Here is a 144,179-nt window from a genome sequence, read left to right on the forward strand (position 1 = left end):
TCGCTACGGCATGGCACCTCCACGCCTTCTAGATCATTTTAAAGAGAATAATAATCATAATTTACATCGTATTACTTTACTTTTAATTTTTAAACAATAAACAAATAATTTTTGGTTTCATAGAACATGGGAAAGTAAACCATGTGATTCCATGTGTCATGTGAATACAGTGGAAAGAAAATGATATGCTACTTGACAGATCCTTCCAAACCTTCTCGAACCACAACCACATATTAATTTATTGGTATTATTATAAGTTAACATAACTCATCCCCTAAAATTTCGTAGTACAATTTTATAACACCAAGCCGAAGGTATACTCATTTTGCAATTGACCAATATGTTAACTAATATTTATTTAATATAGCATATAACAAAGGAAAAAAAAATATTTCAGATATTATATGCAACAATCACTTAAATTAAAAAAAATAACAAAATGTGATATAAAAGCATGTATTAAGTAATATATTTGGGGGGGGGGGGGGGAGTTCATTCCATTTGTTAGGTCTTTACTAATGAAATTGTTAAATGTAAAACTGATGAAATGAGTGGAAATGATGTTTATTAGAATCACATTATAGGAATGAAATATGTTTATAAAAGATTTGTTGATAACCACAAAAGATTAATTTGTTGATAACCATTTGAACTAAAAGGAACATATTAAGTTATTAACCTATATAAGTTCTTACAACGACAATGAACGTGTCAAATTTGTGTATTATCTAGAGGAACATAAGTTGACATGAAGTAGTCGTGTGACACAACACCACATGTGAAGGTGGGCTCCTCGTCGTTCCAATAAAAAGAATAAATGATAATTGTGTGAGAATTGTAATCACAGTATTCGCTTATAAATACTCCCTTATAATGTGAGGTGTGCACTCACTCTTCCCATGCTTATCACTAGACATTTTCTTTCTTATTTTCTCTTGAAGAGCTTGGACACGAGGTGTGTATCTTGTGACGAGACCACGGATGTTGTTTCATGTTTTAAGATAAAACATAAAAATAAAGCTTTGTACCAAACATTAGGAAGATAATCATCACAACAAAGATATACACAATTATACCTCTAAAAAAAGAAAAGAAAAAAGAGTTAAGTGACACTTTACATAATAGTGATAATTGATTCCACATAGATTTGCACTTTTGCTTTTATGTTAAATGAGGATGACTATGGTGCTTGTCTATTCGTTTTCATCAAAGTCTCACTTAATCCGTACCGTTAAAAGCCCTTATCGATGGTGAGGACCATCCAACTTGATACAATAAACGTTTAAGGTGTAAATTTCAACACTTTTATAGTGATTTAGATGTTTTATCGCTACCTAAAATTCCTTAAATTTTATTGAGTTTTTATACAAAGAGAGTTATTTTATAAAGAGACTTATTTTACTTTTATAGTGATTTAGTTGTAATTTGACTAATTTCTTATATAAAGAGAGTTATTTTATATTTTTATATTTATACTTGTAAAGTTTTAATATTTAGGAAACGGGTTATGTTAACTTGAGTGTGAAGGTTTCATGACTGCTTGCTTAAGGCATAAACCATGGGACAATTACATCCTCCATTAACAATAATTTACTACAAGTGAAATAAATCAGATGAGCAATATATCCTCCACAAACCGAGTTCTCTTCGTGTTTTAGTTTTTAATTTCTTATGTGACATTGAAGCGGTTATATTAGTTATCCTTAGCCGGCGGGAGTTTTAATTTTTTTTTTTTTAAGTTTTTATATCACCAATATTCGATACACATACATCACTTCATTCATTTGACATTTGAACATGCTAAATTATCGGTCTCTTTCTAGATCCAATGTGAATTTAAAGTGTTGAAAGGAACATGTGCATGTTGAATCAATTTAATAAATTAATAAAGGAGGAAACACTTTTTTAATATCTAGCATGGTTTATCAAAGAAAAACACACGATAGGTGACATCTATGATCATCAAGCCGCCCTTATCATTTTCTTTTACTTATCTAGTGTAGGTAAAATGCATGTCTTGACATTGTCAAAACAATTTAAAATGTGTTACTTATATAAAAATGGCTATTATTATATTTTTTTTATAACAATAAATACTGAATATTCTTTCACACCAGAGGTGCAGGCAAGAGGAATCATCAACAAAAATTAAAGAATAAGATAATATCATGAACTATTCTTTAAAGTAAAGTTTATTTTAATTATACCACTATTATTACTTCTTTTAATATATTTATTTATCCATAAATTATTTTGGGCTAAAATTATTATTCTACATTTTCGATCAAATGGATAAATAAATATCCAATTCAAACCAAACATGATAGATTATGTCATCTCAATTCTCAACTATTGGATTTTCAAAACTAATTAATTTTATCTAAAACCTCATTAATTAGTTACTTCAAGTTTTCAACAAAAAAAACCTCCCCAACTAATGATCAACATTTTATCCTAATTATTTCTTATACTAAGATATAATTTCACAACAATATCATAAGAGATGAAAACAGAGGATAATGCCATAGAATATTTACAGCCAACACTTTACTCATTATACCATCTCTTCACTGTATTTACAAAAACATCTACTAGGATGATGATTAATTCATACATTCGTTCTCCATATTATAATACTAGTGGAAGAAAAAAGAAACATAACCACCATCATCATGACTTCAAAAAAAATAAAAAAATATCCTTAATTTGAAAAGATTCATTGAACTTCCGCTCTCTCTCTCTTTCTTCCTGTTGATTCATTTAGGATTCAAATCAACAGAAGAAAAACCAGTGTTGATTTCACATCCAGCAGTCGAAATCGCCTTTCGTCTAGGTTAAATCCGCCATCGCTCGAGTCTCCCCTCCACTTACAACCCACGGATGCCCTGTTAACATAAATTCACACTTTAATTAATCTACTAAACATACAAATAATTAATAATTTACATTTTCGAACTACAATAATTACGTTACACACTAATTACCATAGTACCAAAAAAAATAATTATATAATAATAATTACTCTAGTTATTTATAATTATACACAAAGTAATAACAACTTCAACTTACTCTGTACTTGTTCCGCAGATAATCGTCTAGACACGTCTTTACACAACATCTTCCTCAACAAATCCTTCGCTTCTTGCGAAACATTCCGAAAAATCTTGGGCGGAAACCGCAAATTCCCTCTCAAAACCGCGTCAAAAGTATCAGCAGGTGTTTCGCCGTAAAAAGGCGGAACACCTGCCAACATTATATACAAAATCACACCCGCACTCCACACATCCACCTTCTCATTATACTCTCTCCCAGCCAAAACCTCCGGCGCCACGTAATACGGCGTGCCTACAATCCCACTCATCATCCCGTTCTCATTCATCCCAAACCACTCCGCCGATCCAAAATCCGCCAGCTTCAAATTATTCCTCGAGTCGAATAATATGTTATCCGGCTTAATATCACGGTGCGCTATACCTAACTGATGGCAATAACTAATCGCCGAAATTAACGGCGAGAATACCGAAGCCGATTCCGGTTCGGAAAACACTCCGGCGCGTGAGGAGATGCGGTCGAACAGGTCCGGTGAGTCGCAGAGGTCGATAACCATGTGAACGTAGTGTTCGTCTTCGTATAGACGGTAGATCTGGACGATGTTAGGGTTTCCACCGAGGATGTGGAGGATTTTAGGCTCCTTTTGGAGGCATTCGCGGTCAGTAGAATCGGAGAGGAGGCGTTTGTCGATGGATTTGCAGGCGAAGGAGTCGCCGGAGACGGTGGAGTAGCAGCGGTAGACGGTGCCGAACTGGCCGCGGCCGATCTCGTCGGTGAGTTGGTAGTCGTTGGTTATAACTTCCTTCATGTTGTTTGTTAGTTTGTTAGTTGGGTGGTTGTTACGGAGAGATGAAGGTGCACAGGTGGGTTTTATAATGAAAATATGGGCCCGGATTGGGTTTATTAGATTCGAATATCCGTATTCGAGAAGGTGAAAGTGTTATTGTGTGTACTTCTTGCATTGGGTGTTGTACGTTGCTCGTGATTTTTGGATTTTGCTTTTTCCATGTGATATATTTTGGTGGAATATTTTTTGTTTTGGGGATAAATTATTGTTAGACCACCCGTAGTGGCAAAGTTGCCATCAACGTTGAGGATGAAAACGCGGGGGTACACCGCCCCCCTGCGTTATATGAAATTGATTTTTGGCTGCGTTGTATACAAAACGCGGGGTTGGCACACAAATCAAAAAAAATAGCCGTTGGGTGGGTGGGTCTTGTTGTTAACGGGATCGCCGGAAAAAATGGTGGTGGTGGTGGGTGGTAACGGGATCGCCGGAAAAAATGGTGGGTGAGTTACAGATCGGAGAAGAAGGAGAAAAAATGGTGGTGGTGGGTGAGTTACAGATCAGAGAAGGAGAAAAATGGTGGTGGTGGTGGGTGGTAACGGGATCGCCGGAAAAATGGTGGTGGTGGGTTTCATGGTGGCCGGAACTCCTACGGATCCGGTGAGGTTAAATATTTGTGCTTTTTTATTATTATTTATTTATTATTTAAATATTTGTGAGGTTAAGTGTTTAGTAAACTGTTCGTGATTGGATCCGGTGGCCGGAATAGTTGGATCCGGTGGGTTTCGTGATGGTCGGAATAATTGGATCCGGTGGTGGGTGCAAAGAAGTGTAAACGTGACTGGGCGCCACGTGGCGCATAACCCCTGGAGGTGGAGAGTTATGACTACAGCCTGTTTTTGTACAAAACCATAACTCTGACTGGGTGCCACTTGACGCATAACCCCTGGATGTGGAGCTTTACGACTACACATGGTCTTAGTATATTGTGAGTCATAGTTAAGTCAAAAACTGTAATTAAAATACATGGTTTGTTTTTTGTTTTAAGTGTGACTAATGGCTGATAACTATTAGTATAAATTGATCGATGATATAGTAAGAGTTTAAAAAATAGCGAGATAAGCTAATAGTTGTTTTCTTGAAAAATTAGACAATATAAATGTTTTGGATGATATAGTAAGAGTTTAAAAAATAGCGAGATAAGCTAATAGTTGTTTTCTTGAAAAATTAGACAATATAAATGTTCAAAACATTTAAACTATGTGCAATACTAACTTGGAAAGAGTGAGCTTCGCTAGCCACGAGCAGGAAGTGGCAAGGAGCGGGACCGATGGGAAACCGCCCGCCCTCCTATAGTGGCTTCGAAAACTGGACCCTGACACCAGTCCCATTGCATGTGTTCTTTTGACATGTACATTTGCAATTATTATAGTACATTGGGGAGTGTTTGGGATTCTTTATTTTACCTCCAACATTATACGTAATCCCAAATATCCTTTTTTTTTTTAATAATTATAAGTCATAACTCATAAGTAAATAAAATAAGTAATCCCACATACCCCCAAATTTGAAAAATAGGTTAAACATGCTAGGAATAAGTAAGTTTAATTTCCAAATACAAGAATGGTTACGGGGTGAAATGGAAAGAAAAGAAACGAAAAATATTGATATTATAATTTGAGAGAGAGAGAGAGCTAGCTTGGAATCATAGCAATGTTTTCACGATGAGGGCCGACTTGCCGATGTATATAAATTCTTCAAGAAAGCCCTGCTTGAAGAATTTAATTGAATTTTCACTTGTTATTCTTTTCATTCAAAATCTCATTTTATTCCTCAGGACTCCATATTAATATATCATTATTTTATGTAAGTTTTTATATTTTATTGCTACTAGGAATTATAATAACACCGTTTAAGAAAAAGGAATCATAATAACATATTGCAAAATTGAATACGCACGAATCTTGTTACTTACCTAAATAAAAAGACCTTAATACTTAAATCAATGTTACACAGGGCCGTCTCGTGGGTAAGCTAAATGAGGCAACGGCTTTAAGCCTCCAGATTTATAGGGCCTCCATCTTAAATGAAATATGTATTATGAGATTTTGAAAGTAGAGTTTTTTAGAATTAGTAACTCAATGATGAGTCACAAGCTAAGGATGATTGCTTCATATCCATTATCACGGCATATCATCCATATTCTATAATTTTTGTATACTCTCTAGCGCTATACGCATAAAAAAAAGAAAATAAAAAAGCCTAAACATTTTTGTTAGTTTTGGGCATCCGAAGACGTTGAGTCGGCCCTGATGTTACATTTGCAAAATTTAACATCTCTTGTTTGTATTTCATTTTGTGTTTAGGAGGGTACGGAGGTATATATGGTAAACATAGGCATCGTATAATAGTGTAAATCTGAAAATGGTTGACGTGGAAAGGAGGAACATGTTGGGTGACAGAAAGGAGAGTGTACGAAACCGTATGTTGATAGAAATGAAGTAACGGGTGGTTTTTTCGGTTCAGTTGTAGGATCCACATTTTCCACAACCAACACATGGTGGGCCAGATCAATCTAGCTGCACATCGTAACCACTTACGTCATCTGCCCCTTCTACTTTGCTTTAATTCCATTTTTACCCCTTTTGGTTTGCCTTTTTATAGTAAGTGTTCGTTAATTTTTTAAATCTTCCACCCTATAACCATAACAAAGGTATAAAAACATTTATTGGTCTCCAATAATCCTACACTTTTTGTTCAAGTATATGATATTCAGATTTTAGTTAATGTCTGAATTAGTCTGTGTTTTAGCTATACATCTAAATTCAACGTCGTACACATATAAAAACATTAGTAAGTAACTTTACACGTTCTACAGAAAATGGTTAATGGCTTGATTTACTTGTGACTTGTGAGTCTAATTACTTAAGTTGGAAAAAAGTTTAATGAAATGTCTTTTTGACTATATATACTAAGAGAATAACGAGAGTTCAAATTTATTACTCAGAAACATTTTTCTTTTAATTTTTGGGCTAGAGTGGTTTTGAAGTAGATGAATGAAATGTCTTTTTGACTATATACTATGAATGATTTTATCTTCATATGTTAAGAATTTGTAACATACTCATTGAAGCTCAATATATTTAAACGGGTCGTCAAGTATTATAATTCACATTTTAAATCATATTTTCTCTCTAAGGAAACTATAAAAAATAAAACCAATCATTTTCAAATTTAGTTAGTTATTTTATCATTTCATTATTGTTGAGTATGGTACTACTAATTAAGCATCTTCGTATGTATATTTGTTTACTTGCATTGAAGATATGGAGTCTAAGTGAATGTTTGCCACGTGAAATTAAGGACCATGATCTAATATATGGTAACTTTGTAGAAATAATCGTGAGGTGCCACGTGGTGGCCAATGCAAGTGTTGTAGTAGGACCATGTGTTGCTGTGTGAATAACAGTTTCAACCTCATGATTCCTGGTGAAGTAGGGTAGGTGTTCTGTTGGTGTGTTCGTTGGCTAGTCTGAGGGGCCTATTCTGCATCGTGACGAGGTGTAGTTATGCAGTCAGACCAGTTGGTTTCTGAAAGCACCACAAACACCACACAACACTTGGTCACATATAATGCAACTACAAGTCCCACCACTCAATTCAATTATATGAGCCACTTTTAGCTCTAAATAAAAGTATTTGGCTAGCTACATTGTTTATTATATGATATAGTTTAAATAGAGAATCATGATACCCATATTATTTGCCTATACAGTGTTTAAACTAAGCGTAGTGGCGTCTAGCCGCCAATGGGGCAACGCCATTACATCACCTATAGGATATATCGGGATGTCACACACCATTACATCCAAAGAAGAGGGGCGTCTAGCCGCCAATGGGGCAACGCAAATGCATTGCGGCCGTTAAGGTCCGAGTATGGGTTCAGGTTTATTTCTAACCAATCAAACAATTCATTCACAGCCTTTACAAAAAAGTTATAAAATATAATTTATGTTTCTAAAACATTACATCAAATTGAATAATTAGTTAGTGAATGTTCCTCATACGTGATAGTGACTTGATAATACTTTTGTTAGTTATAGGTCCCTACAATACAAATGGTCTTAACATATACAACATGAGTTTGAGAAAAAGCGGGGTAGACGGTTATATAACCAACTTTTGCATCATATATAAATTAAGAAATACTTATTTTATATATTTCTTGTAGTTTCTTACATAAACTTCATTTTGTATCTAAAGTGTTTCTGTTTAGCGGATATTCAAGTATGTAGATTTATTAAATAAAATTGTTTTAAGGACTATTAGAAGTGTTAAACCCATAAACATACATCTAGTACTTTTATTTAATTTAAACTATTACATGAAATTACAAAGAAGTATCTAGCTTATATAGGTAACATTAATCTTTTCACGAATAAAATGAAACGAAATGATTATATACAGTAATTTTAGAGGGTAAAAATGAAAATCTAATAAGTGAAAGGAAGTATATAAGCAATCAATAGATTCCAGGAGTAATGGAGTATATAAGTGGTGTTGGATATTAAAATCAATAAAAGGATGATGTGATAGGCACCATATTTTGAATATTTTATATGCCAAATCATCGTTATCTACTTTATTTAATTTTGTTTACTGATAACAAGCGATGTTTTAATATTATTTTAAGTAAACATGGAGTATCCTTACTTTTGTAAAGTGTTAATATATTTCAAAAACCACAATCAATGGCAATTTTTTTTATTTTAAAAAAGTTTAAATAAATGTAAGGTCATAAATAATGGAGTACAATGATGGACAATTGTCCATAAACAAAGCTCACTGACCCCACTTCACTCTTCAGTCTTCATGTGTGCTTACAAATTTGTCTTCTTGTTCCCGTATACTTGGGTCTATACCATCCACACAATATTTAACATGATCCATTCTTTTTAAGGCTGAGGGGTGTGGGGGGCGCGAGAGGGGGCGCGAGTGGGGGCTCCAGCCAATAATATTGTGACGTGTGGCAGAGAGAGAAACTTGATAAGATGGGTGTTGGTTGTGGTGCTCACGCCCCGGGCCCTGGTGTGGAGGGGCGCGAGAGGGGGCGCGAGCGGTTTTTTTTTTATTTTTTTATAAATGTATTAAAAAAACGTATTATTAAAAAAACTCATAAATTATTTAAAAAAACAAACATTAATTAAAAAAACACATTAATATCTAAAAAAAAAATTAAAGTACTAAAAAAAACATTATTCTTATTCTTCGGCTTGGTCTTCTTCGATCAACCTCTTCCGGATACGTTCCTTTTGTTTTTCCATCAGCATTTGGTCGACCGGATTTAGGTTACTGAAGTCTCTTGTAAGGAAGTCCAAATCTCTCATTCTTTTTTTTTCCCTTTTTGTCATTAGAGACCACCTCCATGGTTTTGTTGAATTTATTGAGGGATTCAACAAGATCGGTGATGTTTACGGCTTCCCCCTCAGCCAGTTTTTTCCCCCTGGCGTCCCTTCCCAATGGCCGCCTCCTCGGCGGTGAAGACGTTTCCTCCCCCGCAACGTTTAGGTCGAATCCAACCCGGCAATCCGACCCGGCGGAAGTGCTATACGCTCCAGACGAACTAGTTTTAGTCCGTTTCGGCCCTACTTCCGCATCAAGGTCCGGCGCCACCAGCTCAACCCACTTAGAACACCTTCTCAACCTCTCCCACACCTTTACATCGTCCCACGTCTTCACCGTCCCATACCTCCGCAGGCACTCCTGCTTCCACTCTTCGACAGTGAAATTATAAACCGCCAAATCGTCACTGCCACTTGGTCTCATACGACCGGCGTTCCTGTTGAACAGATTAGTAAACAAGCCGACAAATTTTCTGATTTCGGTCCACCGACCCGAAATCATATCGGCGTTCCGCTCTGTACTCCCAACGAGCGAATAGAACGTCTCCCTAACCTTTGTCCAAAAGACCTTGCTCTTTTGGTAGTCCGCTGCAAAATGCATAAATAAATTTGTAAGTCATTTAACTTTTTTATTTAACTTTTTTATTAAAAATCATTTTTAAAAACGTTAAAACAATTACCGCAACGCCGATCCTCAGAAATGACTATCCAAGCCCGACACAGGGCTTCCTTCTCATCCGATGACCACGGAGTGGTTTTCCGTTTCGTCCTTCCAGTCGAAGCCGAACCCGACCCGTCCGTTGCAACTTGTTTTTTCCGGTGGACGCGTCTTCTTTGTCCCGCAGCTTCACCTTCTGGTTCTTGTGTCTCCGGAACAACAAAGTTAGGAGACGGTTGTATGTTGGATGGTTGAAAGCCGGATGATTGTTGCGACCCCGAATAAAACATCGGTTGGTCCGGTGCCGACCATAAATCGTCGTAACTGTAATCTGAATCTAGGTTTGGGTACCAATTTCCAGCCATGTTTTTAAAAAAAGGTTTGGAAGATTGGGTGATTTTGGGTTTTGGGTGTGGTATGTGATATTGGTATGTGATATTGGTATGTGATATTGGTTTTATAGAGAAAAAAATTTTTTTTTTTTAATAAAAATAAAGAGCCAACGGCTCTATTTCTAGCCCCAACGGCTCTTCACGCATTCCCAGGCCAACTTTACGCCCATTTTCACCCGCTAGCCCTCTTGCGCCTGCCTTGGTCTGCGTGCTCGCGCCCCTCTCGCGCCTCGGTGGTGTGGTGCTCGCGCCCCGGGGCGCGAGCGGATGGGCTCACGCGCCCCCTCTCGCGCTCCACACCCCTCAGCCTAATAACAAATAATAATTAAGGCAGGAGGATAAAAGAAAGCGTACGAATCGTTTAACAATATGTTCTTTGGATAATACACACACACGTATATGTTTAGAATCAATTATATATTGAGAATCGTAAGAAGCGAAAAAGGAAAATAAAGGAGTGTACGGATCATAAACAATAGAGAAGGACATGTCTTATATAATCGATAATATGTTAAGAATTGTGAAAATCCTATAATGCATTTTTACTAGCCGGGGCGCGAGCGGATGGGCTCACGCGCCCCCTCTCGCGCTCCACACCCCTCAGCCTAATAACAAATAATAATTAAGGCAGGAGGATAAAAGAAAGCGTACGAATCGTTTAACAATATGTTCTTTGGATAATACACACACACGTATATGTTTAGAATCAATTATATATTGAGAATCGTAAGAAGCGAAAAAGGAAAATAAAGGAGTGTACGGATCATAAACAATAGAGAAGGACATGTCTTATATAATCGATAATATGTTAAGAATTGTGAAAATCCTATAATGCATTTTTACTAGTTATTGTCGATATAACAGACAGTATGCTTAGGTAGCCGTCTCAATTTTACTCTCCCACCACTTTAAAGTTAGAACCACACCAGATGAACTAAAAAAAACCACTATATTATTTTCACAACTTTTGACTATTCTTTATACACACTATATATGTTCCTAGTTCCCAACACCTTATTAGTTTTGAACTTCTTATGTATCCATATTATAGTTTAAGTTAGAATCACTAAGTAAATTAAAAAATAAAAAAAGGCATTTGATCTTGTATTCTACATAACCACCCTTGTATCATAATCGCCCTAGTCGTTTTAAAATGATTGCATCAATGTTTATCTTTTCAGCAATCCATACCGTCATATTTAAACGTTTTACTCATTAAATGCCCATCTGGAAAAAAAAGTAAACTTTTTTAAACAACCAAGTGTTAAACTATACGGGTATTGAATCCGTAACCTAGTATTTTACACTTTAACCATATTGCATATTTGCATCCTATCAAAATAAGATTAACTAGTTTTTATAAAATTATATATAGTATCTCAATCTTATAAGTATTTAAATATATATGGACATTTTGGTTTTGTAAAAGAACCAAACATAATGATTACAAGTTTTATGAGAATATTTAGCTTTCGTTCTTCATTTAATCCGAATCTAACAAAGTAAACCTTAAAATATTGTGAATGATATAAGTGGCCCACCCTTGAATTACCGTTAGAAATATTCTTTTCAAAAGATTAATGTAGTTTTTATATGAATGAATGCAAGTTGAACCTCTCGGCACCATCAACGTGTCTCAGGTTTGTGACTGAAAAAATCAGGCCGCTTAACTCTAAAAAATAAATTTTATAATCATTAATATTTTAATATATTCAAAATAAAATATAGCCCAATAATTGCCATTTATATAGTTAAATTATTCCCAAACAAAAGACAAATACGAGGCTTTAGTTTATGAATGCCAGAGATGTATTCTTTTCCACAAAGTCCTAATCCAATACTCACTCACAAGCCAAAGACTAGAACATGCTAGTGTCAAGACTTTTGAACCTAAACCGAAAGATGACAAAGACTTTGTACTTAAACGATAAACGGTTAACGAATGGCATAATCTTGATTTCACACAAGGTTAATATGAAAAATCAAGAAATATAGTGGATGAATTGAATAAAGAGTTTATAAATAAAAGAACAAAAACAATAGAGAATAAATTAATATAGTTAATTTATTGTCTTTTAATAAAAAAAGTTAATTTATTGTTAGAAGATAACTATTAGAGTTATTTATTAGGAATCAGAGTATGAATAGGAAACGAGTTAAGCTTAGTATAAATAAAGGTGTAAGGTCATTGTATATGGTGTATTTTTGTTTCTAAATAATATTATGTGTTTTCGTGTTTGATCAGTATCGGACCTGATTTTTAACAGTTAAGTAGCCAACTTGGTATCTAGCTACATAGTAAATAATTTTTTTAACTAATATGCATTTTCACTTGTTGAGTGACTTGAGCCTGTAGTATAAGACTTAGCTGGCTGGTTAATCAACGGCAGGAAGAAAACTTTGTGTATTAGATCCATCCACAAGTTCAAAAACTCAACACACTCTAAAAAAATATAATTTGTTTACTTTTTTGCTAAACAACTTTCATTAAAACAGCACAAACCAGCAAGATGGCAGATGCCAAAACAACAAACCAACATCAAAAATCAAAATTTCCCTATCATAAACCATTTTATTTATTTAATAACTAATTTAGGTTTGATATTGTATGACTAAATTGTATTATTAATATATTATGAATTATATAATCATGACAAAATAGGGTACAAGTTTAAAATATAAATAAATGGTATGAGTGAGGTGGTCACTTATTTTATAAAATTTTAATAAGTTTATTTTAAAACTCTAGTAAGTTTATAAAATATATAAAATATTTACAAATATTAATAAACATATTTTTTTAGATAAAACTTTGATGAAGTTTTTTTATATATTCTCTTTGATATTTCTATATAAAATTAATAGCCTTGTATATCCACAAAATTAACTTGTTCATAGAAGTGACTAATTATAATTGGATTAAGGAGAAAAAAACATAAACACTCAATCACCTCGCTCAGAAGTCAGAAGTTCATGACAAAAGACTACAAACCAAATCCAAAACAACGGGCACCTTCGGCCTCCCGTACATGACATGTCGAAAGTCCATGACCACAATTGCACATCTAAGGACCAGTTGATAATTATATAGCAACATGCACTTTAAATCATACTTAATAAACTAGAAGTTGATATAATTAAATCTAACTGATTAATATTTGGACAAACTTGATAAAATAGTAAGTTAAACAATATTACGTAAAGGAAACAAATTCTAACAAAACCTTGGGTATCATTTGTGTAAAGTTAAGTAGATGATGTACGTTTAACTTTAAGAGACGTATTTGAGTATCATTTGTCGTAGTAACAGCTAGATGAAAACTTTTGACACGATTCTTGCTTTAATTTGTCACTTTATTTTAGTGGGCCACGTGCAATTAAGATGATCCACCTAAACTGGAATATATGTTTATGACCGAATTGAAGGACCACTCAAACCACTGCAATGATTTAATTGGCATGTGACACATATCATCTTATTTTGTACGTATATATATTAGATACCAATGAAATGACTTAATTGGCATGTCATCATACATACCATCTCATTTTATACGTATAAGACTGTCCGTTGTGTTCCAGCGAACAGTAGCATGAACAAATAAATTAAGCCACGTCACTCGCGAACACCGCAACAAGTGTCAAGCGAACAATGACGCAATGGGCAAGCGTGAGCCGGCTACCGGCCGCAAAAGGCAGTTAAGTGAAAGGATAGGGATGCGAATGGCTATCGGACCACAACAGGCTCAAGTGAACTGTAGTGCGATGGGCAAGGGTGAAGAGTTAGTTCAATTCACTGCCACGCGACGCAATATGATACGATAAATCTTGGTGATGACTTCAACCACAACACATAGCCTAAACATATCATTAGCATCGTTTTCATTTCTAAATAACTTTATGATCATTAAACCTAATGCTCAGCAACACAACATAAATAGGGGATTTTTGGCAATATCGTTCTGAATCCTTAGGAGTCATGACTCATTAAAATGTAACATCTGAATTATTCAACATGCCTCTGAAACATTACCATTAAGAGGCTTCATGAACCGTTAAGAATGTTTTTCAATGAACCTTTACCTTTGACCGTTAAGAATGTTTTTCAATGAACCTTTACCTTTGACCGAGATGTAGTCTCTTACTTGAATCATTAAGAGACTACCAAACCAAACAACCCCTAAACCAAGGGTTTAACTAAATTAAAAGTTAAGCACTTTAATATATCTCCGTTAGTCTTTTATCTAATCTTTTCAAACTTTTACATCATGAAACTGTAACTAACAATTGTATATGAAGAGAGTGTTATGCTTGTGGTTAAATACAACATCATCCCTAATGATTAAAATCACCATAGTGGCCAACTTGATTAGCGGTCATTATGTTTTGAAATTAATAACAATTATAATTGTTAAAGTGAAGCTACATTTATTGGATAACAAAAACACATCTTTTCAAACTAAAATCATGTAAGTTAAAGGGCAAGATATATAACACCAAATGACATGACCTCACTTGGGTAACATTTTGGAACCATGGTGGGGTTCAAAATGTTTGCAAGCACACATCTGGGCTCGTTTCATGTTCCTGTTTATTTTGACCATAGACGTGTATGATTTTAACACCAAGTTTACGGTTCAAGCAATCGATGGCTAATTAGAACGGTTGTTGTTAAGACACTTGGCGACGTAAAATCAATCGTCAAGGATTATCGAAGTTGGATAAATGTCATGCCAATCTTTTATGTGCATGATTAAGTACTTTTAGATAACATTTGGTTGCACATAACATCCATCAACATCAGGATAGGAATGTGTTTATGACTATTTGTCGCTTGTAGGCGAGACACATAGAATGTTTCGCTTTAATTTGGATATTATAATACCGAAGTCTAGAGGTGAGTTTAAAATCTGAAAAACTGAACCGTAACCTAGTTCGACAAATCGGAATCGTTACAAAATGAGATGGTTTGACATTTAATATATTGGCCAAATGTTAAAATGTTCGAACACAATTAACTTTAAAACCGATCCAATATGTAAAACGATGGAAGTGCCGATGAACACATAAGCACTTATATATAGTGAATGGATGATAAAACATGCAACGACGAAAAAAGCTAGTTAGTAACTATATAAGTGACTATATTTGTCACACCCCGGCTTAGGGCTTAGACGTATGACCAATAGTTGGTACCTGTTTTGTAAATACATCAGAGTTGCGGTTTATTTTAGCGGAAGACTTTGGTTGAATAAAATATTAATTTATATAAAAACTCCTCGGATAATAAATATCAAAGTGTTTGATTTATTAATCATGTTTAAATCTTGTTATGATATTTTAATAATTTAAAACTGAGCCATCTTTACCTTTGCGAGCGTCTAACTCCATGAATGACTATAATGCCTTGCTACCTGTACTAATCTGTTTTCCTGAAATGTGGGGAAAAATACGTTAGCTATATGCTGGTTAACACGTATGACTCTATAAAACATTTGAATGACATTACAATACAATTATAGTTTTCTATACACTCAGCAGATGCACGTCCACATCTGGGCTTTGTACCACTCCCCTACACACACAGTTGTTCCCCCGAGCTATATGCATATAGCCCCTATAAGGAGAACTAGTTATGATCGTTAGCCCGCGGCCACCTGGCCATTGACTGATAGGATGAACAGTTATGTTTTGATCCAGACACATGTGTACTCAGTCTGAGTTGTTTTTATTTTCTATATTGTATTATAACGTTTTAGAGATCACATAATCTCATGTAAACATTGTCTGACTCGTTAAGACAAACACCCGTTTTTCTTATCGAGTATAAATATGTTTTGACTGATTGAAAAGGTTAACGTACTCACGTTATAAAAGGTTTGAACGTATTCACCTGTGATTGTCTGTTCTGAGTGATATGGTGATCTCGTTTGAAACCTTGACTGTGAATGATTGACTGACTGACTGATTGATTGATTGATTGACCTATAATAAAATAGGTATATAGATATCTGGATCGTCTCTTGATCCGGCAATAGACCTTTAATCTGGTTTAAATAGCTTTAAACCTTGATTGATCATTTGTTGGAATAAAATATTGAAACATATAGTCTTTTTATTTATTTACCAAATCATATGCTGAGTTTCTTCTTCATGAAGAAACATCTATAATCTGTTTCTTCTTGAAGAAGAAACATTCACTGACTGCTAGTATTGAATGTAAAATCTTATGTTTCTTAATTATAAAGAAACAATGTTTTTACTATATTCCTTGCGTATGAAATGTTACGTTTCTTAATCGTGAAGAAACTAGATTCTTATGAATGAAAAATTATGTATTTCTTAATTGTAAAGAAACATTACTATAATCCTTTGTATGTTTAAAGCTTATGTAAACATATTTATGATCAAGGTTTGGGCTATATCCCTAACTATGGTCTAAGCCATATAATATAATAATAAAATAATGACTTAGGCAAAACCCTACCTTACATGTGTATTCAGAGTTTAATTACTAAGATTGATTGAGCAGCACTTCTACTTTCTAACGCGTACTAAAGCTTAAACCGTCGGAGCCTTAGAGCTTGGCACGCACTACGATGCTTGGCACGCAAAACGAGGCGACATACGGTGGTCGTCATGTTGTGCACGTACTTCGAGATAGAATGTCGGTATGTGGCACGGATTACGAGGTGACGATTGTCGGGTCGGCACGAAAACCGAGGTGAGAGAGTGTTTCTTAGAGAGAGAATCTAGAGAGAGCAAGTTTGGTGTGAGAATGAATGAGTCGTGAACCCCTCATTTTATAGCTGATTTTGGATCCCATCGCGATACGCGATGGGTTCTTTCTTTACCTGCGTCGCGTATCGCGACGCCCCCTTTCATGAGATTACGCCACATGTCGCTATGTGGCCTGACATGTCTGCCACGTGGCCTGCCCTGCTGCCACGTGTCACCTGAGTGTGAACGTGTCCCTGAGTCATAGCGGACCATCGCGATACGCGATGGTCGTGTTCTTGGAATCATTGCGTATCGCGATGGGTCCGTGGATATTATTTTTCAGTTTTGGTCCCTTGTCTTTGATAGCTTGTCACATATGGGCCTAACTCTCGTTGTGCAAAGTGCGCCATCAAAGCGCCCCATTGCGCCCAACGCCCTTCGCCCGAGCCCGTGCGCGTACGCGTCGGTTGTTTCGCACCCTCTGCTAGGACCATTGGGTGCATGCTAGGCATATAAGAATATTATTATGGAAAATCTCTTCCTAAAGAGCTTCCATTTTTTTACCACTTTCCATATGGGATGAGTTTTAAATTTCCTTATTTATACATATGTGAAATGCTTCCACTTTTGTTACATCTTTCAATGTGGGATGAAATTTTCTTATTCCATATTTTTAACATGAGATGACTTTATTTATGGAATATTTTATTTCCTTATAGAATGTTTATATTTTCTTTATTTAAATTTTCTCATTACCTATTTTAGAGAATAATTTGATCCTTCAACTTTACTAAGTTGTCAAATTTAAATCAAAATTTCGAGATGTTACATTGTTATTGTTTTTTGCGATCCTCAACTTAATATTGATCTTAATCTATGCTAAAAAAAAGTGTATTTTTACACTTTTTGAATTTTAGACCAATAGTTCAAAACTTCAAATCCAACACCGAACTACTGGGCCAAATTCGTGAATATAATGTGCCGAAGCAAAAGGCCCAAAAGTCATGCGGTTTACACTTTATAGATTTAACCAATTATAAACGAACCTGAAATATACTCAAAAGCAGATTAATGATAATCTAATTCTTAACTAAAATTGGGTGGCCTTGATTTCTTAACCAGAATTTGGGTTTTGTGTCCACAAGGCTAACCGGTGTGGTTTAATAGGGAAGCCCACTGGTCCGACGTGGCTGCTTAGGTGTCTCCCCTCACGCGAGGGGTCTCCCAAGAAGTCTGGAAACCCCCCCCCAACCTCTTTTGCCATGCATGACACGAGCATAATGAGCATCGTCATTATCGTCACGCGAGGGGTCTCCCAATCAATTTTTTTTTCATTTTGTTTTCAATTCTTTTTTTATTATTAAAGAATGAAATGGTGGAGAATGAGGAAGAATGGTGTATTTCCTTGGTTGAACGATGATGTTGAATGATGGGAAGGAGGTTGACGTTCCGAATGAGGGGAATGGTGTTTAGGGGTGTATACCTAATACCCCTTAGCCTAACAAGCCCAAATTACGCATGAAGAGCTACAATTGCAAGTTGCGACAACCAATTTTCCATATTCATTCTCTCATATCAAACACGAGTTCAAACACCATTTGGATGATTAGGAACATTAAACATGTTCTCATAATGTTTTAAATGGCACAAAATTTTCTACATCAGTAAATATCAGGTATGCTGTTTATAAGATGCTAATATAGCTGAGAAATTATTTAGCCAGCTTTAACATTTTCCTTTATTTAAAATAGTGTAGAATATGGTCTATAAATAAAACTTAAATAACCTTTCTTGTAAGTTGCAGTCATAACCGAATCACCTTTACGATGCATCAGAACCAAAATCTTTTCTTGATTAAAAGGATGCAATAACAAAGCAAGCCACGGTAAACATGTTGACTGTTGACCAGATTAATGTGCAAGTCTTTAACATAACATGTGTATTCAGTTATTCACATGTTGATACGAACACAACCAATTTAACAAATACGCACAAATCAATATGCTTAAAACATTAAAACCTGAAGCTCCTTTCTTTTTATCCATAAAAATTTGTATAAAATATCCAACCAGGTTAATTTGTTGCATATAACACATTTCCAATTAAAACCATAAACAATGAACTTGCTAAACTAGTCAGCCTGTAAAGTGTAAACACCCAGGTTAACCAATACGTGACCTATTTTACTTTAAGTGTCAGCTGGTCAACCAGAGACTGATCCTTAATTTGATTAGATCCAAACCCTCAAAGCAGCTGAAGCATATGATGGCATAACATGATTTTGCCACCTTTAGTGTAAACATGTTGTATTTAATCAAAGTTATACAATCACCATCTGTTTTCAAAAGGCTGAAATTGACATTTTCTACATATCAAATCGTATTCATTTCGCTTCAACCCAGTTACAGCTCTTATAAGTTAAAATCATACATATACGATTTAAGACTACAAAAATCCGATGGGCATTTAGTGTTGAGATACATTGAGATTCTTAATGGATTGATTTACTCATCTGTAATATGATGCCATGAAGTACAAACTTATAGAAGTCGCAGCAGTCACAATCACTTCCTGCACATACCATATAATTTATCATTGTCTTAGGGTATTTCAGACACAGATATATTGTGTATGAAAGAATTATTGGTCATACCTGGTTGTTATACAAGGCAACAGGGACATAACCGATGAAATATTCAATCAAATTCACCACACCTGTATATGCCTGTAACAAAAAAGATAAACATGATCAACAGTCACACTACCATACGATGACAAAAATACTAACAATTTTACATGCAAAGGATGACATACCAATGATGCAAAAGCTATGCATCCAAAAGCCAGTGAAAGGGATCGAAGCAACCGTTTTCCCATTCGCATCATCCGTCCTTCTTCACCTTCTTCCTGCATTCAAAATCACCTAAACCGTAAACAAAAACATTGCATCAATAATAAGAGAACGAATGATAAGAAATTTGACATACTGTAAATGTTGCAGGTGGTTCAAAAGCTTTTAACTTCTCAAAGATTCTGTATACGAATACAAAGGATAAAAACTGCACAGGCTTCCACTCAGCATTGCGTGCGATAAATATCCAAGCAATCTGCAGTAAAAAAAATGAAATTGTAAAGCTCAAAGAGCATGCGGTATAGCATCAGTATAAAAAGAACACATGTTAAGTGAGACATAATAACTAAACAATATCTACACATACAAATGCCGCTGATATTGCCAGGTTAATCCGAATGTCCTTCACCTCAGACTTGGTAAACCTAAGAAAGTACAAACATCCTCCACCGTCAGTTTGTAAACGATAACGTGATATATCGTGGTTACTTTTAACAATATACTGCATATTAATCTTATAACTAGCGAATCAAAGTTAGTTCAGATGTTGCAAGAGCTTAACTGAAACTAAAATTGACATTATAATAATAATAAGAGTTGTGAACATACCTCGGGCCCCAAGGAACAATCGGCTGCTTATCAGCAAACTTAATATCCTTCGAAACCTTCAATCGTCATCACAATACAATTAGTAAACTAAACTCAAACTACCATAATCATAAAACAGTGTAAATTAATAAATTATTAATCATCACATGTTTACCTGCAACGAACCGAATGTGACTCCCTTCTTCCGGTTCGATAACTGAGCCATCATGAGTTTATCATACGCCTTCTCCAACTACAGACAACAACATGTTTAACCCAATATGCATATTAATTAATAAAAACCCAAACTTTAATAACAAAAAGTAACAAAGATATTAGATTACATACTCGAGCAGCAGCGGCTTCATCGCCTCGTCTCTCAGCATCCCTGCGTTTTCTCGTATAAGCAGCTTTCACCATATCAAACCCCTCAATTGGGTTCACACCAAGAACCTCGTACGGATTGAACTCATTGTCTGAGCTAGGGCTTCCAGCTGCCGACGAAGCAGCACAAAGTGTTCTCCTCTGATTCAATCGAGCTGTTGAAAACCTGCAATTTCGAGAATAATTAATTTAATTATGAGTTACAAAAAAACATAAACATTAAAGGGTTTCTGAATACCTAACGAATGACGGAGAAAGACTGTGAAAATTGAAGCGATGATTGTTGCTGGCATACAAACGAGAGTTTGGAAGGTGTAAGACGTTGGATATAGCGAAAGCCATTATTATTATTATTGATTGATTGATTGATGTTTTTAGGGTTCTTTGTTTGAGTTGCAGGTGGAGTGTGTAGTTCCTAAATCCAAACTGTATTCACTTCTTGAAAGGTTTATTTACCGATGTGATTATTACTTTTGAACAGATTACTGTAAATTGTAATACTTTGACCCAAAATTTCACTAGCCCACCCAACCCAAATACCCAATTACCCATTCCACGACACAACTATAGCCTATAGGTAGAGGTGAAAAAAAAAACCGAACTCGGAACCGGACATGGAATCGGTTTTTTTTATACATGGGTTTTTAATAACAGAACCCGTACCCAACCCTACCCGTAGGGTACATATAGCGTATGCATTTCAGTACAAAAACTCGTACTCGAACCAGGCCCGATTTTTACCTGGTAATACCCGAACCGGAACTGGTTCCATACCCCAAACCTGGTTTTTCCAATACTCGAAATCTGGTTTTTCAAATACCCGAAATTATCCGAAAAATACCTGAAAAGTATCCGAAAAATACCCCTAAAAAGTGCAACACCTGAAAAAACCAATCTATACCCCGAAAAAAGCTCGAAAAAAACCCGAAAATAGGATTTTTCCAATACACAAAAATAGAGTATTCAAATACCCGTATCTATACCGGACCCAAACCCAATACGAAATTTACTGTTTTTAGAGACAATACATGGACCCGAACCCGACCCGCGCATTGCCAATACCCGATCATACCCGAACCCGGTTCCATACCAGAAACCGGGCATTTGAAAACCCGATTTGTTCACCTCTACCTATAGGTGCACAAACATGGTACTTTTAGAAACCGGAACTGGTTTCTGGTATGATCAACCAAAGTTGAGAACCGGGTCGGGTAGGAACGTGTTATGGGGATGTTCGGGTACTTGACATGGTATGCCGGGTTTTTTGTATCGGGTTTTGACAGGGTATTGCTAGAATCGTGTCGGGTCCGGTACCCCTTTTTTTGTTCATCGATAACTACAACAATTATAGTTGGCCCGAAATGCTTTCAAGGAGACTATTATTTAAGAAATTAGTTTTCTTAACGAAAATCTAATATACTTTTAGTAATACTACATAAATGTTTGTCACAGGACTCGAATTTTTAACTTTCAAAACCATGTTCATTTCTTGAAAGCTTTATTTACTGATGTGTCAACATTGCTTGAATATATTATTGTAATGGATATTGACCCAAAATTTCACTAGGCCCAAATTCCAAGTCTAGTAAGTAGTAACCCATTAGATAATAGAAACAGAAATAGTTGGCCCAAAAACGTTTTTAAGGATAGTGTCATTAAAGAAGTTAAGTCTTTTTAACGTGACTTTAATATACTTCTAATAATACACTGTGATACCATTGAGCGAAATGCATGTCATTATTAAAAAAAATTGTGAAAAATTGTATATCTTTAAAATCTTACGATGATTTGGACAATAGGCTTAATATATGATATCTGATTTGTTTATTGAATATTAGCTACCAAGAATGCAGTTAAAAGATAGAGAGAAAATATGGTTTTTGGTAAGGCTGTCAATTTATGACATGGACCTGTTAACACGACATGAGTTTTAACAGGTTTGGGTTTGAACTTAACATGTTTCGTGTCTTAAATATGTCGGCATGTTTAAAACATGTTAAAATTTGTGTCCTAACAGGTTAAATACATGTTAAACCTGTTAGTAACATGTGCAAATTTTTAATTTTAATAAATAAATATACACATCTAAAGTCCTAAACCTAAAGGCATATTTATATATGGCATTTCACTCATGTCCGTCAAAACTCAGTATTGCAATTTTAATGGATGTTATGATTTGGTGCTATGTTTTTTTTTGTTTCAAATATGTTATGAATTATGTATTAATTAAGATTTTTATGCTTGTTTTGAAAATTTTTGTTTCATTACATATGTATTATTCATTGTATGTTTAAACAGGTCCTTTAACAGGTTAACATGTTACTAAAAAGGTTCATGTTCGTATTTCAAAAAAATGACACGATTAATTATCGTGTGTTGTTCGCGTTTAGTACAATAAGTCATCGTGTCTTATTGTGTCGTGTCTGACATGTTATGACATCCTATTTTTTGAAAATAAGAGAACTTATTAGTTGGTTTTGAAAAATGAAGTAATAGTATCGATGATATGCAATCATGTTGATCCACGTTATAGAATAATATTGGGTGTCTTACCTATGATTAAATTCAATAATTTACATAGAAAAATGGTTTGTAGTGTAAGTTCTCTTTTTTACTCGTATTGTATTGTGTCTTAACATATCATATTCTCGTCTTTTTGGTTTATAATCAATCCATATAAACCAAAAGAAAATAAACAAGCACTAAAAAAAAATACACGTGTGAGCATCATTAACAAACTCCTTATAAAGCTCGATTCATTTCAATATCATATTTTTATTATATCGTAACATTATATCATAGCGTGTTGTATCTTATCATATGATATCTAATTGCATGCTATCATGTCGTATTATATTTAAAATTATTATTAATTTCATAGTTTATGGTGTTAAACTCACGGTGACATTATTCATTTTTGTTAACAAACAAGTAGTATAGACGTCTAGTTTGAAGTCAAAAGAGTTCATTTACAGTAGAAAAGTTTGATTCATTTTAAATTTGAGAAAAAAAAACAGCTGAATTTTCAAACATAATAATTTAAATATGATAATTGAAGCAAAAACAAATTTGTTGATCTCTCTCTATTTAGCCCAAAAGATGAGGCTGAATGCTTTTTCCCAAGTTCCAAAGACACGAAGTTGGCCCAATCACATAACACATATAGTATTTTAATGGTAATTTGGATCACTAAGGAGTTATTTGTTACAAACCCACTTGATCATCTTTATTTTTCAGATATAGATACGTGAGATGCTAGATTGGCATGTCTCGAAAGAAAACTACGATTTTGTGTGCGACCCTTTATACTAGTATGCAATCATTTTCCCTTGCCTGCATAGCTTGACTATCCCGCTTAAGTTAAGTTAAAGAAGATTAGAAAATATTTGCTATAAAAAGTTTGTGGTGAAAAAACGAGAGAGAAAAAATATGGTTTATATAATAAGAGAATATATGTCGCTAATTAAAAAAGATGAAAGGACTATTTTTTTACAATATTTAGCCATGTTGACACGTTCTAGAACCATCTTGGTTTATGTCAAAAAAGTAGCCAAAAATGTTGGCTTTATTGCCGCATAAGGTTATCAACCGCTCGGCCCATATTCTAACGACACACACCTGGACCACTACTGTTAAGTGACACCTCTATACGGCTTTGTTTCAATTTCAATTTCATCCACATAAACTATCAGGGACGGATCTAGTTTAGGTTGAGTGATATGTTTAAGATCCGTCATTGCTAACTACCATATTATATTATATCATATTGTATAATTATATTATATCGTATCACATCGCATCATATTGTATTGCATGGGATCCTATTGCATCAATTTGTATTATATCGTATTGCATCGCGTCATGTCAGAGCGTATAACATTGTATCGTGTCATATTCAAAGTTTATTTAAAGTTATGACTTATAGTTGATTTCATAGCTTTGGGTGATAAAATCAGGTGACAATGTTATTAATTATTTTCTACCAACAAATAGTATAGACATGTAGTTAATTTTAATTCAAAAGAGTTTCAATAACGCTAAAGTTAATTTTCAAACCTAGTCATTTTAATATGATGATTAAAGCAAAAACGAATTTGTACGTTGATCCAACTCAGGTTAACGCAATACATGACGTTATAACTTAAAAGTGATTATTCCTTTACCATATATGGAATTTGGTCCATTCACACGTGTTTAACTTTTATTGTGTGTATTTTTAGTAAAATTCAAGAATAAACTCTCATTGACATATATCAAAATTGGAAAATTTGTAAATTTTAGCAACCGATTAATTTAATGTATTTAGTAATTCAAAAGTAAATTCCTTGGCATATATCAAAAATGGAAAATTTATAAATTTTAGAATCAATTTCAATTTCGTGCACTTAGTTATTCAAAAATAATTTTCGTTTATTTTAGTTGAGGTTCAATAAACATATATTCATCTTAACGTGTTGTCAAACTTATATCATCTTCATATCATATCATACCATTCGATATTATAATGGTTAGTAGTGGGTTACTTATAAGGACTTAACGTGTAAACAATCATAATTTTCCAACATTAAGATAAAATTAAACTCATTTTTCTTAAACGACGACTTTCTTATGTGTTAGGCCACCGCACTCTCCAAATTTAAAGAGCCTCATTGTCTCACTCCGATCAGACTATGTTATCTTTACCGGGCTCATATTTGCTTAAAAGTTTGGCTTGAAAACCACACCACAGACTGCCACTTTACAGTCGTAGTGTCACCACAAGATTAGAAATCTTTAGCGTAACACACGGTGAACGAAAACCATTGTGGACTCGGGATTCAAACTGACAACCTCGCAAGGCCTAACCCAAGTCATTCATATACATAAAAATGGCATAAGTTGGGATCAAAACCCTTTGACGTAACATAGACAGGATAAACCCCCGTTTTATTTTAGCTCAGATTCAAACTGACGACTTTACATTAAAAAAAACCTCATTATTGTCGTCATTGCTATAAGCAGCTAGGCTAGCTTTGAAAGTCAGATTCACAAATAATTAGTTTTGAGTATCAAAAAATTCATATCTTAAAATAAACTCTTTTTTTTTTTTTTTTAAAAAAAAGCTAAAAATAGTGACGGAATTAGGTCTGCATGCATGGTGTGGTGTATATATATATATATATATAGATGATGTGTCTATCTACCAGCTTGCCAAACTACCAGTCTCTCCTGAGCCGTCATTTTCCTTTCTGACGAGTGTTGCAAGGTATTCTCTTTTCTTTTATCCTCCAATTTTATTTGACAAGCCTCCTATTTGATTTTAAAAAAAAGCATTGATTAAATCGAAACAGAATAGTAGCGGCAATAAGCTGCGCCGTTATCCTTTTTATTTTTTTCAATCAATTCCTTTAATTCCCAAAAACTTAGGGTAATTGCTTACAAAATTCACATGTTTATTAGAATTTAACTTTTTCCAACAGCTATGGTGACCCGAACAATAGATCTCCGGTCCGACACCGTAACGAAACCAACCGAAACAATGAGACTCGCGATGGCTAAAGCCGACGTGGACGACGACGTTTTGATCTATGACCCCACGGCCCGACTGCTCGAGGCCGAAATGGCCCGGATTACGGGTAAAGAGGCCGGGCTGTTTGTTCCTTCGGGTACTATGGGTAATCTTATCAGTGTGCTTGTGCACTGTGAGATTAGGGGGAGTGAGGTGATACTTGGTAATAATTCTAATATTCATATATATGAGAATGGTGGGATTTCGACCATTGGGGGTGTTCATCCGAGACCCGTGAAGAATAATGATGATGGGACTATGGATATTGGTTTGATTGAGTCTGCGATCCGGAATCCGGACTTTGAGATATGTTATCCCAAGACGAGGCTTATTTGCCTTGAGAATTCGCATGCTAAGTATGAATTTGGTTAATGTTTTGTTGATGTTTAGTTGTTTACTTTGTGTATGATGATATGTCTAAGTCTAGGGGTGCTCAAGAAAACTGGAAAGAAAAAATGACCCGAATCCTTATTTGGATATTGGTTTCGGGTCTAACTGAATGTTTGAATTAGTAATTCGGATATTCAGTTTGGTCCTGATATGAAAATTTTAAAAATTTGATTATTCGGATATATGTTTAACGAGTATAAGTATGTAACATTTTTTTTACTAGGATTTGTTTTTTACCTTAATTTAAATTATTATTAAAAGTAGTGATTACATTGAAACAAAAGTCAAGCGGGCAACAAGTTGCATCGTTACCCCCTTTTGAATTGCAAAACCCAATCTTTTAAAAATTACAAATTTGTATTTTCTGGTTTATACATTTATTGGGATCATAAATTAGTAAAAAGTTAGGAACCAAAAATTAGGAAAAAATAAACGACAACCAAAAATCATGAAAACTTGTTATTCAGTTTTATCCGAATCCGATACGAATTGAATTCGTATAGAGTTGGATCTGATAAGAACATATCTAATTCGGATAGGATCGGATCAAATTTCGGACAGGGTTCTAAAATTTTCAAATACGAAAAATCCGATCCAGAGTAAAGCGTTATCTGTTCCGATGAATACCCCTATGTCTAATAGAGATTGCTTAATGGTGCAGCTCTGGTGGTAGATGTCTTACTGCAGAGTACACAGACCAGGTTGGGGAGCTTGCAAAAAGACATGGCTTAAAGCTTCATATCGATGGGGCCCGCATCTTTAACTCATCTGTTGTGAGTTAAAATAAACCTTTTATATCTGCTAATGGTTTGTAGCTTGTCAGTTGCAATCCATTTATATAGTAAAACTTTGGTTGCAGGCTCTTAATGTTCTTGTTGATCGGCTTGTGCAAGCTGCTGATTCGGTTTCGGTAGGGTTGTGTTGTCTTGCTTTTAATATCGAATCATTGTATAGAGAATACAGAATATAGCATATTAAATAACTGATTTGATTGTTAGGTATGCTTGTCGAAAGGCCTTGGTGCACCGGTCGGAAGTGTGATTGTTGGGACAGAAAGCTTCATTGCAAGGGTAAGTTCTTGTAGTACTTGAAACATTTGTTTTGGACATTGGTTGGTTTTTTGTTTTAAGTTATAAATTTCAAACTTTACAGGCAAGGATTCTGAGGAAAACTTTAGGGGGTGGAATGAGACAGGTTGGTACCTTATGTGCTGCTGGTCTTGTTGCTTTACAAGAAAATGTTGAAAAGCTTGCAATTGATCACAAGAATGCCAAGATTTTAGCCGGTAACAAAATATTTACAAATTATTTCATCGACAGTATTTATATCTCAATCGGAAAAATGCTTAATGTTTAAGCATGAATCTTGTTTTGCAGAAGGGCTAAATAAAATCAAGAGTCTGAGTGCGGATGTAGCTTCCGTGGAAACAAATATTGTAAGAAACATATGATATAAAAATATAAAATTTTAGTTTTTCTAAAGGTATTACTTTATGATCACATAAAAATAATGTTGGTTTTGACTTTTGAGCAGGTCTACTTTGAGATATTAAAGGGGTCAAATATCACAGCAAAGAAGTTAGGCAAAATTATGAAGGAGCATGGTATACTTTTGATGCCGGATAGCTCGTCCAGGTGAGAATCGATCTGTAAATTATTAAAAGTCATGAACTTGCTGCACTGGATTAACTTATTTTGACAATATGATGCAGGGTTAGGATTGTGATTCACCACCAAGTGTCTGCAAGTGATGTGGAGTACACATTGGCATGCATAAAGGTATAACATCTCATTGCCTAATTTATCTTCAGTATATTATTTATGATCACTTGCACTTACTTATCTTCCAGAAAGCTATGACCGGAGTGACAGATGAAAATGGCAGCAACTGATGCAGATCATTTTCACTTCCAGTTGTAAAATTTATTTGAATTTGTGTTGAAATTAGTTTCGTGATGGCAAACGCTTTAGAATCGTGCTTATTGTTTCACTTTTAATACCGCAATTTAATTAGTGGTCGCTTTACCGGTTCACTAGTGGAACCAGGTTAAAAAATCGGATGGCGCCATATATAATTGAAAATTTTAAACTAATATGCTAAAAGCCTAAAAGTATGAACATTTGGTGACATTTATTTTTTACTTTATCATCAATTCACTTCTTCCCATAGGTTCCAACTAATCCAAAGCATCTAAATTCTTCAAACTTGTTTATACCTCAAATGACAATTTTTTTTTAAGTTTGTTAAAAACATGAATTAATACAGAGTTTTGGTCTTGCTATGTCAAGATGTGTAAAATGATGTCCTTTCATGTTAGGTTGGAAGGTTTGAGTCTCAATGTATGATGGTGGATAATGGTGTAGATTTAGGAGTATGTTTAGAGGTGTCTTTTAACCGGTAAAAAGAAAAAAATAAATACATGATTTTTGGTTCCAGTTTTTGAAAATTTTGGTCTTGCATGTTCATTGTTTACTGGCCCGAAACACGATTGGCACTAATCTAGTTTTGAAGATGATTCTTTTTATTAGTTATAACGTTTTTTTAATCCGTTTTAATAACTATAACTTCTTCAAACGTCCTATTAATTAGCTAATTTCATATGTATATTTGATAATTTCCAAATTGCATGTATTGAACAACCAAACCAGTATGTGACCGAAACAGGTTCCAAACCCATCCCGAACCGGTTTCACCTAAATCAGTGTTGACAGAAACTGAAACCGTTAACTAGTTTATAAAAAAAAAATCCGAAAATGTAGACAGTAGACCTCTATGCTCTAATTAACTTCAGTTATTGCTGTTTAAGAAAAATAAAAGGCTCACATTTCTGTTAAAAGGGTTCGTTAAATGGGCTAAGGTTAACTGGGCTATCGAGTAGCATGCTTCTTAATTCTTATGCGGCTGCTGCAAAGCCATTTGGTTACATGAATAGTTGCATATGTTATAAAAATGCATAATTCTATAAGGCTTGGGTGAAGCATCATATCTATGCATAATAAATGAAAAATATAGTTTCTATGTGTTTAAAATCATTTTTCTCACTTATATTATTTCGCACATTTATATTTATAGTTACACATAATTACTAACTTATTTAACATTTGAAATCAAATATATCATATAAGGTGCTATATATTTATTTATGCGTAAATTCATCCATATATTATCTTAAACTATCATTTTATAATTCCTTTTTTTTTCTTACTAACTATTTATATTTTCTCTATTTAGTTGATATAACGAGTTTTTAACTTAGTTCACATAACACTAGTAAGAAAATACGAACCGCCTGAAAGTATTTATTTTCAAACCTCATTTTAGATGTCAAGATTTATTCACAATACGTTTCTTCTTCGAAATACAATATCAAGATATTTTTAGAATAATAAGTTGGATATTCTAATTACATTCTCATTGCTTTAGATCTTTAATGCCTTTATGCAAGACACAATTAGTTACACATCATTTCAGTTTTGGGCCGAAAGTTTGAAACCTGATATTGACATCCACATCATCTCATTAAATTCATTATCCATAATATTATTATTAAGTCGGTGTGGTGTGGATCCATTGGACTCTTGGCCCCTTGATATTGTGATACATATATACATTATTATGTATATATTGTGAATTGGTAGTGTGAAAATGATTAAATTAGTTGATGACTTGTAGAAGTAGGCACCGTGAAACCATGCTACATGACCCATACTCTATCTATCACAAGAAAGTAGGTGACTGAATTAGTCGTCCCAAAAAGTGAGATAACATGGCAAGTCAACCATCCACGTAGATGGTTTCTTTATCTGACCCGTTCAAACTAGAATGGATCTTATGAACTCAATCCAATCCTAACCACTTGCTAGAGGGATACACAAGTAGCATGAAAATAGCTAATTCAACCGATGATTTAATGAACAATCTAGAATTAAAGAAGTTGAATAAGCGGTCATTTTGTCGGTAATAATTTATAAAATGTTGAAAAAAGTATCCGTAACTTGTTACAAATGGTTTTTTGGTTCGATCCAATACTTGAGCACACATGTTGGATTCACTTATTATGCATAGAGGTCCGGGGTTTTGTCGGTTAGGTACTTGAGTTGGGATGATGAACGAGCCCAACTAGTCAAGACAGGGTATACTCGAGTATGGGACTTGGTAAAGAGTGTTGATTGGAAAAGCGTAACGTCTAAAAAGAAATATAAGAGAGAGAAAGAGGGATGAAGGAGACGTGTTGTACCATTTGCATTAGGTAATCATATTTTTGTTGACATGAAGTTAGAAGACACTAGCTAACATCGGTCTATATTGTTACTAGTCTTTAATTTAGGTACCAATCTTTCATTGTTACTAATCTTTTAGGTGCAAAATTGTCACTTTCACTTATTTATTAAGAAGTTATCAAAAAAGGAATGAAAAGGAGACTAATAGGAAGAAATTTGTCGTTTTAACGCAATCTATCCATAAAAATAACAAAGTGAGATAGTGCGTGGTAGTCAACAACTTTCAGACAAGATCAAATGGGCGGTGACTTCACCTATTAGCAAGAACAATGAACCGATTTATGCAACAAACAATGATATTAACTTATAGTAATCATATTTCGTTTTCATTTCATGATTAGTATTATCATGATGAAAATGGTAATTCTCTTGTTAAAATTAATGAAAATACTCCATTTATTGTTTAGGAAAATAATCCTTTTACACCAGTCTCACTCTTTGTATCAATGTGGGAAAGAACCCCGAGTCTCAACTCAACTTTTATAAAAATTATTATTTTATGTGTACATATTGCTTCAAAAAGTATCATCTAAAAAGAGTGAACAAGTAAACAAAAACAAGATGAAGGCAGTGAAGTAGGTAGGTAAGGCCAAGGGCATAGACTATTCAAACTTGGAGTGAAGCTTGCATCCACATGAAATGATTGAGAGGATTCACCAACCAACAACAAGAAATGCATGATCCAACTTGAACCACATGCACCACAGAATCCAAAAGAAACTTTCAAAACACAATTTAGAGTGTGGCACAAATATTGGCAGGTTATAGGTACAAAACTTGTGCACTTTTCTGTGGAATTTTCCTCTTATTATTTATATATTAAAATTAAAAAAAGAAGAACAAGAAACAAAGACAAGTTCTCTTTATGTTGGTAAAATATTGTTGAGATATCACTAACCTTTTAGCTCTATCCAAATCATTCCAAGATGTTCGCATGAAAGATCCAACTTCTATATGTTTTAAATATTGTATTCACTAGAATTTTTTCTTGTGTATTATAAAGATGGATACTTTGAGAACTCATCTAATTTGTAAGAACTATTTAAACTCCTATATATAAAAAAAAGAAATTTATATTTTCGTATTTATTATATGTAAATTACATCTACAAAAATAAAATAACATACTTAGGTCGATTATGTAATAGGCAGTGGCGGAGCCGGGAATTTTATTCTATGGGTTCGGGATTTTTCGGTGCTTGATTTTTTTCAGACGTCAAAGTTTTTGGACCCAGATGTATCGGGTCGGGTCAAGTTGATCGTTCGGCCAGATAAATAAAATGCAATATTATTAATATAACAAAAGTAAATCGACAACATTTAATAAAATTAAACGTCATATTAAATAATAAATATATAACATATTATAGTTGTTCCATACGCGTTTTCATGTTTTGAAAACGATTCATAACATATTCAATTGTGACTTTAAAAAAGAACTCATTTTCAATGTAAAAAATGCAAGCATCATCCATATAATCGTCACCCATCTGATTACTTAAATCATCACCCATCCGATTATGTTTAAGAACGTTAATTGATTTTGCTTACTGACCGATTCTGTGAATAACTTTGAGCATCTTTTTATAATCTATATACGAGTTATTATTTGTCCATTTATGATGTTTATTAGTAATTTTTATAGTTTTTTAAAGCATTTTAAATTTTATAAAGAAGGTATTCATTCCAAAAAAAATTAACTAATTTTTTTTATAATCCATGGGTTCGAACCTTTTATTTTGAAATGAAACCGGGTTCGCTCGCTGAAATATAATGGGTTCGCTCGTTAATTCGATACTATAGGTTATATATAAAACCGAAAATGACCGGGTTCGATCGAACCCGGTGGTCAACATGTGGCTCCGCCACTGGTAATAGGCGTGACGAATGTTTGAAAATACAAAAATGAAAATGTTGAGTATTTATGTAAGGATACCGAGAGGATTAATCGACAAAATGTAACACCATAGGCAAGTCTCATATAGGTTGTGAACCAGAGAAATTGTTGATTAATAAGAATGCATTGCCTCTTAAATCATCAATGTGTTTGGGCTTAGCTGGTTGTGGAGCAAATGAAAACTCTATAGTTAAGCGTGCTCAAGTGAGAGTATTACCACTATGCGTGACCTATGCGATTAATGCGGTAAAAATTCGGATAGCGGTCAAGGGACAATATTTGAGAATTGAGATATAGTTTATTGCGGTGGGACAACGGTGAGAAAACGATAATTATAATATCATGCAATATATATATATATATATATATATTAATAGTAATATCAAAAGAAAAAAAACACGAAAGTATCAATAACTGAATCATGAGTTAGTCATAAGCAATGAAATCTTCCTCTAAGTCCACATCAACCAAGGAACCATTGGTAGACGAAAGTGCGAGAACGTGATTTTTCTAGCGCTTGGATAACAAAAATTAGTTATGAACAAATAATAGATCAAATTTGAAGTTTTGGACTATTATGGCCTTTTCTTAATTTAGTCCAAATATATCAACCTTGAAAATCGATTCTATAACCGCTATCTAGGAATAAACCGGTCATATAGCGGCCAATAGTGCCGCTAATAGCGGTTCCGCTATTCTAGACCACTATTGCCACCGCTACTTTGCAATGGTCCGCTAACCGCTATCCCACCGCTATTGACTGCATAGTGTGTGACCTCCTGTGAAGTCTCCTCCGGCGCCACCAAAGACAGATATGTGTTCTAAGATAGGCCATCCACCGGGGCAACGTGACCAATATTTGTAGTACGAGGGGCCGAATGTTACAATTCGTGTAACCAATGTAAATAATGTTTTTCACACATATTTTCAAATGTTCGTGACACCTTTTGGTGTATGATCCTCTCCATATATGCTCTTGGTACAAGAGATTTGTTGGGGTTGCATTAGTTTTGTGGAAGTCCAAAAAAAAAATCTAAGGTGTTTCATTCATGCTTTTGGTGTATGATCCTCTTCGTTTTTGGTATTTATCGAATGCGCGGAATTAGTCTTAAATCAAAACCTCAATCCTTTAGTAAGGTTAATTAAAGACATTAAGGTCATTGGCTATCTTTGGTTGACGAATCGTTTGCGGGCTGCATCGTTATCATGGGAACAATGCATCTTTTAGTCTTTTCCACTTGAGTAGTTAACTTTTTACTCCATGTTTTATTTAGCTTGTGTGAAATTGGTGTTTGAATGCTGAGGGTCTAACTCCTTGTATGTACTTAGGATATATTGGTCTAGTGGTATGTGTCTCCTTTTACATATGTGAAGTTGTTGGTTCCAGTCGTTGCAAGTTAGGGATGGGAATGAGTTGGGTTTGGGTATCGTTATCATGGAAACAATGCGTCTTTTAGTCTTTTCCACTTGAGTAGTTAACTTTTTACTCCATGTTTTATTTAGCTTGTGTGAAATTGGTGTTTGAATGCTGAGGGTCTAACTCCTTGCATGTACTTAGGATATATTGGTCTAGTGGTATGTGTCTCCTTTCACAGATATGAGTTGTTGGTTCCAGTTGTTGCAAATTAGGGATGGCAATGAGTCGGGTTTGGGTTTGGGTCGTTGCAAGTGCTAGATAAAAATGGAATTCAAGTGTTATAAAAATTGCCATTCAAAGAAAAGAAAATAAAAGCTCGTTGCTGGTTTCCTGTTTTTTTAATTGATGCAAACTTTTTTGTTGACAATTAAAAAAGAACAACTACTTTACCAATAAGGTTGATGGCCAATTAGCAAAGTTAAAACATTTTAAACACTTAAATTTAAGTTTTTGAACCAAATGAAACACATCTTAGACTATTAAAAAAATAGAACAATTACTTTATTATTCTATAATTAATTATGAATTGTCGATCACTATTTTGATCCTTGAGCTAAACGGATTTTATCTCATCGCACCGTCGTGTCTTCGGGCGAGTGTTCATGGACGTCTGCCCGAGGTGAGGGTTTTCTCCGGTTCGAATGCTAGTATATCCCGATGCAGTGAATTTCACCAGTAACTCATTTAAAGAATTCGCTAATTATTCAAAAAAATAAAATAATAACAAGAAACTAGGGACTTGAACCACATCAAATATATACGCAGTTACAATGAATAGGTCAACTAACTGTTTATGACAAAGAGGGAAAATAAAGCATTTATGTCAAAATGTCAATTCAAAAAAGTCAATTTCGTGCAAATAAACAGCACTTTTAGGGTAAGTCATATAGCCTACAATAGACTTTCATACAAATTATAATGGGTATGAAGTATGAACAACCAATCAACCATTCGACTTCTAAGAGAACGGTTACTGGTCGTGACAGATCTACAAGCCTCATTCGTCTAATGTGAAAGAGAGGGAAGCGGGGATTCCGTGGCTCCGCCCCAATCTATGAAAAATGAGAGAATATAGAACTAGTATTCGGGCAATTCTAACATGAAGGAGAGAAAACGGGATGTCCGTAATCTCGACGTTGGAGATGCTATATAAAATGTGAAATTAAAAGGACAAAAGAAAAAGATAAAGCCTTTGGTTACAAACTCTTTGTAAATATTATTATTCCATAAATAATAAATAAAAATAGCATATAATTAACGCTCAAAGTTTATTTTGAGTCACGTTTTAGTTTTAATTGTTTGAAGTATATAAGTTACGTTTATGAAAATAGTTCAGCGGTCGTGCATAATAACATATTAACGTCGAAGATTGTAATTTTTTAGTAGGATCGAATTTTTCATTTAAAAGGGAGTGGCGGCGTTGTTTGTTGTCCACTTACCTGATTTTTTATTGTAATTGAATTTTTTTTTCATATATATGAATTTGAAGTAAAAGCCAAAATTTCTAGCTAAAAACAATCAAAACAGATTTGAAGTCTTCTCAGAATTTATATGCTAATAATATATTCATATAAACTTTCAAGTTTCAAAGTATATTGATTGCATTTATTCATATACAAAATCCCTGTAGAAAGATAAAATCATGTCGTGCAAGTTGCGACACCCATATAGATTTAAGTTTCTAAACATATCTTTTTTTTTCTTTTTTCTTCTTTTTTCTTATTCTTTAACTACCAACAAATTAAACTTCTACAATGTTTTATTTTAAATATTTATTAGAGAACTCACAATGTAATCTCCAACAAATTAAACTTATACAACATTTTATTTATATATTTATTAGAGCACTCACGATGAAATCCTCGTTTTTCAATCCACGCTCAAATGTTAGATTTTGTTCATTTTCACTTATGCTTGAAGTCTCTGTCTTAAACATTATACCCCAAATTATATGGGAAACTAAAGTAATTAACCTCACATATTTTGGTGTTCACTATTCATCTCGCATTTCATATTTTAATGTGGTTGTAATCGAAAAGATGTACTCTTTAATTGATTGTTAATATATTTGAGGAATCGGTTATACGTGGAGGGTTTTTAAAATGAACAAATTTATGGATAAATATATTTTAGTTAAATTATATGTAAAGAGATAAAAATTCCATTGTGAATAAGGCTATGCGTAGTGGAGGGACTACAAATTGGGGCGTTTTGCGCCATGTGGCCCAGTCAGAAAGGGGTGAGAATTTGTTTTTGGAGTGTAATGGTGTAGGGGCTACAAATAGTAATATATATATATGTATATATATATATAACACATCCATACATGCCGGCCCCACCACATAAAACTCGCCCCATCTTCCAGGCGACGAGAAGAACTCGCCCCCGCCCCTTTTCACCCAAAAATCGCCGGGGGGTGGGGGGGGCGGTGTTCTAGCCCCTTCACGTCCAAAAGTCGCCCAAACTCACGCCACTACATATGACCTAAGTAAAGTAAATACAACGTTTGTTTATGCGATAAAATTAAATTAACATTAATAGCTCTCCATACATTTCTGAAATGCACATTCTTATTTTCAGTAAGATTTTTAGCCTACTATAAGATACGAAATATCATTTTTTTAAAAACTAAAAATTTTGACCATGTCTTGAGTGAGACTAGAATCACAACTTTTAGGTTAAGGTGCTGTTTGTTTTTGCAGACATAAACTGTCTGCAAGCTGATTTCATCTGTTTTCATGTCTGCAACTGAAGATGTGGTCTGAAGATCTGCAAGCTGAAAATATAAGACTGTTTGTTTTTATAAGCTGATACTGTCTGCATAACTGTCAAACTTATCTCACAAGATAGAAGTCATTTATTCAAGTTACATAGAAAATATAATAATAAAATTGTGGCGGCGGACGGTGGGTAGTGGCGATGGATGGTGGTGGTGGACAGTGGGTGGTGGTAATGGACGGTTTTGGTGGGTGGTGGACGGTGGTAGTTGACGGTGATGGCGTCCGACAGTGGGTGGTGGTGGTGATGAACGGTTGTGGTGGGTGGTGGACGGTGGTGATTGGTGGTGGCTGTGATGGATGGTGGTGGTGGTGGTGGTGGCGGACGATGGGTAGTGGTGGTGGATGCTGGTAGTGGCGGCGGACGGTGGGTAGTGGCGGTGGATGGTGGTGGACGGTGGCAGTGGGGGATGGTGGTGGTGGCGTACGGTGGGTGGTGGTGGCGGACGGTGGTGGGAGGAGTGGATGAGAGGGTGGCTTCAAAGGGATAAGAGTATGATTTTTTTGCGAAGATGTTTTAAGCAAGATTTCTTTGCTTTTCTTTTAAGATGAAAGAAGATAACTTAAGATCTGTTTTAAGAAAAAAAACAAACAGTCTTCAAGGGTAATGTCTGCGCACGTGCAGACATTAGCTCCCTTGAAGATGTTTGAAGAAAAAACAAACACCCCCTAAGAGTTATACGTATGTGCCATTACACCAAACTATTGTGTCTATATGATATATCTTCACTATCTATATCTCACTCAAAGCACCTATTTTATCATTTTATTTTTATTTTTCTTATATATTAAAAACAATTAAAATAAAAAAAATAATGAATAGTGGTTTTATGTATTTAGATAATCACTATTCATAAAATTAAGTCTTAAAGATAACATATATAGTCACATAGAGTTTAAGATGGAGAAGAAGATTGATGTAACGTGGAGTAGATGATGAAATCCTCAATTCTTAGAGAATGAGATTATTATTATTATTATTATTATTATTATTATTATTATTATGTCTTGCATGTTAACTAATATTATTTTTGTATGAATTTTAGACATTAACTATACATTTTCATATTGTGACATCCAAAATATATATGCATCCGGTTTCGCACAAACCGGTGGATTACATCTGAGACGAGAGTAGTAATTGCAGGTGTATGGAGCCTGCTCATATCCAGACTGTTGTAGTTAATTATTTAATTAGATAGTGACAGAGAAATGGAGATCGATCGAAGATGAAATTTTATTCTTATAACATGCTCACATCTCAAAGCTTTTCTTTTATTCTTCTTCTTTTTTTACCGATTAAAGTTTTATTAACATGCTCACACTCAGAAAAGTATAACCTAAATAGAAAACCACATTCAAGTTTTTCTTTAATTAATCCATTTTTATTTTCCCAACTACATGTACGGGGAACAAAATAACTTGTGTTTGTACTTCAACTACAAATATTAAAACAATATATTCAAATTGGACATAAATAATCTTACCTTTAAAAATTCTGCCAATGGTCCAACCTTTCGACTATTTTTCTCTCAATAGACCTCTGTTAAAAAACATTTAATGTCATTAAGTTTTTTTTTCGAATTTCAAACCGATGCTTTAGGGCTTTTGATTGGAAGAAAAAATTCAAGTTAAGGGAAGTTAAAATTTACCTCGAAACGACGATTCAAACCTACTCATAAAGTTCAAATACCTTTTCATTGCTAAACTCCAAAAAAATACATTAAAGTGGCAAGTAAGCGGACAACAAGTTGTGTCGTAACCCCATTTTGAAACACAAAAACATATTAATTTACGCATTTATCTTTCACATTAAGATTGCATCTTATAAAATTTTATAAACTCATGGATATATCTTTATATATAATCGGTCGTTTATATTTTGTTTGACACTAAGCAAGCAAATACCAACATGTTTGTAGTAACTAAAAAAACTAAAAAACTAGACTTTATGTAAATAACTACAAAAATTAAAAATGTAAGTGAGGTCTTCGTTAAAGTAAAGAAACTAACTATATTTTACGATACTAAGAAATTTAAAACAAGAGACATACCAAAAAAGAAAAAGGAAAGTTAAAGCCACATGCCAATATTTGATTTGGAAAACAACTAATCATTTTTTTCCGAACGACCAACGAATAAAAACCTGTTTACATCCCTGTGACCGCAGACAAAATTCTGTAGACCTACTACGGTAAAACCCGATTGGAATTGAATACAAACTTGAGACCTTGCGGTCTCAATCTCAAATCTTCATCACTTCCCTTTCAACATTAGTTGAGCATTGGTGGAAACAACTATTCGTAGTTTGCATATTGTGGAATTAAAATACTAATGTGGCAATTTAAGTTTTACCAGTTGATCTGCTTTATTTTGTTTATTATTTACTTGCTAGAAGTAGGCTGTTAATTTGTAATATTTTCAAAAGTAAAAAACAGAAGAGGCTTGCTATGATTGATAGGGAGTGTTACTTTTTGTTGAATAAATTAAAAATATTTTGGTAGATCTTTTTAATAAAAAAGTCCTCGTTCCGTTTGAAACAATAATATAAAAACTAGTAGAATATATATGGTGGAGTCAGAATTAAGGAAGGAATTTTATTACCCAACTGCTTATAGAAATGAAATGAATTGAATGAACATGGTGAACGGTCACCAACCTGTTAATTAACCTAACAAGTAGGCAACCTAGGAAGAAATTAAAGCTTCATGAATAACAATAATCTAGCTAGTTTAGTCTTTTACGAAAAATTAATAGTCACAAATTCAAAATCTAATTATAAAGAATATACGTCAACGCCGATATCATACAAATTAAGTTATATTTCCGATATAAAAACGTTTATAAAGAGGATTATTATTATTATTATTATTATTATTATTATTATTATTATAAGGATGCTTGCTTAATTATGATGAAAATGATTACAAACCATACAACAAATGTAACTTATTTATTAAAATATAGAGGTATATATAGTACTTATAAGTATTGATATATACTAAAAATAATTTGTAAAATTAATGTATTTTATGTGTTTTTTAACTACCAACAAAAATTTATTAAAAACGGAATGGTAAACCCAAAATTACACCGAAAAACAATGTAAGGTGTTTTAATTTTATTGTTTGTGAAACAAAACAAGTCATAAATTATATGTAAAAAGTCAAACTGCTGTTAAAAAAAACATAAAACAAAAAGTCAAACAGCAGGTAGTAATTCAAGAGTGTATGTTGAGTATGTAATTAATGCCACAGGTGTGGGTAATCAAATGCTGTAATCCTCTTTTGATTTTATACTAAAAGATTAAAATAAAATACATAAAACCGTTTCTTTTTGTCAACTTCCCTTTGCACCCTCTTGTATATTGTCATAAGTTACCTATTATCTCTTTCTATATATATGTCCTTCATTCCACACCTCCATCTCAAAACACACACACACATACAAAAACTAACACACACAAAGATAATGGATTTCCTAATGGTCTTTCTCAAATTAGCAGACTGGTTAGTATACCAACTGCTAGCAAATTCATGTTACAGAGCTGCTATGAAGGTTAAAAACCATGGCTTTTTCTTGTTAAGAAACCACCCATCTCACAAAACACCACACCATCAGCCTCCACTGTTCCCTAACTTCATAAAATGTTCCTTAAACAAAGACCAACAAACCCTAGTTTGTGATATCCAAAACACCCTACTATTAAACTCAAGATCTTTCTTTCCATACTTCATGTTAGTTGCTTTTGAAGGTGGTAGCATACTTAGGGCATTCTTGTTATTATTATCTTACCCTTTGTTACTTGTTCTTGACTATGAGTCAGGTTTAAGGCTGATGATATTCATCACCTTTTGTGGGCTTAAGTTGAAGGATATGAGTAATGTAGGGAGGGCAGTTTTGCCCAAGTTTTTTCTTGAAAATTTGAATCTTCAAGTTTATGAGTTGTTTGCTTCTTCAAGAAGCTATGGGATTAAAATTTTAATCTTTACAAGGGTGCCTAGAGTGATGGTTGAAGGGTTTTGTAAAGAATATTTAAGTGTTGACGATGTGATAGGAACTGAGTTGCATAGTTTTAGAGGGTATTTTAGTGGTTTTGTGACAAGTTCAGGTGTGCTTCAGAAGCATAAAGCAGTAAAAGAATGGTTTGGAAGTGAAAGAAAAGCAGATATTGGTATTGGAAGTTGTAGCCTACATGATCAACTGTTAATCTCCCAGTGCAAGGTATGTGTGACTGACTACTTTGAATCATTCTTGTATTACAACTCTATTTCTTTTGTTTATATGTTTATAAAGGGAAAATATTAATTTGAGTCTTAATTTGAGCCCATACTTGTATATTGGCTTAGAAGTCTTTGATTGAAAATGATTCATGCAAAAGGACAACTTTTGAATCTGTTATTATTGGCAGCATCATTAAAAGTACACACTTTCAACCAACCATCTTGATTACTTAGTTTTGATCAGTGGTCCAATAGTTTAAGTATTAATTAATTGGTATTTATTATTTACATAACATTAAACCTAATATAATTTGATGATTTGTTCACAGGAAGGTTATGTGGTGAGCAAAGAAGATAATATAAGAAGTGCAAGAACAATAATGCCACGAGAGAGGTACCCGAAACCTCTAGTTTTCCATGATGGAAGGCTCGCTTTCTTACCGACACCATTAGCGAGTTTATGCATGTTTCTATGGTTTCCTCTAGGTGTTTTGCTTGCAATAATCAGGCTTTGTGTTGGCATATATTTGCCTTACCATATGTCACGTATTGTAGGCGGTTTTACAGGCGTAAATATATCTATAGAAGGTTGTGATTACTCATGGGAGAACAAAAACAAACAAACCGGTGTTCTATTTGTTTGTACACATAGAACCCTTTTGGACCCGGTCTTCTTAACCATGACCATTGGTAAACCACTAACCGCGGTTACTTATAGTCTAAGCAAGATGTCGGAAATGATTTCACCGATAAAAACCGTTAGACTAACACGAGACAGGAAGCAAGATGGCGAAACCATGCACGAGTTATTAAGTGAAGGCGATTTAGTTGTTTGCCCTGAAGGGACTACTTGTAGAGAGCCTTATTTATTGAGATTTAGCTCGTTGTTCGCTGAGTTAACGGATGAGATTGTGCCAGTTGCAATGAACACACATGTGACCATGTTTTATGGCACGACGGCTAGCGGACTCAAGTGTTTGGACCCTATTTATTTCTTGATGAATCCTAGACCGAGTTACCATGTTCGGGTGCTCGGTAAATTGAATAAAGAGCTCACTTGTCGCGCCGGTGGCAAGTCTAGCCATGATGTGGCTAACTATATTCAGAAAAAGCTTGCTGATGCTTTGGGGTTTGAGTGCACAAATCTTACTAGAAAGGATAAGTATTTGATGTTGGCTGGGAATCAAGGGATAGTTGAGGATCATGGGAAAAGTAAAAAAGTTACATCTTAATATATTACCTAGGTGAATTCAAGTCTTTTGATGCTTACATTAATTATTGTTTTGGATATATAAAAAAGTTGATATTTTTATGAAATCATCTTAATTATAAATATGATTTCAATTTATTATCTATCATTAATATATTGCTATTTTGGATTGTATTTGGTGGTTGAGTTACATCTATGGTATTGTTTAGTAACACCTCAATGTCATTCATGACAAGACGATTAACAAGCCAAATGAGATTACATGTACCCAACACTAGATTGATAAGACACTTATTGCCGACACACGGCCGAAAGCCATCAGTATGACCAAGTGACGACAAAAATTAGCGTCTAATTAGTAGCAACTAGCAATGATTTAGTGTTAAAACTATACAAGCATTTCAAGAGTGAACATGAGAAGAACATATTCATCAAATTTGGTTGTGTGGTGTTTTTTAGGTTCGGTGGTTGTTAACAAGGAGATAGAGTTGAGGGAGTAAAGATGTTCATACTTAAAAAGTAGTGAGCTACTTATATCTATTGTAGATATATGTTTTAAATGATATATGTAAACTGTAGTGGCTGATAGTATTCAAACCAGCCATGAACCACCCACAATCAATTAGTTATGACCTTTTTTGAATTACCAATGAATAAAAACATAGCTACTCGATTTAACCTAATGGTAAAAGATGACCCCACACAACTGTAATCACAAATAGCGATGGATAGCCCAAGTTCAACATCTCCTGTTTTGAGGAAAACTTATCGTCTGAAAGCCCACTTCGATAAATCCCGGTTGGGATGCTAAGCTCATTATATGAAACTTATTTATTATAAATGGTGGTTTCATGATTTAATGAGTTTTGAACAACCATTGAAATCAACAACTTTCCAAATGGAATATGAGTCATGCTAAACTTAAGATACTCTCCCCAACTGCAATAACAAGTCATGAATTCATGGCACTATTTGTCATTTATGTTGATCCATGAGAAAGACACTTCTTGTTAACATGTCTAATTCAAATTTTAATGTTTTCTTGCCATCTAACGCTACTTAATTCAAATTTTGATACATATAAACATATATTAATTATCTTCTTAAAAGGGGTACAATCTATACATCATGTTCCTTTTTCTAAAATTAACTTTAACATATAATAAGAAAAATAACGTCCTCTCCAATACACAAGACTATAAAAAATTAATAAATGTGTTTAACAAACTATCATATTGTATTTTCATTTTTCTTTTAAAAACAGTTCTTTTCTCTCTTAACAGTCTAACAGTATTAACTTTATTAGTAAATTTTTTATACAAATTAAGTATATTATTATAAAAGATTATAAAAATAGCATAGAAGTTATATAAGTTAATACTTTTAAAATTACATATTAAATATTTTCTATATTTTATCATTGTATTATGTTAAAAATCTTTAAAATGTAATCTAAAAGCGATTTGAAAGCATTAACTCACTCACCTATAAACAATTTTCAAAATGCGATCTAATACGCCTGATCATTCCATCTTTTCAAACCCTAAATCTTTTACATAGGAAACGATTGTCAAGGTCATCTTTAGGAGGAAGTAAACTCAAGCTATGGTTTTAAGCCCTTATTTGATCATGACCTTCAATTTAGATTAAAGTTAAACAAAAACATATTATTATTTTGTTTTCCCAAGTTTTTTTTCCTTTGGAAATAAAGGATAGGAAACAAGTTTCATTTAAAAAATTATTATGTTTAAGAGTTTTTTTAGGAAAAAGAAAAAGGAAATTAGAGAAAGTTGTGTTCCTGAATTTCATTAAATGAAGGAAAAGAAAACAAGAAGAAATAAAACATAAGTTAGAAGTAAAATGTTTTATTTTCAAATTGGAAATAAATGAGACGAAAGAAATGAAAGATAAAATAGGAAACAAACGAAAACAAATCTTTTTCTTTTTTTTTCTTTTCTCTCATTAAATGAACTCTGGAATAGAGTGTTTCCATCCTTATATGAACTCGGGAACAGAGTGTTAAGGGAAAAAAGAAAAGATAAATAAGGAGAAAGCAGGAGGTTTAGAGTGAATGATTTCTTTCCGATTTGAAAAAAAAAACTGGATGGAAAAGAATGGAAACTAAATTGAATAACAAGAATGAGAAAGAAATGAAAGTTTTTCTTTTCTTTCATTAAGTGAACACGGGAACACAACCTAAATGGCAGAGGACTTTAAAGTCGTCCCACCGTCTACATGACAGTAATGTGATTTTAACTAAGGCTTTAAAGTCTCTTCACAACACACAACCCGTAAGGCTATTTGGTATGAGATGACTGAAAACTGGACAATCAGAAAGTAGCGATGACAACGGGCCGGACATTGATAATATCATGCCCATGCCTATTTGTAAAATTGTGTCTCATACCCAGCCTATTACCTGTCGGGTATCGGGTGTACCCCCATTGAGATTTTCAAGTACATTTTTTTTATCAATTTAACTCTTTTGTACCTTTTATTCATACAACAATTATTACAATTTATAATATATTACACTCCATACATATAAGTGAAAATATATTACACTCCATTCAATTCGTGTATCATGTATTGGTTTTGGGTTCGGGGCTCGGGCTTTTTTATCATCCCTATGTGAAAGGGGTAAATTGTTTCATGTATTGGTTGACGAAATGACTTTCACCTTTCACACTCTCTAAAATGTTTTGTAAGTGTATTCTAATCAACTTTTCTATTTTCATCTCTATAATATAACTATTTACCGTATTTCTTTAAATTTATCTCTAAATTTTATTTAATTTAACACATCAGGTTCTTTATCTATAGTTTTTTATCTCACTCATAAGCATGTATTTTATTTTATTTTTTCATATTACTATACTAACAAATATTTAGAGAAGTGATGAATTATTGAATAACACATCTCTATATTTAGAGTTAATATAGATAGAGACAGAGAGAGCCTGAGTGATGCAAAACATAAAAAAAATCTATATATTTTAAAGACAAAGATAGATATAGAGCGTAGCCAGGGCCGGCTCAACGAATGTGAGGCCTAAATCAAAACAAGATTTTAGGACCTTTTCATGAAAATTGTTAAGAAGTTTTCTTTTTGCTTATTACAAGTTTTGAACTAGTAACCTATACTTTAGTAATAATCAAGCCAACCGCCACACCAATATATTACTTTTGAGTTTACTTTACCCATTATAATATATCTATATGTAACGTTTTTTAAACTTGGAGACATTAACTAAGTGTGGACCTAAAGCCCTAACTTTCGCTGTCCCACGAGCCATCCCTGGCCCAAGCCCGCCATCTCCTCTTCTGAGGTAAACCCAGTGGGGACTAGATTCCAACATAAGACTTGCGGTCTTTATTCCAAATCTTAAATTCCCCTTCAATACCGGTTAAGCCATTGTATCAACAACCTATAGTTGAAGCAGCGGATCAGACAGCGTATTTATCTTTAGAAAGCTGAGGCATGGGCCAAGAGTAAGACCCCCAACCCTTGTTGATCCATCAGGGTCAGGAAGCCCACATCATTTTCATATTTGTTTGTGACAGCAAGTGGGGTATAAAGACGCCCCCAAAGACTTGATTAGTGATGTGGCCATCTAGTGCCAACGCAACAAACTGTCAAACTCAAGATTTAGAATACAAGTTCCAAACCTATGAAGAAGATTTAATACTTTAGTTTCTAACTACATAATAAAAATTATTTAAAACTTTATTTTTTCTTTTTTTATAAAAAAATGACAAGAAATACTACTCTTCATTAAAATTAAGAAACTTAAAAAACAACACTAAAAAATCACCAACAATTCTTTTCTTTTTCTAAGGGTCGTATTTTCTACAAATTGTTCCTTTGTTTCCTCGGATGTTGCACGGTCCCTCAAGAGGTGTTAGTTGCAAGAACATTTATGTCGTATATCTCTTCTCTCAAGTTGATGGTTTCTTTTTCCAATTCAATGCACTCAACAGTTTACCGGTTATTTTGTGAGCATTTTAATTAATTACATCTTCAAAATGCCATTTCGTTGATAGTTGATTCAAGAGAAAACATGGGTGAAGGTGAAAGTTCAAAGGAAAAATAAAATTGATTTTGATTTTATTGTTTATTAATTTTATACTTGGTATTTATTGGGAATTATTTGGTCACGGTCCACTGAATTTCGAGACCCTAGTATATGCATTACCACGGGCTATATATGGATTTAGAATTGAGATATACTTGATATAAAGACGCAATGAAGACATTTTGAGTATTTACATTTTCTGTCAACGTATTTAGGTTAAAAGTAATTAGGATTATACAACACAATTAGATATCTTGTTTTACTGTTTGATACAATTAATCGATGCCTTATTTATACATCACTGGCGGTTTTCTTGTGAACCGGCTTGATGTTTTTAGAGAAATTATATATTAAACCTATTTGTCCTAGGTTGGTGGCTCAGTGATAGAGACAAAGTCTCTTAAATACTTAAAAATCTTGAGTCGAGTCTTGGGAAGTAAAAAAAAATTGTCTTTGAAAAACATATTAGATCTATTTAATCTAATAATAATTACACTTTGGTGCATTTCATGTACTAGGGCTGAGCACGATTCGGTTCGGTTATTAGGCATAACCGAAACCAAACCGAAGTCATCGGTTTTTTGAATATACTAACCGTTCGGTTTCGGTTTTTCGGGTTTTTTTTCAATTATGTGTAGATATTGCAAAAGAAATTTTTAAACAAATGATGATTTTAAGCTTATAAGAGTGTATTAGATAAAACATATATATTGACGTCAAAAAACAAAAATAGACGCGTGCTACATAGAACCATACTAATACAAAGTTGTTAGAGTAGTATGGTTTAAAATTCAACAAAGTTATTAACTAAAAAAAAAACTAAAAGTTTAGTCATAATCTTCATTTATCATCTTATTCATCATCAAAATTTAGTCACAATATTCATCATATTCATAATCTTTGTCACCATCAATCGGTTTGGTTCGATTTTTTTTCGGTTTTTTAAAAATGGAAAATCGAACCGAAAACGAAAATTCGGTTTTTCAGAAAAACAAAAAATTAACCGTCGGTTAGTGCTTCAGTTCGGTTTTTCGATTAATTCGGTTTTCTGCTCACCCTGTCACGTACATAAAACGGTATAAGGCTTGTTATATTCGGATAAATCTGTCCTTTTGCTCTTGGGCCGTAGCAAAGCCCAAGGTGGTAATGAGTTTGGGTCAGATTACACCACGGACAAGAGTTCAGCAGATTTTGTTGGGATTGGATTAAGTGGATGATGTTGTATTTTTGCAATTGAGTCATCTCTAACAGTCTAAGCACGAGATGACTAGATGAGAGCTTGCCAGCTTGGTATGATTTAGGCTGGGTTATATCATATTGGGGTTCGACAGTAGACATTTGACAATCAGTTGTAGCATCTAGACATGTTTTGCGGTTGCTATGAACTTGATTTCTAATTCCGCTGTACCAAGTTGGTATACAATCAGTCATGTCCACCCCCGGTATCTATGTAATTCAAACTTTATTATCAGCAGTCGTATGAGTAACTCCTTGCAATGGTGATTGTCGAAGCAAAGGTCTGATTGATTTTAGCTAGACGAAGTCATCTAAGCTGAGAGATCTCTCAAGTAAAAGAGGATTGTGCACACAAGTTACATACCAAAACGGTTTACAGTGAACGCCTGTCAGACTTATAACAAACCAAACCAGGTCTAAAGAATAAGAAATTAACAAAACCACCATTGCTGGTGTAGTGAATCCATTCCATGAATGATAAAAGTTGAAATCCAGAATGTTTTACTGCAATTTGCATCCATCCCCGATGTAGATCGTCTTCATGATCTATATTATTGTATGCCTGCACAAGTGTTATGATCTTCAGAATCAAAGCAACTGCATTGCCGAATATGAATGTCTAGGTCGAGTTCTTGCCTGTTGTTTAGCTTTGATTTTTGACTTCTATGCAATGATTGTAACAAGGATTTCATGCCTTTATTCTTGAAGATTCTCCAACTACACTCTCCATTCTAGAGAACCACTCACCAATTCTGGTGTGCGCCACCATATCTCTGCCCGACTTTAACTGCCGAATAGGTCTCAACACCCCAAAAACAGCCAGATCAACCAAATTAGGCTTGGAACCACCTAATGAAATAATAATTAGCACAACATTAACCGCGAAAACAAAATCATAAATGACCATACCTAGAAAGTCTCTGCCATCAAGTGCATCAACCCATGTTTCTGCAGCGTCATACAGGGCTGCTCGTTCATCAGTAATATTATATTTTTTCTTCAGTTTCTTCGACACAAGATACATAGCAGCAGCCCCAGCATATCTCACTGAATACTTCTCATAGAGATTAAAGTTACCTACAAGTACAGAAGCAGAACTTATTACACATTTTATTATAACAAGAAACACATCCAATGATTACAAGATGCATTATATGCATAAACGTGTACACATACCATTATTAGCAATATAGTCAAAGGACTCCAAAGCCTCAGCAGTGTTCCGATAGATGTTTGGTGATAGCATATGCACCAAATGATCATCAACCCACCTACATTATCATACTATACTTTAGCACCATGAACACCTTGTCCCTCTAAATAGAGGATGGTTCAACAATAAATAGCAATATCTTTACTGGAACATGTAACATTAACAGTATAAAAAACACATAGATTGATTAGCCGCTAGATAGAGAAATTAGATATAATAACCTGCGCCACTTGGTCTCGTCATCATCATTAGAGACAACTGATGAAGCTTTCACAGGAATAATCTTCTTCCCCATTTGATCAATAATAGCTGCAAGAAAGACACATTGTGTCTTCAAAGGATAAATCAATTAACCAACTAAACGTGCAATATCTTATCTGATTGATTGTTGATGACAATTATTGACATAAATTCAGATTCAATTCATATATGAAGAAAGTACCTTACGAATCAACAAGCGGTTCACCGTCCACCACCAATATAGGCACCTTCTTATACTCGGACCATTTGATTTCCTTCTTACCAAATGGATTCACCTCTACAACTTTGTACGGTATATTATAGTAATCCAGAAATGCTGAAAAAGCAACAAAGATCCAATTAAACCCTGCACATCCTGGCCTAGTTTGGAACAAACTTGACTGTCACTAGGAGCGCAAACGAGCCAAGCCGCTCTCAAGCTACTCAAAATCATATGGATAAAAAGCCTAAAATAAAGCTCGTTTAATCATCAAGCTAGTTGAGCCTTGTATGGTAAGATTGTTTAGGCTCCTCGAACCTTGAATATTTTTTAAGGTTGAACTTTTTTGGACTTCCTTGAGCCGAGATTTGGCTCATTTAAGGTTTTTCTCAAAACGTATAGAAATAACTGAAAACACATCTAAATTAATAAATAATAAATGAGCCGCCAGAACCCATCTTGAACTTGAAAAAAACGACTAACGAGCCGAGCTTGAGCTTTAAAAAGATAACTCGAAACTAGCCAAGTCAAAACGAGCCGAGCTCAAGCCTAAAATAAAGCTCGTTTATTTTCAAGCTCGCGCCTTGTATGGAAAGATCGTTTAAACATATCGAGCCTTGTGTATTCTTAAGATTGAACATTTTTTGGACTTTCAATATATTAATTTCACATTGCACAACCGAGCTCGAGCCGAGATTTGGCTTATTAAAGATTTTTCTCAAAATATTTAACAAAAACCCGAAAACTTATAAAATTAATAAACAATAAACAAGCCGAGCCAAGCCAAGCCAAGCCAGAACCGATCTCGAGCTTAAAAAAACAACTAACCTTTAACCTTGTTACAGAAGGGGCAAGCTTCGTACTGATAAAGCACAACATCCTTGGGTACAGGATCACACTCCTTAGCATAAGCCTCTTGTTCCACCAATCGTGATACAGCGACGGTACCGGCGGCTAGAGCACCTAGCGATAGAGAAAACCTAACAGCACTGGAGTATCCGCCGGAGAATTTAGATCGTACAGATGTTGAAAACCATCTCCGAGAAGAAGAAGTGACGTGCTGTTCGGTGGATGCCCGAAGGGATCGAGGAAGAGGCGATAATAGAAGAAGCTCTTCGCATTGTGACGGTGGGTGTGAAATGTCTATTCTACGGTGGCCTTGGTGGGTTTTAGATCTCGTAAATCGAAATGTAATGGTGTTTCCGGTCTTACTGTCAGGCCTCCAGTTACCCACACCGTCCACGATGTTTTAACCGGGCTGACTTTGGGCATTATTGTCATCAGGTAAGAACAAAAAAATAATCATTTTTGGACACTTATAATGGGACGGAATGAGTATTATTTTGTTAAAGTCTATTAGACTATGTGTAGTGGAGGGGCTACAATTGGGGCGAATTGTGACACGTGGCGCCCAGTTAGCATGGAGTGAAAATTTGTTTTTGGGTATAATGGTGTAGGGGCTATAAGTTTAACCCACAGTGTGTTATTTTATTATTTTCTTTTTATAACTAATTATTTATATAACTAAACTAATTAAATAAAAACCAATTTATTTAGATAATTAAATAAAAATGCATTAAATATAAAAAGAAATACAAAAAAATTAAAAAACATAACTAATAATGCATTAAAATTAAAAAAAAATACATAACTAAAAATATTAAAAAACATAACTTGATAACATACTAATATTCATAATATTTGCGCATTTTTTCAATTCGTTGTCGTTGCAATAATGCGGCCTCTTCGTGTAACCCGGCCGCTTTGAGGGATTCGTATTTTTCACTCAATTCCCGCAATTCCAACATTTGGTCAATCTTTTCGTGTTGTTTGCTGGTTTCTTTCATGACATCGTTGAGTTCCTCGACACATTTTTTTTGTTTTTTGATGACTTCTCTCATGGTAGCGGCGACTTCCACGAGTGTCGGTTTGTTTGGGTTGTTTGTAGGATTTATTTTGCTAAATTTTTTGAAGAATTTGGGGTATGAATTGTGTATGAAATGGAGAAGAAGGTGTATGTTTATATATATATATAGTTAAAATTTTTTTTTCATATATATAGCCGTTACCCCCAACGGTAACATTATTATTATTATTCAAGCGAGCAGGCGACAAATATATCCCACACCGCCCATTTTCGCCCAATTATCGCCGGGGGGGGGGGGGGCGGTGTTCCACCAAAAAATCGCCCATTTTCGCTGTGAATTCCCGCCCAGTACACTTGCCCTTATAAACACGTTTTTTTTAGTAAGGGTGTGTTTGAGATTTCTTAATAAGTTGAAAACACCTTTTTGTAATAAGTAGAAAAGGACTTAAAAATTTTTAATAAAGAATTTCGAAAAAGTGTTTGGATTAACATAAGTTAATAAGTTATTTTTTAAAAAGTGTTTTATTTAATTTATTGATGTAAAATGATTAAAAAGGACATTTTTGTATAATTGAATAAGTTGATTTTAAAAAGTGTTTGGGTGAAATGGAAGGGTGGAATGAATTTTCTAAACCAATAAAGAGATAAGTTACCATATACCAACTTATTCAAAACCTATTTTTTCATAAGAAGAAAGTTAAAAGGACTTATTGGTTCCCAAACACTCTATAAACATAATAAGGAATTATTCATCCTTCACAAGTCATAAAGAGTGAATAATAAGGAATGAGGAATCCAAACACACCCTAAATTACATAAAAGCTTATAGTGATATGTTGTTATTTTGGATTGGGTTCTCAAGAATGAGATATTACATGCTTGATCAAATAAGATGCATAAACTTAAACATGTTGGGTTCCCAGCTTCTGGATGATGGTTATATGTATTGATTAGGCTCTTCAACCCTCCACCAGTCAACATTCACTATTACTCTAAACATTGTTTGATTATACAAAAAAAAAAGATTATTATATGAAAAATAACGTTTCCAGTTTCAGCTGTTCACATGAATGTCATCCCATGCATCCATGGATTTTACACAAATGGATTTGAATAGACTGGTAGTGCACTTGAGGACTTGAGGTTATGTGAAGAAATAATGAAAATGTCATCAACTCCCTTAAATTTAATTTCTTATTTTATGTATGTTTATATTTTTGGTCATGCATTTTTTTAAGATATTGTATGCTTTTGTTTTTAACTTTTACTTAGTTTCTATTACTTTGATTAAGGAAGTAATTTAATTAGGTTAGATATAAATAAATTGCGGAAGTAGTTAATAATGTGGCGTTTTGTTTAGATTTATGTGGTAGTCTCTTAATGATTCTTATTAACAGACTATTTTTAGGCTGCTAGTTGTGGAGCTTCAACAAGGACGACGAAAGTGATGTGGCATGGTAGTGAAGCTTTAACGTTGCGTTGGGGGCATTAAGGCCGTGACAACAAACAAGCAAATGGTAACGTGGAAACACGACTTTAACATTTTCAAAATGGTGAGACTTTAAACAAAAATTCAATGTTGAAGACTTAAAATGATTTGTTAGTTAAAGTCTCACCGGCCGTATCCCCTGTATATAATACTTAGAAACGTACCCAAAGCAGTCTCCCTCGATTCACCAATCCTTTCATTAATCTCTCTCTCCCAATTCTCTCTTCAATCCAAGTTTCAGATTCAGAAACCTCAAAAACCATGCAAAGACAAACATCTTCATCATCATCATCATCACCCAATTCACCATCTCACTCATCCATCATCACTATCCACTCCAACCTCTCATCATCATCCTCATCATCTTCATTCCCATCTTCACCTTCTCGTTGCTTCGGCCTCAACCTCCTGGTCAAAGCAATCCACCAAGTCACAGCTGGATCAGTCATCGGTGTTCCCTACATCCAACGACGAATCGTAACACGTAGACGAAGACCCATCAACTTCAACAACCTCATCATCTCCAATTTCAATTCCAATTCCAATTCCAATTCCAAATCAAAACCCAGCTCCAAGAGACAGAGACAGAGAAGAGTTAATGTCACAATGCCTTCTAAATTCAGAGACTCTGTTCTTCAATCTTTAACCCCCAAACCACGATCACACAGATCGGTTTCGATTAACATCGTCGGTCAATGATATTATTGGGTTTTACTGTTATAGAGCTATAGATCTAGTAGTGTTATACATAATTCTTTTGGTGGGAGTATTATTCGGTGTAGTTTGTGTCTGATCTGAAGAAAAGTTGGGGTTTTGGAAATTGGTACGATTTGTTGTTGAATTTTGGTTCGGATATGTGATCGGTTCGTCCAAGTTAACTTGGTTAGTTCAAAGTTTACATTTTGATGTCTGTAAAATAGTTGATTCATTCATCGAGTTTTGTGTTTGAAGTTGAGATATAAATCAAAACTAGTATATGATCCAATCTTGGATTAATATTTGTCTCTTACCTTCAGTCATTGGATGATATGCGTCTGGCGTTAGCGCGTAATCAGAAAGATGTATTTGTCCAAGTTAACTTGGTTAGTTTAAAGTTTACATTTTGGTGTCTGTGAAATGGTTGATTCTTTGAATTTTGTATTTGGACTAGAGATATAGATTATATTAATCAGATGTGTATTGATTTTTTAGTGTAGCCAGGTGGTCTATGATCCAATCTTGAATCAATAATTGTCTGATATAAAAATGTTGGTTTTTTTTTCAACATTATGATGATATGAGTCTGCTATTAGCATTTGATCTCATGAATGAGTGTTTTTTTTACATGATAGATATGCTGGTATTAGCACATAATCTCTCATGATGATGATGCCTTCTGTAGTAAACACTTAAACAGGGGTCAAATATGTTAACAGAATATGTATGATTTTTTCTGTGTTGTGGTTCGGGTCAGGAATTGCTGCCCCATAGACTTGATGAGTTAGTTAGTTGCGTTTTATATTGAAGGCGTTAGTTATTTTAGGGGATGTTCGTGTTGATGTTCCTTAAATAGTATTAAGGGTTAACAATAACAACACACTATATTTTACACTACAAACAATCCCATTGATAGGAGTTTACAGCTTTTAACTTTCTAAGAGTGAATCTGCCTTTTTATGTGCATCCTCTGGAACTTATGATATCCTTTTTTAGTATATGAATATGATTTTGTGATTATGCATTATGAAACCACATGATGGAGAATGTAGCAGCATTTCAGATCTTCATGACCACATTTTGATTCTCAATGGCGATTTTACATAGGGACACCAGCAGTGGCGAAGCTAAACGTAATATTTCACAAAATGATTATTATACCACCATTCATAGTCACCACTCACCACCAACAAAAACACTGCTTTATGTGACCAATAAATTTTTTTATGATCAACAAGAATCAAAAATGCATTTTAGTCAATGGCCAAAGCTGAACTTGACAAAAACATACAACTGTTTTTCAAAAATAAAATTATACCCATTAAATTTAGCCTTTAGCCATGTCTATACACCAACTACTAATGAAACAGAAGTAGATAATCCAAAACACATGAATTTGTGAGAGGATATTATTCCAAAAAATCAAAAACCCTTGTGTCAAACACAAATGGATTCTAAATGATAGGAAACAAAAAGGGGAATGAATATGTAACAAGACTGGAGATGAAAACACTTTCATCCCATTTATTCAATCTAAAAGACATAAATATTGAAAACTAAATAAGATGACTGTACTTTGAAGTTGCCCAAACTCAAACTTTTAACTCAAACACCACCCTTGTTGAATGCTCTATCCAGCCTCCTCTTAGTGGGAGAAGAGTGACAGCTTAAAGATTTATTCTGCAAAAACACAAAACATTCAATTGGTTAGAATCCCGGCTGAAGAAGGGGGTGGACCCACCCTTACTAAAAACCCGAGCAACACCCTAGTTTTTTGACGGTGACACCGACAAACGAATTAACATAGAATATAATCAAAAGCGATATATGCAATCCACATTTCTGTAACATTCACTCTAAAGGAGATTAAGGGTACAAAACCTGTTTCTTGATATTTTTCCTTCGAAATGCTGTCTATTCATTCTTCCAAATCTAAATTTTAAATATTTTTTAATTGTTTATTGTTTTACATGCTCAATAATTTTTAAATCAACTTAATATTCTTTTAGTTATATTCTTATTATGACTTTTATTTACTACGGATTATTTTAATTAATAATAAAATGATTTTTTTTTAAATGTCAGAAACTTCGAATTAGTTCATGATTTCCTAAGCATGTTAATATTATTTCTCTAAGATTTTACAAGTTCATTTTAGAAAACTCTCTACTTTTCATACTTTTGAAATGGCATGCTTTTACCAAAGAAAAAAGAAAGAACCAAACTGTTGACGGTTCTATTGTCGTTATAAAACAATAAGACAAACTTATTTACATAACTGAAGCCATGGAACCGTTGGTCAGAATCTTAAATCTGAATAATACTAGGTTTTGAGTTTCCGAAATAGTCTCAATCCGAAACAATATTATTGTAATAATATATAAACTGAATAATACTAACACATTAACTTTGTTATATTAACATTATAAACATGTATAGAAGTGCATAATACCTGTCTGTTCCTTCCGGATTTTGCAGACCTTCCAAAGGGAGATGAGCAAGAACTTGAAGAATCAGTGGCTTGCATAGTATGACTCCAGTAGCTGCCAACAGTCCCTATGATCGGCTCATCAGGGTTCCGACATGGCGACTTTCTTGGAGACGATCTTGCAGATACCTGCTTGACTTCATCAATTGTCCAAGCTCCTAAAATCGGTCTTTCCTCAAAGCTCTTCCAAGAAGTTGTCCCATCAGAGTATGCATATGAGTTCCCAGTAGAATATTGACTTTCTTCCTGGTTGCTAACTGCCATTGACTTCTCGGGCTCAACCAACCAGCTAGAAAGACTTGTAGTTACAGCAGTGTTGGTTTTCACTTTACTCTTTAGATCACAAGCATTAAAGCTGGGATCTTCACTTACCGGGATAGTAATGTTTTCTTGTTCTTCATACAAGTTTTCTTTTTCTTGGTCGAGGTCCAAAACGGATAGTGTTTTCCATTGAGCAAGATTCTCGATCGGGTTCAATAAAGAATCATTAGGACAAAAGTTGGTTGATTTTGTAGTCATTTTTGGTGAAGAACTGGTTTTAAGTGGACTGTTGACTTCTTTGTCATCGGCTTCAGCCACGAAAGACTTTGATTGCCTCCTGGGATTTATTGACAAAGAAAACAAAGACTCGGATGAATATTGTTGAATAACAACTTGATCTTCATTTTCATTGACTACATGATTATGGTATCTATGCATTGGTGGATATGATATGTAGCTTGAAGCACTGGAATCCGAGACGGTTTGAGTTTGACCTTGAACATCTGTTTTCACTTCCTTCTCCTTATCACTTTCATTCTCAATTTCAGCATTAACCCCCTCATTATCTTGTGTTTCTTTCTTGATTTCATTTTCAGTTTGCACAACAGTTTCTAAGTTTTCACATTCCTCTTTCACTTTTTTCGACTTATTCTGTTTACTTTCCACTGAAAGAATTTTAATTTTGGTTTCAACATCTTCAGTTGAGATATCTTTATGGTTATCGACATCTAAATCTATAGCAGAGGTCTTGTTTTCACTGTCATTGATCACCTGACCCTCACTATCATCCCTAAATGTTCAATTAACAAGAAAAGTAAAACAAGTAATCAAAGTGTTTGATCATATGAAACAAGCTTCGTTAACCGTAAAGAATAGGATTGTAAACGAGCAGAGCCGAGCCCGAGTGCAACTAGGCTTGTTTTGACTTACCAGAGCTCGAGCTCGGCTCGCTGGTCGTTTTTTCAAACTCAAGCTCCGCTTGTTTAGTATTTATTGTTTAATTTATATACAATTCTAATTATTAAAAAAAAAAGGAAGCCGTAAACTCGTTTAGTAGTTATTAATTAATTTATATATTATTATATTTTATGAATAAACCCCAAACGAGCCTAAGATTGACTCGAGGTACTGGTCGTGCAATGCGAAATGAATGCATAAAAGCTCAAAAGAGTTAAAATATAAAAGTACACTAGGGCTGTCAAGGGTCGAAGCCTAAACGATCTTCCCATAGAAGACTAAAGCTCGGGCTCAATAACCAAAGAAGCTTTATTTGAGACTCGGGCTCAGCTAGATTTATATCAATTTAATCTAAAGTAGCTCGCCCGGGAAGTAAAAAGCAAAATAATACCTAGGTTTGGAGAAGTGAGTTTGGAGCGATCGAATATTGGTTGATTCTTCGGTGGGCGCCGTGATTAAAGCAGTGTGGCAGCTGTTCTTAAATCCCTGAAGCAGATTATTATTATTAATTAAACCATAAACGTGGATTAATAGTAAGAAGCTAATAATAATAAAAATGATGAAGTTACCTGATCCGGAGAAGAATCGGAGGAAGTAGGCGTGGTTGGATTAAGTGCATTATATTTATTATCATGTTTGGGATGCTTGGAGGAAGTGAAACAAGGGAAAATGGAAAAGCAGCCCATGAATATGAATATGATAGATTGAAATTGAATGAAGCTGCTGAAATTGAAATTGAAATTGAATGAAGCTATGAAGAAAGATAGATTTGCGGAGGAGATGGTTATATTATTATTAAGTATAAGTATTAACGGAAGGAAAGAAAGGAAAGGATATTATGGAGCGTCTTTGAAACAAATGTGACCGTTGCAGAAGAATTAGGCTGGCTAGCTCTAATGGGGCCTTTTACTTAGGAATGACAGTTAAACCCGGACCCGGTGGGAATACCCGAAACCCGACATAATTGGGACGGGTATTACCCGTCTCATTAGGGTCTGGGACGGGTTTGGGATTAGTTTCGAAATTTTTCGCGGGTCTGGGACGGGTTTGGGATTTATAAAATACCCGGTTACCCGACCCGATTACCCGATAACATTGACCCATTTACCCGATTATATACCCGATATACCCGACATAATTTTTTATATATTTGTTATATATATGTTTAGCATATAATAATATTAAAAATTAATATACATATGTTTGCTTTTGTTAGTTCTGATAACTAGCCATCGTAACATTTGAAAAGTTTAATATTATTCTATTATATTATATATATATATATATGTATATTGTCAAAACCCGATAGGTTTAATTTGGATGTGCCCGACGGGTATGCCCGAAACCCGCGGGTTTACCCGATAACCGATGGGTAATTACCCGATAAAAACCCGACGGGTCTGGGACGGGTTTTTATAATCGGGTTCGGGTCTGGGAATACCTAGACCCGTCCCAGATCCGACCCGTTGCCATCCCTACTTTTACTCCAGTCCACATCTCATTTCGGTATGTTTTTCTATCTTATTTACTTCATTATATTTTAATAGATTTTAAAATTGTGACGAACTAAAAGTTAATTTTACTTTTATTACTTACAGTCTTTCCCAATGTGGTGTATTAGTAGAGAGTAGAGGTGTACAAACTAATTTAAAACTTAAAATCGGTTCGGTTTAATCAACAAAAGTCAAAACCGATTTATGATCGGTTTTGGTTCGGGTTGAAATCGATTTCTTACCATGTTTCGATCGGTTACGGTTCGGGTTTTGACCGGTTTCGGTTCGGTTAACCAGTTTGAAACCGGTTTTGGTGGAGAAAACTACAAACTGGTTCCAAACCTCCGGTTTCAATCGGTTCCAAATTGGTTTCTACATAATTGGTTTCAAACCAGCTTGGTTTCGGTTCAATTTTCGGGTCGCTCCAGTTAACCAGTTTGTTTGCCCACCTCTAGTAGAGAGCATGGGTTTTTTAATAGAGACCCAAGTTCGAACCCCTCTTACAATATTATGAAGGGACATGGGTGGCTCAATGCAGAAAGACTGAGATTGTTGTGACCTCCAGTTCGATCCTAAGGGCGGCCGGGTTTTACCACCAGTGGGTCTTCGGGCAGGTGGATTTTCCCTAGAACTGGAGATAACTTGAAGGCGCTTAAGGGCTCCGTACGGCTGGGCTGGGTCAGCTGGCAGTGGCCTTTTACCATTGGGTCACCCCTACGTAGTACCTTAGCATTCTATATTGGTTGGCGGTTAAAAATTTACAAGTTTATTCTTCTAAATTTATTTAAGTTTTATAATATGTGTTTTAAGAACTATTTTTACATTAATAAATAGGAGACCTATTTAGTGTTCCTTTTGACATTAAAGAATCATGTATTAATTTTAATTTGAAAATTTGTTTTTGCAGAGTCAATGTTAGATTGATATAATAATAATGTCTTCCTTCCTTATATTGAAGACCATTAATAAGCTTGTTAGAAGGGGTCAAAAGTCGAAGTTGTATGACCACCCTCTAATGTAAAACACCATAATTTGTAGATTGACATGTATATAATTGTATTATGAAGGTAGTAGAGAAGACGAGTTATGAGTATGAAGGACTGAAGGAGCGTCGAGAAGGTCTCTCGCAATGAGGACGAGGCCTCTTTATATAGTGGATATATGGGTTACAATGTTTGTGAGTCATTAAATTAATATTATGTGTTGGGTCCAATAAGTCAGCTATTTATTTTTAATGCCATAAGCTTTAATTTTCTAAAATTAATCGGAATAAACATTATTTAGTAATTTGCAATTTCTTTTGATCATTAATTTGCCTGCTAATGAACCTTTTTGGAGCATAAGTCAACATTATGATTTATGAGTATGAGACTATGAGCTTATGGAGGCCGAACCATGTGGGCTGAAAGACGAGGCCGAACCAAAATGGGTTCAGGCTCAAGGGAGAAGTTACCTCTACAGTTTTATATTGGGAAAATATTCTACTATCCCGCCGTGCACAGTGCACACACTTAGTGACTAACATCTCGAAATAATCTTAATTCACATGTTTTATTTATGTCACTTTTTTGCTTTGGATTTTAAGTTTAATGTTCCTGTTGAAATTAAAATAAAGTTAGAATAATCTAAATTGGGGAGAATGTAATAGATGTGAAATTGTGATTGTATGTTCAAAAAGAGCTAGCTACACAATTTGTTATATATTTGCCTTCTAAAATCAATGTAAACATTATCTTTTAATGAATCACATATTATTCAAAAAAAATGTATAGAAACAAGATAAACGAGTGATGAATTAATTATCTACTACTGATTACTAAATAAGTTAGTAACAAAATATAACTAAGATAAAAGGAGATCGTAGATATTTTTGTTTACTTGTTAAATTTGGCTTTTGATCGCTCATGAGTCATGACACGAGAGGACTATAAATTATGCAGTTTCTTTCAGTTTTAATTACTGACTTGTACACCAGGTAGCGAAAGTTGTATTATAACTTGCTCATATTATCTAGACAATAACCTTTTAGTAGTTTATTACATGAATAAAAATACAAACAAATGTATCTAGCGACTTGTTAACTTGTGCATTCTGCAATAAAAACCGTACCCTGATTGAATGTCTCATTCAGCTTTTCATATTTGGTTTGTGTCACCTATCACTCTTTGTCTTCTAATGAAGATGTCATATCAATGCATTACTTTTGAGTGAGGGTAGTTCCAGTTTTATAATGTAATCTTAAATTCAATCTCTTAAATATAACACCAATAGTTATGTACTATATTCTAGTATCCTCGTACTCTTGTATTCATTGTGCGCGGGTCGCTTTTACATGACATTACAGCTTTTGCATGTTCCAAAACTCATTATTTGGGCTTTTGGTTTTCGGTTTTACATATGGGTTCGGTTTAGTTTTGATATGTTTTTGATTTAATATTAGGGCTTGAAATGCATGGGCCTAAATTATTGAATTTAAGCCTGAAACTTTTGACCTGAGATTGGGAACGAGTCTTGATTCCGATTGAGGACTTCATCAATCTCCTTCTATAGACAAGACCCGAGTGTGACAAAGTTAGAGAATGCATGTGAGTGTAAAGTCAAGCATATGGAGAGAGAGAGAGAGAGAGAGAGAGAGAGTTCTAGGTGCGGTGCATTTGGTTAAAAAAGATCAATCATGCCTAAGTTTTAAGGTTAATGATGATAGTTATAGCGAGAAATTCTTGGATTGTTTACTCGTTGTGTCAGGCACCTGACAGTATTTTATCGCCTATGTATCAAGGTTAATGATGATAGATTGATAGCTATATATGTTGTTAAACTACATAGAATTGTAAGGGACATACATGTCCATCTAGCTATTGGGCATTCTTGCGTTGTTTAAATCTTGTCCAGTACAACTCTGTCTTAAGGAATATCATGTATAATAAGAACTACTTGCATAATACCGAGATGAGTGAATGTAAGATAGTGTAACATGCATCAATAGTAAGAACTACTTGCACAATACGGGGATGATAAAGAGCTATATCCACGAGGTACTAGTTATGAATCAAACAAAAATAATAAAAGTAACTGATACTTGAGGTGTCGTTTGATAATCAAAACATAAAAATAAATTAAAAAAAAGTTATTTCTTTCTTTTCAAGTTTTCTTATATTTTATTCAACATTCATATGAAATGATTATCCAAACTTGTAAATTGAAAATGATGGTAGAACAAATTAGTAAATTAAAGAAAGGAAAGGAGAGATTAGAGAAGGTGTTCATATGATGTAATGATACGTCAAAATCGTGATCAGGATATTAATTTTGTTCACTATATATTGCCGTCACGGATAATTAAGTTATATTGTATTGACATGTGTTATTTAATATATACACACGGCAATCAGTTGAGTGGCTCATTGAGAGATCCACTTGCACGAACATGTCACGTTAAAGCTTCTCAAAACAACCTTTCTGGACCAATAAGGTTCTTTTTTTAGAAACATTTATTGTCCTAGGTAGCAACTTATTTAATTAAACCCACATGACAAAACCGAACACAAATACAAGTATACAACAGATATAGCCGATGGTTCGATTTTAAGGGCTTGGATTAACCGATCATCTGGCTTCGATTTCGATTAGACAAACAATAACCGATCATCATAATTGTATCCACTGTAAGTTAAAACAATCATATTATTTCATCTAAACTTCAATGCTTTTGCTACGGTAAAATTCATGATTTCAGTATTACAGTTTTATTTATCATTTTCTTAAAGTCTAATATTATTAAGCTTTTTCCTTTTTCATTAAGACTTCGCTTTTTGAAAAACGACAATTTACATTAGAACTTTGCTTTTTGCTAATGTAGTGAGCTATAATACAAAACAATCAACAACGAGAGCAACATTTGATCGACCGTAAAATTGTTGGTAATTTTAATGTCATCAGACTATTTCAGTAAACGTAATATATATAGTAGACCAAATGAGAAATCTTAATAAATATTGATACGAGTTAGGTAGATTATACTAATGAGGAGTTGATACAAAGGTTAGCATACTCTTATATGAATCATCTTGATATGAGAACACAAGACTATTAAAGACTCAAACTTAAAGGCATAATTTGGCTACGAATGAAATTATGAGGCCCATTACCATTCAACGGAACGGTATTGACGAGCCAGACATCATGGCAAACACCATAGGCGGTTTGATCCATCAGACTGATATGAATTTCACCACATGGGGCTTCAATTTTCACAATATTCAAATATATAACATGTATAACCCTTCACGGTAGTGCGAACTTAAACTACGTGTTATAGTACCACATGCATGTTGAAATCTAATATCAAGTATAACTAATGTATATTAACACTGAATTTGTATGTATAATGGACAGCACGCCAAATAAACTGCACAGGGTTACTTATGAGTTATGTATCCCACCAAACTTTCATCTATGAAATCCTACACTTCACCAACTTTACTTATTTTAATTAATTAGTTAGTTATAAATTTATAATCATCTCTTTTTGGTATGCATTACACTTTCAATACATGACATTGATTTATGCCTATAAAATAATTCAAAAATTATCAATATCATCATATATTTTGCATAATGTGCACTTATAATTATAGAAAAAAAAACATCTACAAGACTAGAATACACTATTATTTTAAATACACAAGTTTTAATCCACAACTTACAAACACACAAAAACTTTTGATACTTCGAAGATATAGCAGAATTGAAAATGTCTTAAATGAAACAGGCAATAAATAATACAAAAAAACATTTATATATTTTTGAATCAGACAATATAATAGCTAGTGTTTTTACCATTTGATCCTTTGGTGCTGTAAAGTGAAACCTGAATTGAGTTATGAATGTGATGTTAAAGAGTGTAAAGATAAAAGATTTAAAAAAATAGGGGCCCACATTTCCATTGAAGAACATGTTCTCTTACCTACACATGACACCACCTAATCTTTTCTTCCTCCATACACCAGACTCTGTCCTGCATATACACATACATACAAATATAGAGATAAGAGATACATAGTCAGAAACAGAAGGCTACCTGATGATGATGCTATATGCTTTTATTCAGAACAAAATATATCTCCAAATTTAATCAATTATAGGTTTCTTTGGGGTAAGTCTCTATATACATTCATACACCATACACACATATATAATAATATAAATGATTTGTTACAGTTTTCTTGTTTAATTCTGTATAAGAATTTTGAGTCATTGCTGAATTATCATCCCAGTAATATGATAATCTGACATAATCTTTTTATGTTTCAGAAACATAATTTAAAATAAAAGATTTCATTTTTTTCATAAGTTTTTGATGGCTTCCATTTCATAACTTCTGATTAATATCCAGTTATTGTTACTATTTCTGGGTACATTACCCTCAATAGTTTTTTATATTTATCTTTAGAAATAATAATTTAAAAAAAAAAAAGCCATAACACTTGTTCTTTGTTTCTGTAAATTTAATCCCAGTATCTTTTTTTCTATTTTATGATCAAAATTCAAGAATCCTCATTTTTCTCCTGAGAAACCAAATTTATATGATTTTTTTCTTTAAAAAAAACTATAAAATAATCACTCGCTGATTTTATTATCCTTTTGAGTTTAATATGTAGTCCTAATAAATTTTCCAACATAATGCCTGAAAATACCTAAAAAGCTTATTTATTTATTTATTTTATTAATGAACTTGCTTTCTTTTTTCTGGTATATAATACCTAAAAATATGATTTCTTGTTATTTTTTTTTCTGGTAAACATAAACTCTTATCTGTTTCCTATTAAAAAAATATTTATTGGGTTTGTATATAAAAGATATAAGATAGCCTTTTATGTGGTTCATTTTGCAGAAAAATGGAGAATAATGGTAAATCATTGGAGAGAATAGTGTCACTGAAAGCTGTACAATTAGGAAACTCATTTTCATGCCAAATATGTGTGATTGGGTTTCTATGTGGAGTATGTCTTGCTTCACTCTTTCTTGCTGCCCTCACTTCTTTTGCTTCTTTTCACATATCCCCTAATTCCAGTTCCACTTCATATTTTCTCAGTAAGTTTTACTCTTAATTTCCCTCTTAATGTAATATATCTACACTAAATATAGTGTTCAAATGATTTTATTATTACAAAGTTGGTGGAGTACATGTTAAGTTGGATGATGACATTTTGTGAATTATAATAGTGAAAGGATAAACATAAAATTGATTAGTCAAAAATGTACAAATGAGTTGTTCTTAGTCCTCAAGGGTGTGTGATTGAAGCAAACTAAAGTTGGTACCAATTATTTTCTTTCCAAAGATAAAAAAAATAATAATGATCTACTTTAAGTTATACTCTTATGTTCTAGAATTATATATTAATAGATGTATTACTCGGATTTTTATTATTATGGTGACAAAATATGTGAAGTTTATTGGCTAACCTCATTACTCATTAGCAAGGGGGTCATCGATCGGCCTAATGGTATCAAGACGTTAGATAAGGTTTTCTTTTTCAATATGGTGATGGATGAATATGGGACAAATAAAAGCTAAAGTTTAAATTAAACTATACATTTGAGATATGTACATGTAATAATGTTTTTCTTGTAGACTTGTAGTCCCAACTAACTTATAGGGCACTTTAAGAGAAACTTTTTCCGTCATACAATTGGAATTCAAGCGTCCAACTACTAAGGCCATGTGTAGTAGAGGGGTTACAATTGGGGACGAATTGTGACACGTGGCGCCCAGTCAGCATGGAGTGGAAATTTGTTTTTGGGGTGTATTAGTATAGGGGTTACAAGTTGGGCCCACAGTGTCTTTTTTTATTATTTTCTTTTTATAGTTAAACTAATTAAATAAAAACCAATTTATTCAAATAATTAAATAAAAATGCATTAAAATTAAAAAGAAATACAAAAAAAAATACATAACTAAAAATATAAAAAAAACATATAGCTCGGTTGGCGTACATGTTTAGGTTCGGGTCGGGAAATTGAAACGGATAGCTCGGTTGGTTTAGGTTCATCGGGTTCCATTGTAAGTTCACGTTCGGTTGGTTTTGCGAACCATGGTGTTGACCGAAAGGAGAGAATGGGTGGTTCGGTTGGTTCGGGTTGTTTCTAAGATTCATTTTGCATATACATATACACACACACAACATATATATAAATATATATATATATATATATATATATATATATCACACACAACATATATACATATACATATACATATACATATACATATACATATATATACACACACAACACATATACACATATATATATATATCACACACACAACACATATACATATACATATACATATATACACAATAGTAATATAATAATAATATATAATATAATAATAATAAACTTCTTCTTCCAGGCGACAAGTTCATCCCGCCCCCGCCCCAAATCGCCCAAATATCGCCCGGGGGGCGGTTGCACCCTTTGTCGCCCAAAATCGCCCCTAACCGGCTCCCACTACATATAGCCTAACCAAATATTCCCTACAATAACACCCTAGTAGGGGCTAAAATTTCTTAAGGATAGTAATCTAATCATGTATATTTGAAGAGTGACTTTTAATACTAAGTCGAAAATAAATAGACGATCGTAAGATTTGTATAAACACTTGTATCCTTCGGTTTAAAGTGAACCCCACTTTTTTTTTCACTCCAACTAGATCAGCAGAGTACTTTGTATAAATATATTATACGGCTCCCGCAATAATCTATATGTAGTATCTTTTTCTTATATAGAATTGCATTGATACATAATTATTAGTACTAGTATGTAACAACACCCACGAACTTGAGACTTTGTAAAGTAACTCGTGAATTGTCTAAAGAAAGTGAAGACTTGAGAACATGTACGTATTTAATATTTATGTTGCCTTGTGAGTTAGGCTTTGCATAAAGCAATCTCCACTTTAAATGCCTTTCAACTCTTTTCGTGATTCCTCTGTACGATCACAAACTCCTAGGTATAACCTTTATTCATTTGAAAATAACACCCACCTATATGATACGATACAAGAACTGGATTTTTTTGCCATAAATAATAAATAATAAGCGGGTTGTGACGCAGCTTGTTACCCGTTTACCTGTCACTTCATTGTAAATCGTTTGGCTGATTTTAATGTATGGATTAACGTTTAAATTTAAAAAAAAAATAAGCGAATCAAACTCAAATATCTACTATCATACTCACGTAACTTGTAATGCTCAAGTGAAAGTATATACGTGACCATCACGCCATGTAACTTATAGCGGAATATGTAATTTTGTTATAATTTCAACATTTACATAAATAGTTCTTTTCGATAAAAAGACTAAATTGTCCTCATTAGACTTAACAAACAAAACTAACGGTCATCCAATAAAAGGACGTAATTTGTTGCAATCCATGTACCTCTATTGTAGTTAATTAAAATTAAGGATTTATTTTTTCCGAGTGCGTATACATAAAGGACAAAATCTGTAATTTACTCAAATAAAAAAAATTACATAGAGAACCATCATCTCTAAAATGTTTTCAGCTAGACCCCTCAACAATGCAAATTAAATAATTTCTTATTATTTGTTTTGCAACTCTTCTAAATGGTTTTTGGTAGATTCAATCACCCCTCCTCTGCCTCTACACATGCTGGTTGGATAACAAAAACATAAAACAATCAACTATAACTTAAAAAGAAATCGATTGAGAAACCGATAGTTTGATCATAGGTGTTTCTTGTAACCAGCTTTTGTAGTCTGTTTGACATGTGTCCCGCTTTTAAAGTTATACTATACTTTGTCTAATGAATTGTTATGTTTTCTAGATGCATTTACCGGTCGAGAATGTGATTCTAAACCTGGAGCAGTAGAAAGAATGGTGCTATCACAGAACTTGACGGAGGTCCAACTTAACAACCGAGTCAACTCAATCTACTCGGCTTGGAGCGCCATGCTAAACAAGTCAAACACGGGTGAAGACATGTTTTCACAAAAGGTGCCTAGACCTCCTCATTTGGACAACTGTAAGTTGAGGAGTGAAGCCAACCAGATTCTCGATAAACGTACCGAAGACGGGAAACTACCGCCATGGACAATGTGGAAAGGTTTCTTGAGTAACTACCCTTTATCAACAAAAGACGAGCGGCAAGGGTATAATGGTCATCACGCCATCTCCAAAGGTGCTTACCCTCCTTGGGTACGTTTTCACTTCTAACAATTCTATAACTTTTACGTTCTAGTAAATGGGACCCACTTGCTAACGTGATACATGAGTTGTTACAGATTAAAGGGTTGGACGACGAAAACTATCCACTAACAAGGGAAGTACAACGCGATATATGGGTGCACCAACATCCCGTGAATTGTAAAGATCCGAATGTAAAGTTTCTAGTTGCGGATTGGGAGAGAATACCCGGGTTTGGTATGGGGGCCCAGTTTGCTGGGATGACCGGGCTTCTTGCAATCGCTATGAATGAAAATAGGGTACTTGTCACAAACTACTAAAATCGAGCCGACCATGATGGTTGTAAAGGTAGACCGACTTACGAAAACGCATACAAAGTTTCATCACGGGTCTGGTGTAAGGCCCCGAACCCGGTAGCCCTACTTTAGTGTCGGATTTACTCATAAACACAGTTCTTACAAATCAGAGTTAATTAAAACTTTCGCGGAATATAAAAACTTTCATAAAACATTACAACAATCCAAAAATTGCCTTAATTAAACATTCTTGTCTTTCAAAATAAACGTCAATTAACATTAAAAACATCTTGAGTCTTCAGATGCCAGTCTCCTATTCGCCCACCATGTGCCCGCTCAAGCTAGCTGTCTCATTCTACTCACCTGCGTGCATACTAAAAGTTAGCTACGCTGAGTGAGTTCTAGTTAATCAGACGCCATACAATACATACACATACATACATATCCGAAGATACATATCCATACTTAATCCGTTACCCTACTACCATACATACATACATATCTACAATCACTAACCTCAGTCTACCGAGAGTACGTTCATAGTCCGCCGTCTATACCTGTACTCAAGATCGTAAACACGTAAAAGGTCCACAGTCCTTACCTATGTTCACAAGTTATGGTACGTGCAAGGTCCGCAGTCCTTCCCTGTACCATCCTATATTGACAACACGTACAAGGTCCTCAGTCCTTCCCTATGTTGCAACCTAAACCATAGCACGTACGAAGTCCGCAGTCCTCCCCTATGCTAACACAACACAAATATAGCACGTATAAGGTCCACAGTCCTTTCCTGTGCTGATGCCTATCTACATTACGTATAAGGTCCGTAGTCCTTATCTACGTTGGCGTCTATCTCCTATAACACGTATAAGGCCCACCGTCCCTATCTACGTTTACATCTATCATCTACATCACGTATAAGGCCCGCAGTCCTTAACTACGCCATCACCTGCCAAGTCTATGTCCAACAGAAGTTAGAGGGATTCGCCATCCTAACTAACTATGTCGAACGTAGGACTCACATACCATTAGTGTACCTGTACACACATACTTCACATATACAATAATTACATTATAGCATAAGAACACTCTAGGCGTTCTTTACATCATTCATTTAACAACCATACTCCTTGTCGATACGTGCAATATCCGAAGATCGTTCACGCCCCGACAAGTGTTCATTCGTAATGTTCATACATCTTCGATATATAATATTCGTACCTTTATTTTTAACCTGACAGTACGCGCAATATCCGAAGATCGTTCGCGTACCGACAAGCAATCATTCATATCCATCACATATATCACATATGGCATACACTTATCACTTAGGATAAATGTATTAACAACACATCGAGTATGCACACAGCCCCGAAAACATAACAAGGAATGGGGCTAGAAACTCACCTGAACTTGGTTACTTCTTCGGCTACTGATTATTCCTTCTCGAGCTGTGCGCGTCTAACTGTTTAATAATTGAATATCAAATACTACTCTAGCCATCCTCATTACTACTTAATTAGTCTTACGTGTCTAAGCCGATTTTACTTCATTGAATCATTACCCGGTTAGTTAATCGTTACTCGTTAATCCTTTAAGGGCATCTTTCATAAATTATCAAAGTCCAAGGGCTACTATGTAATTATCTCATTCCTTTCTAAGTCCAGGGACCATTCTGTCTTTATATTAAACTCCTCGTTCTTTACTTTGCCCTTAACGAATTGGGTAAAGAATCATCCTCTGATTCGCTAAGCTCCCATAACGAACTAGCTAACGAATCACCCTCTGATTCGCTAAGCTCCCATAACGAACTAGCTAACGAATCACCCTCTGATTCGCTAAGCTCCCAAAACGAACTAGCTAACGAATCACCCTCTGATTCGCTAAGCTCCCATAACAAACTAGCTAAAGAATCACCCATAACGAATCACCCATAGTTCTTATCCAGACTTTGACTCAAGGGTCAAAGTCAAAATCGTCAAGAACACAGATTAGTCAACAGATCTTAGATCTGCAATTAAACATTCGTTTCTTAACCAAATCTCACGATTTTGGTATCAATGGAATCGTCTGACCAGCACCTACAAACCCTAACCATCAAATCAGCCAAACTTTCCTGTTTTAAGGGTGCGATTTAGGCATAAGGGTTACGGGTTCGTTTATCAATCGATTAACCTATAAAATCTTAACCATTTTCAGTAAGTTTAGCTTTGTTGGATTCGTTTTTACCATACAAACACAGATCTATCATTTCTAGACTAATCCAAACCTAAACGAACAAGTTCTCGATATAAACGTACCGTAAACGAGTCGAACTACGAACACGAGCTGGTCTTTGATGTTGTTTTGGTCCGTCACGACGTTCCAGCACCAACAAGCTCGAGTTTTCGCCTACGGATCTTGGTTCGAATTGTAAGACGGTGTTGTGTGTGTTTTCTAAGGTGTAGGCTATGGTGTAGAGATTGATAATAATGGAAAGGATTAGGGTTTAAGGGGTATTTATACTCCCTTAAGCCTATGGACCTACGTCTCATCTTTCCCTTTTGGTCCATAATTAAGTCCATCTAAAAGCCTACTTATCCTATCATATTTTATTATTATTATTACTATCCGAACGAAAAATTGGGATGTTACATCTAGTTAAGTAGTTATGTCTCACTCGGTTAAATTTTCACATTAGGTGCTTCGAGGTCTAGTTGGTCATGCTATTTTTTTCCCGAGACATCATAGGAGTGTAGAGAACGAGCGTTTGAGCTCGTGAAGGAAAAGGGGGCATTTGAGAGAGGAGTTATTACAGTTAAAGAAAACTACACAACCAAACAGATATGGACCGGCTCGATCCCACGACAATATATTTTTAGTAACTTTTAACTACTATATATTTGTCATAAATGGTGAGTTTATGCATGTATCACCAATGATTCAATCTATGTTTATTACAGAGTATGGGGCACTCCTTGGAGTTACATGCAGCCGACAACAGAAGTCAACGGGACTTTAATCGGCTATCATCGAAGAATGGACTGGAGATGGTGGCGAGCACAGGTAACTGGCTAGATCACATGATTCTACTTGATATAAGATGAAAAAAACATTCAAACATTTCATAATTAGTTTTAGCTCAACTATATTGACTGGCTTTGCGCTATCTTATGAGGTTCCAAACCGAGTACACGTGTGGTTTACTAAATGCAGCTCGACACTCTGCATTTGGTCGGGAAGCTGCCGAGTTAGTTCACTCAATGAGTTTTTCGGAAAATTTCGAGGTTTGTCAAAATTACCATTGTACCCTTTACCATATCAGCCATGGCTCATTAGAGGTGCACAAACCGGTTTTTTTTTAAAAACCGGTTCGGTTATTAACCGGACCGGTTTTTTTTTGGCCCGGAAAAAAACCGGTTCGGTTAATAACCGGACCGGTTAATAACCGGTTTTTTGCTGTCAAAACCCTAACCGGTCTAACCGGTTAGGACCGGTTTAGAAACCGGTTAGAACCGGTTAATAAACCGATTTTTTAATAACCGGTTTTTTTTATTAACCGGTTTTTTTTTTTTTTTAAATTTCGCGGTTTCAAATACGAATATTTGTTTTTTATATTTTGTACTTAATGAAGACCATTATTTTTTCACAGTATAAACAAACCGGTAACTACAAGGCAAAACGGTAACTACAAGGCAAAACGGACTGACCGAAGCCATTCTTTGCTTTCGTTGTTAGGGTTCTTTGCTTGGAAGATGAGTATGAGTGTGTGTTGGTGAATGTGTTTTCAACAAACCAAGGATTAAAAACACATAACTTTCATTTATAGTTTTTACATTAAAAATACAAACATTAAATCGTTATCGCATATTCGTAACTCAAAAATACAAACATTAAATCATTAACACTGAAGAAATCTCTGCCAAGAACTGTTGTTCATGATTTAACTCAAAAATACAAACATTAAATCGTGAACTAGCAGATGCTCCTGTTGTTCCCAATCGCAGTTTGTTCATGATTTGCCTCCATGTTTGCTGTTTCTTTAACTAAATTAGAAAAATCCAAATCAACAAGTAAATAAGAGCACATATTAGGAAAAAGAATGCTTAGACACGATTACATGAACAACTTGCTGTTTCTTACTCATGATTTGCCTCCATGTTTGCTGTTTCTTTAACTAATTTTCTTCGCTACCCGATCCCGAGCTATTTCTTAGGTAATCGTCGTACGCGGCTTCTTCATCGGTCATTGGTTGAGTGTGTCCTTCATTGACCTCGTCTTCATACAAGCCCGCTTCATACTCCATTTCCCCCTCGAGTGAGCGTTGATGTTGTGCCCTATCTAAAGAGTCCAAGTAATCCTTGTAGCAAATCGGCATCTCTATAGCTGGTGCAGTGAGTCGAGTCCTCCTAATCGATATAACCCTGCCAGAAACAGAAAAAGCAGACTCCGAAGCTACCGTGGAAGCTTGGACCGTTAGTAAATCTTTGGCCATGGCGGCGAGGATCGGAAACTCATCCTCCTTACCTCTCCACCAAGCCAGCAAATCAAGACTTCTAAATTCATCCGGAGTCATGTGTTTCACAAAGTTGGTACCACCATACCTTCCAAGTTCACTACTTGGGGTGTTTACCTTTTGACGTTTACCGGCGTCTTCCCAAATCATGTAGTACATCCCCATTTCAAGGTCGGTTTGGGATTGGGATTGGGCAACAGCTCTTAACGAGTCATGAATTTGGGAAGACGACCCGTATTTTGTAAGGTAGACATCATACATGTTTGACAAGGTGGTGTTGAAAGCATTCTTTAAAGTTTGGCTATAATAGGGGTTTTGATCGTCGTTTAACCCTAGCTCATCACAAATTTTTTCCTATTAAAGCTTCAACACCACCAACATTGATGCAAGGGTTTAACGCAGCAGCACATGTCAAAACAGCGGGTAGTTCTTGAAAATATTTTCTAAATTTTTCTTTCATTTTTACACCCATATCAAAATAAGGTGCACCTCTACAATGAAGTTCACTCAACTTTGTGCACATGACAGCAATTTTTGGTAAAGCAATGGGGCTTGTTGGATAGTAAACCCCGGATAAACTAGTTGTGCAAGATTTAAAAATTTGAAGGACCTCCGTAACGATCTCAATCAATAACCAGTTTCTAGGATCGTACGGTGCACATTTACCCCTACTTGACAAAATTTGATGAAACGCAATTAATGATTCTTTTTGTTGGATGGCTTTCTCAAACATATTACAAGTCGAGTTCCATCTTGTTGGACAATCCCAATTTGGCCCCAACCATTGACAATTAGCTTCTACACAAAATTTTTTGTATCTTGAAAATGTTTTATTGTTGCTAAAAACATCTCGTAACATTCTTTTAAAATTGTTTCTTTGCGTTTCGATCACGTTTAACCCATCTTGCACGGCCAAGTTGATAATATGTGCAATGCATCGGCTATGAAAAAACGCTCCATCACAAATAGGTTTATACTTTAATTTTAAATGGCCAACCGCGGCCGTATTGTTGGACGCGTTATCAAACGAAATTGAAAAGATTTTATGTTCAATCTTGTATTGTCGAATGACTTTATCCAAGATTTGAAAAATATTTCTACCCGTGTGCGGGTAATCAAACAATTGAAACGCAACGGTTCGTTTCATCATTTGCCACGACTCGGGGTCAACCCAATGAGCCGTCACACAAATGTATGAGTCGGGCGAACCATGAGGTACCGACCACACATCCGTTGTTAAGTTTACACCAGTTTGTAAGTTTGAAAAGTATGAAATTAGTTCGGATTTAGCGTTTTTCCATGCTTTAAGACAATCTCTTCTAAGGGTCGAACGACTTACGTGTTGGTAGCATGGTTGAACATAGTTTCGCATCATCTCCGTGAATTGAGGGTTGTCGAAGTGGTTGAAAGGAAGTGTTTGTTGAATCACAAAGTTTGAAAACTGTTGACGTACCGCTTCAACGTCGTACGTAAACACCGCTCCTTGATTCGTCATCTCCGGCTGCGAACTACTTCCCGATTCGTCCTTCAAGGCCTTGCAAAAGGGCCTTTGTACATGCGCTTTTAAAGTGGAGTTTGCATCTTTGCCATAAAACTTCAAACAATGTTTGCATCGAGCTTTTTGGCTACCGTTAGACATTTCGCATAGGTCGAAATGTTGCCAAACATCATGGTTTCGTTTCGTGGGGATGACCCGAACGACCGTTTCTCCCGTGTTCGAGGCACCCATGTTGACGGATGAAGCAGCACTTTGGGAGGCCATGATAATCGACTACGAAATAAGAGTGGTATACTCGAGTATGAAATAAACGACTACGAAATAAGAGCGTATGGAGTGGTAATGTGGTATAATTGAGCGTGAGATAACAAAATAATCGCGTATGAAATAAACGTTTAGAGCGTTTGGAGTTGTATAATCGAGTGTGATCTAACCAATACCCAACCTAAACTATATATAGATGTTTGTGGGGGTAAAATGGTAAAAAAAAAAAAAAACAGTCCAAAAACAAAAAAAACGGGCATATAGCCGTTATACAACGTTCAAAAACCGGTTTTTAACCGGTTAACCGGTTATGGAGAAACCGGTTAACCGGTTTTTCCACAACGGTCAAAAACCGGTTTTTCCATAACCGGTTAATAAAAAAAACCGGTTTTTCCATTAACCGGTTCGTTAACCGGTTTTGGATCTAGAACTTGTAACCGAAAGACGAACCGGCGGTTTGTAAACCGGTCAAACCGGTTTTTAAAAAACCGGTTTTCGTAAAAACCGGTTTCCGGTTTAAACCGGTAAACCGGTTCCCCAACCGGTTTTTTTGGCCATCTCTATGGCTCATCTATTGTATAATTTCAGGAAAACATGAAAGATTCAAGATCCGCGATTGAAGAATACGTATGGTCAAATCACGAACCGTGGACGCCAAGGCCGATGTTAAGCGTGCACGTAAGGATGGGAGACAAAGCGTGTGAAATGAAGGTGGTCGAGTTCGAAGAATACATGCGTCTTGCTAACCGGGCTAGAAATCGTTTCCCTCATCTGAAACGAATTTGGCTATCAACCGAGATGCAAGAAGTGATCGACAAAACAAAGTTGTATCCAAATTGGAACTTTTACTACTCAAACGCGAGACGACAAGTGGGAAACCTAACAATGGCAGTCTACGAAGCAAGCCTAGGTCGAGAAACGAGCACTAATTATCCGCTTGTAAACTTTTTGATGGCTACCGAAGCCGACTTCTTCATTGGAGCCTTGGGTTCTACATGGTGTCATCTCATTGACGGAATGAGAAATACCGGTGGAAAGGTTATGGCCGGGTACTTGAGTGTTAATAAGGATCGGTTTTGGTAAAAACGTACGAGTTGTATCTTTTAGTTTCATTTTATGTACAAAATATTAATGTATAAAAACTTATGGGTAAACAATGAGTGTCAGGTCACATAATAATATGCCACTATATCAATGCTTGAACACAAATTAAAAACAGGAGAGGAATAATAATAATATATAACTTAAAACATTAATACACCATGTTGAAGTTGTTCCTGAGAAAACTACTGGAACCAAGATTGCATACAACAAGAACAGTAAATATCAAATTTCATACCCGAATCGAAGAACAAATCATTCCAAATCTTCACTCGACTGCCTTGCACCGTTTTCAGTGCTTCGATCTGCTGCTGCTGCTGCTGGTGCAGATTTCTTCTTGGGTTTCCGATTCTTGGCTTTCTTGGCCTTCATTCTACGTTTCTTCTCGTTGGCATCAACCCACGTGTAGTCTACGGGTATGTTAAACGGGTCTGGTTCGTCTCGGAAGCTACGACCCTCACTGTCACTTGACGGGTCACCACGGGTCCCTTTCATCCATGAGATCCATGATGTTGACCCCTCGGGTTCTTTAGATTTTGAGTCTTGGAAATGAGCGGGACTCGAAAGTGGTGTTGAAAATTCTTCTGATGCGGTTTGTAGCTCCTCGAATTTTGTAAATGTTACAAGTACTCTTATTGTTGGCACAATTGGAATCGCGATCTGCACTCACAAACGGATATCAGTTACATCTTAATGAAACTATATATTTTTTAAAAAGATAAAAGAATGTACCTTGACGGGGAAGGTGCCGGTAGGTAGTTTAGTGGTTAAAAGCTCTCTTAATCTCCTAATAGCCTTCACCTTATTGGCTAAGACGTCGAGTAATGGCACGAGCTCGTCTGTTTTCAAAGGGAAATCGGGTGTTAACCAAAGAACGGGTCTTAACCCTTTTTTGTACTCGCTTTCATGCTTAACATCGGTTGTCGATCCTTTTTTCTTCTTTTTCACACTCTTATCTTTCCCTTTCTTAGACTCACCATTGTTGTCCTCTGATAAAGTTTCGGATGACGGTTTTTGAGTTTCGTTAAGTTTCGAAAACCTTCTTAGAATCTTTGAATCTTCGGGATCGTTGTTTTTTGAACCCTTTTTGTTCCAACCGAACCAGCTTTTCTTATCTTTAGCGTTGGACTCGGTGTTTTCAAACGAACCCGAATCGCCATTTTCGTGGTGGATTTGTTGTTGTTCTTCTTCACAAACATTTTCAGAGTTCCCCATTTTAAGAGCCGAATTCAACTGCCTCTTTTCTTCAGGTGTCAAAACGTCATCGTATTCGTCATGGTCAACTCCATTTTCAACTCCGCCGTGTTCATTGGAGAAAAGCTCCTCATCTGTCATAGCACCCGGGACACGCCTCGATTTCACGCTCACCATCACATGGAGCATATCATACACCTTACTTTTCCAGGGTCCCACGAGCTCGGTCCTCTCTTGTCTTCTCCAGTTCAAATGAGGCACAAGCTCGGCTTGAGTCACATCAATCCCGGGCCTGTACATGTTGGTTTGAGACATTAATGCAACTTCATGAGCCACTTCAGCTTCCGAAGGCTGTGCGCCCGCACCCTCTAACGCATTCGTTATTTCCTTTGCTTTATGCGAAAGAACAATCAAAGAACCGGGAGGTAAACACACGTTACCGTCTTCTCGTGAGTACCCATCTCCAAGAAACATGAAAGTTTGATCCGACCGTTGGATTTTAAACCCGTCAAAGCCCGCTAGAGTCATATCAGCCCGTAAATTCGACCCGCGTTTCCAAATCCGGTAAGTATCCGAAGGAGCAATCCTGCCTATAAACGGAATAACCGAGCTTTCAAAATGAAAAGTTATCTCCATGTAAAAGTCACATATCCGGTTAGCCGACGCGACTATACGAGGCAGCCTACGACACCACTTAGCCCACGCCAACGGTTGGTAATGCCGAGCAATAATCATCGCTATATTCTCCTCTCTATTACAAACCGCTTCTTGAAGCGCACTCCACCCATTCTCATTCTGCAGACTCCAATCCGCACCAGCAGCCATTAATATATCCGCCGAGACCGCATCCTTTAACCTAACCGCAAGATGCAGAGGCGTTTCACGACCCGGAACATCACGACAGTCAATCACAGCCGAAAACACATCAGCTTCCAGCTCAGCAGCTAACGACTCAGCCTCGGTGGTAACCGTACCGGCCTTGGCTAAGCGTGGGAGGGCGGTTATAACCTTCTTAAGCCCCGCGTGGTCTCGTTGAGCAACGGCTAGGTGAGCAGGACTATGGGAATACTTGGAATAATCTTCCATTAAAATAATAATATTTCAATAAAACTGAAAATACCCAATTCAGTATTTAAACCTATATTGGTCCACATTGGGGAAAACAAGAAAAAGGTGGAAGCTTTAAGTGACTAGTGTAATCCTAAGCTAAAGGGGTTTCACCAAATCTGAAACACAGAGATTAAACAGGTGTAAATTGTAGCATGAACAACTTCTTCAAAGGTTGAAACTTTATTATTAATTAGTGAACTGAAAGGAAGATAAGAAGAAATTAATGAAACCTGAATGGATGGATTGAGAAAGATGAATGAATCATCATGTTCATGTTGAAAAGTAAACTCACGCGGCTGAGATCTGTGTCTGTCTGAGTGTTGTGTCCACTTTGGCTTTAGATTGTTATTATTAGTAAATATAAATCCATAAGTTACTACTGGATCATGTGAAGAAGCTTAAAAACAGAATACTAGGTTCAATTTTTATGTGTCTTTACTGTGGTCAAAAGGACAGTGATGGCAATTGGCAACTGGATTTATTATTATTATTATTATTATTATTATTATTATTATTATTATTATCTTTTTTTTTTTTTCATTTTAATTGTGTTCATCAAAGCTTTGGATACTATTGAAATGAACTTTGTAATGTTGTCTAGGCAGGCACTTGACACTTCTTTTCAACAACATGAAGACAAAATAAGCTCTTATTTTTATTTTTTTTTCAATCATATGTTTTTTTAAATACTAATCTATGGGTTGAAAATTGAAATAAAATGAAATGCACACACTTAATGTTAACTAAAAAAAACATATTAACAAATTGATTAATGGTTTTTTATATACATAATACAAGAACATGTATGTAACATGTAAATAATTTTGAAAATATGAATCTTGATGAAGTTAGATTGTTCTTTATGTTTATTTATGTTTACGTGATAATATTTTTGTAAATAACGACACCATACAAAAACGTATGACTCATGATATGAGAGCATTCATTTCAGAACCAATAATATGTTGAGAACCGTAAGACAGAGGACAGTGAGATGAGAGAACCACGTTGACTCTAGTACTATTTATTCTTTATATTGACTAAAATACATGTAGATTTAAATACTTTTAAGTTTTGTTTTAAAAGTTAAAACAACATAAAAGGGTGCTTGCAATTGATTTAATCCGTTCATATCGTGGCCATGGAGGTATTTTACATATTCGCAATCCTTGAAAGTTGTTAGTTTTGTTTTTCATAAATTATTAAATTTTTGAAAACAGTGTGAGTATTACGTATATTTAATCAAATAATTATGTAACATAAAACAAAATTAAGTTTATGCAATAACCAAAATGGCTTAAGCTATGCCTATTCTATAGAAGTGAATATGAGAGCTCTGAACCCATCTCACATCAATAACCCGACCACCGCCGCCTATATGGCTATAGGTATAGTCATTTCATTTACTTGTGAAGGTGATTTAGACATACTTGGTTATTAGATTTAATTTGTTAGTTTAGAAACAAATTAAAGATGTGCTCTTGTTTACAACATTTTAGAATGGCAAAATCATAATGGAAAAACTGGCAAAAGAGGAAAACAAAATGCAGCCATCGCCGTAATTTCAGCTTTAACCAACCGATCTACAGTTTAGATATCTCCTACGATCTTTTGGTTTTCTTAGTATCGGTTTACAGGCTTGAAACAAACACACGTTACTTAGAATGGCAATAACAATGTGAACTCCACATATTTAACCCCCCCTCAAAAGAGCTACAAATCCTTGTAAAACAAAACAAAAATTAATGGGTATATCATGATTTTCTAGCAAATAGCTCACAGGTGATTATATCATCCATGGATGTAGCAGAACTCCCAGCCCCGATCACCGGCACAATGTTGAAAATGGGCTCTTCAAAAGTCTTCACCTTTTTCGTCTTTTCACTAAATTCATCAAATTTGCTTCGGATGATGACAGATAGTGTTTCATGGGAGATGTCGGAACTCGCAGAATAGTGAATTCTCAGACTCTGCAAATCAAAAGAGAGAATAAGAATTACATCCAATGATACAGGTGTATATATGCATACATAAATGTAATTCTGTGTGGCAAAAGAAACTAACCATTACGTCGTCCCAAGAGAAGTGGTTTTGTGAAAGGACTTTATCAAGACGATATACACAAAATTGTGCAACCTTTTCCATTTTCTCCTCAGCGTTGATAATTAGATTATCATTAGAAGATATTTTATCAGCAATTTCAGTTGTAATGGATAAGATGACCGCACATATTCTGCCATGAACAACACATTTCTGAAGACAGTCATCGTGCCATTTTTCTGGTTGATAACATGAATCAAACGGATTCACTTCATGCTTTAGGTCAGACATAGCATGATCATTAACAGCTTCCTCGGTTTCTGTGTCATCCTCAACAAAGAGCACGGGCTTCACCTCAACAAAAGCGCTACACAATGGTAACCAAATGAAAGTATCAAAACAAGTTCAATAATTTAATTTATAAGTTGTTGAAAGGTAGAGGCAAAATATTTTAACGTACCTTTTTGGCAGATCAGGGACAAGTACATACAAGAAAAGAGGATTTAACACTCCAGAAAGACGGTTATGTTTTAAGTTGAGTGGCTTAATTTGATTAAGAATCTCATTATGTTTTTCTTGCATACTGATTCTGTCCAATGATGAAGTAGACTTTGAGCAATAAATGACAAAAAGTATGGCTGATGTACTTATTGAACAATTGAAGGCTTTAGCAATCGCTTCACTGTTTATCAAGGCCTGTTCTAGTTCAGAAACGGGACCCCCGTCACATAATGACATGGTTGGAGGGTCAAGGCCCAATTGGCCCGCCATGTGAAGAATCTCTTTATGCAAAGTTGCCTACAAAATAACAGAACGTGACACTGACCCGTTAAGAATTTATTGTCACCATTGAAGGATATAGTAGACATTTTACCTGACTATATGGACCAATACAACTAGGGGCCCATGAAGAGATGCTTTGCACATGAAGTACTTTTTTACTGTTATCATTTGCTACCAAAACTTCAACATAAGCATTCCCGAGACCAACTTGTGTTAGAGGAAGCTCGATTGTACTGCGGGATGGAACACCAAAACGACATTTTTCTTGTGTTATAAATTTCACATATGTTTCATTTGCAATAGCAAACATATTCATATCTGAGATGTATAAATGAATGTAAACTACATTCTCCCAAGAAAAACCAACTTCATTAAGTTGTGATTCTATTTTCAGCAAAACGATCTTCAAATCCTCTTTCAAATCTGACATGATATAAAAATGATGAAGATATTAATTCAAACAAGAACTTAAAGATGAATTGACATTATAACTCACCTGAACTTTTAGTGGAGTCCTGCAGCCAGCAAGATATGGAGAAAGTGTTTTCCTTCCTAGTTTTTGAAATATGAATTTTGCGGTTTTCAAGTTCAGTCAGATCTAGGGCAACATCAGATGGCTGGGATTTCTCTTCAACTATTTCTAAAGATTCGGTTTGTACTTCAATAACAGAACCATTAATTCTGTTAATGTCAGTTACAGAAGCAGATTGTGATTTATCTTCACAATGGAATGCCAAAGGGTGAAGGATTCCCACGGGAGCAATGGAATTTAAATCATGAAGTACATGTTGAAATTCATCTAGAACAATTCGAGCATACTGGAATAAATCAAAGGTGAAAACACAAACATGAACAGAAAGGTAGATAAATAGCATAAGTAATAATGCAACAATTTTCATAGTCACTGAAATAAATAATAACACTGACTTTAAAGAGAGGACAACTAAGTGTTAATGTTTCGTATTCTCCACCTTCACCACATATATTACTTCCATATAATCTGCCCAAAAAATTTGCAATTTTAAAAGCTGATAAATCAAGAGATATAAAACTCGTTTAACATACTCGTTTAACTTGAGAAGGTGTGGCCATAATTGAGACATTTCTTTTCCCAAGTGCTTTGAAGGATCTAAACCGATAGCTGCCACCTAAAAATTTATTATTAGAATCAAGTCAAAAGGGCATTAATGTACAATTAACGTAAAAGTATATTCAGAGTGAAGAAACACAGTATTATACCTTGACTGTGATAGCAACAATTCCTGATTCAATCTGGTTAGGGCCACAAAAAACATAGGAAAAGTTTAGTAGAGGTGAAGGGCGTATTTCAAGATTGCCATCGAATATAATATAACATTAAAGTACCATTTGTTGTAGGAGTAATGATTGATCCAACTTCCATAAATATGCTAACGAAATGAGCCCTAGTCTTGAACAAACATTTTCTACCCGTAATCTTTGATAATCAGAAGCAATTGCACCAGATGAGACTGCTGTGATAGATGGTATCTGCTTTTTTACTTCTTTTAACAAAATAAACATGTCTTCTACTTCATCACCTAGAGTCTTGTTGTAGCTTAAATCATGGCGCCTGAAAATTACGATTTTATAAGTAAGAAGAAAAAAGCTAACAAGCCATTTGTCCAGCTAGACATACCCTTAAAAAAGGCCTCATATGTAAACTATATCAACCATCAAACAACATATTTCATATGAAAACAACGTCATATGATGCTTTGAACGCATACAGTTTTGTCGAAATATAAGAAAAATCCAGAAAACAACTCTGCTAAAAGAGTTTAGATTAATAGCTTGCCTGGTGGATCCCTGTATCTTTCGTCTAAATAGAGGCAATCCCATGCAATTTGCATAACTGACAACAATCTGATGACCAACCTAGGAGATATTAAGCAATGTAAAAACAAAACAATTAGTTTAGCACATACCATATATGCAAAATAATTACTTTTGCTTGTTATTTTAGCAGAGAAAGACTTACAGTTTGATACATGTAACTATCAAGCTCATCCACAGAATCATTGACAGGCAACAAGTTTGCCAATGCAACAACCTAGAATACAAACATCACAAGATATCAGTAACTACTGCATTGATGTAGACATTGTGTGCTGATGAATCAATCTTACCTCATGGCCATATTCGAGGCATTTCATCATGGCAAAGCAGCTGTCTTTGCCACCACTAACTAACCCTACCACCTTCATCTTCTCTTTAGCAGATATAACTAGGTCTACAGTATAAGATTCCAAATCTTTTAAAACCAATAAAAACCTTGATCGCTAGCAAATTGCACCTGTATCCAGGAAATGAGGTAAGATTACTCAATTACATGTGCCATTGGTGCAAAAATGATCAACACTCCAGAAATATATAGATCCCATTTTGTAAAACACACCTTCAAGTATATTTCGACACATCATACTTAACAATCACATGGTTTATCAGAGTGCAGTACACTCCAACGTTCCCAATTTAAGGCATCAAATCTACTTCAACTTTAAAACTTTCAAGATTTAACAGCTAATACGAACTAGTAAACCAGTTAGAATACTCAATTTCAATATCTTTGTATTCATGTTATGGTACTTTAAATTGGATTAGTCTAATTCAACGCCTACGTTTTGGTAAACAGAAACTTCATGTACAAGTACATTCAATTCTTTTATACAAAACTTATCATTCGCATCTTGCAAAAAGGAGAGGATCAACGTAAACAGAAACTTCGTATGCAAAAATATCTACTTGGAAAAAGGTGAAACTTTGCAGTCCACTGTCACACCATGACCAGGACAACTTCGATTCAATTTTTAGATCAAGGCTTGCATTTCTATATTAGTACATGCGTTGTTTTATTGCCGAGTTTAACCGGAAACCAAGAATATGCAGGAAACTCACACGGGCATTTCATCGAGCAACTGGTATGCATACATTAAATCCAATTGTATAAATCCCAAAATTGATTCAATTGAGGCCCATAATCAATCACATGTTTGAACAAGAGTGATGATTAACTAAATTGAAGCTTTCATAATAATGATGGTGAACAGAACAGTTAGGATTGAAGTAAAGCAATGAAGTGAAATGATTCATACAGTAAAAGATTGAGAGGATGAGATGATAATACCTTATAACGAAGAAGAATCTGAGTTCAACGGCGCATGACCAATGGAATTGAAATGATTTATACTTACTTTCACTCATATACTTATTAGGGTTCATGGTTTTAAGTAACTTTTAACGTTACAAAATCATACCAAATTTCAATATTTTAACTTTAACATGTTATTAACACGCCGCGAAGGCAAATTCGATAGGTATCGGTCAGCTTTGTAATGATAACAACAATAAACCCATAAATGTTAGTTGACGCAAATTTAGTTGGTATCGGGTGACACGACTAAAACTAACCCAAAAGATAAGTTCGTCAAAGCCAAATATAACAAATTAACATACCCAAAGAAACGTGTGCATTTATGTGACTAATTGACGTGAATTCAGTCGCACCGAAACCATACAAAAAAATAAATTCGTCAACGTCCAAATACAACAACATAACATTGTTTATTTTTCTTTAATTTAGGTTCGTCACGGTATCAAACTAAACTAAAAAATGATTTCATCAAGATAGTATACTTAAACACAAAAAAAAACATATAATGAAAACGTATAAGATAACATAAAACACATTCACACATGTAAACAAATCCGTTTGACAAGTCACTTAGAAGAAAATTAACAAAAAAAAAGGATATGTTGGAAGGAGACTTGAACAGAGGCAAAAGAACACACCATAGCTTTAAGTAAGTCACATCTAACCATCAGATCAAGCTAATAGATTGTTTAATAAATGAAATGATTTACTCAAAAGCTCAAAAAAGCCTTAAAAAACTTCGTTGCACAAAACTTTGATATTTATCTATTTTACTTTAATTGTCGCATTGAAAAACAAATAAAAAGTATGCTTTCGAGATTTTTAATAGGAGGAAATTGAAAGAAAGTAAAAAAAAAACTTTTAATATATTTTTTCTTATAATTTTCTTTTTAATTTTAATATGGACAGATCTAAAAAGAAACTAAATTCTCCTCATGATTTCTTTCAAAAATTTTCAAATACTTTTCCCCGTTTACAAACTTGAGAACATGAAATTTAGAGCATGTTTGGAATTAAGTTTAAAAAATGTTTATTGGCTTATTGGTATTTTTAAAAAGTCATTTTGAAAAACCATAATTTGTGGCTTTTGAAAAATAGCTTTTAACCATTTCAAAAAGCTAAAATAAAAATGTTTTTGTGATTACCAAACACATTTTAACTTAGCTATTTTTCAAAAGTTAAAATGTGTTTGGTAATCACAAAAAAGCTATTTTTCAAAAAGCCACAAATTATGGTTTTTCAAAATGACTTTTTGAAATGTGTTTGGTAATCACAAAAACATTTTTATTTTAGCTTTTTGAAAGGGTTAAAAAGTTATTTTTTCAAAAGCCACAAATTATGGTTTTTCAAAATGACTTTTTGAAAAAGCCAATAAGGTGCTGTTTGTTTTTCCTCAGAAGCACTTCTCCACCTCTTTTGTCTGCACCGAGAAGAGGGCGCCAGACGTTTGGGCTCTGCAGTGTGTTTGTTTTTTCGCAGACGTTTCATTAAAAAACGTCTGCGCGCCCTCTTCTCCCAGAAGTGATGGTATTATAACTTCTTAACCTCTTCTGCCCATTTATTTCATCGATCATCATCATTCTCCTCCTAACCCTAACTCCTCCTCCTAACTCCACACCGCCGGCGCCGGCTACCTCCACACCGCCGGCCGCTCAGATTCCAGGCTCAGATTCCAGATTCCAGGTTCATTTATTTCATCGATCATCATCATTCTTGTTCTTCATTCTTGGTCTCAATAGCAACAGCTCAGATTCCAGGTTCATTTTCTTCCAAAATTCTGTGTTAATTGTATGTTTTGATTTTTTCTTGATTGATGAGGCTTCACGGCTTAAGCGAAATTCTTTATATTTGTGTTAATTGTATGTTTTGATATTTTAATGAAACTCTTTATATTTGGGTTATGTTTTATGATGATGTAATAATCTTGGTAGCTTGATATTCTGCCCTAAATAGGGGTGGGGGTTGCAAACGAGCAGAGCCGCTCGAGAGCTACTCGGGCTCGAATCGATAAAAAACTTGAAACAAGCCGAGCCCGAGCCTCAAACAAAGCTCGTTTAGTTACCGAGCTTGAGCCTTGTGTATTTCTAACATAAGTACTAACAAGTATCATCAGATACAGATCATGTTAAGAGCACAATGAGATTTGTGACAGAAAATAAAATGAATATTAGATGTGAGTTTAGTTGAGTTAGGTATGTAACCTGAAAGATAGTTGGATCCCTGGCTACTTGCTTTGCATCTAGCTGAATATTCCCTTCTTCAAAATAGTAAGCACTCATCTGGACGTTCAAGATAAACAAAGTGTATAAAGTATAATAGTATTTACTATTTAATAGTAAGCAGTCTGCAGATGTTAAAAAACAAACAGTCTTCTTGTTGCAGACTGCAGAGTTTTGGTCCACCTCTTCTGCTACAGATGTTGGCAGATGTGGTTTCGCAGTCTTCTGACATTTTACCTCTGAAAAACAAACAGCACCTAAGTCAATAAGTATTTTTCAAACTCAATCCCAGACATGCTTAGTATCTTTCCATTTCCCTTGCTTTCTTTTCTCTTCTAAATTTCTTTTTCTTTCGTTTATTAATCTCAAGAACCATTAGACCCGAGTTCATTAATTTTCTTATCTTTCACCGTGAGGCATAGAACTCAACCGTTGTGCTCATATATAAGTTTTTTTTTTTTTGTTAAAACCCAAACCCAATTAGTCATTTTTGTAAGCATTGTTCAATAAAGATGGTTTGATAATGATCACTTTGATATAAAATACAAATGATGGAGATTTTGGAAGCAATTCTATCCAACTCACTGAACATAGAAAGCTAAAAAGTAATAATAAATCAGGAAAAGAATAAAAAAAAAAGACTTAAAAAAATGTATTCTTAGCTTAACAACTCTTTTTAAGTCTAAAACTTAATCCAACAACCAATATGAAACCAAATAAAATTTAACCCAGTAAAATGTCACTCGAGGCTGGAGAGGGCGTGACGAGGCCAAGCGTTTCCTCAATTGAACAAACACTATATGACCCCGACAGATTACGGATAATCTTAGGGTTAAGTAGATGCTTCCCACGAGGGTTAGGTCCGGCAAAGATGGTTATTCTTCTCGACCTGCAAAACAGACACCGTGAGCTCGTCACTGAGAAGGGGGGGGGGGGTTCCTCCTTGTGACCACCCTCCGGCGTGAGAATCAGACTAGATTGCTCTGAATATAAGTGTATATTGAGAGAAATAGCTAGAGAGAAGATAAGATGATCATACCGTTCCAAGGTGTTGGAGTATTTATAGCCGAATGTAGGTTTCCAAGCAGGTACGGCCAGCTGTATATAATATTCCTTTTCCACCAACTACAGGCTACGTACGTGCCACGATGGGAGTTGGTGGGTAGGCAGCGGCTGATAGTGACATTTTGTACTGGAGCGTGCTCCTCCTCGTACTATTGTCGGTGAGCTGTCACCCTGTGATTGGTTCATGGGCTGCTTTTGTCAGATCTTGTCTATTTTGTCCATACCTTGGCAGGTATAGTACAAAAGATCTTCCAGAAGCGTACGGACTGGCTCTTTTGGGCGGGAATATTCCCGCCTTGCTCATTCTTTCCTCAGGTGACATTGCTGAAGTATGAGTTAGTGCCTTATGCATGTAGCCTTACTGTTAGTGCGGGTAGCATTCCTTCTTGGCTTGTACCCACAGCTAGACGTGCACAAAAAAACCGCTTCCGGAACCTAACTGGAGGAACCGAACCGGAACCGGTTCCAGTTCCAACCCGGTTGGTACAATACCCGGTTTGTGTATTTTTCTACCCGAAAATCGTACCCGGTTCTCATATTTGTATGTTAGTATCAGTTCCAACCCGGTTCTTAATTGTAACCGGTTCGGTTCGTACCCGGAAAAACCGGTTCCGGCGGGTTTTTTTTGAAGAGTCAAACAAAAGTCAAAGTAGCCGTTGGAACCGGTTCCAACGGTAATATAGCCGTTGGAACCGGTTTTCGAGAGACAATAGATCCGTTGGAACCGGTTCCAACGGTAATATAGCCGTTGGAACCGGTTTTTGATGCCCAAACCTATATATAAATTGTTTTCCACCACTAATTTCACCACCAAACTCAAAAACAAACTAAAATACTACTCCTTTAGCAAACCCGTTCCGTTACCCGACCATCCAACTAAATATTATTACGACACCCATCAAAAAAACTAACAAGAAGGCTAAGAAGAGTGTTTTTGTTGCCCCCGTTCCTGTTACGGAGGACCCAAGGGTTGTTACGGTAGTCAACCATAACCGCAACCAAGACATATGGAAGAATTGGGATTTGATTGTGGATGACGAAGGTTATCAAAAGGCTCGTTGCAAACTATGTGGTTCAATATTAAAGTACGATTCCAACTCTACTTTGAAAAAGCACATCGAGAAGCCATATTGCAAGGCGTTGAAAGGGATTGGCGCGACCGATCAAATTGACTTGGGTAAAGATGGTACACTATTTCGTTACAACACGACTCAAGTTCAAGATAGAATGGCAAAGTTCGTTATTCAACGAGGTTTGCCGTTTAACCACTTTGATGACCCGGAGTTGACGTCGTTGATTCGCGAAACTCTACAACTGAGATACACACATGTAAGTCGTACTACCTTAAGACGTCATTGTATCAGGTTGTGGGAGTGTGCTAAAAAAGAGTTAATCGAGTCTTTTCATTCTTTAGAAGCCATGGTTAGTTTAACTACCGATGTTTGGTCGGCACCACACGGGTTGCTCGAATCATACATATGTGTCACCGCTCATTGGGTTGATCCGGTGACATGGCAATTGATGAAACGCACCATCGCTTTTGAAAACTTCTCGTTCCCACATACCGCCGAAAAATTGTTTGAATTACTTGATGAAGTTATAACGACTTACAACTTGAGAAATAAAATATTTTCGATTTCGTGTGACAACGCTTCAAACAATACTAAGGCGGCTGAAAAATTTATCATTAAATATTCACCACCTTGTTTCGGGGATTTTTTTCATGTCCGATGTGTTGCACATATCATCAACTTGGTTGTTCAAATAGGTCTTGACAATGAAAACATTTGTGATGATTTAAAATACTTTAGACTTATGTTACAAGATGTCTTCAAAAGTGGTAAAAGAAGACATCTTGAATATAAGAACTATTGCAAGTCGGTTGAAAGAAAGTATTTGGGGCCGAATTGGGACGTTCCAACCCGTTGGAACTCAACTTGTCATATGTTAAAGTGTGCTTTTGCCCAACGCCAAACTTTACAAGCTTTTCATAACAATCTTGTTGAAGAACGCAAGGCCGATATGTTTCCGGAAAGTGTTTGGGTCCAAGTCGGTTATTTGTTGGAGTATCTTGACGTGTTCAAAAAGTCAACAACAAAATTATCGGGAGTCTATTACCCTACTAGTTGTTGGGTTTTGCAAGAATTGTACTATATGTCTTGTGTTTTTAAAAGCTTTGCGGAGAAGAACAAACTCTTCGAAAATATTGTTGCGGTGATGAAAGAAAAGTTCATAAAATATTTTGAAAACATACCGCCGGTCTTTACTTGTGCCGCCGCATTAAACCCCTATTGGAATGTTAATGGGGTTGAAACAACGATTGAGGAAATATTCGACAACTTAGGTATGCACGAGATTGACCCGAAGTTGTCGACGGAAGCGAATAACAAGTTCAACAAAAACCTTCAAGACCTTTATGACAATTATTTTCAAATGTATGGTCCAAGCACGAGATCGTCTTTTGTGAAAAAAACAACTAGTAGGCCGTGCAATGACCCACTTATAAACTTGATGAATGGGATTCGTGAATCGGCATCTAAGAGGCAAAGAAGAAACACACCAAGTAGCGAACTTAGTCGATATAGTGGAGCAAACTATGTTGAGGGCGCAACGGTCGACGAAATTCGCAATATTGATTTGTTGGCTTGGTGGAAAGGTAAACAAAACGAATTTCCCATTCTATCCGCCATGGCTCGTGATTTGCTTGCCGTACAAGCCTCAACGGTTGCTTCCGAATCGGTTTTTTCTCTTAGTGGGAGGGTGTTATCTATGCGAAGAACAAAACTAACTCCCGAGTCTCTAGAGGTTTGCATTTGCCTAAAGGACCATTTGGATGCGGTGGATCGTGTACAACACAAGGCGAACTTTGAAGACGAAATACCAATAGAGCGTCATATTCATGATGAGGAGGCGGAGGACGGGGTTTCTTCCGATAACGAAGACGAGGGTGAAGACGAAGAAGAGTTGTAATTATTTGTTTTGGTAAAATTATTTGTAACTTGTTCAACTAATATTTAGTTTTGATTTGTTTTATTATAATTACTTTTGTTACTCATGATTAATTTTTATTACTTTTTTAATAACGACGAACATTTTATTTATTTAAAAAATAACTATTACAAACATTATTAAAACATAAACGATACTAAACATAACAACTAAAACATAAAAAACAAAGTCCGTCGTTTTAATCCGGGAATACTTATTTTTGGGTTGTAGAGCCGGACGACTCTCCCACTTCCGTTTTTTTAGCTTCCAAACTTCTTTTCTCTCGACAATACTTATTCGTATGTTTTCGTAATGTCGAGTTGGACCCTGCTTTAAGAAACTTCGAGCAATATTTGCAACGTGCCAACTCATGTGAGTCGGTCATGAGACACAAATCATAATGAACCCAAACATCGGGGCATCTTGTTGTTTCGATCACCATAACAACGTCATCATTAGTTGCCATTTGTTGTCGGTTTAAGGTTAATTGTGGTTTGGAGTATGTTTTATAGTTTTGGAAGTGGTTTAACAAGTACACAAACAAACCTTGCTATTTAGAGTAAAAAAATAACCTATTTATAGTTAAAAAACCGGTTCCAACGGTCAAAAACGGCTATATAGCCGTTGGAACCGGTTCCTAACGGCTATGATATTTAAATTTCAAAAAAAACAAGTGGAACCGGTTTTTACGTAAAAACCGGTTCCGGTTCATACCCTACCCGGTTCTTAAAAGTTAGCATATCTGGGCATCGGTACGTAAAAACCGGTTCCGGTTCATACCCTACCCGGTTCTTAAAAGTTAGCATATCTGGGCATCGGTTCGGGTCGGGAACCGAACCGGTTCTTGATTGGAACCGGTGCCATTTTACAACCCGGTGTGAAAAAACCGGTTTCGAACCGGTTCGGGTTTTCCAGTTGAACCCGATTTGTGCACCTCTACCCACAGCTGCAGGAACAGGTAGGGTACTGTACCAAGGGAGGCTTTCCTGCGGGAACAGCTGGCTTACTGCGTGTAAGGTCTTCATCTCTGAGCATGGTGGGTCCTGCGGAACCAGCTGGTCTTTGCGCAGACGTACCTCTTCAAGGTGTGTCTTGCGGGTCCAACTGGGCTTTGCGGGGACCTACCTCTTCATCTATCTCAAGAATAACTTCTTGAAAAGCTAACACGTTACCATATGGAGGATATTGACACACATCAGACTGGTTTTTAATTATCGAAACTGGCCCATTGCGCATATCTACCTAAGCAGGTTCGGATCATAGCAAATTAGCGATATATGGGTTTTGGTTGGTGGCAAGTATACAGAATTTACAGTCCAAACAATTGGGTTGAGAATTGAATATAACCGCCTAGTGGAGGAAAACTTTGAGCTGCTAGTCAAAATGAGTCCCACTAAAAGTTTGTTTTGTCGTCTGAAGAGGGTTAAATGTGAACAACTTGTGTATGCTGCTATTAATTGATCACCTTTTCGCAGGTTGCTCATTTTCAAAACAAATTTGGGAACGGGTTAATAGGTGGTGCAAATCGGATGAACATAGTTTCAATTCGTAAATAGAGGTGTTGGAACGCCAGAACGGGCTGCATCATGACATAAGATGGCTTGACATGCGCTTTTTTTAGCCTTTCGCCATTGACTACCTAAGCATAATCTAACATTTATTTAATAAAAACTATTTGTTTTATATTCGCCATTGACTACCTAAGCATAATCTAACATTTATTTAATAAAAACTATTTGTTTTATAAAAACAAACAGAATATACTAAAATGCACATAAACTGTTGGTTTTGGTAATGAAAAGCCAAACTACCAACTCAAAAGCAGAAATCTGTCTATTCTATTAACTGTATTACATACAGAAATCTCAAAATATGTCCAGGCAGTGGAAAAATGAAAATAAAAACTACATCAAAGACACAAAATTGAATCATAGCTAGTAGCCTTACCAGCCTATCACATTTAGAAAATGTTACTGCACATCTTTTTAAAGAAGTTATGATTTATGAACATAATGAAGATATGAAAGCGGTTTCTCAAAACTGGCAAAGAAAATGTTTCCAGAACACTAAAATGCTTCTAACTAAATCACCTGAGTGACCTGATCATATGCAACCCTTTTTTACAGCTGGGAGATCAAATTCTCTAACTGTTAATAACAGCAGATTAATCGCGTGGAGATTCATCGTTTCGCTTTCATCATACTTGGTGACTGGTCAAAAAACTTTGCAGCCTGCTCTTCAGCATCCCCAGGCTTCTTTAAATCTTTAAAGAATGTTTAAATTCGTCTGTGGCAAAAGATTATTTTAACTTTAAAGCATAGCTGGATACAGATGAGGATTAACTTATAATATAATATATTAACAACATTAAATACCTCAATATGCAACTAGAAGGGGGCTTCAAGAGATTCATCCAATACATCTGCACTACCATTAGAGGCATCTTCAGCATCTTCCTCCATTGAAAGCCTAATGTATTCCCTATATGCAAACCGGTCCCACTCTGTCAATGTAGGATTCTCACGTTCCTGTTCACAAAATAAAGTTTTACTCTTCTTTTTTAAATAAAAATTTTGGTTAGCAAAGATGGGTATGATACCTGACAAATGAGATTTGGATCACGACTTTCATAGGCCATAAACTTGTTAAGATTAAAGAAGATGTAGAAAACACTACCAGAAAGTTTGCTTCCTTTCAAGTCACAAAGAGTAAAATACCCCTCATCCTGCACGAATTAAACAACTTTGGTTAAGAATATATGTAAAACAAATAATATTATGAATAAAACTAATACCTTTGGTCCGACCATGTCAACTATCTGACATAATACGTCCTCAAAAAGGACAGGTTCTTGTGCTATGCATTCCATGCGATGCAACTGCTCTTCATAAAAGAATTGCATTTCATTTTTTGTCAGGACTCCATTTCCATCCAAATCTATACACTTAAACCTAATAAAAAGACAGTTATTTTGTATGTCACTGACAAAAAATAAGATATATATGCAAGTGTATCACCAATGTCATACCAGTACTCAAGGCTCGGCTCAGATGATTTGTCCTCTTCAGATAAAATGAAGTAAACAAAATCTTCATATCCCATTTTCCCTTCAACCTTACTGGTGAACTTTCTTGGAACCTAAAGGGTCAGTTTAAATTAAATGCAGATAAAAACTAATGCATATTATTATTATTATTGTTATTATCCAAACCTGAGAAAATATTCTGTCAACAATTCTGTAGGTCAATGCATGGTTGCCATATTTGATAAGGCTCTCTTTATCAATCAAAAAATCATGATCTGTGTCCAGTTCCCAAAATTTGCAATATATCACATAGAAGTGCTCGTAAGAGAAATATCTGCAGAAATATATGTTATTAATATGAAAATGGTTATATTTCACTTGTAATTGCACCGACACTTTAAAAAGAAAATTACCTCAAAACTTTGTTTATGTCCTCTTCTTCGTCTGCGTTCATCATTGCAGCAATTAACTTTCCACGTTTCAGCTCTCTCAGGGTTAGACGACCATTTCCCGCTCTATTTACGTAGTAAAATATTCTGTATATTACTGTCTCAGCTGACAATTGCAATCACATTAAAGGTTAGTAATTAATTCAATATGTTATAAATAAATGGATAAGAGTATACCATATCTCTCCTGAAATTCAGGTGTGCCTTGTAAGAACTCCAGACCGGGATGCGTTGCCAAAAGTTCACGAAGTATGGGTTTGAAATCCTCCTATTGAGATTTGCAATTTACGTTGTAACATGAATATAATATAACAAATATATAGTTTCTGGCATTTGAAATTCACATTGTAACATCGGTTTTGGAATGAAGGTTTTTGTACTCATTTTGAGACATATACAGGGTTTAAGTAAGGAGTAATACATGAGTTAGATATCTCAAATCAGGCTGCTTTAATATTGTAAATATCTGGGTAGCTACATCTTTTGTCAGCATGTTGCCATGAACCCAATAGTCAACAAATGCATCCCTGCAAAAATGTTTAAGACAAATTTAGGAAAATCAAAACGGAATGTCACAACTTCAATCATCAGCAATAGTTGCCTACAGCATATATTATTAATAACAATGTTGCAACACAATCAGTAATCATTCTAGCCTATTTATATGGATTTCCAAAAAACTGCTATTTAAAGAGAAGAATATACCTGGTGATCACGCCAGTGCCATTAACATCAATCCTTTTGAAAAGAGCAGTAGAGAAAAATGATGGCAGCTTGCAAATTTCCTTTGTAACGAGCTTGAATTCTAACCATTCAACACAAAATTAGCATAATTAAACATATTATGGTTTATGGTGCAATATGTATAGGGGCTGTTTGTTTACATCTGAATGGAACCATTCAAATGTAAACATCTGATTCATTCAGACGATTAAATCAGACTTCAGACTGTTTGGTTTCAAACAGAAAAACATCTGAATGGTTAAAATTGGGCCTGAATCATTCAGACTTGTTGTTGTTGCTGAATGGGACAGAGGCTCATTCAGATCTGACTCATTCAGATCTGAATGAACCAAACAGCAACTAAAGCCAGGTGTCTCGTAAACGCCTCACCATGCAACTGTAGTCCGTCAACATGGCCATAGAAAAACTGATTAATTCTAAATATACATCGTTCTTTTATTTCATTTGGCGGTGGACGACCATTCTGAAAGTAAAACTGCAACCATTGCATGTATTTCAGTCAAAACTAGAGCAAATTACTGCATTATTATCTTTAACTAAAAGTTGACTACTTCTAACAAACCTGAGGTATTAACTCTTTCACTGGTTCGCTAATCAATTTCAAAGGCGAACCTAAAACCGACGGGCCCGCTCTGTGTTTTGAGACACGAGGAGAGCCAGACGAACTTCTTGGCGAGAGCGGAGGCGTGCTGGCAGCTGGAAACATGGAAGGATTCGTAGAGCCAGACGTTGCCTTCGGGCTGTTAGTTGATCCAGACACATTCAACGGAACACCAGCCGTAGCATTGTTAATCAAAGACTTAACCTATATTCATAAAAAATATATCCCATGAATAATTAAACTAACTACTGTTAAAGAACCTGCCCTAATTTCACTAGATAAATAATAATAATACCAGTGAAGTGGTTTCGGGAAGCGAAAGCCATTGATCGAACAGCTTATGTGCAACATAAGAGTTTGACTTAAAAGCACAGGGGGAGACTTCATTGAGCTGTAACAATTCCGGGTCAAGACAACCGGTACAATCCACATCCATATTATTATTATTATTATTATTATCAACTCCTAAGAATTGAAACCCAGATCTCAAATTGCAATAATCAACTTTAACCCTAGTAAAGCAACTTCTTTTATAGAGTTGAATGATGATAACCCTAGCTAGTACCTGGTTGACTGCTGTTACGGTTTAGAGTGAATATAATCGAAAAGAATTGAACTTTCGAATTGGGTTAATATAATCTTGAAGAACCCAATTGGGGGTTTTCATGTATGAAGAAGACAAGTGTTCGAATATTAATCAATTTACTCATTCATTTTCATATCTATGTTTGCCACTTTTTTTATTCAAATTATTTTTTTAGTTTGTAAAACTTGTTTTGGTTTGTTTTTGTTTTAATAGGATTTTTGTGTTTGCCACATGTTCGATTATCTTAAACAACCATCGTATGATATATCTTACATGACAATTTCTCTTACTTATTATCGAATGTTCTTTATTTACTTTGATAACGATCTCCGTCTTTTATGGTAACCTTATCAATTGATCAACAATTCACACTTAATCAAACTCCTCAAAATGAAACACCAAATAACGTTACAATCGATGAGTTCGTCTTCACTATTTAATGTTTCACGAGTTCACCTTCAACTGTTTCCATTCAACTAAGTGAACAGTCAAACCACAACAACAACTATTTTTACAATATGATATTAAATAATTAGATGACAGTAGCTAAATAGCAAATTCACATGGTATTATACATATAATAACCATATGCAAATTATACCTAATAATAATGTTGCAATCAAACCATAAAAATAGTTGATCCACATGTGGCAAAGAAAATCATAATCATAACCTAAATTATGAGTTACGACGAGTTGGATCGATTATTGTCAGTGGTATACAATGATTCCTACCTGGTGCAAGTTGTATTTGTGGTCATCCTTTTATGAGTACAAAGCAACGCAATCTAAATAAATAACACATATTTATTATGTTTATCTTATATTTTTATACGTTAACATTGTTTTAGTTATTACACATGTCAGCCAAAATATCGTCTTATACTCGTGCTATCACTAATACTAACTTTAAGTTTATACCATTATTGACTTATATAACCAATAAAGTTACTGTAAAATAACCAAACTATCAAACCATAAAAACATTATCCATACCAAAACCAAAGGTGAAATGTGAAAACTAGAAACCAAGATTTGTTATGCAATTTTAAAAGATTAGATAAAATTTGATGTTGGAAACTACACTTGCATGATGACATGTAAAATAATCAATAGTTTAAAGAGCACTTAAACTAAGATCCAAAGCACATAAGCATGGGGGCAACCATATCCAACACACCCACTCTTTGACCTTCATTTCTCTTTCTCTCTCTAAAAAGTTTACTACATTCAAATCTCTTTCTTTCTTTCTTTCTTTCTTTCATTTCATAATAAAGTAATTATAGCTAAGCTACCTTCCTTCATCTCAAAACCCTCTAATTTCACTCCACACACCTATCTACACCAGCTGTTAACTCTCTTGGTCCAGCTCAAACCCATAATCTTGTAACTATTTGCATCAAGTTCTCATCTTTCTGCCAAATCTAGGGTTTTATTTGGGGATTTGTACCTGGGTACTTAAATTAGGTCAGTATTTAAATTAGATTGTGAACCAATAATTATGTGGAGTTGGGGTCCTGATTGAACCTCTGAATAAACAAAGAAATTGGGGATTTTGAAGTAAGTCTAGACTAGGGTTTGTTCAGGAAGAAGGATGTTTTATTCGCAGTTTATATTGGCGAAAAAGGGTCCGTTAGGGACGATATGGATCGCTGCGCATTTGGAGAGGAAGCTCCGCAAGAATCAAGTTGCGGATACCGATATCGGTGTCTCTGTAGGTAATATATTATTTTTCTGTAGGAATTCTGCATAAAGTTAGTGACTTTATATCATTTTTCTTGTGTTTACATATATAATTAGCTGCCTTTGTATAGTTAGTTGCTTTAAGGAAGTATTTTATGGTTTGTGGTTTGAAGCTAACACTACTTTTTAAGAAGCCCTAAAGTCCATCTCTCTCATTTCACCGAATTAACTGCAATTTGTTGGCCTATAGTGCAACAGAAACTAACCTAACCTTTTTATATATTTGTAGGTTAGACAAAAGGGTCTTTTTATTTGGGGACAAGGGTGTCCTAATTAGCTTTAAGTTCCTAGTTATTACTTGTTTCTACTTTTTAGTCTATTAGGGAGGAACTTGTAGATTCTTCTTTCCTTTTGGAAGATAACATAATACAGAACAGTTGAACCTATTGATATTAGAAGATCCAATATCGTTCATAGATGTATTTGGTGAGTTTGGCTTATTTATTGAAACCTGCCTCTGTTTAGGGAAGTATTTTATGGCTTGTGGTTTAAACTTTAAAACTAACACTACTTTTTATGAGGTTACGGATTTTCCTTTTGATACCCTAAAGTTCACGAGTTTCATCCACATCCTTTAACCGAATTAACGGCAAGCTGTTGGCCTATACTGCAAGAGAAACCAATCTTTATCTTTGTATTTTAGAGAACTGAATTAATCCTGAAGAATTATTTTTTTTACTGATGATTTATAAGGACTGCATAATCCAAAGGTTTTATACCTTTACATAGAGAATCCTCAAGTCACCATACTATCACTTGTTAATTTATCATGCTTGGCAGATTCAAGGAATTTTTTTTGGCTTATTAAAGGAAGTAATGAAGTATATTATGGCTTGTGGTTTGAAGCTAACAGTACTTTTACGAGTCTAGGAATTTTCCTTTTATAACCCCAAAGTTTATCCCCGTCCTTTAACTGAATTAACTGCAATTTGTTGGCCTTTGAACCTTTATCTTTGTAATATAGACAGGTGAGTCTTGTTTATTAGGAACCTAAGCAAGTCCCAAGTAGCTTCAGATTCTTAGTTTTTGCTGTTTGGTTTCTACATTTTTAGTCTTTTAGGGAAGAATTTATAGATTCTTCTTTCCTTTTGGAAGATAACAAAAAGCAGTACAGTCAAATCTCTTGATATTAAAAGATCCAAGATGTTCTTTCAATGTCCATTTCTGGTTAAAATGGAACTTATAGAGATACAAAGAATCCCTATGGCATAAAGATTTATCTTTTACTTACTGCTGATCATGATATACAAAGACTGCTATCTCAAAGGTTTTGTACCCTTGATTGTGAAATTACGGTGACTTTAGGATCTTGTGATTTATGTGAAATAGGTTATATATAGCAATTTTTGTAAGTTTAAAAGAGTCTGATAAGGCACTGAATCCTAAAAAAAAAAAAAAAAACTTGGACATGCAACGTTAATTGAAGTCTTGAAAAGGAAAAAAAAAGGAAATTATGCATGAAGTGTGTCTTTACATAATAGTAATATAAATGCCCCTAAATACCGACATCGGTATGTGCAGTTTACGTGTCCTGTATACAAAATAGTAATATAAATGCCCTTAAATCATATGAAGTGTGTCTTTACATAAGTGAACAGGTATCATATATTTATATGAAGGTCGATTACCTTGCTAAAGATTGACTGGGCTGAAGTGAGGCGTATATTAAAAATCTAAATTTTCTTAATTTGGAGAACAAACAATAGTGTTGATAAGTATATGGTAGAATTGTGTTTAAATCTTATATTACACTTGGGCCTTGATTGGATTTTTAAGAAGAAAAAAAAGAAATTAAGGGCTTACTAGTTACTGGATATATGTTTTAAAAAAATAAAGTGCCTCACTTGTTAATTTATTTGGTTGCTTTTGACAGATTCTATCTTATTTCCTGAGATGCCTATTGCACTGCGGTTGTCCAGTCATCTTTTGCTCGGTGTGGTCAGGATTTACTCAAAAAAGGTCAATTACCTTTTTGATGATTGCAGTGAGGCTTTGCTTAAAGTCAAACAAGCTTTTCGCTCGACTGCTGTTGACTTGCCACCTGAAGAATCTACTGCTCCATATCACTCTATTACCTTGCCAGAGACCTTTGATCTAGATGATTTTGAACTGCCTGACAGTGATCTACAGGGGTTAGTTTGTCACTATATATCTTTTCAGGGGTTACTGTTGTAAATTATAATGTAACACCTTAGCTGCTGGCTTTCATTTACCATCATTACTGATATAAATAATTTGCAGTAATTATGTTGATCAACACGTTAGTTCAAAGGACCAGATCACACTACAAGATACTATGGAGGGTGTTATTTACTCTACGTCTAAATTTGGACTTGATGGTTGGTATCCGTGATAACATATCTATTTAAGTTTATTTGCAATTCTTATTCTTTTAATTTGCTTTTGTTTATAGAGAGATTTGGTGATGTTGATGCATCTGGTTTGGACCTTGATGAGGTAAATGTCTGTCTTATAGAAGCTTTTAATATTTGAATTATCACTAAAAGGTTTTGAAAATTGGTGGAAACAGGAACTATTGGTTGAGAAGGCTGCAAGTCCTGAACTTGCTGCTGCTGCTGCTGCTGCTGCTGGTGCATCACATTCAGAGTATGTTATTGTAAATTGTATCTCTTTTTGGTTTTGTATACTTGTATTTTCATGTTCTAACATAAATACATTCTTCAATCTCAGTGATGATCCTCAGGCATCTGGTGGCATTGGAAATGAGGTTCATAGAAAAACTTTTAATTATATCCATTTTACTTTCTGATTTTGAAATTCTCATCCTCACATATAATATGATTTTTTTATATATATCAGCATTTAGATGATTACGATGGAGATAATGAACCAGTTGACTATGCTCAAGGTCCAAGTACTCCGGGACTATGGGAAGAACCAAATTTGCCCAACGTTCAGGAAACTTCTGCATGTGATGATCATCATGAACCGGAAAATCATGCCAAAACTGAATCTGTAGTGAAGGAGAATTTAGAAAATGTTTTCCCACGTGAACATCATAATCTATTTGAGTCGCATGCGAAATCACCACCTCACGTTGCGGAGACCGGGCATCATGATCTTGGTTCAACACCTTTTACAGAATTACTTTCAACTCAAGCTGTGTCTAAAGAACCTACCAAAGTGGATGCTTTACTAAATCAACATGTCAGTGACAAGCCCCCTGGATTTCCGACTGCCAATGATAAACATCAAAATCAACATGTCAGTGACATGCCCCCGGGATTTCCGACTGTCAATGATAACCATCAAAATCAGCATGTCAGTGACATGCCCCCGGGATTTCCGACTGCCAGTGATAACCATCATAATCAACATGTCAGTGACATGCCCCCGGGATTTCAGACTGCCAATGTTAACCATCAAAACTTTGTAAATCATCAAGGTATGTTAATATGTTTTGTACATAAGTTATTAATTTTTTTTTAAAATTCATCTTAAGTTTCCATATTATTGCAGGAAATCAGGACACTGGAGTTCAGACTACCAATGATAATCATGGAAATTTTATAGAATATCGAGGCATGTTATGCGTAGTTTAATCAGACCCCACTAGCTAGCTGCTTTTTAATAAGGTTGTTTAGGAGTATCATTATTTTCCTTCTATTTATGCAGGAAATCAGGAGAATACATTTCATCCAACCAGTGAATTGGAAACAAGCATTGATAAAGTCAATCATGTTGGTACTCCGCTTCTGTTTTCTCATGACAGCATGCCAGATTCTAACCTTCCTAGTCTTAGGCCATGCAATACTTTCCCCAACCATGAAACTAGTGGTAGGAAGTTGAAGTTACATATCTATATGCTTTCCAGTAATTTTAATTTAGCATCAAACTAATGTGTGATTATTTTCCAGTTGAAGGACTGCATGCAACTGAAGCATTCAATAGAAACTTTTCAGAAGCTCATCATGCTCAATTTGATCAGCACCACCAAGTCCGGGTGGATAATATAATTCAAGTAGAAAACGTCAACAACAGCTACTCTAATGACTTTTCTACCCATGTAATTCAAAGGGAGGTTCAAGCAGAGAACCTCAACAGATACGCTAATGACTTTTCTACCCCTGTAACTCAAAGGCAGGTTCAAGCAGAGAACATCAACAGATACGCTAATGACTTTTCTACCCCTGGAACTCAAAGGGAGGTTCAAGTGGAAAACATCAACAGCTATGCTAATGACTTACCTGCTCCTGAGAAACGGCTCTCTTTACCGCATTGGCTTTCAGATGTACCTAAAAGCTTTGTACCCGAAACCACACCAATTGAGAAAGACATAACATCAGGAACAAAACGCAGTTTCACTGAAAGCTCAATGACTGATCAAAGTCTGAATTTAAATGAATCTTCGGGGTTTTACAACACAAATATGCCTCCTCAGAGTTTAAACTTAAATGCATCTTCTGGTCAGAGTTTAAATATGAATCAATCTTCGGGATTTTTCACCACAAATATGTCAGCCCCGAGTATAAATATGAATCAATCTTCGGGATTTTTCCCCACAAATACGCCAACCCCGAGTATAAATATGAATCAGTCAACCCCAAGTATAAATATGAATCAGTCTTTGGGATTTTTCACCACCAATACGACAGTCCCGGGTATAAATCTGAATCAATCTTCGGGTTTCTTCCCCACCAATACGACTGTCCCTGGCATAAATTTGAACCAATCCTCGAGTTTTTTCACCACAAATACAACCGCTCAGAGTTTAAATTCAAATCAATCTTCGGGGTTTTTCAACACAAATACGACTGCTCAGAGTTCAAATTTAAATCAGTCATCAGGTCCATTCACCATAAATATGAGTGGACAACCTGTTGTGAACGATGATGATTTGTTATCTTCAATATTAGGTAAGCGCTAATCTTTTTTCAAAGTTTGAGGTAATTTATTAATTGATGATTTCTTTTTTATATAAAGTTGGAAGAAAGTCTTCAATATTAAAAATGAAACCGAGTCCTCCTGTTGCCACACAATCTACAAAACGTAGACGAGCTACTGCACCCAAAACTGGTGTTCCAAAAAGGAAGGTGCTCATGGATGATAACATGGTTTTGCATGGCGAGTATGTTCCATTTCATTCTTTGTTTTTTTATTATTAATTTGTTGTCCGCGAACACTTACAAGGTTAATTTCTCTTTTCTCAAACAGCACAATCCGTCAGCAATTGACAAACACGGAGGACATTCGGCGATTAAGAAAGAAAGCTCCTTGCACTCGTTCTGAAATTTCAATGCTGGAGAAACAGTTCTGGGAAGATGACATTTTTAGTGAACCTATATTGACTGGTGAGTTTGTTCACTAATTAATTGTGTTTTACCATATATTATAACATTTAGAATAATATTACAAATTTTTGACTGACAATGCGTTATTTTACAGGGGTGTCCACCAAATTGGCTTCTTTACACAAACAGTTATATAATCTAAGTAAAATTGTTGTCTCCCATGATGATGCTTCTTTAGAAGACCCAAAATCAATTTCCCAGATTCATGAAAAGAACACACAACTGACAGTTGGGCCAAGTGTTCCTAAAGAAAATTTCAACTTTGACCGTGTTGCACAGCCACTTGACCATGTTCCTAAAGAAAATGCCAACTTTGACCGTGCTGCACAGCCGATTGATCCTGTTCCTAAAGAAAATGTCAACTTTGACCGTGCTGCACAGCCGATTGATCCTGTTCCTAAAGAAAATGTCAACTTTGACCGTGCTGCACAGCCGATTGATCCTGTTCCTAAAGAAAATGTCACCTTTGACCCTGTTGCACAGCCGGTTGATCCTGTTCCCAAAGAAAATGTCAACTTTGACCCTGTTGCACAGTCGATTGAGTTTCCTACGGTGACAGACAACCAAACATGTGATAACACTGCAGTTAATTCAGATTATTATGGAAGTCAACCACCACAGATGGCTGCAACTGAACATGCGACAGAACCAGAACCCTTCAATTCGGCACATGATCTTTGTGGGGAGAGTACTGCAATGGAAATTGATCCAAAAAGCTTTCCGGATGCTGATGTTGGAGTTCCTGTTATGCACGCTGAGGTTGAACCACCAACACATGCTGACGTGGCCCCGAGTGATACTTTTGACGTGTCGACAGCAGTGACCGAGGTTCAGGTGGATGCCTCTCTGCAAACCAATGATCCAAATGTCAATTCAACCGAGAAAGTGGATTTACAGTCTGTTGACATGGATACAAACAGCTTTAAATCTCTTGAAAGTAACGTAACAGCTTCTGAAGCCAACATTGATGTTGCTCCTGTTAATGAAGTATCAGAAGAAAAACATGATCAAGAAGGCATTGAATATAGGAAAAACGAAGAAGAGATTGTACATGATGATGCAGCCTTAACTTCAAATGTTGAGTCTGGTATTCATAATTCGGTTTACAATGGTATATTTGGTGAAGATTTCGGAACAGGTGCAGCATATGATACGGAAACCAATCTAGTTTTGGAAAATGCTTTGTCGGATGAAAGAGAAAAACCAGGTCATGTTACCTTGGAGACTACTGAAATGAATGTAGAAGATATTCCCACTGATAACAGGGTTGATGATGATGTAAGTTAAATTCTAGTTTTTACATTGTTATAAATGAATTGTTGATACCAAATTCTTATTTTGCATTCTTTTGCGCAGGAGTTGACTCATCCTGCAGTTGAAAATAATACAGGTTTGCATTCTTACTAACGTTACACTCTTAATACATTGTGACATTAAAATGAAAATAAATGTATATATGTATCTGTATTGCATTATCATTATTTGAACGGGTGGCTTCTTGTTCAGACTTCTTAAATTTTGATGATGATGATGATGACGGGGCGGATGCTGGTGCTGATTACGGAACTGATGTGGAAGCCACACGGGTTATTGACAACAGTGGATGGTCTACCCGTACAAAGTACGTATACACATGCTAATTTTAAGCAAAGTTGTTAATGAAGTTATTGTTTTTACACTTTCTTAACGATTTACTTTGGTGGTTAGGGCTGTTGCAAAATACCTCCAAATTATGTTTGACAAAGAAGGAGAGCGCGGAAGGAACATGGTCTCTGTAAACAATCTGCTCGTTGGCAAAACACGCAAGGAAGCTTCAAGAATGTTCTTTGAAACATTGGTAAATTTTATGATATTCAACACGTATACTCCAGTGGTTATCTTTTTTTTTTAAATATTTATAAGACGCGTTTTACAGGTTCTGAAGACGAAGGATTACATCCATGTAGAGCAGGCGGATCCATTTGAAACTATAAATGTTTTCCCGCGATCAAAGCTTTTGAAATCAGACTTTTAGTGGACATTTACTAATACAACTGAAGTTGGAGGATCATTGTTAGAAGATATCTGTGTCTATCTGTTTGTTTGTTAAGTAAAGTAGTTATTTTGGTAGTTACTTTTAACCACGGGTTGGTTGTTAGAACCTATGTATTAATAATTATTATTTGTATATACGTATATAGCATTAATCGACATGCTAATTTATTAGTACTATTATGTTGTGTGCTTAACTTCTGTTTGCCACCTTTCCATGTTTATTTTGAAGTTTACCAACAGTTAGTTATTGCTGGAAGATAGCTTATATATATTTTTTTTTCTAAAGTCACGTGTCCTATTTATCCTTGTTTACTCACTACATAATATACATAGCCATCTAGGCATGATATATTTATTTGGCAACTAACTTTCTAAATCTTTTAGGAGATTAGAGTTCATAGCTATAAGAAGTAAAACTTATATCAAAATATGCTATGTGGATTAGAGCTAACATTTTTTCAAAGTACGGTATTAAGGTGTGTGTATAGTGGTGTTACTTGTCAAGTTATTGAGCGCCGAGTCTCATGATATACAAATGTGTATAATATTTAAAACTAAGATTAGCTGGTATATGAGTTAACCATTAAAAGAAAATAAGAAATATGTTATAACAGGAGTCGAGGGGCCTCCGGATAATTGTAGAGAAAGTTGAGCGGTGAGAGGGTCTTCAAACCTGAACCTACTAAAATGAACAATACCGAGAGCCTCGCCATAGGATATTGAGGGGGGGTGGTATCCCGTGACCAACTCTGGCGTAAAAGTACAATGTATGTAAGAGTAATAAGTGAGGAGTGAATGAATGTTAACCTAGTTGTTGGAAGATATTTATACTTGTGATATGGCATTAGCATTTAACTATTTCACTATGCATGCCCCATTTTCATGCAAGACATGGTGGTAGTTCTATGGTCACACCAGTATTCACGCCCTATTTTTAACTATGTTTCATATTTTTTTGTTTTTATTTATACGTCATTTGCATTTTCGAAGACGTCGTTGAGTTCTAGCTAGCATCCGTGAGTCACCTACTTGTTTACTGTGAACTGTTTAATAAAACAAAGTATATGTTAAAAATAAAAAATTATGGAGGCAGCAATTTTCAACACCATCCGAAACAAGAAACAAAATAATTACGTTTTTGGTCTAACATGTCACATATATTCAATCGTTATGCAATTACAAGAAATACATGGGCATTATAAAGCCATTACAATAAAGAATTAAAGGAGTGAAATATGCTACAATGTATACTTGTTGACTAAACTTATGATATAGACGGAGACGTGGGAAGTTGTTAAAGATGAATTAATGGATGTGTCCATCACATAAACCCATTTACCTAAAGAGCCATGATCAAACCAACTTGGTAAATTAATCCCGCCATGTTCCTGTAGATCTGTCTAAACCGTTTAACCTATTTTCACCTTTTACTAACTCAATTAACACGTTTATAATTTGATCACTGCTTTGATAATATAAGTAAATTAAACCAGATGTGATCATTTTACCAACATTTCAAATGTGTGCACATATTTTTGACACGTTGCCTAAAACAGTAAAACGTTTTTAACCCATTAGCTAAAATCACGGTAAAAAAGAAAGAAAAAGTAAACCATTGACCGACCTAAAAAACATAATGATTAACATAAATAAAAAAGAATAAATAAAGAACAAAAATAAAGTGAAACAAATATTATTATTATTATTATTGTACTTTGTTTGTAACCCCAAATAAATATCTTCTTTCTCTCTAATTTCTCTCACCGTTTTCTTATTCATATTCGCCGGAGACTCGCCTGTTCTCCGATCAAACTCCGACTTGGTTTATGAGGTATTGTTTCTTTTAATCTTTCTGCCTAGTTTATAATATTTCAGATCTGGGTTTCAATCTTTTTGATAAAAGATTGAAGCTTTCTTGATTTTTGATGATGGGTTTCAATTTTTTTGAGAAAAGATTGAAGCTTTATTGATTTTTGATGATAGGTTTTGATCTTTTTTATTAAAGATTAAAGCTTTCTTGATTTTTGGTGATTAATTTGGGTGGAAACGAAATTAGGGATTCGTAGATTTGATTTGGTATTTTATAAAAGTTTTAATCTTGTATGAATTTAGATGGTTGGTTGATCATATGCTAACTTTCTTGATTCTTTTAAATGTTTTTTGTTTATTTTATTATTATTTTGTGTATGTTTGGATCTAATTTGATATTTGGTTTTGTGTTTTTGCAGCTCGAAGGAGAAGCCCACTCTAGGGTAAGTGTTAATGTTATATTTATGATTTATTTATATATTTATTTATTTGGTTTATTTGATGTGGTATTTAACCTGATTAGAACAAGTTCAGTGATTTTTTTTGTGTTGGTTCATGTTATGGGTTGATAAAGACTTGGCTTTTTTTATTGTGTTTAATGTGATTTTCACTTTCCTCACTTATGCATAATATTCCACTCTATGTGGTCCTATTGTTAGTAACTTTTGTTTAAATATCTTTGTTTTTATTCAGAATATGACTAATCTTTTTGGGTCAAGTTATTGTTTAATTTTCCTAAACAAGATGCAATCTTGGGAGCTGTAAAAATAATTTTGTACTCTGTAAATCAATTTATGGTTTTAGTTTTGATACTCTTTAATTTAAAGAAACATTGGACACTCTTGAATGGTGGAATTGAAAAGCAAATGCTATAATGCTTTTTGTTAATTTTTCTTTTTTGAGATAAAAATTTCAAAAAATATTTAACAATTAAGATCACATGTAGAACATTTGATCTTGTCCAGAGCAAAGTGTCCACTTTACCAATTTTTTTTGTCAGATTCTAGTTAAAGTGTTACAATTTAAAAGCTAAAGGTCACTCCCTGATTTAGTAGTGGACCTGTTGTTCATAGGACTAAATATAGTTATCTATCTTTGGCATGATAGCACATAGATTTGGAGGTTGTTTATTTTACTGCGCAAGAATATATCTTTATGTTTTTTTTACTGCACTATGTTTTCTTGCATCCATCATTCCGGCTATGCAAATATTTAAGTTTAAACTGCACAAGTTTATATCTTTATGTTTCCTTGCATGCATCATTACAAACAAACACTTCACTCTTATGTTCTTTGTTATTCAATCATATTTATATGTACTTATAGTGGACAGCGGATCAAGACCCGCAAACGGAATATTGCAGCCCCTCTGGACCCTGCAGCATTTGCGGATGCAGTGGTCCAGATTTACTTGGATAATGCTGGTGATCTGGTATTATACTAAACTGTTAAAATAAAACAATCAACTTTATTATATGGTTTCATAATTTTTTTACTATAGTTAATACTTTTTACACTGATCCAACACCTACTCAATTGCAGGAACTAATTGCTAAGAGCATTGAATCTTCAGACCTTAACTTCAGCAGATATGGTGACACCTTCTTTGAGGCAAGAATCTTAACTTCATTTCTTATATTTTAGTTTGATTGATTCATGTTTTTCAGTTATAAATTGAGCACGTGTTGTACTGTTTTTCATCAGGTTGTTTTTACTGGAGGGCGTACTCAACCTGGAACAACTAAGCCTGATGAGGGGGAGCGCCATCCGTACTCTGTATTAGACTGCGAGGCGAAACGTGAACTGATTTTGCCGTCTGTAATCTACCTTCAGAAGATTTTGAGGCGAAGGCCTTTCTTAATAAAAAATCTTGAAAATGTCATGCGAAGGTTTCTTCAGTCGCTTGAGTTCTTTGAGGAGAATGAACGAGTTAAGCTGGCAATTTTCACAGCACTCGCCTTTTCCCAGAAGCTGTCTGGTCTGCCACCAGAGACCGTCTTCCAGCCGCTTCTTAAGGATAACCTAGTTGGCAAAGGGCTGGTTCTTACTTTTATAACTGATTTCTTCAAGGAATATCTGATTGATAATTCCCTTGATGATCTTATTTCCATCTTGAAACGTGGAAAAATGGAAGACAATTTGCTTGATTTCTTTCCGTCTGGGAAACGATCTGCTGAAGCTTTCTCTGAGCATTTCACGTAAGTTATCAAGTTTCTTCTTTTCTTTTTAAAAAAAGGTTAAATTTTATTTGTGATGTTGAAATTGCAGCAAGGCAGGAATGGCCTCTTTGGTTGAATATAACGACAAGAAAATCTTTGAGGTGAAGGTGAAAGAAATGAAATCTGCATTAACAACTCAGATATCGGAGGAAGCTGAGCTCTCTGAAGTGATAGAAACTGTGAAGCAACATGTTAAAGATGCTAAATTGCCAGAAATCGAGGTTGTGAGGATTCTTTGGGATGTTTTGATGGATGCTGTTCAATGGTCAGGGAAGAACCAACAACAGAATGTTAACTCCGCTCTCCGACAGGTAAACTATAACGATATCTTGCGTTATAAAAGTAGTTGTGTGGGTTTTAATTTGGTGATTTGTTTGTGCAGGTGAAACAATGGGCAAAGTTGCTCAACACGTTCTGCACAAGCGGAAAGCTTGAGCTAGAACTGCTTTACAAGGTTCAAGTTCAATGTTATGAAGATACAAAGCTAATGAAACTGTTCCCTGAAATTGTGAGGTCACTTTATGATCAAGATGTTCTTGCTGAAGACACTATACTTCATTGGTTCCGTAAAGGAACCAACCCGAAAGGAAGGTAATATAGTTTAATGTATAGTTACTTTGTAAACCCTTTAATGTTGAATGCTTGTTATATTGCTGTGTGATAATGGTGGCTGCAGGCAAAGCTTTGTGAAGGCATTGGAGCCATTTGTGAAGTGGCTGGAAGAGGCAGAAGAGGAGGAATAAACAGACAGAGTCTTGTATTTGCCTATCTTATGTTCTCTCCATAAATCAGTGTCGAAAACCTGAAATTTTCTGTCTGTACTTTCAATCTTTTTTTAATTTCTGTCATTTGTCAAAAAGTGTATGGTTGCTTGGATTGATTTTAGTAATTGATGTTTGTTGACTAATCCTATTGGAGCATGCATATGCATAGCTTTGGTTGTCTTCACTATCTTGTGATGAGCTGTTTTTAGTTGATTGGTTGGTGTCTTAAACAAGCAGCATCAGTGCACAAAAACTAGATGGTATTGTTATGAGCTTTGCAAAATTTTAGTTTATTAAATAAGCTTTAAGTTGGGCTTGTTTGGTTTTGAGTTTTTAGCAAGTCAGTCTCGAGTTGCTCATTGACTGGTGGCTTGTTATGCTCAACCTAACTCAGTGACAACATTCAAATGAGTATATATCTAAAGGACAAAAAGCTTAACTTCTTTTAATTTCTATTTTTTAAAATTTTATGCAACTATTTTTAATTTATTTATTTGTTTGCTTGATTACATTATTTTCTTTTATCATTTACTATACTTAAAAAATAATTAATGCCTAACGGGTATTAACTACCGAGCCAAGCCTAAACAAAGCTCGATCTCAACTCGTTTAAACATAGAGATATCAAGCTCAGCTCATGAATAAATGATTAATCATAAGTATTCAAAATCGGCTCGCAAAAATAAAGCATACAATAATAATAGGACTGGTAAATTAGCATATCGATTAATGCTATATACGTATATACAAATAATTATTAATACGTGGGTTCTAACAACCAAGTGGTACATAATCTACTAAACTCCATGGTTAAAAGTAACTACCAAGATAACTACTTTACTCATCTTGAGAACCAACCAAAGCATATATCTTCTAACAATGACCCATCTTCAATTGAATTAGTAAACGTCCACTAAAAGTCTGATTTCAAAAGCTTTGCTCGTGGGTAAACATTTATAGTTTCAAATGGCTCTGCCTGCTCTACATGGATGTAATCCTTCGTCTTCAGAACCTGTAAATTGCGTCTTACAAATATAAAAAAAAAACGATATCCACTTAAGTATATGTGTTGAATATCATAAAATTTACCAATGTTTCAAAGAACATTCTTGAAGCTTCCTTGCGTGTTTTGCCAACGAGCAGATTGTTTACAGAAACCATGTTCCTTCCACGCTCTCCTTCCTTGTCAAACATAATTTGGAGGTATTTTGCAACAGCCCTAACCACCAATATAAGTTGTCAACAAAGTGTAAAAACAGTAACTTTATTAACAACTTTGCTTAAGAATAACATGTGTGTATACGTACTTTGTACGGGTAGACCATCCACTGTTGTCAATAACCCGTGTGGCTTCCACATCAGTCCCGTAATCAGCACCAGCATCCGCCCCGTCATCATCATCATCATCATCATCATCAAAATTCAAGAAATCTGAACAAGAAACCACCCGTTCAAATAATGATAATGCAATGAAGACACAAATATGCATTTTTGTTCATTTTAATGTCACAATGTATTAAGAGTGTAACGTTAGTAAGAATGCAAACCTGTATTATTTTCAACTGCAGGATGAGTCAACTCCTGCGCAAAAGAATGCAAAATAAGAATTTGGTATTAATCATTCTTTTATAACAATGTAAAAACTAGAATTTAACTTACATCATCATCAACCCTGTTATTGGTGGGAATATCTTCAGCATTCATTTCAGTAGTCTCAAAGGTAACATGACCTGGTTTTTCTCTTTCATCCGACAAAGCATTTTCCAAAACTAGATTGGTTTCCGTATCATATGCTGCACCTGTTCCAAAATCTTCACCAAATATACCATTGTAAACCGAATTATGAATACCAGACTCAACATTTGAAGTTAAGGCTGCATCCTCATGTACAATCTCTTCTTCATTTTTCCTATATTCAATGCCTTCTTGATCATGTTTTTCTTCTGATACTTCATTAACAGGAGCAACATTAACGTTGGTTTCAGAAGCTGTTACGTTACTTTCAAGAGATTTAAAGCTGTTTGTATCCATGTCAGCAGACTGTAAATCCACTTTCTCGGTTGAATCCACACCTGGAGCATTGGTTTGCAGAGAAGCATCCACCTGAACCTCGGTCACTGCTGTCGACATGTCAAAAGTATCACTTTGGACCACATCAGCATGTGTTGGTGGTTCAACCTCAGCGTGCATAACAGAAACACCAACATCTGCATCCGGAAAGCTTTTTGGATCAATTTCCATTGCAGTTCTCTCCCCAAAAAGATCATGTGCCGAATTGAAGGGTTCTGGTTCTGTCACATGTTCAGTTGCAGCCATCTGTGGTGGTTGACTTGCATAATAATCTGAAATGACTGCAGTGTTATCATGTGTGCGGTTGTCTATCACCGTAGGAAACTCAACCGACTGTGCAAAAGAGTTAAAGTTGGCATTTTCTTTGGGAACAGGATCAACCGGCTGTGCAACAGGGTCAAAGGTGACATATTCTTCAGGAACAGGATCAATCGGCTGTGCAGCACGGTCAAAGGTGACATTTTCTTTAGGCACAGGATCAATCGGCTGTGCAGCACGGTCAATGTTGACATTTTCCTTAGGAACATGGTCAAATGGCTGTGCAGCAAGGTCAAAGTTGACATTTTCTTTAGGAAAAGTTTGCCCAACCTCCAGTTGTGTGTTCTTTTCATGATTCTGAGACACTAATTTTGGGTCTTCTAAAGAAGCATCATCATGGGAGACAACAATTTTACTTAGATTATATAACTGTTTGTGTAAAGAAGCCAATTTGGTGGACACCCCTGTAAAATAACGCATTGTCAGTCAAAAATTTGTAATATTATTCTAAATGTTATAATATATGGTAAAACACAATTAATTAGTGAACAAACTCACCAGTCAATATAGGTTCACTAAAAATGTCATCTTCCCAGAACTGTTTCTCCAGCATTGAAATTTCAGAACGAGTGCATGGAGCTTTCTTTCTTAATCGCCGAATGTCCTCCGTGTTTGTCAATTGCTGACGGATTGTGCTGTTTGAGAAAAGAGAAATTAACCTTGTAAGTGTTCACGGACAACAAATTAATAATAAAAAAACAAAGAATGAAATGGAACATACTCGCCATGCAAAACCATGTTATCATCCATGAGCACCTTCCTTTTTGGAACACCAGTTTTGGGTGCAGTAGCTCGTCTACGTTTTGTAGATTGTGTGGCAACAGGAGGACTCGGTTTCGTTTTTAATATTGAAGATTTCCTTCCAACTGTATACAAATAAAAATCATCATCATTTGAGAAATCCACTGAAAATATTTTTTCAAAAGAAAAAGAACAGCTTGTTTACCTAATATTGAAGACAACAAATCATCATCGTTCACAACAGATTGTCCACTCGTATTTAGGGTGAATGGACCCGACGACTGATTAAAATTTAAACTCTGAGAACTTGTATTTGTGGTGAAAAAACCCGAAGGTTGATTGAAATTTGAACTCTGAGCAGTGGTATTTGTGGTGAAAAAACCCGACGATTGATTTAAATTTAGGCTCTGAGCAGGCGTATTTGTGGAGAAAAAACTTGAAGGCTTATTCAAGTTTATATTCGGGGCTGTCGTATTTGTGGTAAAGAAACCTGATGACTGATTCGAATTTACGCTCGGTGCAGTCATATTTGTGGGGAAGAAACCAGAAGACTGATTTAAATTTATACCCGGGGCAGTTGTATTGGTGGTGAAAAACCCCGAAGATTGATTCATATTTAGACTCGGGGTCGTCGTGTTTGTAGAGTAGAAACTTGAAGATTCATTTAAATTCAGACTTTGATCAGTTATTGAGCTTTCAGTGAAACTACGTTTTGTTCCCGTTATGTCTTTCTCAATTGGTGTAGTTTCGGGTACAAAGCTTTTGGGTACATCTGAAAGCCAATGCGGTAAAGAGAGCCGCTTCTCAGGTGCAGGTAAGTCATTAGCAAAGCTGTTTTGTGTTTTCTACTTGAACATCCCTTTGAGTTACAGGGGTAGAAAAGTCATTGGCATATCTATCGATGTTCAATGCTTGAACCTGCCTTTGAGTTACACGGATAGAAAAGTCGTTAGCGTATCTGTTGATGTTCTCTGCTTGAACCTCTCTTTGAGTTACATGGGTAGAAAACTCATTAGAGTAGCTGTTGATGTTTTCTACTTGAATTACATTATCCACCCGAACATGATGGTTCTGATCAAATTGGAAGTTTCTATTCAATGCTTCAGTTGCATGCGATCCTTCAACTGGAAAATAATCACACATTAGTTTGATGTTAATTTAAGGACACTAGGAAGATTATAGATATTCAACTTCAGCTTCTTACCATTGGAATCATGGTTGGGGAAAGTATTGCATGGCCTAAGACTAGGAAGGTTAGAATCTGGCATGCTGTCATGAGAAAACAGAAGCGGAGTACCAACATGATTGACTTTATCAATGCTTGATTCCAATTCACTGGTTGGATGAAATGTATTCTCCTGATTTCCTGCATAAATAAAAGGAAAATAATGATACTCCAAAACAACCTTATTAAAGCAGCTAGCTAGTGGGGTCTAATTAAACTACGCATAACATGCCTCGATATTCTATAAAAGTTCCATGATTATCATTGGTAGTCTGAACTCCAGTGTCCTGATTTCCTGCAATAATATGGAAACTTAAGATGATTTTTTAAAAAAAAATAAGTTATGTACAAAACATATTAACATACCTTGATGTTTTACAAAGTTTTGATGGTTATCATTGGCAGTCTGAAATCCCGGGGGCATGTCATTTTGATGGTTATCATTGGCAGTCGGAAATCCCGGGGGCATGTCACTGACATGTTGATTATGATGGTTATCATTGGCAGTCTGAAATCCCAGAGGCATGTCACTGACATGCTGATTTTTATGGTTATCATTGGCAGTCTGAAATCCAGGGGGCTTGTCACTGACATGTTGATTTAGTAAAGCATCCACTTTGGTAGGTTCTTTAGACACAGCTTGAGTTGAAAGTAATTCTGTAAAAGGTGTTGAACCAAGATCATGATGCCCGGTCTCCGCAACGTGAGGTGGTGATTTCGCATGCGACTCAAATAGATTATGATGTTCACGTGGGAAAACATTTTCTAAATTCTCCTTCACTACAGATTCAGTTTTGGCATGATTTTCTGGTTCATGATGATCATCACATGCAGAAGTTTCCTGAACGCTGGGCAAATTAGGTTCTTCCCATAGTCCTGGAGTACTTGGACCTTGGGCATAGTCAACTGGTTCATTATCTCCATCGTAATCATCTAAATGCTGATATAAAAAAAACATATTTTATGTGAGGATGAGAATTTCAAAATCAGAAAGTAAAATGGATATAATTAAAAGTTTTTCTATGAACCTCATTTCCAATGCCACCAGATGCCTGAGGATCATCACTGAGATTGAAGAATGTATTTATGTTAGAGCATGAAAATACAAGTATACAAAACCAAAAAGAGAAATACAATTTACAGTAACATACTCTGAATGTGATGCACCAGCAACAGCAACAGCAGCAGCAGCAGCAGCAAGTTCAGGAGTTGCAGCCTTTAAAGCTGTTGCTGCAGCAAGTTCAGGAGTTGCAGCCTTCTCAACCAATAGTTCCTGTTTCCACCAATTTTCAATTTTAAAAATTTCAGTACCTAAATCATAGTCCATGCTCCAAATATCGCAAGATAATTTCATATATTTACAAAAATTTACCTCGTCAAGGTCCAAACCGGACGTATCACCATCACCGAATCTCTATATAAACAACGTAATAAAATAAAAGAATAAGAATTGCAAATAAACTTAAAACAGATCTCTTATTAATGAACATAGATACCAACCATCAAGTCCAAATTTAGACGTAGAGTAAATAACACCCTCCATAGTATCTTGTAGTGTGATTTGGTCCTTTGAACTGATGTGTTGATCAACATAATTACTGCAGATTATTTACATCAGCAAGCAAACATCTAAATTAGTGAAAAGCAGTAGCTAAGGTGTTATATTAAAATTGACAAGAGTAGCTCCTAAAAAGATATAGAGTGACAAACTAACCCCTGCAGATCACTGTCTGGCAGCTCAAAATCATCTAGATCAAAGGTCTCTGGCAAGGTAATTGAGTGATATGGAGCAGTAGATTCTTCAGGAGGCAAGTCAACAGCAGTGGACCGAAAAGCTTGTTTGACTTTAAGCAAAGCCTCACTGCAATCATCAAAAAGGTAATTGACCTTTTTTGAGTATATCCTAACCACACCAAGCAAAAGATGACTGGACAACCGCAGCGCAATAGGCATCTCGGGAAACAGTATTGAATCTGTCAAAACCAAGCACAATAAATTAACAAGTGAAGCAGTTTAATTCGTTAAAACAAAAATCTTGAGTGTATCCGGGATATGAAAACTAAAACGCTTGCAATATGTTAAGACACAGAACCTGCTAAAGTTTTATTTCCTACCATTTGATTTCGAACCTACAAACTGTTAAGCTTCAAATGTCTGGTGCTTCGCAAATTATTAAATGTCAGCCTGTCAGACCCAAAATCTATAGCATCTTACTTTCACACAATTCACAAGATCCTAAGGTCATCGTGTATTCACTATCAAGGGAAAAAAAACCTTTGGTGTAGCAGCCTTTATACATCATCGGCATAGTTATTAAAGCCCTCTCTACTTGCGCCTAGGCCCATTTTTATAGGCGAGGCCCAATATATGCACTTCTAGTTCCTAGGCTCTTGCTTCTCGAAGTTGACGACACCTCTACTGGTATTGATGACGGATCAAGAACAATGTTCATTTAAATCTTTACTATTTATTACTTTTTGAACTTATGGTTTTCATGTTTTAAACATTTTGGTATTTGAATTTTTTATACTTTACTTTGAACATTTTGTTGTTCAAGTTTTGGAAATACATTTAAATTTTGACTCTTTTAGAACTTTTGGTACTAATTAGATGGATATTAAATGTTATATAATAGCTTTTGTTTATTTTATATGAAGAATAGCAATATTTTTCTAAAACAATATAAATTTTAACTTTTCTTTATTGAAGTGTGTTTTTTTTCCCTTAAGCCCTGCACCTTGCGCCTAGTGCCTTTAAAGTAATTATGACCATCAGTGTAAAAAGATGAATCTTTATGTCAAAAAGATTTTTCCTATATTGGATCTTCTAATATCAATAGGTTTTTGACTGTCTTGTTTCTTAGTATCTTCCAAAAGGAAAGGGAAAGAAGAATCTACAAGTTCTTTCCTAAAAGACTAAAAAGTAGAAACGAAGAAAAGGAAAACTGAAGAGCAAAAATTAAGAAGTTGTAGCTACTTATTCCCCCATTTAAACTAGAGTCTTTTGTCTAAACTAGAAAGATAAAGATTGGTTCTCTTCTCTTGCAGTATAGGCGAACAAATTACAGTTAATTCAGTGATGAACTTTAGGGTTTCAAAAAGGAAATTCCTAAATGACCTAAACTCAAAAAATACTTCCCTTAGAGATCAGAAACTAAGCAAATGCAAGTATAAGTATCAATAAATAAGCCAAATCCACCAACTATATCAAGAAAAATAAGCTTCACTGATACAATAAATAAATTCACTAACTTTATGCAGAATTCCAACATATATATTATCATTACCTACAGAGACGCCGATATCGGTATCGGCAACTTGATTCTTTCGAAGCTTCCTCTCCGAATGCGCAGCGATCCATATCGTCCCTAACGGTCCCTTTTTCGCCAATATGAACTGAGAATAAAACATCCTTCCTTTCCTTCTTAACAAACCCTAGACTAGACTCACTTCAAAACCCCCAATTTCTTTGTATATCCAGAGGTTCAATCAGGACCCCAACTCCACATAATCATTGATTCACAACCTCCCAACAACACTCTTATGAATTGAAAACTGACCTAATTTAAGTACCCAGTACAGATCCTTGGAAACCCACCAAATACAACCCTAGATTTAGCAGAAAGATGAGAACTTGATGCAATTAGTTACAAGATTATGGATTTGAGCTACTTAATATGAGCTGTAGATACGTGTGTGGAGTGGAATTAGAGAATGCAAGTAAGTTTTAGAGAGAGAGAATATGATAAAGGTCAAAGAGTGGGTGTGTTGGTCTTTGAACAGTTGATTTTGAGTGTCATCATGTAATTAATATCTATATCTATGCATGTAATAACTGCATAAGAAGTCTTATTATTATTATTATTATTATTAAATTCAAAATCATTTTGTTTTACTTTTATGGTTTGCTTACTTGGATTTCATTTTCAACATGTGAATTGTATCGTGAGTGCGACGACATTCCATTTTACATGTGTAATAACTAGACGTTTTTCTATCTGGGTACGATTGATTTAGAAAGTTTCTATTGAAATATATATGAAATTGTCCCACATACAAACAATGGCTTGCAAGTGTTGTCATGTTTGGGCTTAAACCACATCTATTAAAATGAGCTCCAATGTGCGCTTAATTTTGTTTAATCTCGTTTTTATTAGAGCTTTTAGCTAGACAGTCTTAATTAGTTTGCGTAACATTTAGCTCAGTTGGGTTGACACTTAACTTAAATGTGGAAATGACATGGATTAAAAAACATGATATTTAATCATAACTTCACCTATTTTAAGTTGGTGGTTATAATTAAATTATTAATCACCAACCACATATATGATATAACTGATTTGTAATCACTAGTCAAAAACCACCTCATCATAATCATGAATAGTTGATCAAGCAGACCTGCTTGGTACCGCCCAAAATGGTTTGTAACAACTAACAAGGCCAAATTGAGAAACTAGTGAAGTAATTTTCATAGAATTTGACTCATGCAAACCTACAATAATTCAATAATTGTCATATGTAAATACAATTTACAATTATTTGTACATTATATTAACAAAAAAACGTAACTATCAATTGATATTCTAACATAGATTTCCATTTTTATGTATATAAGTGGATAACAAGTCAAGCATGAGAGAAAGAATTCGTTGGAAATTGGATCGATTCAAACTTCGAGTTCTTCAAGCCCAAATTGAATATGAACACCCATACCTACACGGCTACACAAAGTCCGCTAATTTCAAAAGACATTGGTGTATTTTTGGTAGCTAAGTTATATACATCCTCCTCTGGAAGAGCCATTTTATGGTTTTAGGTTTTTAAAGAATCTATTTATTTAATCTTTATAAATATTTAAATACTTTTTAAAACTAGATACATTGTTTATCCGGTATTTTAGTTCAATTTAACTTGTCTTACTTGCTTTTGGGCTCACGTTTACAAGCCCTCGCTAATTTTAGCGTTTGACATGCGATAAAAATTAATGTTTCACGTCTTGCATTTGTGATTTGTGAATCTTAAAGAGTGATGGGACCATAACCATGAAGATATTTCACCCCATCATGTTTCTTCAAATTACATTCAATCTAGTGTGAAATACCATAAATAATTAGGACTATCATTTTGAATTTAGTCCAATCTATAATTATTTTGTCGTGTATTTATTTGTTCAATCACATGACATAAAAAATAGATGTTCGGATTTATTTGTGGGTTTCTAAAATATGTATCTATGATTTATTGATTTAGCAAACAAGCATGGTAAAGCCTGAAGGTTTAGACTTGCTTGTTACGGAAAACAAGGTCTCGAAGTTCAATTTTGCTTTAGGCCCAAATAGGCCCAGTTGGTCTTGGGTATGATCCGATTCTTTAAAACATCTATCTGCTTTATGTTCATATATGTATTTAAAAGATCATACACACATAACACATTCACTCGGTTTATGATCCGATTCTTCTTGTTTTTTTTTTAAAACGTCAGGAGCGCAGGTCCGGTAATAGAAAGTCTTTGCAATGTCATAGTATTCAACAAGCACTAGCAAGTTGGAGTGCTAAGAATGGTTTTGATACGCTTATTTTATCCCTTGTTGCCACACCTATAGGGGTGAACTCGAGTCACAGGAGCCTCTCGCTAAGCACGATGATGTTGCGGTATGCGCCAATGTGAAACAATGTTTACGAAAAGTGGCGGACGGGCATTTCACTGCCGCCATTAAAGTATTATGCTCTTCAGGGGTTGCACCTTTCGGCAATGACACTTTGAAAGCGTTAGTGACTAAGCATCCCAATTTGCCCCCGCCGGTTATGCCTGCTTCATTGCTTTCTGAGCCTCCTCTTGTTGTTGATGAGGATTGTGTGCTTGGATGCATTAAATCCTTCCCTAAAGGGACGTCATGCGGACGAGATGGATTGAGGGCACAACATATTTTGGATGCATTTTGTGGAGAGGGGTCGCCGATTGCTGTTGGGTTACTAAAGGCTACTACTGCGATGGTTAATTTATGTTTGGGGGGGAGATGCCCAAGGGTTTTGGCAGAGTTCATTGCGTCGGCTCCTCTCACACCGTTGCTCAAACCGGACAATGGGATTAGACCCATTGCCGTAGGTGCCATTTGGAGAAGATTGATATCTAAGGTGGCTATGAGGGGTGTTGGGAAAGACATTACTAAATACCTGTGCGACTTTCAGTTTGGGGTGGGAGTCCCTAGTGGTGCAGAGGCCGTTCTTCATAACGCGAACAGGTTTTTAAGTAAGTTCCATTCTGATGGGTCATTGGCTATGCTTACTATTGATTTTTGTAATGCCTTCAACTTGGTGGACAGGACTGCACTTCTGAATGAGGTTCGAGCCCGATGCCCATCTATTTCCTTATGGGTGAACTTTTTATATGGGCAACCGGCCAGGCTATATGTGGGGGATTGCCACATTTGGTCCACCACTGGGGTTCAGCAGAGGGACCCTTTGGTACCTCTTATTTTCGCCTTAGTTCTGCACCAACTTATTCATCTAGTCCAGAGTTCCTGTAAGCTTCTCTTTCATGCTTGGTACCTAGATGATGGTACAATTATTGGGGACTCTAAAGAGGTTGCTAAAGCTTTAGATATTATCAGGTCGGAGGGTCCCCGCCTGGGCCTTGAACTTAATATTAAGAAAACCGAAGTATTTTGGCCGTCGTGCAATGGGGTTAAGGTGCAGGAGGGGTTGTTTCCCTGTGAGATTGGAAGACCGGTGCTAGGTGTGAAACTCCTCGGGGGAACCGTTAGCCGGGATGCCGGGTTCATCAGTGAACTTGCTATGAAAAGGGCTTCGCGAGCTGTGGAGTTGATGAGCTATCTCCCGCATTTGTAGGACCCTCAATGCGAGCTCCTTTTGCTCCGCTCATGTATGGGAGTTGGAAAGTTGTTGTTTGGTCTCAGAACATGCCAACCTGTGTATGTAGGGGAAGCAGTTTCTGTGTTTGACAATGGCCTTCGGGGGGGGGGGGGGGGCGATTGAGGACATCGTGGTTTGTGGTGGTCCATTCTTTGGAGATTTTCAATGGAGGTTGGCATCACTTCCGACTCGTTTTGGTGTTTGGGTTTATGTTCTGCTTCAGACGTTTCTACTTATGCGTTTGTGGCCTCGAGGGCGCAATCTTGGGAATTGCAAGACCACATTCTTCGAGGTTGTGGTATTGATGGGTTTGACTCCGATTATGGGAGTGCGATAGATCGGTTGCACATTTCACTTCCCGATTTTGACATTAGCGGTTTCTCTAATAAAGACACTGCCCCCCTAAAGCCCAACATGCTTTGGCGAGTGCCCTTTATAGTGGAATCATCAAGAGTTTGGAAATGAAGTTTGATTTATCCCCTCGTCAGAAAGCGGTGTTTGAGTGTCTTCGGGCTCCTCGGGCTCAAGATTTCTTAAGTGTTCTCCCAATTGAAGGATTGGGCCAACATATGTCGGCTTTGGAGTACCGGGCAATCCTGAAGTATCGGTTAATGATCCATTTGTTTCCGGTAGATGAGCCGTGCTCAGTTTGCCGTAAGGTTTGTTTGGATTCTTTTGGCGAGCATGCGGTTCACTGCAAAGAGTTGCCTGGGTTTAAGTACAGGCATGATTTGGTGAGGGATGTTCTATGCGATGTTCTTAAACGAGCCAGAATTTCAGCTAAAAAGGAAGCCCCCGTAAACTTTCTTACGGATCCTCAATAAGGAAGATCTACATTACGACCGGCCGATATTCTTGTTTTTGGATGGGTAGGGGGAAATCACGCTTGTGTCGGCCTCACAGGAGTGTCCCCTCTTGTTGGGATTAGGGACACTGGATTTGTAGCAAGCCAGGCAGCATTGAAGGCGGCATCGGGCAAGGTTGCTAAACACAAGAGAGCTTGTTTGGAGAATCAACACGTGTTTATCCCCTTCGCCTTTGACACTTTTGGTTTCTTAGCTCCGGATGTCGTGGAACTTTTGAATAGGGTTCAAAAAGTTGTGTATAGTAACGTATCAGCCCATAAGAATCAAAACTTTGTTTATAGTCGGATTGAGTTTGCTATCCAAAAGGGGGTTGCGGCGCAACTTATTGGCCGCTTACCTGCCACTTTATTGTAAATCATTTGGATGTTTCTATGAAGTCACTAACCTTACTATGTGAGGTTATTAAGGAAATAGGATTGACGGTTGAGTTTAGGAGTTTGACACTTTTACCTTCCAACCCACTGTTAGAAGCATATGGAGGAGAAAAGTATGAAGCTTGGAGGCTAGCATTGAAACATTCGGTTTAGGAGTGTGTCCGAGATTAAAGATTGGGAAGATTGGTTACGATACATGGTTTCATTTTTTGATATTTCATCATGTTCATGTCTTATTTGTTGTGTGTTTTCCTTCTATACGCTATGAGTAACTAAACTTCTTTGTATCATTATTATTTTGAAACAACACTAAAATATACACTCGGTTGATTTGATTAAATAACATCTTTTAGGCAATCACAAAAGGTTTTTTAAAAGTATATAATCAATATATTTTTTATTGAGTTTGGTTGTTGTTTATAATCAACGGTCTTCATTGCATGCCAAATGATGGTACCACAGTTGAAGTCTGACCTTGATCACAATCTGGCAATCTGCCAAACCCAGTCGGAGGGGCAAATGAAGATGGTGGCACTTCCCATCGCAAAACATGTGGTTGATAAGGAACATGGAACGTGAAATTGTCCTTTTAGGTTGTGTATGACGAGACCTGTTGTGATGGTGTTTAATGGATATGTTATGACAGAATGTCGTTTGTTTAGTTGCATTGAAAGGATGCAATTTTTAAAATATAACTTCAATAATAACAATAAATAACCATAATGATTAATTGATTAACTAGAAACAACATGGTTTTACTTGGCAAAACTAATAATATTAAACCATTAAAAGGTTATAGATTCTAATCTCATATGAGACATGTTTAATTTTATCTTTATACAAAAAAAAATAAAAAATTAAACTTTATTTTTCCTTGACTAATCTATGCAACTTTACAAAAGGGTGACTTCTTTTTTAAACTTACTTTATTTTACTTGACAAAGGTAATAATAAAAAGTTCTAGTTTTCTGCATTATAGAAAAAAATTATAATATAATATAATCTAAAAGTCAGTTAGGAAAAGATTAAATAAACATGAAACTTTATTTTATAAGAAGAATATGTGACAGCCTCGTTGACATTTCAGCATCAATTGGTCAACATAAATCCACAAAATGATTGTGTTTGACATTTTAACCTGGCACATCAAATTTGACATTTACACCCTCACATCATAATCATTTATTAATGTTTTTTTCTCATCCACTCATGTATAATGTGTTTTAAGGCATAAATGTCCAAATAAAACTTCTTTTATGGATTCTGTTACCAAGTTTTTTTAATATGAAAGCAATTGACCCATCCAATTATAAGGAAGACAATATATCTAGAAAATAACTTCACTGCAAGGACTGAAACAGTTTTCAAACACCCATTTTGTCATAATAAGTTACCACTTTTATATTCCAAATTATCAACAGAAATGACATTTTTGCCATAATTATTGAAGAACCCACTTTTATCAAACTACTGAATGTAACATGAGCCCGGCTCGAGTGGTGCAGCCCGACCCGGCACGCTTATCGGAGCAGCTGCAATTCCTCTTTGGTTCAATAAACACCTAAAATTTGATATCCTTGAAGTCGCATCACTCGGGTTTTTAGCAAGTTTGTCGGGAGCCGTCCACAACCTCTCTTTAATCATCAAACAAAATAAATATAAAAATGTTAATAACAAAACATTTGTAAGTATGTGATGTATAATAAAGTTCAGTTACCTGCAGCTGCTGCAGCACGTGGCCATATGGTCTGTTCAATGTCCGACCCGTCAATTCTTTCACCCCACGCGCATACTTCACCACCAATAACTAACTTTTGTTGCTCTGGTATTGTAATGTTTACAAGCGGTTCGTTCATATAAACCATTTCCCAATCATTATCCAAGTGATCAAGGTACCACTTGTCTTGGTTGCTTACAATGCACCTTAATCCCGCTTTAACAACTTGCTCAGCAACACCACCACCGAGCCTATTAACAGAACGACAACAAATAAATCTCAACAGTTTGTAACTATATAAGTTTAACCGTTTAAGACACATACCAGTTATGAACCACTGTCTTTTGTCCAATTTGTTACCAAAATGGTTGAAGGTTTCCTCCCTGTAAAATAATACAAAAATCAAATTTTGACTATCGACGTAAGAAAAGAACATAAGACTCACCAGTTTATTACTTCATAACCGTGAGACAAAGCTATCTTTTGTGCCTTTAGGACAAAATACTCGTAAGCGGTAGACTCGTTTAGACCCTTTTGTTTCATCCTGCAATGCAAAAGGTTAGTTCAAGTATTTGACTATTTTCATTTGCAATTTTCAGATGGTAAAAAAGATGAAAATAACTTCAGATTATTTACCAGTTTCTTATACGAGGCGTTAAGACCCAACAGCCTGAGATAATAAACACGGTGTTAAAAAATAAAATTTTGTCAATTTGGAATTTAAATTCAAATTCTTGAAAATCAGTAACTTACTGGTGTCAACTTCATCACCTCCCAAATGAACAAACTTGTACTTAAAAATCTTACTGAAATCTGAAACAAGAAAAAATAACTAATCAGTTAATTGTCTAGCTTCCATACAAGAGTAAGGAGAGCGGGTGCACCTGAGAGAACTCCGTCTATCAATTTAAACGTGAAATCGTTGCTGACATCAAGTGGCTCCTGACATGTCTTCGATGGCCATAATGCAGGGTAACCAACGCCCCTAATCACGTTATATGTTAGGTTTGCCATCTAATTAAATCATAATAAAACCTTAACGAACATAAAAATGGACTACTATATTTTAATATAAGGATTACCAGGAACGAGCATGTCCAGGAACATCAAGCTCAGCAAGCACGTTAATCCCCCTTCTTTGGGCATAACTGCAAAACATAACAAAAAACAAAAAAAATACATATTAGAGAAATATGCACTCCAACTTATGCAAATCAGAATAATAATCTACTTGCCTAACAATTTCGGCTGCAGCAGCCACTGTGTAGCGTTCGGGTCTGGAATAAGCACCATTCCATAGTTTTGGGAATGAAGGGATCTCTAATGGGAAAGATTGTTCATCGACAATGTGCCAATGCAGAACATTCTGCATTTAATCAAATAAAAAAGTTCATAAATCATGTTTTCTTACTAATTCTCAAAACCTGTTTGTACTTTATAAGTTAAGACTTACCAGCTTTGCATAAGCCATAGAATCAATAACTTTTTTAATCATTGGCAAGGGCTGATAATGACGGGCCGTATCTGCAACATTGTCAGTATAAACTCAATGAATTCATCGTATCAAATATTAATAAAAATAAAGAAACATCTTACCAGTTAGAAGCCTCGGTATGAGACACGTGGTCGATCGGTAATGGTTAGTGGTGTCTGGTTAACTATAAGCTTTCTTGAGTTAAGGTTAAAATGGCACAATTGACTGAAAGTCTGTCACATTATTATTATCGAAACAATCAATAAATCAAACACATTAAATCCTTCTAAAAGTGTATTAACAAAACAAGTAACCTGCAGGGCATGTAGAGCTCCATAGACAGTAACTGCGTGCATAAATATTCATCCAATTAAATCAACAAACTTTATACAAACATTAATATGAAATTATCAATCACACCAACCTCAATATATGCATAATTTGGATTCCCTTTGGGATTAATATTCAACTTGTAAGACTCATCTACACCATATTGCAACTGCACTTAACATAACCATATCAAATTATCCATAAACGAATAGCCGAATACGTAAACAAGAATAAACAATTACCCGACCGTCTTCGGACAAGATAACGACATGGATCCCCTGTAAAATGAGAGACTGATCCACTTTTCCAAAGTTGTATTCAATAACATTATTTGATGTAAGAACATCAAGTAACCTAGTGAACCCATCTTTCAAAATGCCAGATTTGTCCTTGTACTTGCTAGTTCCATCAACCTTGAGGTTAAAGTCCTTGCTTATTACAACAGTTGTGTTACCAAACTCTACTGATTCAGGCATAGGCCATATGTTAATATTCTTTGGATAACTGTAACTATTACCACCAGTTACCAACAAAAGCATGTGTAACATACAACAACAACAACACAGAAAGATGGCGTGCCACGTCATCTTTCCGTCTCACCAGTTTCTGCACAAAGTACATTTAGACAATATTAACATAAATTGATTGTTACAGAAACAGATATATACTAGAAACAAAAGGGATTAAAATCATAACAACTTTACAATAATATAAATCAGAACACATAATAATAATACTAATAATAATAATGAGAAGAAAAAGGACCTGTGACGAAAAGGTGAAGAATAATGGTGTGGATGAGTCATGAGAGATAATTGGGATGAAGATTTATAGATCTGTAAAGTATCTCCGTCCATGTTCATTTATTATTATATTATTATTATTATTATTATTATTATTATTATAATATGATATGATATATATTTGGATTGGTTTTTATGTTATGTAGTTATTAGATATTCTATTCCTCGTGAAAAACAAGCAGTTGGTGTTATATCTGTTTGTTTAGTCTCACTGATATGATCAATGTTTAGGTGGCCAATATGTTATGAAAATTTAGTAGTATTTTATTACAGATGATGATGATAATCTTATATATATAAACTAATAAATTTAATAGATATTATGATATCAACAACATCATGAGATATGACAATAATATTGCATCAGGAGTTTTAATATGAGTCAATGTTGAATCATATTATGTTTCATTTAAGGTAATTTATTATTGTAATTTTTAGGTGGAAAAGCAATAACATTCAATGTTAAATCTTATTATGTTCCATGTAAGTTAGGTAATTTATTATTGTAATTTTTCTTTCAATGGCATTTACTATTGTGACCAGGATTGAGAATGTTAACTTATTTTTCTTTTTCTTTAATTTCTTTCTTTTTTTAACGACAAATTTTCGTTGATTGTAAGACCTGAACCTAAAACCTTTCAACCTGTTGGTAATTTAAAGGCCTCTCAACTTATTTGTTTTCTTATATTATAGACATAATAGCAAAAGACGTCATTTATATATAAACATTTTTCAATGAACGTCATTTAACAAAAAAAAATGGCTGAAAACATACTCGATGATTCAAATCCCTTTCACGTTAAGCCCTTTAGCACTAACTCATTAATTTTTCTCGTTAAATTTAGTCATGTACAAGGCACGTGAGGGTAGTTTCGTAAATTCATACATTTTTTTAATAATTAAAATAAAAGTATAAAGATTTTTTTAAAATAAAAAACAATCTCTCTCTCTCTCATCCCCCTCTCTATCTCTCTCTCTCTCCAACCATCGCACTTGCACCGCACTACCACCGGACCACCGCAATCCACCGCTTAAAGCCCAATCCAATCGATTAGGGCTAGTCTCATATCTGAAAAGTCCAATCCATTCGATTAGGGCTAGCTTCCCATCTTGAATTTTGCTTCGTTGCATTAAATTAAAGGGGTTAGTGCTAAAGGACTTAACGTGAAAGAGATTTGAAACATTGAGTGTGTTTTCTGCCATTTTTTTACGATAAAGACACGGTCCATAGTGGTGTGGACGATGGTTGTCTTCGTCGGCCGCAAGAAATTTGTCACCGGTAGTGGTGATTTTGGCTGACAGGGATCAGACGAGAGAGAGAGAGAGAGAGAGAGAGTATCGTGGAAGGAGAGATGGGATGAGAGAAAGAGAGAGATGTTTTTATCATAATTATTTAAAAAAATGTATGAATTTACGAAACTAACCTCATGTGTCTTGCAGATTACCATATTTAACAAGAAAAAAAACGAGGTTAGTGCTAAAGGACTTAACGTGAAAAGGATTTGAAACATCAAGTGTGTTTTCTGTCATTTCTTTTGTTAAAGAATGTCCATTGAAAGCACAGTCAAACATAAATGATTTTTTTTGTTATTATGTATATATTTTATTATCCTATATATGTTGTGATTTGTGAGTTGCTTTATAAATAAGAGTCCGTCATCTATATCACGTGATCCAAGAATCGGTATCTACTGTAACCATGGAGATTATGATGTCTAAAATTCCGGTCATTCATTTAACATATTAAAGGTTTTTTTGTACTTTTCATTTACAAACGTAAAGTAACTTCAAATAAATAGTTGGTGTCGTTAACCAAGAATTTTATTTATAGAATTTAAAACAATTTTTTGATACGTAGTTTAGTTTACATTACCAGTGTTTAATGAAATTTATATATTAATCTCAAAGTAAACAAACTAAACATTTAGTATTGTAATTTATGAAATACATCATATAATACGTAGTGTCTTATTTCCATTATGTAAAGAAACGGTTTTGATCTCACCCGAGACACATGTCTTTACTGAACAACACAAGTGGACGTTCCGTTAGTCAAAATATGCAAGTTGATATACCTAAAAGACGGGGAATGTAATTTACTCAAAAAGTGAGCAATAATGTTTAGTATTTAAAACATATCTTGTTTATAAATTACACTATGTAAACTTGAATGGCCTGTAATAATAAATGGAGATGGGAGTAGAGGATACAATAAACGTATAACATTATTGAAGAATTTATAAATTATACAAGACTCCCCAAAAAATTTAATGTCATGATTGTTGAAGAATCAAGAATGTATCCCTATGTTAATGTAGTCAACGCTTATTATATACCGAGTAAATTGCATTTATGGCTTTTGTGGTTTGTTCATTTTTTTTTTAAATAATGACCACCCTTTTTTTTATTATCTCTATCATACTTTAAAATTTGAATAACTCTGTTGCTCTATCATAATTATATTATTTTGTTTTAACCGAGTTTACGTTAGTTTAAAAGTTTGACTTGGATCTTCCTCTAGATAACTATACCGCCGGTTGCTCGATGATAGTCGTTGTGTTACCAAAAGAGTAGATGTCTTTGACGTAACAAACGGTGGTCGGTGAGACTAAAACCGGGGTGGACTCAAGATTTGAACTGACAACCTGACAAGGCCTAACTCAAGTATTTTGAATTCCCCTTTTTTAGTAATATAATATATCGTCTTATGAAATTTCAAATAATATTTATGACATGCTTATCGAACTATCTATATAATTGTCTACCATGAAATCCTATGTGTCGCTCTCAGGTTGCCCCCCCCCCCCCAATTCTCTAGAGCCACCGGATTGCTTGATTTTTAAATGGAGGCTTCTCATTCATTTGACCAAAATTTACGAGTATGGGTCTTACCAAACCCGGATAGTCTTTAAGTGGGTTATAACATCTCATATATTTATGAAACTCTTTCATAATCAAACAATAATTTTTGCGGGTCATGGGTCTCACCAAACCCGGATAACTCCTAAACGGGTTATAACATCTCATTTATTTGTGAAATAACCCATTAATCATCAAATAATAATTTACACGGGTTATGGGTCTTACCAAACCCTAATAGCCCTTAAATGGGTTATAAGATCTCATTTATTGGCAAACACTATCATTAAACACTAATTTAATTTATCTTATTTACATGTTCTTTATTGCTGGTCTATCATCTTCATTGTCGGTTAACTTCCGATACTACCTACCATTGTCAACCACATTAACATTCCATTTTTCATTAGACAAATATTTGTGTTCATGTTTGTTATTTAAAAAAATCAACATGCTCATGTTCGTTTATGTTTATTCGTTAAAAATCTAAAAAACCTACACATCTCAATTGAAAAACTCAAACGCTAAAAAATATAATAACAAACTAATATATATGTATTAAATTAAAACTAAACTACGTTAAAAAAATAAAATAAATCATCATAAAATAGCAAAACGATTAAAACAAAAATTTGAATAAACCCCCGTAACACGGGAGGATCAAACTAGTTTTATCTATAAATGGGTAAAGTATAATTGAACTTTTTTGTTATCTAACGTTACAGAATGAACCAATATTGCTTGAAGAACATCGATACGTTATTGGCATGGCGGTATAAAGTTCACTGAAAACATAGTACTTACAGTACTTGTATGATACCGACAGGCAGCACAACCACCAGAAAATATACACCTAAGAAGACATTCACAATTTCACACGTGTTTTATATCAATAAGAACAATAAAATCAAATGCCGGTACCAATGTATTTAACCGACCATTCCACTGTTTGTTACTCTATACACTAACAAACATCCTAAGTTTCACAAATCTTAAGGCTTCAAAGAGTGTACATATGCTTGTTTCGTAGGTGGTTTGTAGTTTGTACAACTCCTCCACTTGAGAGGTGTTTTTGTTGTTGTTTGTTGTTGTTATATGTTAACATAAACGGATTTGGACAGGAAAGGCTTACGGTAGTTGATTTAAGAATTTTTTTTCTACGGTGTCAAAAACTTTTAAATTATTTTTATTAGGTTGGTTGGATCAAGCAATTAGAAAATGCATAATAAAAATCTAATATCTTTACTCTTCACACGTTTTCATTTCTAGAAACTGAACTATTAGTCTATTACCAGTGGCGGATCCAGGAATTTTTTTCAGGTGGTGCACTACATTTAGATGTTTTAATTTCATAGAGTTGGGTATAAAAAATTCCGGGTCGATTTGAGGTTCGGGTCGGGTCGATGGTTCGGGCAAAGTTCATTACATAATAAGGATACGATAAAATAATAAAAGAGACACTGTCATTAGAAATTAAGTAGTTAACAATCAAGAACAATTAACATTTAACAATGAATGTAAACTTACCTTCAAAGTGGGAGGATTCGAGGAAGAGTAGAAGGCAGCGGCGGGGTGACAGGGTGCTGCGGTGGTCGCCGGCGTGCCACGGTGGTCGGAGTGACGGGGACGGCCGGCTCTCGGCTGGTAGAGTGGTAGGTTTGAATAGGGTTAGGGAGAGGCGTTGTGTGTTTTGTGGACTGTGAAGGTCATGAGCACTGAATAATTAAAAACAATTAACAAGAAGTCAAGAACAATCAACATTTATTATCTTATTTCCAAAAACTATTGTTACTTGAATATCACCAAATACCACAGACACACAAATATCACCAGCCTCAACATTTTCAGCATGAGCCCTACAAAATTTCTCAAACACAAATAACTCTACTGACTCTTCCAAATCTGCAGGCGTCATCCGATGTGCGTATCTGAAATATTAACAAACAAAAGAAATAAATAAACCAACTGATTTGCTTCGGACCAAAAGAATGTTAGGAAAATATCTAGGCTTGTAAATGAACACGAACAGAGCATGTTCGTGTTCGCTCGTTTAACTTAACAAAACAAACGATCAAACACGAATTAAAACAAAGGGGGTCTTTGTTCATTTTCTTTACGAATGGTCAGGAACAAGACACCCCTATTCGTTTAAAAGTTCATGCTCGATCGTTTGTTCAGAGTTCAGTTAAAGTTGAAAAGGAACACCGGAATACGAACATGCTCCATTTGTGTGCATTCGATTCGTTCATAGGTCTAAAAATCCGCTTCTATTACTTGAATTTATAAATTATAACACTTTAAATAGGTGCAAGAAAAGTTCAAAATAAAATAAACGAACCACTATACAAGAGCTCAAATAATATTATTAAACTTACACGAACATCCATGCCTCTGTTTAAAACATCAGCATGTAACCGACCAATAGCTATTTTTCCTTTTGTGTTCATCGCACTCGGTGTGTGTTTTTATTATAAAACCCTAAATGATACTAGGGTAAGTTAGTAAAAAAAAGAGTTTCAGAACCGGGAATTGAACCTGCGACCTCCGGGTTACAAAACCAACAAGTTACCAGCTGGACAAGTGATTCAATTGTTTATAAGGTGGTTCCTTCCTAATTTATAAGATGGTTCCTTTATTATTCTCTATATAAAAATACACTATTATTTCAAAACTCCCGTTAATACCGTGGATCCGCCCCTGTCTATTACACATGTTAGACAAATATTCTCAAACAATTGTTTTTAATCTAAAAAATAAAAGCATAAAACTGTCGCTCAAATATTCATCAGTAATCAGATTATTGGAATCAGATCTCACACACTCATTATAAAACATCTCTCAACAGTTGTTGCGACTGATAAAATTACTTGAGAAACTTAATTTGAGTTTATATTTGCATGTCTGCCTATCACTTTGTGTTTCAAAGGCATCTTGTATTGGTTGATATTGTCTAATACGTTTTTAAATGAATTATTGTTCATGCTATTAAGTAGACTATTAACATCACCTACATTAAACTTGTCGATAACATCACCTACATGGCAATTTGGGGAATGGAAAAGGGCTTAGAGTAAGAGTTACTGTAATGGGCTTAAAATGGGGTGGGCTTAGATTTTAAATATGTCTTAAAATATGACTAATGAGTTTATATCTGGTTATTAAAAGTCTTTGTTTTAGGTTTCTCATTGTTTTATGTTATTAGTAGTTTTCTTGTACTGTTTTCGTTACTACTTGTTTTGTTATTTTTTTTCCTTTGTAGGACACTTCATGTTATAGAGATATAATATTTCACATGTCAAGATAAGGTTTTGGAGCGGAAGTATTAGCAGGTGCAACCTCTCTAAACCTATACATGTCTCCATCCCGCACTCTCTAGACTCTACCGGCCTACCAATGGTTTGTTTATATGTGAGATTTTAGTCGTTATATTTGTTTGTTTACATTGTATCTATTGAAGTTTCATAACACGGATCTATGAATCGATAACCCCTATACTGATTTACGTAGCTCTTTAGATCCAATACAACTTTTCTAAAAAAAGATATCACGTAACTTATAGTATCACAAATGCCATTTATGATTATTATATTATTATAACTACTTTCTACCGTCAAAATTTAAAAATATGACATGTTATCCATTTAAAAATATCCAAGCAATTGTAACTGAATGTTTATAAACAAATGCAATATTTTATATTAGTTAATTATTTATATGATACATGTTCTTGGCTTAGCCTCAAAATCGCACTATCGTAAGCTATAATAATCAATCAACTCACTTTCCAAAGTCATTTAGTACACGGAGTAGGAGAGCCCGTAGAGAGGTGGGGAAAAACGGGGCCTAGTGGGAACACCACCCTCCGATTTCTTCCAGGTATTTATCACCGAGTTCCGTGGGATATTTCTCAGTTTCCCATGAAATGTAAGGCAAATCAAGGACAAAATGGAGGAAGTCGGGATAAATTCGTGGGTTTTTCAGGACCAGGACCACTTCGGGTGCTCTAATTGATCAATTTCACAATTTAGTGAATTACCAAAGCTATTCAAACTTGATAAAGATTTGCATGTGTTTTTGGTGGAATTCAATGGCGTCTTTTGCGTGTGGGTGTGGCCAACCTCTTCATGCAATTCATCAAGCATGTTTAACCCAAAGGCCTCCACCCATTCAATGTACCATTTTTTTTCAAACTATTTTGATTAAGATTGATAAGTCAAAACCAAACACCTTCAACGATTCACGACCTTAATTTTGCTTTCGTATAAGCTAAGGAATCGTATGTAAAAACGGTATCACCATGTGATGAAGTGGTTACATAGAGGTTTATTGAAAAATTTTTATTAGATGTTATAAATACAGTTTGTGAACCCAAAGGTTCGACAAGAGCTATAAATGATAAAAGTCTGACGGCGAAGAGCTTCACTGGGATACTTCTTTTGTCTTGTAAAATATAATGATAAAATAGTCTGAAGTTAACATGTAACATCTAGACTGACAAATTTAGATTTAATAATTTCAAGGTTACAGAAGTCGCTAGGCAATCCCAGATCAGTCGATTGGGGAGTTGTGAATACTCGGCCTAGACTGGGGTAACCGAACAAGATAATTATAAATAAATTAATTTTTAAGAGATTATATACATGGGACACATTTACATATAGATCCTACAAACTTTTTAAATTACATATATATAAACCCCCTAAATTTTAATTTACATGTATCTCATTTTCTTTAAAGTTGAAACAATCAAATATACTCTTTTTTTTTATTAAAAACGAACTAGAGTGACGATTTTACAGTTTTACAAAAAACTAAATAATCACAAATTAATCAATCTTGAATCAAAACTGAATCAACCTACACTGACTTATCTGATAAGCCTTTTACATTCAACATTTCAATTATAATTTCACTCTCATTTATCTCATGTGCTAGTCCTCCTTTTTTATAATTTGTCAAAAATTAAGCTCAATTTCTCATCTGATTCCTTGAATTACCATTTAATCATTAGAAATTTATAATCCAAACCATAAAATCAAACCGTTGGTAATGGTTCGGTTTTGACTCATTATAAAAAAATCGTTACTAATGATCTAACCTAAAACTCGTTAAAACCAAATCGTAAACCGTCCTAAGATGTAATAAAGACCAAATACGTTTTTTTAACAACAACTTTCATTCAACAAAATAGCAAGACGCTAGGACCAACAAATAATACAACCAGAAAAGCATAATTTACATCGAAAAATTACACTATTATTTCCAAGAAATGCTACCAAACGAAGATCAATACGTGAAGCATTAATATCTTCAACAATTTTAGATAATTTTGCCGGTTTGTTTTATAAAACCGCTTTGTTTCTCGACTTTCATATACACCAACATGCCGTAAAATTTATCGCGTGAAGAACCTCAATCTTCCGATTGCCTAAGATACCAGCTTTATGCCTTAACCAATAAATTACCAAATCAATTTGATATAAAAAACACGAGATGAAAAAATAATCACTAGTTTCTCCCCCTAACCTACAAACAACCAAAACGTTACGTTGTCTCGTAAAACCTATTTACATATAACAGTTAGCAGTTAGCAGTTAGCAGTTAGCAACGTCTATTATTTGTCCAACTAACAATAATAAAACGGGGTACCACGTCATAATATTCATAATTGATGAACGTAATAATATAAGACGAATCCTCTCCACGTATCTCCCACCTTCTCTTCCTACATTTTCACACAAATCATTTCCAAAATAAATACCCATCTTCTCCTTTGACTTTTTGACTTCAACTTCTATTGTACTATGGCTTCCAAACACCACGCCGTCGATGATCTATTCTCATCCTTCAACTCATCTCCGGCAAGTCCACAACTCAATTCCGGCAACAGTTCACCTAATCTAATCACCTTCGATGACGACGATAATACCCCTACCACTAGCAAACCGCTTATGGTCTTCGATCGCTTCTACGATTCCTCATCCGAAGACGGCTTTTACTCCACCGGAAGTGTCGGCGCCGGTGGTGGTTCTACCACTGGCGGTGATAATTCTTTAATTCAGGCTGCCGGAAACCGGTTGGATTACATGATGCAGTATCTAGACCGGAAGCTATTGACGGCGGATGGCAAAGAGGCGTTACCGGAGTTTATAGGTAGTGGTGGTGGCCGTGGGATGTTTAAATTACCAATTAAGGCTGCTGTGCATCCCGACCGGCCTCCGAGTCTCGAGTTTAGGCCGCATCCGCTTCGGGAATCTCAAATTGGGAGGTTTCTTAGGGTTTTGAGTGGGACTGGGGATGGGAGGCAGTTGTGGGCTGGGTCTGAGTGTGGGGTGAGGGTTTGGGATATGAGTGAGATGTATTCGGGCGGGGCGGAGGATGGGGACGCTGAGGCGGAGGTGCCGGGGTATGAGTCGGTGGCGACGTCGCCGACGGTGTGTTTGGTGGTGGATGATGTGAATACGGTGGTGTGGAGTGGGCATAAGGATGGGAAGATCCGGGGGTGGAGGATGGATCAGTGTTGTGAGGATTATGATGTTCCGTTTAAGCCGTGTCTTTCGTGGCAGGCGCATCGTGGACCGGTGTTGTCTTTGGTTATCTCATCTTATGGTAATGCATCTTATTGTTAACTTGTGGTATTTGAAATTGTTATTGTTATTGTTATCTGTTGATGTTTTAAGTTTGTTGGAATGTTATGTATTTGATTTAATCTGGTTTTGACATCAATTTCGAGACTTTAAGGGGGTGTTTGGTACAGAGAAAAAGAATGGGAAGAAATGGAAATAGAAATGGGAGAGAAATGGAATTGGAGAGAAATAGAAATGGGTGGAGAATTGACAATCATTTCCTTTGTTTGGTACAATAGAGAAATGGGTGGAGAAACGGGAGCAGAGACGTGATTAGGGTTCCGCCTCGGCATCATCATGGTGGAGAAATGGTGGCTCAGAGACGCGTCGCAACACCGCGAACGGAGTAGAGCGTCATCATCATCGCCGCTCAACATCAACACCGCGATTTAGGGTTCCGCCTCGCAACACCGCCTCGCGATTTAGGGTTTCGTTTTGGCTCAGAGACGCGAACGGACGTGGCTGCGGCGTCGGCCGCCGTGCCGGACGTCGGCATCATCATCACCATCGCCGGTCGGAGCATCATCATCATCATACGCGAACGGAGTAGAGCAGAGACGCGATTTAGAAGCAGAGAGAATTCCATTTCTCTTCCAAATGGAGAGAATTGGATTTCTCTACTTTTTGCCTACACCCAATTCTCAGAGAAAACCAATTCTCCGCCCAATTCTCCGCCTAATTCTCCCAAACAAGAGAAACCTAATTCTCCACCCTCAAATCTCTCTACCAAACACCCCCTAAGGTTAATGACTACGGCTTTTTGTGACGTAGTTTGTAAATTTACTTAGTTCTCATTTACCGTCCAAGCATCCTGGTATTTTTAAAACACCCCTAAGGACTAAGGAGCACTATGTTACGCACTTGGTTTTGAAATGTGCGCATCACATTATGTGGTGATGAGATCATGTCGCTGCGGTCGGTGCACATATCGCATGATGCTGATGCGTGTGATGTGGCTGATGCTTTATGCAGTTAACTAGTTTATAAGCAACTTAGACCGTTGATTACTCACCTAATAATTATACTCAAGTTTGTTTTCCGCTTCACTTTTTAATATTTATAATACTTTATTCAACCCGTGTATAATACACAGGTTTCTAGCCTGGTGTGCGTGCGTAGATATATATTTTTTTTCTTAATTAGACGAGAAAATTTAGAAACAAGCCTAGAACGCTAAAGCTGGATACAGGAACAATAATCATACCATGCTTCAAATATTTGTACAACATGTAATAAAATTGCTTATATTCTGGTACTCTATGACGCATTCTAGATTTCTAGATAACTAAGGTTTTCATCTAAATCTAAACTTCAACCAGGGGACCTGTGGTCTGGATCCGAGGGTGGTGCGCTAATTGTCTGGCCATGGGAAGCTCTTGAAAAGGTTTGCGTACTGACAAGAGAGGAAAGGCACCTGGCATCTGTGATAGTTGGGAAATCATACATTGATCTCAAGAACCAAGTCACCGCAAATGGCATATCTTGTAGCATACTTTCAGCAGATGTTAGATATTTGTTATCTGATCGTTCTGGTGCAAAAGTTTGGAGTGCCGGCACTTTATCATTTGCATTATGGTAAGTGACTAATCTAGTGGTCATACTTTTATTAACATGAATTTCAATATACTGAAATAATGTTTAACTGCAGGGATGCGTATACACGAGAGTTGTTGAAGGTGTTCAATATGGATGGACTGGCTGAAAATCTAACAACAGTACAAGATCTGACGGCAGAAGAGGAAGCAAAGATGAAATTTGCATCTCAAACCAAGAAAGATAAATTACAAAGTTCAATGAGTTTCTTTCAGCGTTCACGTAATGCAATAATGGGAGCCGCTGATGCTGTTCTGCGAGTAGCAGCAAAAGGAGGGTTTGGTGACGATAGCCGAAGAATCGAAGCGTTAATCATAACAACTGATGGAAAGATTTGGACCGGATCTGCAAATGGATTAATTGTGAAGTGGGATGCAAATGGAAACCGTTTGCAAGATTTCCAGTATCATTCCTATGCCATTCGTTGCTTATGTACATTTGGGTTACGGGTTTGGGTTGGGTATGCAAGTGGAACACTACATGTATTGGATCTTGATGGTAATTTGGTTGGAGAGTGGGTTGCGCATGGCAGTCCTATTATTGATATGGCTGTGGGGCCGGGTTACATCTTTACGTTGGCTAATGATGGTGGCATACACGGATGGAGTATATTGACACCTGGACCTTTGGATAAAATATTATGTTCAGAGTTGTCTGACAGAGAATTATTATACACAAAGCTTGAAAATTTTAAAATTTTGGCTGGTACATGGAATGTTGCACAAGGTAAAGCCACACATGATTCACTTATATCATGGCTGGGTTCTGCAGCCAAAGACATAGATATTGTTGCTGTTGGATTGCAGGAGGTTGAAATGGGTGCTGGCTTTCTTGCAATGTCTGCTGCTAGAGAAACTGTAAGACCATTTTGTCTCTCAATATCTGAATTTAAAAAAAGGAACAAACATTCAAGCATATCTGTTTTTTTTTGGTGCAGATGCAGGTTGGTCTTGAGGGAAGTTCTGCAGGTCAGTGGTGGCTAGACATGATTGGTAAAACCTTGGATGAAGGCTCGACTTTTCACCGTGTTGGTTCTAGACAGTTGGCAGGCATGCTTATTGGTGTGTGGTGAGTATTTCGTAATGATTGTTTATTCTTTTCTGGTTAAACCATGCTATCCAATCTTAATTGGTATCGAATGTCATTTCAGGGTCAGATATAATATTAGAGGTAATGTTGGAGATATTGATGTTGCAGCAGTTCCATGTGGATTTGGAAATGCTATCGGTAACAAGGTAACTTCTAGATTACTTGTATTACATCTTTAATATAATTTCAATTTTGTTAATAATAATAACTCACTGGTGTGGTGTGTATAGGGAGCAGTTGGTTTGAGGATGAGAATATATGGGCGGGTTATATGTTTTGTGAATTGTCACTTCGCTGCACATCTGGAAGCTGTCAACCGCCGTAATGCTGATTTTGATCACGTTTACAAGACAATGTCCTTCAGTCGATCACCTAATCCTGTGAATGCATCTTCTGGTATGCTGCCATACCTTTTTTTATCTTGCTTCCTTGCCACCTCATCTTATTCACTTTGGATTCTCTATGGTTCTCGTTTGGTATCCGCCTTACTTTTTGCAGCTGCAGCCTCATCTGCTTTCCAAACCACCCGTCTTGAAAATGTAGGTACATTCAAAATCTTGATATCTTTTACCTGTTGGAACCAAATTAACTGACTTTTACATAAATGGGTCATGCTATTGGCTATTGCAGGCTATGGGTAGCCTGTCTGTGAGTGAGTTGCCAGAGTTATCCGAGGCAGACATGTTTGTCTTTTTAGGCGACTTTAATTATCGTCTTGATGACATTTCTTACGATGAAGCGCGGGATTTTATCTCTCAGAGAAGCTTTGATTGGCTTAGAGAGAAAGATCAGCTTCATATTGAAATGAAAGCTGGAACTGTTTTTCAAGGAATGCGTGAAGCAGTTATTACATTCCCCCCAACCTACAAGTTTGAAAGACATCAACCTGGTTTAGCAGGTATATAATCAAATATATATTATCATATAGTTATGAAGCTGCTTAATTAATGCAGGTCTAATTGTTTTCATATTGTCATTTCGTAGGGTACGATTCTGGAGAGAAAAAGCGGATTCCCGCATGGTGTGACCGAGTTTTATATCGTGACAACCGTCCAGATTCATCAGATATATGCAGTTTAAACTGTCCTGTAGTTTCTTCAGTTTTGCAGTAAGTGCTTTACTTAATCTTGAGTGAATCATAACTAATAGATCATTTGTTTACTGAAAAATTTGTTTACTTTTAGGTACGAAGCTTGTATGGATGTGACAGATAGTGATCATAAACCAGTGCGTTGCATCTTTAATGTGGAGCTGGCTCGCGTAGATGAGCCGAAAAGAAGAAAACTTTTTGGAGAAATCATCAAATCTAATAAAAAAATCAGGCGTATTCTTGAAGAACAATGCAATGTTCCAGATGCGATTCTCAGCACAAACAACATTATTCTTCAGGATAATGATACATCGGTGTTGCGGATCACCAATAAAAGCGGGGAAGACAAAGCTTTATTTAAAGTAATATGTGAAGGCCAGTGTACTATTAAAGATAGAAAACAAACATCCAGTCACCACCCACGCGGTGCTTATGGGTTTCCACGATGGCTTGAGGTAAGTATTTTTTTTTTGCCAGTGTTAGTATTAATCGTTCGGACTACATTATTGTGACGCATTCATTGGATTTGGATTAACTCAGGTGAAACCGACGGTTGGTATCATAGAACCAAACCATATTGTGGAGATTTCAGTTCATCACCAATCTTATGAAACCGTTAAGGAATATGTGGATGGTGCTCCTCAAAATGGTTGGTGTGAAGACGTCCGCGATAAGGAAGTTATGCTGGTGGTTGAAGTGAGGGGGAGCTGTACAACAGAGAGAAAATGTCATAGGGTCCGTGTGCGTCATAACCAAAGCTTGTCGGACCGGCCTATGCCTATGGAGCAGAAACCTGACAGCTCAGCTCGTGACCATGCAAGTGTACTTCACAGGACTGATATGAAGTGGTTGACTGGTTCACGTGATGTGGTTGACCATATACGCGATCTGCATACCCCTTGAAGCATGATCTTCTTCTGGATATTGGTTTATACCCATTTTGACAAGAGAAACTGATTCTTCTAATGTGTATTGAGATTTGTTTTTGGTTGTGTTCATTGAAGGACGTGTACATAAGGTTTTTTAAAATCTTATATATTAAGATCATAATATATATGTGTGAGAATTGAAGGACTGTGAATAAATTGACTTTTTAAATTTTCAATTTTAAATTAATTGATTCAGGACGAGAACTCATGGGAATCGAGCACCTCAATCTTGATTTATTATTGATTTATAATCAATAGTTTTTTAAAGGTTCAAGATATATTAAGAAAATAACCAGTAAGATCACTATCAAGAAGCACACTGAAGAAAAAGAAGAAAATGAGTTATTGTGAAGATTAAACTTTTAACTCTTTATATTACGATGATATAATCTGTGTATGCAAATGAGCTGTTTTTAGGACAAGTACTATATATTGTTTTGAAAAAAGCTAAGTAATAAAAATATGACAGCATGATAGTACATGTCAGCATATTGTATTTTATATTTTTGCCATGTAAGCAATGACGAAGTTATTATAAGTTATTACAAGTGATTTCAATAACTATTCTTTAGAGAAAATTATGATTTGCGTCTCGGAACTAGTTGGGAGGACACGTTGTGTCCCCAATCTCAAATTGCGCTAGTTGAGTCCCTGTTCTTTTTGGACGCAAAAAAATGCACCCCTCAATCAGTTGACCGTCTTTCAGGAAACCTGAAATGACTATTATGCCCTTTTATCATTTTCTTTTTACGTCCATTTAGTTTAAAACATTCAGTTTACGTCCCTCCATCTTCATCACCATCACCACCACGACCTCCACCAATACAATATAATTACATATTCTAATCGAATTGGTGTCCTACCAACTGGTTGTTACCCTTCACGGTCTCCTATTTCAAGCAATCTTGTTGTTTCAAGCAACTTTTGATTAACGATATCTATAATAATCTTTTTGTTTCCTTTCATCCAATAATTTTGCAATATTGATTAATTGTGTGTGTTGGTCATCGTTCAATGATAAGGAGGTTTTGTTGTGTGTTTTTTTATTTTTTATAATCCAACAGTTTATTGTGTTAAGTCGTCATATTTTGTTTTTGTTCTTTCCTCTAAATTATACCCTGGCTTCATAAAAACCAGCATCATCGAGGTAATGAAATACATCATTCAAACTCGTTTTCGTTACCTGATCAAAAGCCATATATAACATCTTGATTTCAACCTGTAATCTTACTAAACGAATTTTGAACTTGACAAAAGAACAATACTTTATATTATGAATTTTCATTCCGTCACCACTTGAAGGTTTCAGAACCTTAATTACTGTTAATAAAACTTTATTTAAAGGGAGTTTATCTTGACCCAAAAGTCTAAACAAACAAGAATAGGACTGTTATTGTGGTAAGAAAAGTTGGTGTGGTGAGGAAAATTTTTGTGTTTGAGATGAGTGAGGGGATGTTTGGGATTTTTTATTTTAACTTACTAACTTATCTCCTCATAAGTTAATCTTGACTTGTATTCAATTGAAGACAGGTCTTAATATGGTTGAACAACATTCGCTGGAAAACGAAGGAGGTGGCCGGAGTTTTGGATGGACTCAAACCGAATACCTCATGAGCCATATGGACTCAAACGCGAATTATGTGAAGTTAGGGGTGAAAGGTCGTTATTGCCCTTGTTGTGGATGGAAACTCTGACGGTCAATTGATGGAGGGTCTTAGTTTTGCCAACCCAAAAAGTGCAGGGACTCAACTAGCGCAATTTGAGAATTTGAGGCACAACGCGTGCCCGCCTAATTAGTTCAGGGACGCAAATCATAAATGTCTATATTCAAAACTAACAAGTTGAGGGACGTAAATATGTAAAAGTTGAGTTGATGGACTTTTGTGGACAAAATAAGAAAGCTTTTATTTTTGTTGGTAAACTTGAAGTTTAAAAATAAAACATTAGAACTTAACTGTTAAGGGTTATGATACTAACTATCTAATCCCAATGATAAATTACTACTAAATATTAATAACTAGAACTTAATCTTTTGTTAAGGGTTTTGAATCTTACAAATGTCACAGGATATAAACGGAAAGAAACATAACGAACATAATAATTACACTTACCATAGCCCCATCAGTTGGAAGTTGTATACTTTTTATTAGCCTCACACCAATACGAAGCAAAAAAAGCGAACCCCCTCCTGATACTTCCAAAGTAGTAGGAACAAGCAATTTTTCCATTTTGTTACACAATGCCTCGGTAATGAGTGAGAGCGATAACAAGAGAACAGCCATTGCAATACACACATTTGAAACCAAAAGGTTGTCGATTCTGCACATTTCCAACATTCACCGGTGAATATTTGATTAACATTCACCCCCAAGGGCAATTGTAATTTAATCAAGAAAAACAATACAAACCTCAATTGCTCAGGAGTCGATTCGAATTGAAAGTGGACCTCGTCAAGGCTCAAGCTCAGTAAAAAGCCGTTGAAAGTAAGACACTTTTCACCATCAAAATATTCTTCATACAATTTGTAGAAGTTATTAACATGGATGGGAAGCATCACTTCTTCAACTTTAACTGCAGGGTGTGTAGCATAAATAAAGGCTTCTAGTTCCCCTCGGTTAAGCACACCGTCGTTGTCCACATCAAATTGTTTAAATACCCTCCACGCCTTAAACCTGCCCCGTTAAGTAATAGAGTGTTAGGATTAGTGAAGACTTTGAGCTCAAAGTTTTGGATCAACAAGCTGCATGGAACAATGAGCGGGCCAAATGCCACATGTCCTTATTTTTGTTTCTTGTTTAATGCTTACTAAGTTTCTAAACCTGTTTAATATTTATACCCTCCATTTAACTGGTTAAGTGGCTACCATAACATAAATGATAATGATACTTTGCATGTATCTGCCAAAGCTTAGAGTTAGTATCATCTTTACCCCTTCTGTATGCTGAGAGTGGGTTCTCTAATTTTGCGCACTTTCTCTTTGAGCCTTGCTACCTCGAGATCAAATTGGGGATACAAGCTTTGATGGTAACAATTTGAACACGAACTGTGAATTTCCGTTTTTGAGTAAGAACTTGAGCTTGAGACTATAAATTCCGTTTCCGCGTAAAAATTTGAGGTTGAACTTTGAGATACCTGTAATCATACCCAATAAAACCCTTACTAGAGGGAGTCAAGCATGCAAGAAAAAGTTTTAAATTCTTTTTAAATGCAACAATATCTTATATTTTGGTTATTTATTATTATTATTTGGGTATGTATTTGCAGGCAATGGGTTCATCACTTAAAAGAGTATTTTCTTGAAATCATTTCACAGATTGGGTTATCGTTGATTCAATCATTCAATTGGTGACGAATTTGACTCTCTAGGTAGTTAAGTATTTGTTAGTACAAGGTAAAAGTTATCGCCAAATTGCGATTAGATTTTGTTTGGTCAAATAAATTGTACATGACTGCATTTTGGTAGGTTGGCATATGAGAACCTTGAGAAAAAAACTAAATGGTCATATTTTCTTTTTTGGTATTCCCTTGTTTCTATTAAAAAGAATGTATAGAACTTGAAGTTTTAATGATTTTTAAGCTCTTTCATGACTAAGTCTATTGTCGGTCGTTGTTCTCTCTCATCTTGCAAGCATTCATATGCTACTGATGCAAACCTGTTCATGGAGACGAGGTC

General features: G+C 35.3%; 11 protein-coding genes and 4 pseudogenes across 17 annotated transcripts; 6 read left to right on the forward strand and 9 right to left on the reverse strand.

Annotated features, from left to right (window-relative positions):
• Positions 1–2,640: 2,640 nt before the first annotated feature.
• Positions 2,641–3,880, reverse strand: LOC143618275 (phosphoenolpyruvate carboxylase kinase 2-like). The gene is made up of 2 exons (XM_077090553.1): positions 3,070–3,880; positions 2,641–2,885 (listed from the first exon to the last, which is right to left on the reverse strand). The coding sequence occupies exons 1-2, from the start codon at positions 3,857–3,859 to the stop codon at positions 2,830–2,832; spliced, it is 846 nt and encodes a 281-aa protein (XP_076946668.1). The 5' UTR covers positions 3,860–3,880; the 3' UTR covers positions 2,641–2,829.
• Positions 3,881–19,378: 15,498 nt separating this feature from the next.
• LOC143618285 (protein CHLOROPLAST J-LIKE DOMAIN 1, chloroplastic-like) lies at positions 19,379–21,245 on the reverse strand. Its single transcript, XM_077090558.1, has 9 exons — positions 21,072–21,245; positions 20,798–20,999; positions 20,625–20,702; positions 20,471–20,526; positions 20,229–20,286; positions 19,998–20,117; positions 19,825–19,917; positions 19,664–19,735; positions 19,379–19,581 (listed from the first exon to the last, which is right to left on the reverse strand). The coding sequence occupies exons 1-9, from the start codon at positions 21,173–21,175 to the stop codon at positions 19,519–19,521; spliced, it is 846 nt and encodes a 281-aa protein (XP_076946673.1). The 5' UTR covers positions 21,176–21,245; the 3' UTR covers positions 19,379–19,518.
• Positions 21,246–26,017: 4,772 nt separating this feature from the next.
• Positions 26,018–28,800, forward strand: LOC143618295 (low-specificity L-threonine aldolase 1-like). Its single transcript, XM_077090563.1, has 10 exons — positions 26,018–26,070; positions 26,273–26,737; positions 27,433–27,544; positions 27,631–27,681; positions 27,770–27,841; positions 27,924–28,056; positions 28,148–28,206; positions 28,305–28,405; positions 28,483–28,549; positions 28,621–28,800. The coding sequence occupies exons 2-10, from the start codon at positions 26,295–26,297 to the stop codon at positions 28,660–28,662; spliced, it is 1,080 nt and encodes a 359-aa protein (XP_076946678.1). The 5' UTR covers positions 26,018–26,070; positions 26,273–26,294; the 3' UTR covers positions 28,663–28,800.
• An 11,478-nt stretch (positions 28,801–40,278) lies between these two features.
• LOC143618300 (glycerol-3-phosphate acyltransferase 1-like) lies at positions 40,279–42,746 on the forward strand. The gene is made up of 2 exons (XM_077090566.1): positions 40,279–41,365; positions 41,694–42,746. The coding sequence occupies exons 1-2, from the start codon at positions 40,544–40,546 to the stop codon at positions 42,594–42,596; spliced, it is 1,725 nt and encodes a 574-aa protein (XP_076946681.1). The 5' UTR covers positions 40,279–40,543; the 3' UTR covers positions 42,597–42,746.
• A 5,550-nt stretch (positions 42,747–48,296) lies between these two features.
• Positions 48,297–50,680, reverse strand: LOC143618306 (uncharacterized; annotated as a pseudogene). Its single transcript, XR_013150982.1, has 6 exons — positions 50,388–50,680; positions 49,542–49,676; positions 49,321–49,408; positions 49,063–49,157; positions 48,796–48,963; positions 48,297–48,735 (listed from the first exon to the last, which is right to left on the reverse strand). The product of XR_013150982.1 is annotated as an uncharacterized LOC143618306 (transcript).
• Positions 50,681–55,095: 4,415 nt separating this feature from the next.
• On the reverse strand, positions 55,096–63,022 carry LOC143618678 (uncharacterized). The gene is made up of 4 exons (XM_077090788.1): positions 62,959–63,022; positions 57,709–57,886; positions 56,064–57,150; positions 55,096–55,291 (listed from the first exon to the last, which is right to left on the reverse strand). Exons 1-4 carry the CDS (start codon positions 63,020–63,022, stop codon positions 55,217–55,219), a joined length of 1,404 nt encoding a protein of 467 aa, XP_076946903.1. The 3' UTR covers positions 55,096–55,216.
• Positions 63,023–63,569: 547 nt separating this feature from the next.
• Positions 63,570–75,752, forward strand: LOC143618747 (uncharacterized; annotated as a pseudogene). The gene is made up of 8 exons (XR_013151070.1): positions 63,570–63,965; positions 64,704–64,903; positions 67,662–68,032; positions 68,119–68,368; positions 70,997–71,176; positions 71,261–71,360; positions 71,453–71,582; positions 75,162–75,752. The product of XR_013151070.1 is annotated as an uncharacterized LOC143618747 (transcript).
• Positions 75,753–75,793: 41 nt separating this feature from the next.
• Positions 75,794–77,954, reverse strand: LOC143618746 (uncharacterized). Its single transcript, XM_077090843.1, has 2 exons — positions 76,407–77,954; positions 75,794–76,334 (listed from the first exon to the last, which is right to left on the reverse strand). The coding sequence occupies exons 1-2, from the start codon at positions 77,952–77,954 to the stop codon at positions 75,930–75,932; spliced, it is 1,953 nt and encodes a 650-aa protein (XP_076946958.1). The 3' UTR covers positions 75,794–75,929.
• Positions 77,955–79,521: 1,567 nt separating this feature from the next.
• LOC143618749 (diphthine--ammonia ligase-like) lies at positions 79,522–83,077 on the reverse strand. The gene is made up of 12 exons (XM_077090844.1): positions 82,949–83,077; positions 82,801–82,872; positions 82,618–82,697; positions 82,167–82,392; positions 82,041–82,073; positions 81,867–81,949; positions 81,729–81,801; positions 81,298–81,619; positions 80,893–81,224; positions 80,479–80,816; positions 80,043–80,385; positions 79,522–79,948 (listed from the first exon to the last, which is right to left on the reverse strand). Exons 1-12 carry the CDS (start codon positions 83,024–83,026, stop codon positions 79,733–79,735), a joined length of 2,196 nt encoding a protein of 731 aa, XP_076946959.1. The 5' UTR covers positions 83,027–83,077; the 3' UTR covers positions 79,522–79,732.
• A 9,223-nt stretch (positions 83,078–92,300) lies between these two features.
• On the reverse strand, positions 92,301–95,736 carry LOC143618750 (putative serine/threonine protein phosphatase 2A regulatory subunit B''delta). Its single transcript, XM_077090845.1, has 13 exons — positions 95,360–95,736; positions 95,026–95,268; positions 94,833–94,938; positions 94,425–94,524; positions 94,141–94,246; positions 93,897–93,987; positions 93,684–93,825; positions 93,457–93,604; positions 93,274–93,383; positions 93,040–93,196; positions 92,845–92,970; positions 92,609–92,773; positions 92,301–92,508 (listed from the first exon to the last, which is right to left on the reverse strand). The coding sequence occupies exons 1-12, from the start codon at positions 95,498–95,500 to the stop codon at positions 92,633–92,635; spliced, it is 1,611 nt and encodes a 536-aa protein (XP_076946960.1). The 5' UTR covers positions 95,501–95,736; the 3' UTR covers positions 92,301–92,508; positions 92,609–92,632.
• Positions 95,737–96,954: 1,218 nt separating this feature from the next.
• LOC143618751 (sister chromatid cohesion 1 protein 4-like) lies at positions 96,955–104,877 on the forward strand. 2 transcript variants are annotated; one of them, XM_077090848.1, is made up of 16 exons: positions 96,955–97,367; positions 99,266–99,524; positions 99,634–99,731; positions 99,806–99,849; positions 99,923–99,999; positions 100,084–100,120; positions 100,213–100,798; positions 101,029–101,190; positions 101,277–102,269; positions 102,337–102,481; positions 102,568–102,704; positions 102,799–103,982; positions 104,061–104,094; positions 104,211–104,325; positions 104,412–104,541; positions 104,620–104,877. In XM_077090848.1, the coding sequence occupies exons 1-16, from the start codon at positions 97,244–97,246 to the stop codon at positions 104,716–104,718; spliced, it is 4,224 nt and encodes a 1,407-aa protein (XP_076946963.1). In that variant the 5' UTR covers positions 96,955–97,243; the 3' UTR covers positions 104,719–104,877. The 2 variants fall into 2 exon arrangements, with proteins under 2 accessions (XP_076946963.1, XP_076946961.1); XM_077090846.1 differs by having other exon boundaries at positions 101,271–102,269; positions 104,620–104,876.
• Positions 104,878–106,441: 1,564 nt separating this feature from the next.
• Positions 106,442–109,673, forward strand: LOC143618752 (uncharacterized). Its single transcript, XM_077090849.1, has 8 exons — positions 106,442–106,569; positions 106,967–106,990; positions 107,874–107,979; positions 108,090–108,158; positions 108,252–108,745; positions 108,816–109,077; positions 109,149–109,357; positions 109,443–109,673. The coding sequence occupies exons 1-8, from the start codon at positions 106,565–106,567 to the stop codon at positions 109,507–109,509; spliced, it is 1,236 nt and encodes a 411-aa protein (XP_076946964.1). The 5' UTR covers positions 106,442–106,564; the 3' UTR covers positions 109,510–109,673.
• A 535-nt stretch (positions 109,674–110,208) lies between these two features.
• Positions 110,209–117,678, reverse strand: LOC143618753 (sister chromatid cohesion 1 protein 4-like; annotated as a pseudogene). Its single transcript, XR_013151071.1, has 16 exons — positions 117,171–117,678; positions 115,599–115,857; positions 115,381–115,482; positions 115,257–115,296; positions 115,036–115,157; positions 114,913–114,949; positions 114,251–114,824; positions 113,864–114,025; positions 112,865–113,783; positions 112,640–112,784; positions 112,417–112,553; positions 111,190–112,322; positions 111,078–111,111; positions 110,838–110,961; positions 110,620–110,749; positions 110,209–110,542 (listed from the first exon to the last, which is right to left on the reverse strand). The product of XR_013151071.1 is annotated as a sister chromatid cohesion 1 protein 4-like (transcript).
• Positions 117,679–123,291: 5,613 nt separating this feature from the next.
• LOC143618316 (beta-hexosaminidase 3-like) lies at positions 123,292–126,371 on the reverse strand (annotated as a pseudogene). The gene is made up of 15 exons (XR_013150985.1): positions 126,283–126,371; positions 125,760–126,123; positions 125,608–125,686; positions 125,502–125,533; positions 125,303–125,420; positions 125,167–125,258; positions 124,949–125,079; positions 124,796–124,861; positions 124,598–124,698; positions 124,467–124,526; positions 124,350–124,383; positions 124,159–124,257; positions 124,038–124,096; positions 123,714–123,964; positions 123,292–123,630 (listed from the first exon to the last, which is right to left on the reverse strand). The product of XR_013150985.1 is annotated as a beta-hexosaminidase 3-like (transcript).
• Positions 126,372–134,947: 8,576 nt separating this feature from the next.
• LOC143618754 (type II inositol polyphosphate 5-phosphatase 15-like) lies at positions 134,948–140,642 on the forward strand. Of its 2 annotated transcripts, XM_077090851.1 has the most exons (11): positions 134,948–135,788; positions 137,125–137,380; positions 137,454–138,255; positions 138,336–138,466; positions 138,549–138,633; positions 138,718–138,883; positions 138,986–139,026; positions 139,118–139,385; positions 139,472–139,595; positions 139,672–140,032; positions 140,118–140,642. In XM_077090851.1, exons 1-11 carry the CDS (start codon positions 134,984–134,986, stop codon positions 140,478–140,480), a joined length of 3,402 nt encoding a protein of 1,133 aa, XP_076946966.1. In that variant the 5' UTR covers positions 134,948–134,983; the 3' UTR covers positions 140,481–140,642. The 2 variants fall into 2 exon arrangements, with proteins under 2 accessions (XP_076946966.1, XP_076946965.1); XM_077090850.1 differs by having other exon boundaries at positions 138,718–139,026.
• The last annotated feature ends 3,537 nt before the right edge of the window (positions 140,643–144,179 follow it).

This window comes from Bidens hawaiensis, unplaced genomic scaffold (assembly GCF_021521415.1).
Source record: "Bidens hawaiensis isolate Kalapana, Puna unplaced genomic scaffold, B.hawaiensis_p1.1 tig00002338_1, whole genome shotgun sequence".
NCBI lineage: Eukaryota > Viridiplantae > Streptophyta > Magnoliopsida > Asterales > Asteraceae > Bidens > Bidens hawaiensis.

Coding starts and splice junctions, on each gene's coding strand:
- LOC143618275 (XM_077090553.1), bottom strand. CDS start 3,859: ATGAAGGAAGTTATAACCAACGACTACCAACTCACCGACGAGATCGGC. Junction 2,886..3,069: donor ATCTGCGGAACAAGTACAGA/GTAAGTTGAAGT, acceptor TTATGTTAACAG/GGCATCCGTGGGTTGTAAGT.
- LOC143618285 (XM_077090558.1), bottom strand. CDS start 21,175: ATGGCTTTCGCTATATCCAACGTCTTACACCTTCCAAACTCTCGTTTG. Junction 21,000..21,071: donor CTTTCTCCGTCATTCGTTAG/GTATTCAGAAAC, acceptor TCGAAATTGCAG/GTTTTCAACAGCTCGATTGA. Junction 20,703..20,797: donor ATGAAGCCGCTGCTGCTCGA/GTATGTAATCTA, acceptor TGTTGTCTGTAG/TTGGAGAAGGCGTATGATAA.
- LOC143618295 (XM_077090563.1), top strand. CDS start 26,295: ATGGTGACCCGAACAATAGATCTCCGGTCCGACACCGTAACGAAACCA. Junction 27,842..27,923: donor CAGAAAGCTTCATTGCAAGG/GTAAGTTCTTGT, acceptor CAAACTTTACAG/GCAAGGATTCTGAGGAAAAC. Junction 28,057..28,147: donor GAATGCCAAGATTTTAGCCG/GTAACAAAATAT, acceptor CTTGTTTTGCAG/AAGGGCTAAATAAAATCAAG.
- LOC143618300 (XM_077090566.1), top strand. CDS start 40,544: ATGTCCTTCATTCCACACCTCCATCTCAAAACACACACACACATACAA. Junction 41,366..41,693: donor TGTTAATCTCCCAGTGCAAG/GTATGTGTGACT, acceptor ATTTGTTCACAG/GAAGGTTATGTGGTGAGCAA.
- LOC143618678 (XM_077090788.1), bottom strand. CDS start 63,022: ATGGATCAAACCGCCTATGGTGTTTGCCATGATGTCTGGCTCGTCAAT. Junction 57,887..62,958: donor CAATACCGTTCCGTTGAATG/GTAATGGGCCTC, acceptor TCTCCGGATCAG/GTAACTTCATCATTTTTATT. Junction 57,151..57,708: donor ACTCACTTCTCCAAACCTAG/GTATTATTTTGC, acceptor TTGAACATTTAG/GGATGATAGTGAGGGTCAGG.
- LOC143618746 (XM_077090843.1), bottom strand. CDS start 77,954: ATGGAAGATTATTCCAAGTATTCCCATAGTCCTGCTCACCTAGCCGTT. Junction 76,335..76,406: donor CCGGCACCTTCCCCGTCAAG/GTACATTCTTTT, acceptor TTGTGAGTGCAG/ATCGCGATTCCAATTGTGCC.
- LOC143618749 (XM_077090844.1), bottom strand. CDS start 83,026: ATGAAGGTGGTAGGGTTAGTTAGTGGTGGCAAAGACAGCTGCTTTGCC. Junction 82,698..82,800: donor ATAGTTACATGTATCAAACT/GTAAGTCTTTCT, acceptor AATATCTCCTAG/GTTGGTCATCAGATTGTTGT. Junction 79,949..80,042: donor TCTCTTGGGACGACGTAATG/GTTAGTTTCTTT, acceptor TTTGATTTGCAG/AGTCTGAGAATTCACTATTC.
- LOC143618750 (XM_077090845.1), bottom strand. CDS start 95,500: ATGGATGTGGATTGTACCGGTTGTCTTGACCCGGAATTGTTACAGCTC. Junction 94,525..94,832: donor TGACGGACTACAGTTGCATG/GTGAGGCGTTTA, acceptor TTGAATGGTTAG/AATTCAAGCTCGTTACAAAG. Junction 92,774..92,844: donor ATCCAAATCTCATTTGTCAG/GTATCATACCCA, acceptor TTTTGTGAACAG/GAACGTGAGAATCCTACATT.
- LOC143618751 (XM_077090846.1), top strand. CDS start 97,244: ATGTTTTATTCGCAGTTTATATTGGCGAAAAAGGGTCCGTTAGGGACG. Junction 102,270..102,336: donor TTTGTTATCTTCAATATTAG/GTAAGCGCTAAT, acceptor TTTTATATAAAG/TTGGAAGAAAGTCTTCAATA. Junction 104,542..104,619: donor GAATGTTCTTTGAAACATTG/GTAAATTTTATG, acceptor CGCGTTTTACAG/GTTCTGAAGACGAAGGATTA.
- LOC143618752 (XM_077090849.1), top strand. Junction 108,159..108,251: donor ATGGTGACACCTTCTTTGAG/GCAAGAATCTTA, acceptor GTTTTTCATCAG/GTTGTTTTTACTGGAGGGCG. Junction 108,746..108,815: donor GCTTTCTCTGAGCATTTCAC/GTAAGTTATCAA, acceptor TTGAAATTGCAG/CAAGGCAGGAATGGCCTCTT.
- LOC143618754 (XM_077090850.1), top strand. CDS start 134,984: ATGGCTTCCAAACACCACGCCGTCGATGATCTATTCTCATCCTTCAAC. Junction 138,467..138,548: donor GGCATGCTTATTGGTGTGTG/GTGAGTATTTCG, acceptor ATGTCATTTCAG/GGTCAGATATAATATTAGAG. Junction 139,596..139,671: donor GTAGTTTCTTCAGTTTTGCA/GTAAGTGCTTTA, acceptor GTTTACTTTTAG/GTACGAAGCTTGTATGGATG.